Here is a 136,880-nt window from a genome sequence, read left to right as displayed (position 1 = left end):
ACCGGCATCGATGTGGAGCGAGCCAGCGGGGGGCACGGGATCATGCTTTGATGTGCAGGGTGGCAGCCTCAATCTCTCCTCTCTCTAAATCTCTAAACATGTAAAGGATTCAAGGAACTCGTCATGTTTCTTTTCGCTGCTCCGCTCGTTCCAAATTCGGCGAGGCCGTGCGTTAGCAATCACTAGACGGGCCATGAATGGGCCGCAACTAGACCACTTCATGGGCTGTACGAATTAGTCACTCTAGCACACACACTTGCCCGTCCTTACTCGCCCATAAACCCCCAAATCCTTCTCCCCCCAAGTCTCCAACCACGCCGCCGCCGCCGCCGCGTCCCACACCTCCCGCCATGGCGAAGTCGTCGTCGGCGACGGCGTCCGCATCTGCCACTAGGAAGTGGTGTTCCAGAGGTGGGACTCTAACCCTAGAAGAGGTGAAGACGCTGGGCCGCGAGCTCCTCTCCTCGCGCGCCCACCTCAACCACGCCCCCTCCCTCCTCGCGCTCCTCTCCCCCTCCGCGCCGCTCGACCTCGCCCTCGAGGCGCTCATCTCGCTCCAGTCCTTCTTCGTCCCGCTCGTCCCCTCTATTCCCTCCGTCTCTGCGGCAGCCACCGCAGGGGATGCGGGCAGCGACCCCGAGCTCGTGTTCGGGGCCTGGCTGCGTCAGCGGTTTGACGAGCTCGTTGCCGCGCTGGTCGAGCTAAGCGTGTCGCCGCACAGCGACGACGCGATCAGAGTGAGTTTTGAAGTTGCTGTTAGCTTATTATCTGGTGTGTGTCGAGGAATTAGTTGAACTGGCGATTTGACTTACCTTTTGTGCGCTGTAGGATGTAGCACTGGATGCTCTCATGGATTTCGTGAAGCTGGGAAAGGACGGGAAGTTCCAGTCCGCAATTTATCATAAGTTTCTCCACGCTGTCGTGAGTTTCCTCTTCTCCTATAGCATACAGCTGCTCGGTTTTAGCCTTTGAAATGCATATGTTTCCCATATATATCGATGGGATTGCTCTGCGTAAGAACTGAGATCCAATTTTGCTAAGTTCTGTTTTTTGTGCTCAAGTAATGCTCTGCCTGCAGCCAGGAATAACGACCGAGTGTCTACTGTTTAGTTTAGCGTTGATCTTATGTCCCATTGTTATGCAGGTTCATGCTTCTGATTCAGTTGATCCTTTGTTAGAGTTGCTTGGATCGAAGTACTTCAAATACACTGATGTTTGGTAAGTTGTGAGCGCATTTTCAATTTATTACTTGATTTTCTCAACATGCGCTTATTTCTACCCACCTGCTCCTGCAGTTACTTTACCTACACTAGTGTAGACAAGATCGCCAACAGTCTGGGGAGTAAAACCACTGGTAGTTCCTGAGTCTTCGTTTGATCAAAATAATTGCATAGTTCACCATCGCTACTAATTAGTTACCCTTTTTTTGTTCTGTTCAGACTCTGGAAAAGATGCCTTGCAGAATGGAAGCAATGGGTCAGAAAACAACTATACTTTATTTTGCATGATACATATCTTAAACCTTAAGCTGTGGTTTGATGCTTGCAAAAACAACTTCAGTTATTCTCACACATTCAAACTCACCATGAGATCATATAAAACTGTATTTCTGTGCCATATCTAATGATGTATTACAAACACATGCACAACTAATGTAGCTCATGCTCCGTTTTAAAATAACATGGGTAGGAAAGTCTTGTGTTTAGTTTTTAATTAATGTTCCAGTACTAACTTATTGGTTTTAGGCGATTACATGTTAGGACAAATTTGTGTTGATTACTTGATTTGTTGCTTATATTTCATCCTGCACTTCTGCATTCATGTCATTCATAGAGACTGTATGTGATATTGTGATATAGTTTTCAGCTCAGGAAAATCAATCCTAGCTTATGATCATTGATATGGATTATTTACAACATGATCTCATTGATTGTCTCAGCGAAGAACCATACAACCCCTAATATGTGAATGCTACATTGACACCTTCAAACATCTTTCATTGGCTTATGATTTTATGTCTTATCATGTTCTTCTCCTTGCATAACAGATGTGCCATTTTTATACACAACATATACAATCTCTTGGCTCATGTACCTGTGATGGATTATCAAAAGGAATCAACATTTGAAATGTGGAGTGCTGTTGGTGAGTATTTCTTATTTGTTTAGCATTCTCCATATTTCATATATTCTTTGGTACCTATAAAATTACTCTCATTTACATTATTCTATGGCTTGAAAAGTATGTTTTTTATGCGTTTATATGCATGCACGCACAAGATGTAGTTAGTGTTCTTACTCTTGGATTTTGGTTTTGTCCTTCTGAAGGCCTGTCTCCTAAAAGAGAAAAAGACTGTTCTAAGGTACTTTATACTTCAGAAAGTAAAGTGATAGTTTTCAGCTCAGGCTCAAAATTTTTGGGTATTAAGAGTTGGGGTTCTGTAGGACTCTTCTTCTACTGTGTACATCAAGAAAAAAATAAAATTGAAGTTCACCAAAGCATGGCTATCCTTTCTCAAGTTACCACTACCACTTGATGTCTACAAGGAGGTAAAGCTGTTGCATCAAGTATAAGCACTTAGAAAGATGAAAATATTTTTTTGTCAAATTTTGTTCATCTAAGTTAAGAGTTCATTGTTGGTATGGTTTCCTGCCTTGAGTTATGTTTTTCTGCTGACTTGCAGGTCCTTGCTTCAATTCATCAAAATGTCATTCCATCAATGTCGAACCCTGCCATCTTATGGTAGGTTGTGGATGTCTGTATTATTAACGTACTAGTTTACACATTTCACTGACAGAAATCTTGTCACCTGTGACCTGTTTGATTTTTTCTGCTGCAGTGATTTCTTGACTAGATCTTACGACATTGGTGCTGTAATCAGTGTGATGGCCTTAAGTGGCCTTTTCATACTTATGACACAACACGGTCTGGAATATCCAAAATTCTATGAAAAGCTTTATGCACTACTTACTCCTGCTGTTTTTATGGCAAAACACCGGTCAGTGTTTTTGCAAGTAAGTGGATAAAGGATGACTTGCCTCATTGTGGTTCGTCTTCAAAGTATGGTAGATCACATTACTTATGATGAATCAACTTCTGTGAACTGAAAACGGTCATAAAATTCCGTGATGTTAACATGTTTTTATTAAGGTCTTAAAATGACCGGAGCCATCCACACCTTCATATAAGTTCTGCTCATACCTTATTCACCAGATTAGGCTGTAACTGTTTTTCAGGTGGAACAATCATGAAATGTACTACCATCTTAATGTGGCTCTTGCATCTTGCATAAATAATTATCCATGCACAAGTAACCTACCAACTGTAGTAGACTGAACTTGTAGTTTATAAGTTAATCCTGATGCTTGACAAACCTGAGAAACACCTTGGATTTTGTGTCCGTTGCTGCTCTGGTTGTGGACAAGGCTTATGATGGACGAGGAGCAAAGAGAAAGTCACCCTTGATTTTGTGCTATAGATGTACCATATTACCGGACTGATCACATAGGAAAATACAAATTATCCATAATACATGCCGCTGAATCGTAAAATAGAATTTTCTTTCTTCTTTTTATAATTATGGTTACCTTATTCTTACCTTTTTAGTTTTGGTTATCATGCTGACACATGACTTGTGTTCTTGCAGCTTCTCGACACATGCCTGAAATCTTCTTATCTTCCTGCATATCTTGCTGCTGCATTTGCAAAAAGATTGAGCAGACTTGCTCTTTCAGTTCCACCAGCAGGAGCTCTTATTATTATCGCTTTAATTCATAATGTGCTGCGGAGACACCCCTCAGTTAATTTTTTGGTCCATTGGGTATGTTAATTGATTCTGATGTGTATAAACTATAAACCGCCGTGCAGGCTTTAACATATTTACTGCAGCCCTACAATTATGTTCCTTTTGTTGTCTCACGAGATACTTCTAATGCTATGGAATTTCTTTCAGGAAGTGGATGAAAATGACAGCAATGCTGGAGGAGAAGCTAGTCAGCCTAAGAAGATTGGTGCTGATCCTTTTAACAATGATGAGGCAGACCCTGCAAAGTCTGGTGCAATGCGTAAGTATTTAATCATATAGATATGTTGTCTCATTTTTTTCTTCGGTTTTGTCCCATGCAATCCTAAGTGACAAGCAGTCACCAGAAAATTCATTCTCTGAGATCAAGTTACGTGTCTATCTGTCTCAAAGTATGACTTTTTTTAAGATAACCAGCTTGATAGTTAGATGAAGGAATGAGGCTGAAACAGGAAACAATTCTGAAATTGAAAGAAGTAGACCTATATGCATGAATTCCCATCATAAAGTTTTTTTTTGGACTTTCTTTGTGTGGTATGGTGACACCTAATAAACCTACCATGAAGGCTAGCTAGAACCTATAGTTTTCTTTAAAAAAAGATATAACTTAGCTCATAAGGTGCTGATGCATTTATTCTTTTATTCATTTATTTTTTATTTAAAAAATGTATAGAGTAAGCATGTTCGGGTTCAAGCCCCAGCCTCTGCACATTTGTGTGGGTAAGGCTTAGGGCTTAAAGACAACCCTTCCCCAGACCCCGCACAGTGCGGGAAGCCTACGGCACTGGATACGCCCTTTTTTTTTTTAAGCATGTTGCTGCTTATAGCTTTACCAATATACTTCTACCTTTTGTGTTAAGATTTTTATTAGTAACACACCTGCTATAAATTCCTTTCGCTAGACCCTGCCTTGTATGGGAGCTTTCAGTTTCTTTTTGCTATAAAATATCCCGGTTGTCATGTGGTGTTAAGATTCATTTCTTTGATGCATATCTTAAGTTGCCATCAACTTACACTGCAACCAGTGAACAGCTGAAAACTGGTGGGAACTTAAGTGAAATGGCCCTTGACTGGCACTATATTGTTTCTTTGGCATTTTGATTTTGGGACCCAACTAAAGGACTGACTATATCATGGTTTATGAGCAGTGGTGAGATAATGATAGTTATCTCATTTTCTGTTATTCTAAATTACAGTCTGAAGTTTACATGCTAGTGTGTTTTCATACTTATGCCCAAGACATTCTTTTCTAATAATACCTTTCGATTGTATGTGCTACAGGAAGTTCTTTGTGGGAAATAGACACTCTCCGACATCATTACTCTCCTGCAGTTTCTAGGTAACAGGAAGGCAACTTCTCCTCATTTCTATGCAATTTCCTCTGTTGTTAGTTGATTTTCTTGACGTTCTCCCAGATTTGTCACCTCACTTGAGGAGGATCTCACTGTCCGGGCCAAAACTACTGAGATGAAAATAACAGACTTTAGTTCAGGCTCTTATGCAACAGTTTTCAGGGATGAGGTATGCATTCACTACCTTCAACCACATTCACTGGATTTTTTGGATGCATATCTACTGTGTACTAATGTATTATGGATGAAATACTGCTTTTATCTAATGATTTGTGTACCATGAAGTGAGTCACTTATCCCATCTGTTACACTGAAATGGAATGTCTGGGTTTGGTGGGGGGCATAGAAACTTTTAGGTAGCGAAAATTTCAGCAGTACTCAGTTCCTTATTAAACACGTAGAAGTGAAAGAATTTTGGCCCCTGCCATTAGTATGCAATGGTAGTGGATATATATGAGTGCCTGGTTCATGCATAAATATGGCAATTGACCAGATGGTGTTTCTGATAGTCTAAACTTTGTCCACCAGAACCATCTCTTGCCCTTTGTTTAACTTGTCTCTAGAGAAATCCAAGCCAGAGCTTAATTTGCATATCATCCGTTGCCGTTTGAGTGTCCATTATTAATTATCACTAGGAATTTCCCAGAAAATTCACAAATCTTGAATTTTGAATTGTAGGTACGGCGACGGATAAAACAGGTCCCCCTTGCATTCTACAGAACCACACCAACTTCGTTATTTCAAGGATCAGATTTTCCTGGATGGACCTTTGGGGACCAATCCAATAGCACCGTAGACACTACTGTAGAAGGCAATGAAACAATCGAGACGGTAGGGGCTACGGACAGCACACCTTCCAAAAGGTTGCGGGTGGAGGCCTGAAGTGGGGACCCTGAGCGACCTTCGATTAGTCAGTTGTCTTGTTGGAGTACCTTTGGATTGTGGTGTGGTTCCTACTTGTTTGGTTTCCTAACGTTATCTCAAGGAATCTTTGAGTGTTGTAGCATAAATTTTGAACTGAAAGGGAAATTATTTCTTATTGCAACTAATGTAAGATGTAAGTTTGATTGCCAATTATATAGAGTAAATGTCATTATTCTGCTGTTCGGCTCCTATTCCTTTCCAATAATGCACACGTGGTTTTGACCTCTGCTCACCGTATGGTCTGTATCTAAAACCGGGGTTGCCATCGGTGCTGCTAGGAAAAGGCACGCAAAACAAAAGGAGTAGAATACGATCTTTTCGTAGAAGTTATTAGTGATCTTGACCCAATGATTAGCGATCAGGGTGCTTCCTGTAGATTTCAACGTCAGTGGACAGTGAATGTGATGGCTGGGCCCAATGTCGCATTCAGTGGTTTATTGTTTGTGACCAACTAGCTACACGGCTGCACCTGCACTGATGTTGTTGCTGCTTTTGGCTTTCCCAGGGACGGCATGTGGACTTGGGTTGTCAAGGTACATGGTCCACCCAGTGACCCAAACGCTCAAGTTCGATATCCTCAGGTACCAGCACGCCCGTTGGAAAACATCTCGCTTATATCTTTGAACAAAGAAACACTCCACCAATGGACATGATGGGATTTTCGTCAGGTACGCGGATGCTCTATTGACAGGTAGATACGAAGTCACATTTTTGAAGTGACGTAGAATGTAGCTGCATCTGAGTTCTCTACTCTGTGCCAACTCCCAGTCACAAGTTCGACATGAGGACCTGAATATTTCTGGAATAAAAAAACCATCTGTCTTGCTGACCGGTTTGTTCACATCAGTTCGGAATTATGATGTCTAGGCACTCCCAAGTATCTTGCTTTTTCCTGAGCAAACTGGATGCCAAAAGCTTGGGAGATAAGCTCCAATAAGCTGCAAGGATAGCCTTGAAGAATTTAAACATGTGTTTCGGTGGCGTGCATTCTTCCAGAGTTCCAGGGCCACCAGAAGGGTTGTTCTCGTTCACACGGGCCACCGGTCCCTCACATCTATCTCGTGCCATGGGAGTTGAAGCAACTGCCTGCTCCAGAGCCTTCGGTAAGAGGAACCATGCCTCAACTCACAAAAAGAAAACGAAAAAGGTGGGAGGTTCCAGGGGTGGGGCAATAATTTGCGAATCTGCATGCTCCACGCTTTTGGATCCACCCTGTTATTTTCTCCCAAAGGAGATTTTAGTCCCATGTCTGCTTCATAGCTGATCTTCTTGCCCCTCGAGCTTATATAAAGAATTCTGAGGTCAAGCCCCCACTCTCAGCTCATGCTTAGATTTCTGTTCTAATATTGCTTGTTATTCCATTTAATCATGGGCAAATCTTAAGGTGAGAGCTTGCTTCATTTCCGTAGCTCCGTAGGGTCAGAATGACATATCATATTTTAAAATTTGTTTTGGCTTTGCTTTTCCAGTTTTTCTTTGTTTGTTTATGCAATTCCCCTTTTTGCTACACCATGAGTATCTATTTCTTTTGCTCTTGATCCCCAAATTCATATTGATGCGTGATATATCCTCCCCTCGTACCTAATATTTATTCCAAATTCAGGCTGTACTTCATCATGTAAATGCCTGAGTTTTCTTTGAAGAATAGTTTTGTATTTTGGGTCGTTAGATAATGAAAGTATCCACCTAACAGGTATCATTTTGAAATTTCCTTTTGGTTCTTCAGTGCATCTGATGTTGAGCTGAAGGATGGACTCTTAAAGAACACCCCAGTAATCCTTTGGAATCTGGAGTAAACATGAAGTCCGTGCTCCATATTTTGGGCATTTTCAGTTCTCTGTGCTCTTTGGCACTTGGGCAGAATGTTTCTATGGGACCTGATGTTGTGAACGTTGGACTTCTTTGTGCATTCAATTCGACTCTAGGGAGAGTTGCAAAGGTTGCCATTGCTGCTGCAGTCAATGACATCAACAATGATCCGAGTATTCTCTCGGGCACAAAGCTGGTTGTTCAGATGCAAGATACCAATTACAGTGGCTTCATTGGCATTGTGCAAGGTACTCCTTTGATGCCTCTGCATTTTTATTTGAGCAAGGTCTGTCTGCCATTGAACCAATAACACTTACATTTATGAAAAAGAATACAATCCACATGGAACGTTAGGACTGACTCCTTATTCCTTTGTCTTGCTTAGCCTTGAAATTCATGGAGAAAGATACAGTTGCAATCATTGGCCCACAATCTTCAGTCGTTGCGCACGTCATATCCCATGTTGCAAACGAACTTCAAGTACCTTTGATGTCTTTTGCTGCAACTGATCCTACTCTCACATCACTTCAGTATCCTTTCTTTGTGCGTACCATCCACAGCGATCAATTTCAAATGGCTTCAGTTGCAGACTTAGTTGATTACTATGGGTGGAAGATGGTGACAGCAGTATATATTGATGATGATTATGGAAGGAATGGCATATCCTCCTTAAGCGATGAGCTTGCCAAGAGGAGGCTGAAGATCTTGTATAAAGCTGCAATTAGGCCAGGAGCGACGAAGAGTGAAATGGCTGCTGTACTGGTCAAAGCCGCGATGATGGAGTCCCGGGTTTTTATACTGCATGCACATGATGACTCTGGACTTGCTGTGTTCTCATTAGCATGCAATCTTACCATGACATCCGGTGGATATGTGTGGATTGCAACAGATTGGCTCAGTGCAGTCCTCGATTCTTCCCTACATCTTGATAGTGGGTTACTGAGCACAATACAGGGTGTTCTCACTTTGCGTCAGCACACAGAAAATACCAATAGGAAGAAGACACTAGCTTCTCAATGGAGCACACTCGTTAAGGAGGATAAAGGTGGAAGCAGGGTCTTGCTCAATGCCTATGGCCTTTATGCTTATGATACTGTCTGGATGCTTGCTCATGCGTTGGATGCATTTTTCAATAGTGGTGGGAACATTTCCTTCTCTCCAGACCCCAGACTGCATGCAGTTGCAGGAGGAGCTTTGAATTTTGATGCATTGAGCATCTTTGATGGGGGAATGCTATTGCTAGAAAGAATTCGCAAAGTAAATTTCATGGGTGCAACTGGTCCTGTAAAATTGGATCCAGATGGTAATCTTATCCACCCTGCGTATGACATTATAAACATAATAGGGTCTGGTTTGCGGACAATTGGTTATTGGTCCAACTATTCTGGGCTGTCCATTATGTCCCCCGAGACTCTTTACATGAAACCACCCAATGGCACTATGGAAAATCAGAAACTCCACCCTGCAATCTGGCCAGGTGAGACTATAACAAGGCCCCGAGGATGGGTATTCCCTAACAATGGAAATGAGCTGAGAATTGGAGTCCCCGATAGGGTTAGTTACCATCAATTTGTATCATTTGACAATCTATCTGGAATGGTGGATGGGTTCTGTATTGATGTGTTTGTTGCTGCAATGAACTTGTTGCCATACCCAGTGACTTATAGGTTTATACCTTTTGGCAACGGCCGTGAGAATCCAAGCTATACACAGCTTATCAATCAAATTGTCACGAATGTAAGTTCTGTTTCTTAAATGAGCATTTTATGTTAGTATGGTATGAGTCACTAAGTCATGTTATAACAGTCATCTTTTTTTTTTTTTTTGGTTATGGCTAGGAATTTGATGCTGTTGTTGGCGATGTAGCTATTGTCACAAATCGGACGAAGGTTGCTGATTTCACCCAACCGTATGTTGGGTCCGGGCTTGTCATACTTACCTCTGTAAAGAAGCAGAGCTCGAATGGATGGGCTTTCCTGCAGCCATTTACCATCAGAATGTGGTCCTTGACAGGAGTGTTCTTTCTGATCTCATGGCCGACCTCCTCTGGATCGAGCCTAGGCTGGCCCGTGGTGTTCATCTATGTACTGAGCTTGACAATAATCAAGTGCGTGCTTTTTTTTTCGAAAAAAGAGAGTTCTCTGCAAATAATCAAGTGCGTGTTCATCTACGATCCTCCTTGGACTGAGCTACGAGCAAGATAACGCGCGTGTTTAGGCCTCCTTGTGAAGGCTGAAGGCAGCAGCCATGGAACAGAGCACCGGCCACCCCTCTAATGGTGGAGGGAAGCTGGAGCCTGAAGGTATGGCGCGGCCGCGCCGCAGGGGAACGGCTCCAGCGGAACTCACCGCGGCGGCTGGCTCATGGTGGAGGTGCTCCTGGAGTTGATGAACGCCGGGGAGCTCGCGCTCGGCGCGCTGCCGCAGTCCGACGCGCCGGCACTCCGCGGCTGGAGGTAGCCGCCGGGCCCCACCCTTTTGTCCGGCTCTTGCTTCTTGCTCGCCCGAGCATCCCCTTCGAGCGGTCAATGTGCAAATCCTAGCCGCACAAGTGCAATCGAACGGCAACGATGGACCCCAGGGTGGACGGTATTTCATTTACCGTCCACCCCCGTCATTGTTTCGTTGCCCGACCACACCAGTCTATTGCCAAGCGCGGCGGCTGCTGCAGTCTAGCACGTGCCCCTGCGTCCGTCTGGGCGGCCGTCTATGGCGTCGTCGCCGCCACCGGGTTTCGCGGCGAGCTTGCCGAACGCAATTGCTAGCTCGTCGTAGGTGCTCCTGGACATGACGACGCCTCATAGGCACAGCCATTGACGGCACCGTCAGCAATGAGGAGTACTTCAAGCTCATGGCGACCTCGTCGCCGGCCCCGCGCTTCGTTGCTTGCACCCTGATCCTCGAAGTCCGGCGTGGAGGATGCGGCAAGCAGGTACACGCCGGCGCCGATGGCGGCTGCCTCGCCGGCATGGAGGTACGGCGCGGACGCCGGCAGGGGATTAGCGCGCTCGCGGTGGACGTGATGAACGTCGGGGAGCTCGCGTTCAGCTCGCGGCTGCAGCCCGCCGCGCCGGCGCTCGATGACTCGAGGTAACCGCCGGCCCCCTCTTTCGATCCAGCGACAGGCTCATGCGGCCCCAGAGTTGACTGCGGTCAATAACTTCTTCAAATCTTGGCCGCACAATCCCGATCAAATGGCCTCGAAGGACCCTACGGGTGGACGGTAAATGAAACACCGTCCGCCCCTGGTCGTTTCGTCGCCCTACCAAGCTATGGCCATGTCCCTATGTCTCGCCACGCGCGCCACCGCTGCACTCCGACATGCTCACGCTCGTATGCTGTGGCCACCCTTCGCTTCCGGCGACGGCGAGGTTGACGGTCATCTCCTTGTTGTGAACGTACTTGTGCTCGTCCTCGGCTTTTCTCAGGGCAGACCTGCCGGACTCTCTGTTGCGGCTGCAGTTCGCCATGCCCGAGGTCAAGGCGCGACATGCTGGCGCGCGCCGACGCCGTCGGCAACGGCCGGCTCAGCGTCGAGGAGCTCCTGGACGTGATGAACGCCGGGGAGCTTGGGCTGGGCGCGCTCGGCGACCTGCTGTAGTCGGTGTTGCCCGCGCTCGACGCATCTGGGGGCGCGCTGATCGGCGCGAACGAGCTAGTCAGGGCGCTCGGCGTCGTGGGCGCCGCCAGCACCGAGGGCTGCGCGGCCATCATTGAGTGCCTGGACGGCGACGGCGACGGCGACGGCGCCATCACCATCGAGGAGTTCAGGCTCATGGCCGACCTCCTCTAGATCGAGCCTAGGCTGCCGCGCCTACGCTTGGAACGGTGTCTTGTTTGCTTGTACCCGTGGTGTTCATCTATGTACTGAGCTTGACAATAATCAAGTGCGTGCTTTTTTTCGGAAAAAAAATTATCTGCAAATAATCAAGTGCGTGCTCATCTAAGATCCTCCTTGGACTGAGCTACGAGCAAGATAACGCGCGTGTTTAGGGCCTCCTTGTGAAGGCTGCAGGCAGCAGCCATGGAACAGAGCACCAGCCACCCCTCTAATGGTGGTGGGAAAGCTGGAGCCTGAAGGTATGACGCGGCCGCGCCGCAGGGGAACGGCTCCAGTGGAACTCACCGCGGCAGCTGGCTCACAGTGGAGGTGCTCCTGGAGCTGATGAACGCCGGGGAGCTCGCGCTCGGCTCGGCGCGCTGCCGCAGTACGTCGCGCCGGCGCTCGGCGGCTGGAGGTAGCCGCCGGGCCTCACCCTTTTGTCCGGCTCTTGCTCGCCCGAGCATCCTTTTGATGCGATCATGAGCAAATCGTGGCCGCACATATGCAATCGAACGGCTGCGATGGACTCCAGGGTGGACGGGTATTTCATTTACCGTCCACCCGTCATTGTTTCGTTGCCCGACCACGCCAAGCATTGCGGCTGGTGCAGTCTCGCACGTGCCCGCGTTCGCCGTGACCCGCGTCCGTCCAGGCGGCCGCCGATGGCGTCTCCACCACCACCGGGTTTCGCGGGCGTCGTCGAAAATCCTGTAGCAGAGGAGAAAGGCAAATTCCTGAATCGTGCTGGTCGTCTGACATTAGTGAGAGCAGTCCTATCTTCAATCCCAACCTACTTCCTGACGGTGTTCAACTTACAAAAATGGGCAATCAAACAAATTGACAAGATCAGAAGGAGTTTCCTTTGGAAGGGTGATGCGGATGCTGGTGGTGGCCACTGTTTGGTGCAATGGGTTCGTGTGAAAAAACCGAAGAAACTTGGAGGGCTGGGAATCTTGGACTAGGAAATGTTCAGTAGAGCACTAAGATTGCGTTGGATGTGGTATGAATGGACGGATCGTGACAGACCCTGGATTGGTGGACAAATCCCAGTAAATGAAGTAGGTAAACAACTGTTTAGAGCGTGCACCAAGGTTCATATTGGAAATGGAGCCAAAGCAAAATTCTGGGAATCGTGTTGGCTGGACGGCAAGGCGACGAGAGACGTAGCACCATCTCTGTACAAATTGGCTTGGCGCAAGAACCTTACAGTAAAGGAACAGATGATCAACCAAAGCTGGACAAGAGGACTCTGGCACATGCAATCGGTGGAGGAAATGGCTGAATTTGTCAGGCTTTGGGACTTGGTACAAGGGGTTGAACTCACAGATGAGGAGGATGAGATTATCTGGAAGTCTAACCCAGATGGGCAATACACTGCAAGATCGGCCTACGACGTGCAATTCAAAGGAGCATACTGCAGTTTCCAACCAAGAAGAGTGTGGTCGGCACATGCCGAGCCTAAGCACAGATTCTTCATGTGGTTACTGGTTCAGGAGAAATTTTTGACGGCCGACAAACTTCAGGAGAGGCATTGGCCGTGTAACCCTTCTTGTACCCTCTGCTGGCAAGCACCAGAAACAGCACAGCACCTATGCCTGCAATGCCCGTTCTCGCAGAGAGTATGGGAGCTTGTGCAAGCATGGACTGATGATCTAATCAAGCAGCCATCCGCAGTGATGACCATAGAGGAATGGTGGACTCAGGAGGTGGATTTGCCAACGAAAGAGAAGCGAAGAACATGGGCGGCCATCAATATGTACACAGTTTGGAACATCTGGAAAGAACGTAATAGAAGGACGTTTGAGGCAAGGGAGGCAGATCCAGTGGGCGGTGGCGGTGTTTCAACTGATAAAGGAGGAGGCCAATCTGAGGTTCCGAGCGTGCGGAACTCCAGCGGTTTTTTAGTTTCCTATGTTAGAGGTTTTCTTTTTAAGAGAGTTTCCAGTTTTCTATGTAATAAACTTTATGTAAGACTCCGCATTCTTCTTCTTCTAACATGATTAGGCAGTGCTCCTGCCCTTTATTCAAAAAAAAAAAGAGAGTGGCTCGCCGCGCGCGCCGGCCGGCGCTGAACGCGATAGCTGGCTCGTCGTAGGCGCCCGCGGACGCGACGAACGCCGGGAGTTCGGGCAGGCGAGGTCGGCGCTGCAGCAGTACGAGTCGACGCTCCCCAAGTCGTGGTTGCAACAGCACCAAGCCTCATAGGCACAGCCATCGACGACACCGTCAGCAATGAGGACCTCAAGCTCATGCATGGCGACCTCGTCGCCGGCCCCGCGCTTCGTTGCTTGCCCCCTGATCCTCGAAGTCCGACGTGGAGGACGCGGCAAGCAGCCAAGCAGGTACGCGCCGGCGGCGGCATGGAGGTGCTCGTGGAAGCAAGTAGCGGCGCCGTGGAGCTTCGGCTGCGCGGCCGGCTGCTCGAGGTGGTCCAAAGCCCCGTCGCCACTGGTGGAAAAACCACATGTTTTCCGGCGGCACCGGCCCGGGCAGGCAAATTTTGTACCGTTGATTGTTGGCTTCTCGAGATCCGCGCGACTAGTTGTTTCGTCTCGCCGCGCGCACCGCCGCTGCACTCTGCCATGCTCGCGCTCGTGTGCCATGGCCACCCTTCGCGTCCGGCGACGGCGAGGGTGATGGCTATCTCCTTGTTGTGAACGGACTTGTGCTCATCCTCGGCTTTTCTCAGGGCGGACCTGCCGGGAGTTCGGACTGGACTCTGTTGCGGCTGCAGTTCGCCATGCCCGAGGTCAAGCCCCGACGGCAAGCTCAACAATGGTGCAAACTTGAGATTCGTCTACGTATCATGATCGGAATAAGCAAGTGGTAGCATGCCAGTTTTGAAGGGACAGGGACCTGTTGGTTTTTCTGATGTCCCGTGCGTGCAGATCAATGCATTTTTTTCTGATTTCCTGCGCAATCTTCTGAAGAGTGCAATCCGAAAGTAGATCGAGAGGACTTTGCAAAACAGAATGACAAGGCGCAATGATCAGGATTCAATAGTAATCTGAAAAGCAACTAATTCAGCAATTATCTCCGGGATCCTGAAAATACAGTGCAGCAATTGTGCCAGGAATAGTTGCAGGAGATGAACAGCCGGAGTTAACCGATGGCCAAATACAGATCAAAAGGGAGGGGGAAAGTCAGTGCCCGTGTTGTTTCATCTGTAATCTTCCGTGGACTGAGCAACGTACAAGACGAACACGCGACGCTTGCAAGTCGAGAAGGCTGCAGGCGGCAGCCATGGAACAGAGCCCCGGGCACCTCTGGTGGTGGTGGGAAGCTAGGAGGTATGGCGCGGCCGCGCCGCAGGGGAACGGCTCCAGCGGAACTCACCGCGGCGGCTGGATCACGGTGGAGGTGCTCCTGGACCTGATGAACGCCGGGGAACTCGTGCTCGGCGCGCCGCCGTCCGCCGTGCCGCGGTCAATAACACCTGCGAATTATCCCCTTGGAACGGCCAATCTGCTAAATCGCGGCCACACAATTCCGATCGAACGGTTACGACGGACCCCAGGGGTGGACGGTATTTTATTTACCGTCCACCCCCTCGGTCGTTATTTCGTTACACCGACCACGCCAGTCGCCATGCCCAGGGCGGCAGCTGTCCGTGTCTCGCCAAGCGCGGTGGTTGCTGCAGTCCGCCGTTCGCCGGCGCTCCAGGCCACCCATCCCGTTCGGCGAGGGCGAAGCGCCGTCTCCTTGTTTATAGCGCGCAGGCCCGCCTAGACGCCATGAACGCCGGCGGTTCGAGCTGGGCTCGCTGCTGCTGCTGCGGTGCCGCCGCCGGTGACGAGGTCACTGGCCTCGGGCTCCAAAGCGTGCTGCTGGCCTCGGGTACATTTGCCCGGGGCGTCCGTCAACAAGTCTATCGTCGTGGAGTAGCACGCCGCGCGCACCGACGACGCCGAATGCAATGGCCGGCAAATTGTGGACGCATGAGCTACCGGACATGGCGAGCTCAGCACAGCAGCCTGCAGCAGGGCGCCGCACCCAGGTATATCGAGGACGGCAGCGCGCTGGGCGCGATCGATCTCGCAGTTGCACATGGCGACACAGCCGGCGCCAGCACCATCAGCAATGAGGAGTTGAAGCCTATGGCCAACCTCATCGGCGCCGCCGCACTTCGCTGCTTCCACCCTGAGCCTCAAGTCCGATGCGGAGGACGCGACGAGCAGGTACGCACCGACACCGCTTGCAATTCGTCAAGTCTGCAGCCATGGAACATAGGGTACCGGCCCCGCGCGCCCGTGGTGGTGCGAAGCTGGTGGAATGGCAAGGCAGGGCAGCACGGCTGCAGGGGAACGGCTCCGGCGGAACACATCGTGGCAGCTGGCTTATGGAGTCATGGCGGCGCGCTGCTGCATTCCGCCGGCGCCGGCGCGCCACGGCTCGAGGTAGTATATACAAGGTAGACGACGGGCCCCACCCTTTCAATGAGACTCGGTTAATAACTGCGGCAAATATTCCCCTTGAAACAGTAAATACGCCAATCGTGGCCGCACAAGTACGATCAAACGGCTGCGAGGAACCCCAGGGGTGGACGGTATTTCAATTACCGTCCACCCCCGGTCATTATTTCGTTGCCCGACCACGCCATGGCTTCAGCCTGTGTCTCGCCAAGCGCGGCGGCGGCTGCATTCTTGCGCGTGCACGCGTTCGCCGTGCCCCTGCATTCGGCTGGCCGCCGATGGCCTCGGCGCCGCTCTGAGTTCCGCGACGTGCTTGCATCCAATCCGTTTGTCCGGTCATCGAAAAGTCTGTCGTCAACGAGTGGCGCACCGGCCGACGCCGAGCGCAATGGCCGGCTCGTCGTAGGATGTCGTGGACGCCGACCGCGACTGCGTGCTCAGCATCGAGGAGCTCCTGGAAGTGATGAACGCCGGGGAGCTCGGGACGGGCGCGCTCGGCGACCTGCTGCAGTCGGCGCTGCCCGCGCTCGAGGCCGCTGGGGGCGCGCTGGTCGGCGAGGACGAGCTCGCCAGGGTGCTCGGCGTCGTGGGCGCCGCCAACGCCTAGGACTGCGCGGCCATCGTCGAGTGCCTGGACAGCGACGGCGGCGGCGCTATCACCATGGAGGAGTTCAGGCTCTTGGCCGACCTGCTCAAGATCGAGCCTAGGCTGCCGCACCTACGCTTGGAACGATGTCTAGTTTGCTCTGTGCCCACGGTGTTCATCTATGTACTAAGCTCGACAATAATCAAGTGCGTGTTTTCTTTTTCGAAAATGAATTTCTCTGCAATAATCAAGTGTGTGTTCATCTATGATCCTCCGTGGACTGAGCAACGTACAAGACGAACACGGCCAAGTCGTGAAAGCTGCAGGCGGCATCCAAGAAACAGAGCACCGGGCACCCCTCTTTTTTTTTTTTGAACGAACTAGGTAGGAGAGCTGTCGATTATATTAAAAAGAAGAAACAACACCCAGACTGGACACCACAACAACCAACAAGACACCACCACCGGCCAAACGACCATACAACTCCTCTCTAACTCGACTCAAACAACAACTGGTTAGATTGGGACATCAATACGGTTACACAACTCAACTCGACTCCACACCCTGCTGCTCAGATCGAAATGAGACATCGACCCCGGTCGGATTACCGGGCACCCCTCTAATGGTGGTGGGAAGCTGGAGCCTGAAGGTATGGCGCGGCCGTGCGGCAGTGGAACAGCTCCTGGACCTGACGGACGCCGGAGAGCTCGCGCTGGGCGCGCTGCCGCCGCAGTCCGCCGTGCCGGCGCTCCGCGGCTCGAGGTAGCTGCCGGGCCCCACACCCCACCCTTTCGGTCCGGCTCTTGCTCTTCTCACCCGAGAGGCCGAGAGTTGACGGCGGTCAATCACACCTGCAAATCATCCCCTAGAAGCGTGGATGTGCGAATCGTGGCCGCACAAGTCCGATATGACGGCGTCGAGGGACCCTAGGGGTGGACGGACCGTCCACCACCACGTCGCTATTTCGTTCGCCGTCCGCCCACGCTCAAGTCCGCCAATCCCGTCCGGCGAGGGCGACGCGCCGATAACCGCCTCCTTGTAGTTGTTGATAGTGTTCGGGAACTCCTGGACACCATGAACGCCGGCGGTTCGAGCTACGCTCACTGGGGCTGCTGCCGTGCCGCCATGCCCGAGGTCACTCGCACGCACCGACGCCTCCGAACGCCATGCCCGGGCAAATCGTAGACGTATAAGCTCCTGGATGGATGCGGTGAACGCCGGGGGTTCGGAGTTCAATTCGGACAGGGCGAGCTGCCGAGCTCAGCGCTGCAGCCGGCAGCAGTCCAGTCGATCGAGGCCCCGTTGGCGCGCTGGGCACGGTCGAATTCGCAGTTACATCTAGCCTCCAAGGCAGAGCCGACGACGGCGCCATCAGCGACAAGGAGTTCAAGCTCATGGCCGACCTCGCCGCGCTTCTTCGCTGCTTGCGCCAGAGCCACGAACTCCAACTCGTAGGACGCGGCAGGCAGGTACGCGCCGCCGCCGCCGCTCGCAACTCGTCAAGCCTGCAGCTGCAGCCGTCGAACAGAGCACCGGCCACGTCTGATGGTGGTAGGAAGCTGGAGCTGTTGGTATGGCAGGGCCGCAGGTGAACAGCACCATTGGAACTCATCACGGCAGCTTGCTACATGGAGTCATGGCGGACGTGATGAACGCCGCGGTGCGCTGCTGGCTGCCTGGTTTGCGCCGTGCCCCGCCCTTTTGATGCGACAACAGGCTCGTGTTCAGTTGACTACGGTCAATAGTTTCTACAACTGGTCCTCGTGGAACGGTAAAAATACAAATCTCGACCGCAGAAGTTTGATCAGACGGCCACGGGGACCAGGGGTGGACCACTCTAGGGGCTCGATCCATGTCTCGCCAAGCACGACGGCTACTGCAATCTCGCCGTTAGCCTTGCCCTGCATCCGGCGGGTCACCGCCAGACTCGTCGCCGCCGTTGGGGTTTTGCGGCGTGCGTCGAAAAGTCTGTCGTCGAGGAGTGGCGCGCCGCGCGCCGGGCGATGCCGAAGTCAATGGCTGGCTCATCCCTCGTCGTAGGTGCTCTGGACGCGACGAACGCCGGGAGTTCAAGAAGGGCAAAGCTCGGCACTGCAGCAGTACGCCGCTGCCCAGGTCGAGCTCGCAGTTGCACACGTAGCCTCAATGCCTTAGAGGCACAGCCAGCGACGGCACCATTAGAATGAGTTGAAGCTCATGGCCGATCTCTTCACCGCCTCGCGCTTCGCTTCTGGCACCCTGAGCCTTGTTCGGGATTGGACCTTCGGGTCAAGCCCTCACCCTCGTAAATGCTCCCTAACTCGTTTGCAGGACTTTCGGAGACCAAGACCTTCGGTAACGAAGGATATCGCCTTCGTCCGGCCGAAGATGACGAACGGTTGCCCAGAAGTGCAAGCTCAGGGACCAAGACCTTCGGTAGCGAAGGATATCGCTTTCGTCCGGCCGAAGGTGACGAACGGTTGCTCAGAAGCACAAGTTCGAAGACCAGGACCTTCGGGGACGGGGATCGCCTTCGGAGCTACCCGAAGGAAACGAAAGCCTTCGCCTGGAGTAGGCGTGCGTGTAAAATGTGAATACGTGAGAAGGTCGGGTTTGTACACCTGAATACGTGAGAAGGTCGGAGTTATACACCTCTAACCTTGTAATTTTACCCTGAAACCGGTTGTAAGTGAGTTGTAAATGAGTTGGAAGGGGGCAGTTTAGGAAAACCCGGCCGAAGGCTAGGGGTATAAATAGCCCCCTTTCTCCACAGTGTAAAGGGTTGAATTTTCTTGGCTATTACTGGAGAATTCTGTTCCTACTTTCATTGTCATTTTTCACTCTGTTCATGCTCCCTGTCTGGGCATCTAAGAAGCTAAGATCCCAACAGCGGCGCCCACCGTTCCAGCTCGAAAGACAACCCACGATGGCCCCAGCGAAGAAGAAAGCCACCGCCGGCACCACAAGCACCTCCACTGAGCCTGGCCGTATCCTCGATGGCCCTCAACCGCAGCACGACGGAGCCAACCCACGAATTGAAGACATCACCAATGAAGCTGCTCTTCATGGAGACCCGATTGATAACACTGAAAACACCGAAGCTCATCAACTCACAGAAGCAGCACTCAAGCTCAAGGCCCTTGAAATGAAGAAAAACAACATCGAAACTCAGCTTGCCACCAAAAAGAGGGCACTGGACCAGGCAAACAAGCTAGCCGAGGCCAGGCGCAGGCTAGCAGAGATGGAGGCAGAAGTTGAGAGCTTGCATAGGACATACCAAGAAATGCCCGAAGATTCCTCCCAGCAAGAAAACCGCGTCATCCTCCAGACAGCCTTCGCTCACAATGAAAACCAAAGACCACCGCCGGTCAACCTCCCATTTGACCCGACCTCGCCACTCTCAGTCGCTCTGCAGCGAACTTCATGGCCGCTCGGCTATAAGCCCACACAGCTCCCCAAGTACAACGCTACAACAGATCCAACTCAGTTCCTCATGGCCTACGAAGCAACCATCGCCTCGGCCGGAGGTGACGACTCCACCATGGCCAAGTCCTTCGTCATGGCCTGCGAGGGTTCTGTGGCCAACTGGTACTCGTACTTGCCTCCGCAATCAATCAACAACTGGTATCAGCTGAAAGGAAGGCTCCTCCAGGACTTCCAGGGCTTCAGAAGGCTCAACACCAACACTGTGAAAGACTTCAAATGCTCCCAGCATGACCGTGAGCCTCTCTATGACTACTTCCAGAGGTTCATCCAAAAGAAGGTTCAAATTCCAAACTTCTCAAAGAAAGATGCGATAGAGAAATGCATCGAGGGTCTCCTGCCTGGCCAGCTTGTTTCCTACCTCATAAGAGAGCATCCGAGGACTCTAGAGGAGCATTATTCAGAAGCAGAAAAGTACGCAAAGTCAGACGCCGACCACCGCAGAAGGGTCGAGCAAAGAAGAATCATGCGTCAGGCAGAAAAATACAACCAGCAAACATGGCAGCAAGAGAAGTAGCCAGCTCACCAGCTCATCTTACCTCTGGAACCTTCGCATGAAGATGAGGATCAGATAACCTTCGATCCCTTCATAACACCGCCAGAGTCGGAACCCCAACGCTCAAACGACAAGCAACCTTCGTCCAGGGCACGAGGCAGAGGTTGCGGCAGAGGAAGGGGCCGAGGTCGTGGACCTTCGCGTGATCCCAAAAAATTCTTCTGTCACTTCCATGGGTCTGACTCCGACCACAGAACAAACCAGTGCCCGGAGAAGAAGAAGACCCTTGACAGAATGGAGTCCGAGAAAAAAGCCAAGCTAGTTGGGCACACTGCATGGCCTCAGACTCCACAACCTCAACAAATACAGTACGCGCAACATTCGTTCGTTCCACCACCCACATTTACACAAGCATACCGTCCACCCATGTTTAACTACAACTACAATCACAATTGGCAGCCGCAGCCAAACCCTCAAACGCAAACCATTCAACCCACCACCCAAGCTCAACCAACTCAAGAGCAGCTACCACCACCCCCAGTCCACCCACCAAAACAAGAAAACCAAACCGCAAATAGCCAACCCGCGGCACTACCATCCTTCGGTATGATCATGCCCATCTCCGGAGGTTCCACCCTGGACTTCGAAAATAACAGGCAGCGCAGGGACTACTTCAGGCAAGTCCATTGCATCGTCTCCGAAGGTCCAACCAAGAGAATCCAGTGGTCACACTCTCCGATCACTTTCTCCGAAGAAGATGTCAACCTCATCAGCTACCCACACATAGATGCTCTTGTCATCGAGGCAAACATTCAGGGCTGGAGGATTGGCAAGATACTGGTTGACACTGGCAGCTCTGCAGACATCATTTTTTCCGACACCTTCGACAAGATGGGCATCAACCGAAATCTGCTTCAGCCTTTGGATATCCCTTTAATGGGTTTCGGAGGAAAGAGAGTGAATGCAATCACAAACTGTCGCTTGCTGTGTCCTTCGGAGACACGGCCAACGCAAGAACAGAGCACATCACCTTCGATGTGGTAGAGATGCCCTACCCATACCGCGCAATCCTAGGAAGGGGGACAATCAACAAGTTCGAAGCTGTCGTACATCAATTGTACTTATGCATGAAGATTCCGGCTCCCGCGGGGGTCATCACCATCCGTGGAGACCAGCAGCTTGCGCGGGACATTGAGCGGGGATACACCCCAGGCCAGAAAAATGTCCACATCCTTCGGACTGAATCTAAGCCTGCCACCTTCAGAGAGCAGCATAGAGACAACGAGAAAGCAACCTTCGAGGAAGACCGCGAAGTCAAGAAGGTCCCCCTTGACGTACATCTACCTGACAAAATGGTGACCATCAACGCAACCCTCGAGCCTGAGGAAGAAAAAGATCTTCTTGAATTTCTCCGCAAGAATCAAGATGTTTTCGCATGGTCCGCCAGTGACCTACGGTGCGTCAGCGGAGATATCATTGAGTATCGCTTGGATATCAACCCAAACATCAAGCCAAAGAAGCAGAAGCTTCGCAAAATGGCAGATGAAAAAGTCGCAGCAGTCAAGGCCGAGGTCCAGAGACTGCTAGATGCAAAAGTTATCCGAGAAGTCAAATACCCAACATGGCTGGCAAACACCGTGCCGGTCAAAAAGAAGAATGGCAAGTGGCGCATGTGCATCGATTTCACTGACCTCAATAAAGCCTGCCCGAAGGATGACTTCCCGCTGCCAAGAATCGACAGAGTCGTCGATGATGTGGCAAACAGTCAATTGATGTCTCTGCTACATTGCTTCTCCGGATACCATCAGATTTGGATGAGGAAAGAGGACGAAGAAAAAACAAGCTTCATAACCCCCTTCGGCACCTATTGCTTCGTGAGGATGCCCGAAGGATTGAAAAATACAGGACAGTCTTTTTCAAGAATGTCTTCGGTGGTCCTGGAGCACCAACTCAGAAGAAATGTTCTGGCTTACGTTGACGATATTGTAGTAACCAGTTCAATAAGAGGCAATCATGTGGCAGACCTGGCTGAAACCTTCGCAAGCCTAAGAAAAGCAGGCCTGTCCTTGAACCCCAGCAAGTACATCTTCGGAGTTCACAAAGGAAAGGTGTTAGGATGCCTCGTGTCCACCAAAGGCATCGAAGCAAATCCTGACAAAGTAAAAGCTCTCTGGAACATGAAGGAGCCCAAGTCCATCAGGGACGTACAGAAGCTCACAGGGCGGATAGCAGCCCTAAACAGATTTATCCCTCGCTCTGCTGACCGAAGCCTACCATTCTTCAAGGTCCTTCGCAATGCAAACAAATTCGAGTGGGCCCCCGAGCAAAGCGAAGCCCTCCATGCACTCAAAAACCATCTCCAGAACATGGTCAAAATGACCTCACCTGACCCGAAGGATGTGTTGCTCCTGTACATCGCGGCATCCTACTCTGCTGTCAGTGCAGTCCTCGTGCTCGAGAGAGAAACTGAGGGGAAGAAGAAGCAGCTACCAGTTTACTTCGTATCCGAAGCTCTAGCTGGCTCGAAGCTCCTGTACTCAGAGCTAGAGAAAATTGCATATGCAGTAGTCATGTCTGCTCGAAAGCTTTGACACTACTTCGAAGCCCACAAGATAATCGTAGTTACAGATCAACCTCTGCATGACCTGTTCAACAACAGGGAAGCCTCGGTCAGGATTGCCAAATGGGCTTCAGAACTATCTGAGTTCTACATAGACTTCGAGAGGAGAACAGCCATCAAGTCACAAGTATTGGCAGACTTCATTGCCGACTGGACATCCCCAATCTCCAATGAGGAACCTTCAGCTGAAACCTGGACCGTGCACTGCGGCGGAGCCTGGTGCAACGAAGGAGCAGGAATTGCTGTGATCATAGAATCTCATTCGGGAGCAAAAACAAGATACGCAGCACGGCTAAGCTTCGGCAACCTTGAATCACCAACAAACAACACCACTGAGTATGAAGCCTTGCTCCTGGGCCTTCGCAAAATGAAAGCCCTTGGCCATCAAAATTTCATAGTCAGAATAGATTCGAAGGTCGTCAGAGACCACGTCGAAAAAGACACAGAGGCAAGAAAACCAGAACTAATCAAGTACCTCGATGCTGTCAGAGCCATGGAGAAGCATTTCAAAGGCTTCGACATCGTCCATATCCTGAGGCATATGAACGACGAGGCTGACAAACTGACAAAAGCAGCATCTAGAAAGGAACAATTACCCTCGGATGTATTCTTCGAAGAAATCACAAAACCTTCGGTCAAGCCGAAAAAAGAAAAACAAGTTTCAGTCACCTCAGCCGAAGACTGGAGAACACCGATAATGGAGTACCTTCGAGGAAACATCGAGCTGCCAAATGAGAAAGAGGAGAAAAAAATGTTCCAGAGGGCGAGGGGCTACATCATCTCCGAGGGAGAGTTGTTCGAGTCAGGTGTCACCAGCCCATGGTTAAAGTGCATCTCGACAACCGAAGGAATCAAACTCCTCAAAGAAATTCACTCCGGGTTTTGTGGATCACACATTGGCTTCAGACAACTTGTCTCCAAAGCCTTTAGGCAAGGATTCTTCTGGCCAACGGCGCTGAAGGACGCTCAGCACATAGTGAAAATATGCCAAGCATGCCAAATGATGGGCCCGAAGTCCTCTAAACCTTCGGAGTCAACTCAGCGGATACCTCCGATCTGGCCTCTTCAAAGATGGGGAATTGACCTAGTTGGACCTCTACCAACAGCCCAGGGTAATTACAAGTACGCAACAGTTGCTGTTGAGTACTTCACAAAGTGGATCGAGGCCAAGCCACTCATCAACATCACATCAGAAACAATCAGAAAATTCTTCTGGCAGAACATCATCTGCAGGTTCGGGGTCCCAAGGGAGATCACTGTCGACAATGGCAAACAATTCGATTCACAGCTCTTTAGAGAATTCTGCTACAGTGTGGGCACGAAGGTAATCTTTGCCTCGGTGTACCACCCGCAATCCAACGGGGCCGTTGAAAGAGCCAACGGCATCATCTTCGGCAGCATCAAAAAGTGCCTGTTTGATCAGAAAAAGGGCAAATGGGCTGATGAACTCCCGAAGGTCATCTGGTCGCACAATACCTCTGAATCAAGAACCACCAAGTTCACCCCATTCAGGCTACTCTACGGTGCTGAAGCAATGACACCAGAGGAGCTCAAAAACCGAAGCCTAAGGGTAACCCACCAAGTTGAGGCCATCCCCTCGGACGACAAAGACCTCATGGAGCTAGACATCCTACAAGCCTCGAAAAACCTGGAAAAGTATCAGCAAGAAACCACGAAGTGGAGGGACAAGAAGGTCGTAAAAAAGAGCATCACAGTAGGAGACTGGGTCCTAAAAAGAAAGCCAAACGCCGAAACCTCCGGCAAACTTCAATCCAAGTGGAAAGGGCCATTCCTAGTAATCAAGAGCAACAGGCCAGGGTCATATCACCTGTCTAACGCCGAAGGCAATGAGCTGCAGCATCCTTGGAATGCGGACAGCCTTAAAAAGTACTACATTTAAGATTGTGAAAAGGCCGCATCGCGAAACTATAAGCGATCGCGGACCTTCGCAGACTTTTTCAGTTCTTTTTACTTTGTAAAAGGGCCGTACTCTTCTCCTCACAGGGGGAAACTCCACACCGGAGGTGAGGTTTTTGACGAGGCGGACCCATTGTAAACCATTTCAATGAAATGAATTTCCCCCAAACAAAGTGTCACCTTCGCCTAAGCAGCCCAAATGGCAAGCTTCGGCAAGCATCTATATGCTACACAAAACAATAAGTTAGCAAAGTATACAGAATCCGTAAACTTTGCATACTTATCTAAACAAACGCCAAGGGGCTTCGACCTTCAAAAAGGTCCGAACCAAAAAACCTTCGGCACAAAAGGCACAAAAAGTGCAAAACAAACGCCAAGGGGCTTCGACCTTCAAAAAGGTCCGAACTAAAAAACCTTCAGCACAAAAGGCACAAAAAGTGCAAAACAAACGCCAAGGGGCTTCGACCTTCAAAAAGGTCCGAACCAAAAAACCTTCGGCACAAAAGGCACAAAAAGTGCAAAACAAACGCCAAGGGGCTTCGACCTTCAAAAAGGTCCGAACTAAAAAACCTTCGGCACAAAAGGCACAATAAGTGCAAAACAAACGCCAAGGGGCTTCGACCTTCAAAAAGGTCCGAACCAAAAAACCTTCGGCAATAAAGTCACAAAATGTGCAAAAAGAACACCAAGGGGCTTCGGCTTTTTAAAGGTCTGAACCAAAAAACCTTCGGCACTAAAGTCACGAAATGTGCCAAAATAACGCCAAGGGGGGTTTCGACTTTTTAAGACGAACCGAACCAAAAGACCTTCGGCAAAAAACCAAAAGAAAAATACCCTCGGAAAGATCGAAACATGGATGCCAGAAAGGGGGAGACGTTTTTCCTTCAAACCCCTCGGCATCAATTACTCGATTCACACAACAAAAAGAACAAAACCCCCCGAAGACAACAGCGCGCAAGAAAGGGGGGAGACGTTTTCCCAAAAATTCGAACTTTCCTCGCGTTGCCTCGGTGGTAAACAAATAGTCTAACAAAGTTCCACAAAAGAGAACTCACCTTACTACACAAACTGCCTCCGGGCAACAACTCGTTAGGAAGGGGGGAGACGTTTTTCCCAAAACAATACCCTAACGAGCGTTGCCTCGAAGGGTGTACAAAACACAACAACCCGAAGGAGACGATTTTCTTAAGACCCCTGGCACACCACACAACAAGGCACCTCGAAGGATGCACAAAAACAACACCTCGAAGGATGCACCTCACAAGGCACCTCGAAGGATGCACATCACAAGGCACCTCATAGGGTGCACAAAACATAGCACCTCGAAGGATGCATTCAAAGAGTCATCTCAAAGGATGCCCGAACAAAGGCATCTCGAAGGATGCACACAGAGAGGGAGCCCGAAGGATGCGCAACAAGAAGCCCCGGGAAAAACAATCCCGAGAGTATATACACATCGAGAAACAACACGAAGTTAACATGCGAACGAAAGTAAAAAAGATTACAATGAATCACGTCCGGACCAGCACAAGTATTCTGCAACGCTGCATCCAGGATGAGCAAGGCCGAAAGCCTCCCAGCTCATCGAAACCCTAGCGTTGTTCACATCCTACAGCATTGGAATATTTACAAACAAGTTCTAAAGCCCCCAAAACAAACCCCTACAAGCTAATCTTTACACCTGAGCTCTCGGCGATCCGTCTGCTTCGCGTCCCGAAGGAGACCTGCTCGCTTCATATGTCCCATCGACCCCCGAAGGTTGATCATGATTTAATTCCTGCACAAATAACAAAGTTTTACCACGAGAAAGCCAAAAACCAAAAAAAGTCAGAGCCATCTGAAAGAAAGCTTACCCCTGTCGCAGCAGCCGCGAGGGTCCTAACAGCGACCTTCCCCGAAGGCTCCCAGAAGCGCTCGAAGTATGCAATCTTGACATTCTGAATCCTGTCAACCTCTTCGGACAAACCCTCGTAGGGAACGTACTGAAAGTCCCCTTCCATCTTAGAGAGGTCGACGGCGCCGGCACGGAGAAGGTTCCCAACAAGCCCCTCGAAGGAGACGGACGCCGTGTTATCATTCGCAACGCTTATAACCTCCCCGAGGCCCTCGAACTCCGATAGCAACCAGTCCAAAAGTTGAAAGTAAACTTGGGGACCTTCGGCCGGCTCAGGCAAGGGAAAAGGCTCCGCTCCAAGGGCAGCAAGAGCCTTCCTGTACTCTTGGTACACCGCTTCGGCCCGAGCGGCAACCTCCGAGAAAACCCCCTCGAGCTCCGCCACCCTAGTTTGAATCGCCTCCAACTCACTAACCTTATCCTTAAGAGCTTTCTTCTCATTGGCGTCATCCTCTACCGTATTCCGAAGGTTTTCAAGAAACCTCTCGTTGTCCCTCGCTACCGCCTCCAGCCTGGTACACTTCCCCTTCAATTGTGTATTCTCATCCCTCAGAGCGAGAACTTCCACCTCAGCCCGCCGTAGCTTCTCCGACAGGCTCAGCTTCTCAGTGGCGCTCTTGACCCGAAGGTCTGCGTCCGCCTTGGCCTTCTGCATCAAAATACGGCTAGCGTGGGCAAGCTTCTTGCTCAAGTCGGCCACGATGAATGCACCATCGGAGGTGGACGTTTCTGCCACGGCTGCATTAAACTCTGAATCAAACACAAAATCACCTTTGGGGACAACAAAAAGTGAACAAAAGCTAAACACAATCCGACCCCGCCTTACCCTTTTCAGGGGGAAGAATCCCAGTCGTTCCAGGCCCATGCATCACCGCCAAAAGTTGCTTCATCGACGCAGACACAGCTGCGAAGGAAATAAAAAGAGGGACCATCTAAGATCACAAACAAACCAAGGGTTGTCAAAACCAAGGAAACAAAGCTTACCGACTTCATCGAAGCTCAACCCCTCCAAAACATCCACCTCCCTATCCGAAGGTAGAGCCGAGGCTCCGCCTGGGAAATCCCCGCCCCTAAGAGAGAGCAGCGTCTCACCAACCGCGATCTCCCCCTCCTCGGCACCCGCCACAAGGGAAGGTGTGGCGACCGCCGCCGTCGGCGCTGCATCCTTCGGGACACCAATCACAGGTCCAGTAGGCCTAGCCTCAGGCGGCCTCGGAATGTCCGCAGGCTTGGCCCCAGTCTTGACAAGACTCTGAATCCTCCGGTGTTTCGTCGTACCTTTGGAGGAACAGTGAAGGTTAATCAGAGCTCTCGCCACCTCAACCCGACGGCCGGAACCAAAAAGCATGGTCCCGTACTCATCGCTGAGATCACAACGGGATCTAAAAAGCATCCCCTCGGGAACTACAATCTCCCCGCCCACCGTCCCCATGAGCTCTTCCATGAATGAGGGCGTACCGCTGTCGCCCGAAGAAACCTCCTCATCTTGCGCCTTTCTTTTGGCGCTCTCAGCCCTCGCAACAGAAACCTTTGTGGATGTTGGCACGCGAGGTCGCGGGCGCGGTCGGAAACCTTCGTGCTCGAAGGTTTCCGACCGCGCCCGCGACCTCGGGTGCCAACAGCCCCGGAGCTTGCCGCCTCCTCCACCTTAGCCTTACCTCTGGACTTCGACCCAGGAACCTCCGAACCAACGTTCCCCAGCGGAGTCATTCTTGGAACGGCGTTCGCCGGTGTTGACGCTCCTTAGCGCCCCAATTTATATACCGCAAGTGCACGGGATCGTGTAGCTTTTCCCTTAGAGTATTCCCCCAAGGTTTATCAATCCGTGGATCGACAAAGAACTACCCAAGGTTTTCCATCTAATCTAACGGATCTATCCTAACATGAAGCATGAATTGCACATATAGATTAACCTTTAATAGATATGAGTGTTGTGTAAAGGTTGATCTCATCCATGAACATAGGCGTAACCATAGCAAAACCAAAGACATGACTAGGCCTATTGTCATCTAGTTGTAGTTCAAGCTAACGAGCAAATAAATCATGCATCTCAATCAATGGCATCTTTAAACCCAAAATCTCAAATCCGATCCTTCGATACCCCATCTACTTAAAGCAATGCCCTGTCACGACGCCCCCCTTTTGGACGAAAGCACCCTGAAGCTAGTCGAACCCTCTTTGGTAGTTCCGCCATGAACCTCTAGCCACCATGACTACAAGATCATGCTAAGCGATCTATCTTGATAATAGATCTAGGATGAAGCAAACCCAAAGAAAAGAACGAAATCGAAAGAGAGAACATGGCCACTAAAAGATTCGGAAGACATGATTATCATTACTCACATAATAGATTTGTTTGGATCGTCACCACCGAGTACATACCATTGACGACTCCAACTAGATCATGAACTCCACCATGGCACAACCACACAGAGAGGCCATGGCGGCTAGGGGCGGCCTAAGCCATCTCCTAGACAACTTCGAATACTTGCAGCGGCCGTCGTCTCCCTCCGGTCTTGGCCCTAGGTTTTCGTCGAGTTCTGGGTGGATGGATGCTGCGAGTTGAATAAGGTGCGAGCTATTTATAAGCCGAGGAAGCCACTAGTCGAAGAGGAGGCCGAACCGCCTCGGAAACGGGCTAGGCCGGCCGGCTCATGGGCCTAGGCTGGCCGGCCTACCCTCTTTCGGGCCCGCCTCGGTCTCATCTTTCGCGTGTAGACTCCTCGCATCTTCTAGAGTTTATGTCCTTCACGATTGCACCCCTTTGGACATCGTTATCTTGGAGATATCTTCGAGGAAAGGATAGGGATAGAGAATCCTTCCTTAAATCTTCATTTGCTTTGCTTAATCCCAAAGTATCTTGATCTCATCTTCGTGGGCTTGGTCCTTTGGGCTCTCTTGGAGGATGGATGTGCATGAATGGGCTTCGAATCAACATGGGCTTTGGTCCTTCCTTTGGGCTTTGGCCTTCGTCTTTCTCCGTGTTAGCGCTCGATCACGGGCCTCGTCATTTTATGCTCCAAAATAGGCCAAACACCTGCAAAAACGAAGTTCCTCCAAAATATATGTGCAAGTGTGAAAATGACCAATAATTAGGCCAGGGTTAGGACAGTTAGTGATTTTGATATTAAATTCATACCATTATCAAGGATAAATAAGGGATAAAAGGGGTACTTAAGGAGCGCCAACATTCCCCCCATGCTTAAACCTTGCTCGTCCTCGAGTAAGTCCAGGAGCTTTGCTTATAAAGAAATCAGCGTTGCCCCTCAATGTCCTCATTGCACTTAGTTATACATAACAAGACATATTGCTCTCTCAAGCATTTAGCATTTAAGTTCATGTTGTGACCGGCTACTTTTTCATTATGGAAGATAGACTAGCAATTAAAGAACAAGCCACAATAATAAATAAATGCAATGCTCTCAAACTTAAGCGAACTTCAAACCTTTACCTTGTTTCATCGTGAAGAGTTTTCAAAAGAATGCATATCAAACATAAGTGAGGTTCTCTTGCAAAAGATCATGGAAATACTCATCTCATCAAGTCTCTCAAGCCTACATTAGATTGTCTTTAACCTATTCTACTCATATATAAAAGTGGAAGGCTTATGTGGAGCTTGGTAGGTAAAAACAATCCTAGAAAAACATTATACTTGAAATATTATCAAACTAAGAGAGAGATCTATTGGAATTACTGAGACTAGTCAAAAAGGCCATTGGAAAATAATATTGGAGAGGGAGAAAGATGAAACACACACATTTAGATAGGTGGACATGTGCAAGTGGCAAATGGATGATCCCGAGACACAAATGAAGTTCTCGTTATCGGATTGCACATGGTTGGAAGATTTAAGTATGGAATAATTCTTCAAAGTAACTTGGAAAATTAATGAAGCCAAAAAGAGCTAAGGAGCATTTTATTCTTCTCTTTTTTTCTTTTCTTTTCTCCTTTTTTCATTTTTCTATTTTTCTCTTTCTTTCTTTTTTTCTTTCTTTTTACTCCTTAGAACTTTTGATAATATAGAATACTTACCCAGCCGTCCCCCATGCTTGAACGAATGCTCGTCCTCGAGTATGAATAGTGGGAGAACCAACTATCTAGGGTAAGTATCTCAAATTCACCTTCTTCTTCGTAGAACCTCTTGAATCTCTGGGGAACCTTGTCTCCCAAAACTTTTCTTTATATGGTGGCCTTGATTCTTTTGATTCCGTCGAAATGATAATCCATACTCAAATTGGGTTGTGGTCAAGGAGGTAATCACACAAAGATATTTTTGGTTTAGGGTGGATATCCAGCGAGGTTTGCAAAATTCTCGAAGTAGAAACTCACAATGCATGGATAAATAGGCTAGCAGAAAAAAGGTTACACAAAAAAAAACGGAATGACCATCTTCTTAGTCTCATACCAAAGAAATCAATCTTAATCCAACTCATCAAAATATAAATTTGCAATCTAAAGGTTTCATCATGAAAGAATATGTATGTATATGCTTTCGTAGGTAGAACTTTGCAAGAGATTCACAAATGTAGATAGCATAGGAATAAAGTTTTCAAATTAAACAACACAAGGTGTAAGGTCATCGGTAGACTTAAATCAAAGAGCAACATAGAATATGTAGGTCTAGAATTTAGTCATTTAACCTCCACAAATAAAAGAGCCGGTATTTAATCATTTTAATTCCATTTAATTGAGGGAAAATGGTCAAGTCATATACAACATAGCGTAGGTAAAACAAAGCAGCAACTTTCATCATTTTTCCATAAGCATAAGGCATTGCCAAAATGTATCAATATGGTGAGCACAAAGTGATGGTGGTTATCATTCATTGAAAATAAAAACAAATTTAGGTTGTACTCCTAGTAGCCATGTTATTATAGGGAGAGATATATAAAGGTTGCATCAATGGTTGAAGACATATATGTACAAGCATTTAGAAAAAGAGAGAGTTGAGGAAGAATTACCGTCCTTCTCGATGCTCGTAATGAAGTGTAGCGCGGCCTCCCCCATACTTAAGCATTGTGCTAATCATGGAAGAAGAATCATGAGCATCTTGTGGCAACCGTGATTATCTTACTCCATGGGATCTTTCTTTCTTGTCCACGAAATCCTCCCCCATGCTTAGCATGATGCTAAGCGTGGAAGGAGAAGATGGACCATCTTGCAATTCTTGAAGTCCTTTCCTCATGTGTATGAATATCATTTTTAATGTATCTTCACATTTGTTGCCTCAATTTTCTTCAACTTCTTTTTGTACTAAGTCATGGTCCCAATCATTGCTTCACATCGCCGTCGCCTCCTTCAATTCCTCGTTGTCCCATTGCTGTCTCATCTTCACGAATTTTTTTTTCAATTTCTAGAACAGAACTTGTACCGAAACATTGCTCCATTGCGAAGTACGTGAATTTTCCTTTCCAACGAGTCCTCATTCGCCCAAAATTGATTCCGAACAAGAGAGTTATGTCCATTTCGTCCTAGCGCTACAATATGTCCCGACGAATTTCAGAACGCGCAACATCCAATGTTCTTGCCATATCTCCTTGTACGGGTCTTTAAATTCATTGATCTTGGATGCGTTGGAACGGGAATTTCATGGAGCTTCTGAATATCAACTTTTTCTTCCTTATACGTCTCTGTCCATGTGCAAAATTTGATGAAAACAGATGGGCTTGCTCTCGAACTTTGGAGGTGTTGTCGAATTTGATTTCTTCTTTGATCACGAATTCATGGGAATACTTTGTCATGCCTGCAAAACAATCAAGTGCACACACTACCCCCGGGGTGACGGTCGGGAGTAGAGACAAAAGCCAACAAACCAAGCATCCCTAGACTCAACTTGTGGCATGAACAATGGAATGGATGCAAAGTGCAAATGCAAAGTTAGCAAAAACAAGTGTTAGCAAGGCTGAAAGGACATTTCGATGTTGTTCCGCAACTACCTTATTCAAAAACAATTGCTAAGAGTGACAAAAAGCCTTCGCGACACTTCATAAGAAGTGAGGCTTTTGTCAATGAAAAGTTTATTTATCGAAAAGGACCAAGCAACCGAGCTAACAAGGTTTTAGAAGTAGGTTTATAGGTTTCCTATATTTTTTTTGGTTTAAAACAAAATTTTGAAGAGAGAGTGTTGGGTATAGAAATTCTATCTAAGGTGGTTTTTTTTAAAAAAAACTAGAGAGAAACAAAAGTTAGATTTTATTTTTGAAAGAAAAACATAACCTATGGTTTTAGGATTGCTCTATGAGTGGTTTTCCTAAGGGTTTTAGGATCTCAAAAGCGAGGCTAGTCAATGTTTTTAGAAAAAAAAAATTTTAAATGCAAAGTGCAATGCAATCCAAGGGTGAGACGAACAACATGGTATGCAATGCAACACGAGGTGGGTGAACAAAATGATATGACATGATGAGGTGGTCTAAAACAAAACAAAAAGTTAGCCTAAGTTAACTAGCCACAAGTTTAGAATCAAAGGGTAGTGCAACACTTCATATTTTCTTCTAAAAGGACACAAATAAAAGACTCTAAACACTAATAGGCACACAAAAAGGTCTACAAGTTTCCCAAGATCAAATAACAAAGTGCTCCCTCAATAACATTTAGAATGAACAACATGAAGTTGTGGTTTTTGTTAGAGCAATGGTACAATGTTACTTGATATTCCAATTAAAGAGTGCAATGTAGACGGTCATATTAATATATATAAAATAAAAGATCGGGTTGCCTCCCGCAAAGCGCTTCATTTAAAGTCATAGAGCTCGACTTTCTTACCTTCAAATTGATGCGAAGCCATGGTCCTTCATGCAAGAGGTGAAGGTGTTCCATGCAGCTCTTATTCCACTTCCCATGTTGGACATGATCAATCACGCTTAATGGAAAATTTGTCCAATCGTCTCTCACATCATCGTCACCTCCTTCTTTGTTGTCATTCGTCGCTATCTTTCTTTTCACGGATTTTCCTCTCTGTCCAGATTGGGAGTTGCGCCAACCAATTGATCCAATGCAAGGTGCACGAAATTTTCTTTCCAACAAATCTTCATTTGCCCAAAACACATTCCAATTGAGGGAGTTATGCCCCTTTTTTCCGTCAATGCAATCTGCCCTGTGCTGATTTTAGCACGTGCATCTCCGATGTTTGAGACATATCTCCTCCTGTGGGTCTTCAATTGTATCGATCATGGATGTGTTGAACCGAGGACTTGATGGAGATCCTGAATATTCAACTTTCTTGCATTGTAAATCTCTGGACTTGTGCACAAAATTGATGAGGCTTAGCGACGTCCGTTCTTCAAACTTGAAGATGTTGATGATGGTGTTCAAAATTTTGGGCACGGTTTTCCTCCTCATCATTTGATTTTCATGTCCTGCATGGTTCGTGAAATTCGGGGCTTCTCCCGACATGAGCTCTTTTAGGGTCCTGAGCTTGACCAAGTGCAAAGCAAGATCGAAATTTGCAATTATTTGTAAACATATGCAACATAATCACATCCTCAATTAAATTTCATCAACAAGGCATGGTGTAATTAAATGCAGCATGTGTTACTTGCATAGCGTGGAGCTCATTATTAGGCAGAGGTTCTTTAAGTGTGAAATCAACATTCTCAAGAAACTCTAGCCTATCATCATGAAAAGAACAAGGCATAGAATTTAAACTTTCATTCCGACTATCGGTTCGAGCATGAGATTTTTAAAGATTATCAACAAAACCAATAGAAGCTTGATAATTCAATGTATACCTTAGCCTCGAAGCTTTTTCATACTCATTGGAGTCATGGTGCTTTGTGCGAGATGTCATCTTGATGCACTCTTCGTGGTCCGTCGTGGTTTGCTTCTCACGTCTCCATGTGTTGAATGTTGTGTTCTTGTAATCCGTCGTGGTTTGTTTGCAACATCTTCATTTGTCGAAGGTCGACCGCTTGTGCCTTCATTTGCCAATGTCATTGGGGTTCTTCCTCTGCTCCAAGCCTCTGAATTTTATCATGTACGCTTGATGAAAGCATCGCCCAAGCTCACATTCATTGTTGTCAACGTCATCTTCTCTATCTTGTTCTCATCGCATTGCTCCTGCCTCTTCTTCGTGGAATCTCTCCTGTATACTCAACAGAACATATACTAAAATATAGATCTATTGAAATATTTATGAAATTACCTTTCCAACTAGTGGTCATTCATCTTAAACCGAGTCCAAACGAGGGAGTTATGCCCGTTTAACTTTTGGCGCTGCGTGCTGTCCAGAAAATTTCAGAGTGCACACCCTTCAATGTTTTGGCCATAACCGCTTGTAGGAATCTCCAATTGGCTTGGTTCTTGATTCGTTGGAACGGGAACTTCGTGGAGCTTTTGAATATCCAAAAATATGCTGCTATTTGCTTCTGAGGTCGAGCTGGACATTGATGAGAACAATATCTTCTTGTGAATTCATCCAAAGATGTAAATGATCTCGATCATGTGGTCTTTGGAGCATAGTGTCGTGCGTCCCTAGGCTTTAAGGTCATCACCATTTATTACCAGCAAATATCACGGCTTCAATGATATGTCTTCTCCATTGTTCTTGCTCTACCCAAGGTGTCGGGATTGGAAGATGCTCCTGTGCTTCGTGTTGATGATCCGAACGGTTTCCTTCCTTGATAGCATCACTCGATTAGAAGTATATCGAGCATCCCACTGGAGAAGATAGGTGATGTTGTGGTTCTTCTAATCTTGTTGCCTCCAGCTTTGGTCAACTTCAAATCATCATCTTTTGCGTACACAGCCTTCCAATCATCCTTTGACATAGTCATCATCTTCTTCGTCGGTTGCTACTGCCTCTGTCCTCATTGAATTCCCCTTCATCCAGTGCAGAACATGTACCAAAATTCTACTCAATTGCAAGGTGCATCAAATTATCTTTTCAACAAGTGGTCATTCGCCCCAATTGGACTCCGGATAAAGAAGTTATGCTTGTTTTATTACGGCGCTGCAATCTGTCAAAAGAGATTTTAGAACGCGCAGCGTTGAAAGATTTTACCATAACTCTTCACACCGATCTCCAAAGTTGACGGTTATTGATCCGTTGGAAAGAAGACTTGATGGAGCTTCAAAATAATCTATTATTTACTCATGATACTTCTCTGATCTTGGATGAAAAACTCATCACAACGGGCTAGGCCGGCCGGCTCATGGGCCTAGGCTGGCCGGCCTACCCTCTTTCGGGCCCGCCTCGGTCTCATCTTTCGCGTGTAGACTCCTCGCATCTTCTAGAGTTTATGTCCTTCACGATTGCACCCCTTTGGACGTCGTTATCTTGGAGATATCTTCGAGGAAAGGAGAGGATAGAGAATCCTTCCTTAAATTTTCATTCGCTTTGCTTAATCCCGAAGTATCTTGATCTCATCTTCGTGGGCTTGGTCCTTTGGGCTCTTTTGGAGGATGGATGTGCATGAATGGGCTTCGAATCAACATGGGCTTTGGTCCTTCCTTTGGGCTTTGGCCTTCGTCTTTCTCCATGTTAGCGCTCGATCACGAGCCTCGTCATTTCATGCTCCAAAATAGGCCAAAAACCTGCAAAAATGAAGTTCCTCCAAAATATATGTGCAAGTGTGAAAATGACCAATAATTAGGTCGGGGTTAGGACGGTTAGTGATTTTGATATTAAATTCATGTCATTATCAAGGATAAACAAGGGATAAAAGGGGTACTTAAGGAGCGCCAACAGCCGGCACCGGCCGAGCCTCGTAGGCCACGCTCATCTCAGCCAAACACCGGTTCAACCGAAGGTTACCGCCGCACACCTCCACCAAAGAATGATACTCCTTTTTGTTCCAAGGACCCAGTATCTCCGCAGCCTGCCGCTCCAGCTCACCCACAATAACTTCATCACTGGAACCTTCGGGCCTCCGAAGCCCAAAAACCAGAGAAGTCACATCATACTTCAAACCAGCAAAGCGCTTGCGCTCGAACCTCGACGGAGACCAACCAGCAGCCAAAGGCCAAACCTTCGCAGCCAGAAATTCCTCGACAGCATCCCTGCCACCACAAACTTGGCAAGCCGTCATGAAGGCTACCAGACACGATTTGAAACCCGGCCCACGCTTGCTGAAGGCAGGCTGATAGACGTGATCGAACATCTCAATGTCCGAAGCCAACAGATACTTCTCCTCGACAGAACCTTCGGGATCAGGGAAGCCAATCTTGGCGTAAAACCAGTATCCCAACCAGTTCCCCTCCCACTTGTTCTTGTAAGCCGTCGAGAGCATAACCTTCACTAGGCTGGTCCTTTTGTTCGGCTTGCGAGGAACGAAGGTGCAGCAGCCGTTCTGAACCTCGCTAAGCTCGGCATCATCATCTACATAGACCTTACGAGGCTGGCAATGCAGCTGAAAAAACCTACAAAAGGCATCCACGGACACTTCCCCTCCGAAGGTTCGCACCACCCACAGAAACTTGGCCAATGCAACAATCCCGTTCGGGGTAAAGTGGTGGAGCTTCACAGAAAATGGCTCCAAAAGCCTCGGCACAATTGGATCCATCGGAAGCCTAAGCCCCGCTGTAAAAAAATCTTTATAGACCACAGCCTCGCCGGTCTTCGGTACAGGAATCACTTTTGCCCCTGGAGGGCGACAAACCCCCTCGGCGAAATAGCCCTTCGAAACATAGAAGTCTATCGTGCTATGAGAAACGACAGATGGCTCGAAAAGCAAAGTCTTACGTTTCTCCGGAGCCATTAGTTCCGACACGTCCGCGGACACCGCCGAAAGGTTCTCGCTGGACTGCTGCTGCTGAGAAGGCTGCGAACCACCCGCCTCTCCTTCGGGAGCTGGACCAGAGTCTGCACGGAAAACCGCCCTCTTAATGAATGCCATATCTACAAAAAAACGAAGAAAGGCAAATTAGGAAAAAGGGTTCAAACGAACCTTCGATCAACCTCATTGTTTGCTTAGTACGAGCCATGAGCTGCAAATCCACTTAAACCGAGGAAAACGACCAGCTTGATCACGCACGAAAGCGGAACCTTCGAAAGAAACGCTTTATAGTGGAAAGCGCCCAAGGTAAGCAAAGCTCGAGAGGGCACAGAATTTACCCCCCTCCGCTTATATAGGCGAGGGAAAGCAATAGTACCAATGGTAAAATCGAGGAGTCGGCTGCCCAAGCGGCGCAATAGGAGCCCGACACGTACACCACCAAAACTGACCGTTGCAGCCGACGGTTCGGGAGACGTTTTTCCTCGGGAGCTTCCCGAAGGTTACATGCAATCTTCTTCTTCAACGCGGGTTCGGACCGTCGGCTTCGGACCTCGCCCTCGAGGGGCTACTGTTGGGGATTGGACCTTCAGGTCAAGCCCTCACCCTCGGAAATGCTTCCTAACTCGTTTGCAGGACCTTCGGAGACCAAGACCTTCGGTAACGAAGGATATCGCCTTCGTCCGGCAGAAGGTGACGAACGATAGCCCAGAAGTGCAAGCTCAGGGACCAAGACCTTCGGTAGCGAAGGATATAGCCTTCGTCCGGCCGAAGGTGACGAACGGTTACTCAGAAGAACAAGTTCGAAGACCAGGACCTTCGGGGACGGGGATCGCCTTCGGAGCTCCCCGAAGGAAACGAAAGCCTTCGCCTGGAGCAGGCGTGCGTGTAAAACGTGAATACGTGAGAAGGTCGGGTTTGTACACCTGAATACGTAAGAAGGTCGGAGTTGTACACCTCTAACCTTATAATTTTACTCTGTTCATGCTCCCTATCTGGGCATCTAAGAAGGTAAGATCCCAACAAGCCTGGAAGTCGATCCGATGCGGAGGACGCGGCAAGCAGGTACACGCCCCGACGCAGCCCGCGGCGCCGTGGAGCTCCAGCCGGAGTTCGGACTGGACTCTCTGTTGCCGCTGCAGCTCGCCGTGCCCGAGGTAAAGGCCCGACGGCAGCTCAACGTTGATGTAAACTTGAGGTTCGTCTACGTATCGTGATCGGGATGAGCAAGTGGTAGGATGCTAATTTTGCAGGGACAGGAACCTGTAGGAATTTTTTGACATCCTGTGCGCGTGCAGATCAATTTCTGTGTTTGGTTTTCTGTGCAATCCTTCGAAGAGTGCGAGCCCAAGGTACATTGCATGGAATAAACCTGAGAATGAAAAGGCGCGGTCATCAAAATTCAGGAGTAAATCTGAGAAGAAACTAACTCTGCAATCAACTCTGAAATCTTGAAGATACAGTGCCCGTGATGGTGTCATCCGGGGGAGGGAGCGCAGATTCAGTGCCTTGTTGTACCTTTGCTTCTATATCCAGCCATCTATTTCTAATCTAACATCTTATGTCTTTAATTTCTTAAGATAAAATCGAATGCCTTAGCATTTTTCAGATATTGTGGTCTAGCAAATCCACAGTTTCAAATAATGATATCGTTTATTATTATTTGGGGAACATATCTGTCGGGTACCATGATTAGGGGCACCCTAAGCAGAGGACAAAAATCGCCCTAAAAACAAACGCATGTTGGGCAACCGGGCCCACGAATGCTTGCAGCCCCCTTCTAATCTGTAAGAAAGAAAAGGACTCAAAAAAGCCCAACACACGGCCCGCGTACTCAGTGCGGCCCGTCCGCACCCCCCTCAAACCCGCAGGATGATCTCCGCCTCGCTCGAGGGCTTCCCGCTGAAGCCTTCGACAGCGCCCCGCGCCTCCGCCTCGCTCGAGGGTAGCGAGCCTGCCCTCGAGAAAGCGGATCGTCTATGCCCTAAGGAGCTGAGCAGCCGGACCCCTGGGGACCGACTCCATCTCACCGGACCAACGGTCCCGGACCCGCTTCCCGCTCGGGGACGGGTCCGGTGTCACCACGTGTCCCAGAGATGGAAATGCCCATCACCTGTGGCCGAGGACCCGGACCCCCACGTACCTATCCGGACCCCAGAGAGCTCTCGGCTCAGCTAGCTACTCGGGAGGGGTCCGGAGCCGCCATGTGTCACGCGGACGCGGGCGCGGGCACAAGCCTTAATCTAGAAGCTCCATCACCCACCCGTATTAAGTGCGAGTGGTTGAGGCATGCTCTTCTGACGCTGGGCGAGGCCACCCCTCGGCAGAAAGGACAAACAGCCCTTCCGCTCACCCGCCCGCCGTACGAAGGCATTAAATACCAACCACTCATCCACAGCGCCCGGGTCAGACGACGTCAGACCGCCACTCCCCACAGTGGTAGTGACCGGAGTCCCGTCCGCCAACTCCGGTCACTGCTCCCCGGTGCTGTGGCGGCACTGTGGGAACCTGCTGCACAGTGCAAGACGTGCTCGGCACTGCTCCAGCTACTATGCTGCCAACTCCCCATACCTCTTTCGTACTTTCCCTTCCGTGGAACCCCCGAACGGCATGGGCACGACTCTCGGGAGCGACTCCGGCCTTGACCAGGACAAGACCCTGGCCTGCAGGACCCTCGGAACGCTGCCACGTCGCCCGCTGGAGCCACTAGGACGCCGGCGTGATCTCCGTAAGACCAAGGACGATGCCCAGGATGATAGCCACGCCCGGCACCATACTCCACAGTGTACTTCCCACAGTGCTCGACCACTGCACCCCCGCGATTCGGGGAAAAGACGACGACTTTTATGACCCCCCGTGCATGTACACCGTCCCTTCTTGTGTTTATAAAAGGAGGAGGCGGGTGTTCACTTAGGGGGGTCGGCCCATTCGGTAGGACACAACGCTTCGCACTACTAGCAGAGCACACACGCTCCTCTGAAACCCGATATTGTCACTCGTCTCAATCAACTCCTTCTCTAGCAGAGACTTGGGAGCTTCCCTCCCTCTCTCGCCTCGTCTGTACCCCTACTACAGGCACCCCCGGTGCAAGATAGTACAGTGCCCTCGCACACCCCTTTGCTGGACTTACGACCCTACGGCCGGAACCAGGATAAACCCGTGTGTTACTGTATTGCCTCTTGCATCAACATCTGGGACGAGGAACACGCAGCATCATCACTGGTTGGGTCCGGACCGCCGGGTCAGGGCACCGACAATATCAGGTGCAAACCAACCTCTCCGTGACTTCAAGTTTCAATAGTTTGCACGGAGAGACTACTAGCATGGCGATTTAGAATAAAAAAGAGCAAACTATACAAAGTGTGCTAGAGATTAAATATAAAATAAAGTTTGCATTTTAAATCAATTGAAGTAATACTCATAGTACAACACCAATATACGGCACTTTAAATCACTTAAATTGATATTCCGGCACAACAAATGCTAGGGCTGGATACGAGCCAGCTCGGCTCGGCGCGTTAAAAGCTGAGCTGACTTGTTAAGCTCATGAGCTGGGCACATCAATTTTATCCGAGTCAATCCAGCTACAAAAAACAACTATCGATATCGATCCACTCTGAGGAACCGAATGTTCACCCAGCAGCAACGGGGACCTAGGATGCGACAGGCAGCGCAGTGCTGGAGCAGCGCGCGCCGCGCGCTCCATTTTGTAGAAAAAGACTATTCTATTTGTTTGTCTAGACATGGTAGAGACTTGTATTTAACTTTTTTCGGCCACCTGTTTTCGGCCCTACAGAGCGGAGTAGAGCAGTTTGGTAAAAAAAAAGCTGGCTCCGGTTTCCTGGTAAATAAAAGAGTTAATTCCCTGAATGCCATTGAAATTTTCGTCAATCCCTTGAATGCCACTAAATGGCATTGAAGGGATTTTTTTTTCTATCTATGACATATGGGGTCAATGGCAATCAAGGGATTGGCTAAAATTTTGATGGCATTGAGGGAATTGGCTCTAAATAAAAAGCTAGATGTATAAAGTTTTGCCTGTGGACTGTACCAGCCTTTGGATGATTGATATACGGTGTATTTGATGCAAGAAGTTACAACGTGGCTTTAAGAAGCCAAGGCACTTACCTTTTACTCCAAAAAGTGAAAAAGAGAAGATACAAAAAATTCAAACGGACGTCAAGAGCTGTGTGCCCAGATAATAAGATGCCTTGCACTAAAACGTCCACTCCTCGAGCACGCCTTGCACATCGTTCTCGCACCAAAAAGCAGGAGGGTGAGAGAGACCTCGTACGTACGTGGTCTCGCCGAATCGCAGAAAGGCGTTGGTTGGCCAAATTAAAGCGACACTACCGGCCGGGCAGCTCCCCCGGTTCTTCACCGTCGTCGGAGCCGACGGAGCCCGCCGCCGGCGGCATAGCTAGCTGCCTAGCTGCACGGCGATGCTCGCGGTTCCGCCCGCCGGCGCACACGGTTCCGGGCAAAAGCGGGTGCACGCCTGGGAGCGTTCGAGTAGCGCGAGGGCACGGTGCCAATCAGCATCTCGTTGCCTCCCTCTAGTGGTGGCTGGCGAGACTTTAGAGGCAAAGCACACCCAACTTGGGGGTAAATGGGGTGCCACTCCTCTCGGTCGCGGTCGCTAAACCGGCCGGCCGCTCTAATCCTACCCGCGGCCGTGCAGAGGGCTCGTCCAAACCCGAGTACATTATCAGTCTATCACCCATCGGTGGAGGCCCTCCCCTGAAGCCGCCCTATCCACCGAGCCAATTTGGTCGCATGTTGATGGAGATTGTATGGTTTTGTATTGCCACTTTTGATTGCAGTCTAAACAGGGCGTGGATTAGTTGATTTTTTAAGCTCTGCAATTAACCTGTTTTGATCCGAAGAATGGGATGATCCGTAACCGATTGCTTTCTCGTAGACCCGTGTATAATTTAAACATGAGCTAGGAATGGATTCGTGATGCAGTGCCAAACTCATGAACTTCTAGCTTCTATTGTACAATGGCCGACAGATAACATTGTATCTAGAGGATTTTTACGGTGCTTGGAAAAAATGACAGCCATCCATGAGTACAGATCTAATGGTTAAAAGTTAAAAGGAACCTATTATGAAGAACCTTAACTATGGGTCGGAACCAAAAAAACTGTGGGCCAGGAACTGGTTGCAAAACTAATTGAAAGGGTAGATTAGTATTTTTGCAGCAACGCCTGATCCACGAATGTCAACAGATCAATCTCCAACTCTCCAATATCAGAGATGAATACGGCAGCGTGGCTCCTGGCCAGCAAGCGATGGACGTAGTGGATGAATCTGGGAAGAACCGTGCACATGAATCGAGGGAGGGACGCGTGCAAGCCGCGTCGCCGGGAAGAGCCGTGCGCGGATGGCTGGTCGAGGGAGGGCGCCGCCAAAGCCGGGGAAGAGTTGTGCGCAGGCCGCCGCCACCTGGTAGAGTCGTGCGCAGGCCGCCGCCGCTGCCGGGCAAGAAACGCACGCAGGACGCCGGTTGGGGGATAAAGGCGGAAGGAGGCAGCGATGGTCTAACCGGTCATCTATTTGTGTAATGACTAAACTGCCCCTGATTAAAATAAAACACACTGAGTTAAAATTAACGATCCAAGAAATTTGAGGGGGAAGGAACCGGTGGTTCCTCTCAAGCACCATAACAAACCTCTTGTATCTATATTGGTATGTGCCAACTGACTTCTGTTGAAGAAGATGCTTAAGGGCAGCATAGTCAGGGATTATATAGTACTCCCTCTCCATTCCAAGAAACAAGTTATTCTAGAATATAAAATTTATCTTAGAAAATAAATTATTTTATTCTATTTAGAAAGTGTATGTACATGTAAGAATCAACTAATAGTAATAAATATAGGTAAACATGAACTTCTTGTTAATTGATCATAAAGTTTTTAGAATAACTTATTTTTGGGACGGATGGAGTACTTGAATAACTCGAGCTATCCTACGCTAATAAACATAAGGATTTAGTTGATGAGGGCTCGTTTTGTCCATGAAGAAACGAGACAGGTACATTGATCTCGTTTGCACATCTATTCGCATGCTATAATCCATCTTTTTTAAAAAAAATGCAACCTAGCATGTGCAATTCAATCTAGGATGTTTTATATACAAAAAAAAACCCAAGCCATGCATCCCACAATTCACGGCAACATGCTCCTAGGTAGAGAGCTCAACCAGCATCTTGGCATGCATGGCGGCTGCGGGCTGCCCTCTGTTTGTGTTCGAGACATGCATGGACAAAGCTATTGCAGAGTCGTGTTGGCGCCTTGGCGGTGGGCCCGGGTGGCCCAGTTCGTTGCCTCGCGCGGCTATAAAATGCTCGGGCCGTTCACAGGCACCACTCACCAGGCACGCAACAGTTCACAGATCTTCTCTTCTCATCGTCTCTCTCGCTCGCCAACTCAAAACGATCGCCATGCGTCCACCACGCTCCCTGGCGCCCGCCGCCGCGGCGCTGCTCGCGCTCACGGTGGCGCTGGCCTCCGCCGCGGCGGCCCGTCACCCCTACGCCACCGTCCGGCCGCCGGCGGAGCGGGCGGACGCGGAGGTGCGGCGCATGTACGCGGCGTGGAAGTCGGAGCACGGCCGCCAGCGCGCGCCCGCCGGCAACTGCGACCTTGCCGGCGGCGAGGAGGAGGACCGGCTGCGCCTGGAGGTGTTCCGCGACAACCTCCGCTACATCGACGCCCACAACGCGGAGGCGGACGCCGGGCTCCACACCTTCCGACTCGGCCTCACCCCCTTCGCAGACCTCACCGTCGAGGAGTACCGCGGCCGCGTCCTCGGCTTCCGCGGCCGCCGCGGCGCGGCGCGCCGGGCCGGGATCACCCGCTACCTTCGCCGCCACGACGACCAGCTCCCCGACGCCGTCGACTGGCGCCTGCTCGGTGCCGTCACCGAGGTCAAGAACCAAGAGCAATGCGGTCCGTGCTCGGCTCCATGCTGCTCGTTAATGCTATACTTAATAACTTCGCCGACGAAGTAGCTTCTAGAATGTTCTCCTCCGGTGAGTTATCGTCTGATCATCTCTGTCCGTGAGAGGTGCACGCAGGTGGGTGCTGGGCGTTCTCGGCAGTGGCAGCCATGGAGGGGATCAACTCGATCGTGACGGGCAACCTCATCTCCCTGTCGGAGCAGGAGGTGATCGACTGCGACGGCCAGGACAACGGCTGCAACGGCGGAGAGATGCAGAACGCCTTCCAGTTCGTCATCGACAACGGCGGGATCGACACCGAGGCCGACTACCCATTCACCGGAACCGACGGCACTTGTGACGCCAACCGGGTCGGTACTGCATCATACATAACAACCTGCTGCACTAGATTGCAATTTGATCGGAACTGATGATGATGATGGAGATCGATTTGATTTGCGTCTTCTTCAATTGCAGGTGAATGAGAAGGTTGTGACCATAGACTACTTCGTGGATGTGGCGACCAACAACGAGACGGCGTTGCAGGAGGCGGTGGCGAGCCAGCCCGTTAGCGTCGCCATTGATGCCGCCGGTCGCGCATTCCAGCACTACCAGTCGGTAAAGTGGCTGACACACATTCAGTGAGAAGGAACACAAGAGCTTAGCACTGCTTACGGCGGCTAGCTGCTCATCGCTCTGAATTCTGAGCTGTGTTCTTCTTCCTGATCATCGATCTCTGCACAGGGCATCTTCAACGGGCCCTGCGGGACGAGGCTGGACCACGGCGTGACGGCGGTGGGCTACGGCAGCGAGAACGGCAGGGACTTCTGGATCGTGAAGAACTCGTGGAGCGACGGCTGGGGCGAGGGCGGATACATCCGGATGGCGCGCAACGTGCCCTCGCCCAGGGGCAAGTGCGGCATCGCCATGGACCCGTCGTACCCGGTGAAGTACAGCTCCAACTCCAACAGCAACCCGGCGGCCAGGGCGGCCATGGCTGTGCTGGAGATGGTCGTTGCTTAGGCACAGAGAGGTTGCCCCTTGTTGCAGACTTGCAGTGGTGTGTGTGGACTTGAGTTGCTTGTCTGCACTAGTGTTGTTCTGAATTATGCGTGAGGATCTTGTTGAACTTAGTATCTGCATGTAGCTCCGGAAATAAGTTAATAAGTCATGCAATAAATATTATACTCCTTTTCAGGGGTAATGTAATAAAGTTACAAATAAAGTTTGTTTGTGCTTAGTATATGACTTCATTCTCTTTTCGATGGGGTCTCATCTTCCCCTGAAACCACCACAGAGCTTTCATCAGAGTTGGTGGGTGTAAATTTTAGCATTTGTTTCTTGCTAATCGATCAGCACAGAGCATACCGTGTCAAATAGGTTCTTCTGTTCTGATTTTTCCTCAAATATTCAGAGTTTCAGACTATCTGCATCTTTGAACCATCCATGTGAAATTGGGCAGACTTCTTCTGTTTAGCATGACTTGCGGGAGCTGCTGTTGCAGCGGTCACGCTTGTGAGCTGTGTGCAGGTCCTGGCTTGCCACTCGGAATCGGAGCGCACGGCGGCGTGGCTGCTGCGCCACCGGGTGCCTGTTCTCAGCGTTGCACTGTGATGACAATTCTGTGAATCCTTTGCTGCTCCAGAAAGTAGAAGCGGCTTCATGTTCCCAGCGTTGCACTGTGATGGCCTGTTCTCGAACTCATGGCTGATGTGAGTTCTTTTTGAGAGGAACATTTGGTTGACTGCCATGTTTTCACTCGTAGCCAGCTTGCAAAATGCCTTTTGCCGCGGCGTGCCGGCGTGTGTTTGCAGTCTGCAAATCATCAGAATCAATCGAGTCTTCCGTGCAGACTGCAGAAACCCCCTATGTTCATCGATGAGACATTTCGTTTTCAAAATACGAGTTCACCCCCATCACATCAGGCATCGGCGCATCGCAAGAACTCGTTGACACACCTGCAACCGAGCTCACTCAATGGTGTGTGAACGCCATTGGTGACGTGAGGTCCGGCATTTCGTCGAACACCCACTCCACCTTCCACGGCACGCGCGGCCGCCCAGGCTCCCCCACGCCGTGTTCTTGCGGCCGCCATTCTCTGCCCCCGTTCTGTAGAGCCTGCTCCCTCGCGACGAGTAGCAGGACGAAAAGGCAGTTCGGCCGGGCAGTATGCCTCGCCGGCAGCCCCGCTCAGTCAGCGCGTCATCGAAGGGAGGCACAGGTCCTCTAGGCTCTGGCCGGAAGAGGGAAAGAGGGGACGGGGCACCGAGGCCAGAGGAGGAAGAAAACGGATCCCCTTATGTAATCTCGTGACCAATCTCGGCCGCAAAAATCTGATCTGACGGTTGGCAGGGACCCAGGGGCGGACGGTATTTCGTTTACCGTCCACCCCTGGGATCGCTGTCGCGACGGACAACCGCCGCGTCCCTGCCGTTCGTCGCGCGCTTGACTCACTTCTGTAGTCACTTCCCGTCCTGGAGATCTGGTCGTGCTCCTGGTGAACGGAGCTCGTGCGGCGGAGGCCCTCCCGCCGGCCGAGTGCTTCCGAGACGGGCTCCCTGCCGTGCGTTGCGTCGCGGCAAGCTCTGGCCTAGACGCGAGGCCGATGGAGAAGACGATTTCACGGCGGCGCGGACATCCCGCCGTGTTTGTGACTGTGTTGTATGTCCTCCGTCCGCTACTGATTGCGGCGTCGGCGTGCTCCATGTACAGGAAGCTAGCCCTCTACCGGTCTACCGTCACCGTGAGCCCCTTCGGATGTTCGCTGGCCGCTGAGTGAGACCATGGGCGGTGCCGCAGCTCAGCTCAACGCGCAGCCGCACGCCGCCCGCATTCATCATTCGCGCAGCTGCCTCAGGGTCTCGGAGCGGCTCATGATTCGCTTGCGTTGCTGATGGGGATGAGAGGACAGCGGCCATGGCGCAGGAACTGGCGGACGGGAGGCGAGCGAGGAAGAAGAACAGAGTCCGTTATGCAGTCTCATGCCCAATCTCAACCGCACAAGTCCAATCTGACGGTTGATAGGGCCTCAGGGGGTGGACGGTATCTCATTTACCGTCCACCCCTGGACGTTGACACACCGCCCAGCCGCCGCGTCCGGGCCGTTCCGCGCGCGCTCGGCTCACCTTGCGCGTGCCGGTGGCCTCCCGAAGCTCTAGCATCACCTCCCGATGGACGGGGCCGGTGCGGCGAAGGCCTCCCCCGTCCGCTGCAAGCTCTGGTCAGCCCAAGATGCCGCAGGCCGTGCGTGGCTGCCTGGTGATTCGCTTGAGTTGCCGATGGGGACGAGAGGACAACCCTGGCGCGCCGCGCACGTCCGGCTGCGCAGTGGCGCAGTGCCTGATGTTTTACGGCCAAAGAGAGTAGTCCAGCCATTCACGGCGTCCGTGTCTTCCTCTACTTTTGCAGTTCCAAACCGTCTGATCTGCACTAGTACATTGTTGCTCGTGGACTGGAACAGAGAAGGGTGAGAACTGAGAAGACGACGACATCACACAGCATGTCTTCTTCTTCTTCTTGGACTGCTGCTGAATCCCAACAGTTCTGTCTGTAGCTACTGAATACTGATGTCCTTGTACTGATTCCCAGTTTGTCCTTTTAAAGGGATAGTTTCTTCACAAATCACAAATTCCTCTCCTTTTAAGCTGCATCAATCTATCTATATATACGAATACGACGGGCCGTGAGTTGTATTTGCGAATGAACCATGCATCATTTACATTGTTCGTTCATCACAATTCACTGCAAATAAAGCTAAGTTGATACGCTCCATAACCAGCTGTGTCAGGAATTCTTTGGACAAAACGCCGGCCAGTCCAAACACGCACACGTTCGCAGAGCTCGTGGAGCACGGTGACGCGTTTCGTAGAACACACGCTCTGCCTTCGGCGCCATGCGCGGCGCTAGGGCTTCATGCTCTAGTTCCCCTATGGCGTGCTCTGGTGGCCGCCGTTTTCTGAGCTGTTGAGCTGACTCCCTCGCGACGAGTAACAGGATGCGAAGGCAGTTCTGCCGGAAAGCGCGCCTCGCCGCAACGATACCTCATCGGAATCCGGATGGTCAGCACGCCATCTAGGTAGGTCGGCCCTGTGGCCGTACCGCGGGGGGAGGGCCGGAGGAGACGGACGGGGAAGCGAGCGAGGAAGAAGAACAGTCTCTTATGTACTCTCGTGGCTAATCTCGTCCGCACAATTCTCATCTGACGGTTGATAGGGACCCGGGGTGGACGGTATTTCGTTTACCGTCCACCCCCTGGACGGACTCGCCGCACAGCCGCCGCATCCCCGTGGTTCCCCGCGCGCTCGGCTCACCTTCCGCGTGCTGGTGGCCTCCTGAAGCTCTAGCATCACCTCCCGATGGACGGGGCCGGTCGGCATGGCAGCAACCGCGGTTCGCAGCTGGCGGACCTCGCGAGCGCCGCCGCCCTGGACGCCGGCGCGCCGCCGAGGCTCATGGGCCGCATCCGCATGGACCCGGCCAAGGAAAGCATCGCGGTTAAGTCGCTGCTCTCGGCCTCGACGCGGCGCGCCGCGCCCGCTCCTTCACGGCCTCCACGCACAGCCCGTCGCCGTACAAGGATGCGCGGACGCTGCGGATGTACGGCGCCGTGCAGTCGTCGGCTCCTCGCCAACGCCGCAGCGTACCGTGTCCGACGCCCCTTGCCAATCGGAGCCTGCGGCATTCTTTGCCGCGGAGGTGGTCACGGCGACGTTGGAGGGCGGCCCCCTCAGGCACCATGCCCGCCACGGGGTCGCCGCGCACGCCAAGGAGCGCGCCAGGAGCTACCTCGCTAACGATGGAGCTCCGCGCCGCGTGTGTCTGCTGCACTGCCTGTCCTTCGCATTCGACGGCGGCGCCGAGGAGGGCGGCGCGTCCATCTTCCTATTCTGAAGTGCGCCGATTTGTTCAGGTCAAGGCGACGGACCTATCACCTATTCTGAGTTCTGACTCATTGTGTGCCAATCTTGATACATTCCAGTGTCCCAAAATGTGTCTCTGAGCCCACCTTAATTAGGCACGTGTAGCCCTCTGTTGCCTTGACCTACCTGAGAAGTAAAATGTCTGATCCCGATTCGTTGCCGGATAAGAGGGATAATGCTAGAAAAAACATGAATCCCACCACGCACTTGAAACCATGACCTGCCTTTGATTGTCTGCAGAGACTGTGGTCTTTGGATCAGTATGCAAGCTGTGTTCATTTTCCTCGTGCAGTTTGCTGCTTTACGATCATGCAGATTGTCGACCATTGCCGCTTTTTTTCTTCCCCATGGAAAACTCGCATGAGACTTCAATCTCCCATGGATCCCCAAACTGCTCATGAGGTAGACGAATCGCTATCACACACCTTTTGTACTGCTTGTTCGACCAAAATGCATGCTCTTAGCTGAACCTCGGCTAACTGAATGCTTGTTCGACCCCATGGATGCCCTCGGCTAACTGAACCTCGTCACCCTCTTCCTGGTTTTTCTTTTGTGAAAATGCATGCTCTTCTCGCCCAATCGTCAGCTCCAGTAGTGTATAAGCTGGTGATGCATGCATGTCCTTGGTAGCTGTTAGTTGGCATATTAACCATTGCAGAGGTCAGACCGTCACATGCAACATGGACCCATCTATCTATCTATTATCTTAATAAAATAGTGTTAAAAGAAGGCATCATGTTTGCCGAGAGAGTTTAAAAATTCTCACATTAATTTAAAAAAGAGAAAGTCTACATCATTAGATTTTATGAAGATCTAACAGTTTAGAGTAATTCCCACATTAATCTAAAAAAGAAAAAATCTACATCATTGGATTAACAGTTTAGAGTAACTCAAAGAGCCATGTCAAATATGACTAATAATAGATTTAGACATATAAAATCTAGCTACCCGCGCTATTTGCGCGGGCCATCTCTAGCTGCCCTTGGAGATCAAGAGATGGCGATGGCAAGTGAATGGCGTCAAATTGAGGCACCAGAGGATTCTGCTTCGGAGAATGGATGCTCCACGCATATCTCTCTCTGACGATGTCAAATTGATGGCGATGCAGCTGACTCATCTGTTTCGCTTCGGCTGCATGAAGAGAACATCGAGTTTTTGCAACCCCATTCGCTAGCAGGTAAACAAATGTGCATATAACAGAGTGGCTGTCAGCATGTTTCAGCTCCGTTTCTATTGATGTGGGAGCACGATAGGCACCCCGCATGCTTGGTTCTGAACTTCTGATGCAGCCCTGAGTACTGCAAACAATGCCGTTTCTACAAACTTCTAATTCGCTCTAGAAATTGGAGCACATATATCATTTTGGGCAGCATGTCGTCTAGTGACAGAATATCACCACTGATCCAGAGCCTAGCAATGGGTCTATATCTGCAACCTAATACTTGTCAAAAGAAACAAGAATTATCCTTCCAATAATCTGACATGCTAATGTTTAAAAAGAGAAAAATGTTAGTAGTCTCAGAGTGCATAAGATTCAGGTACGACGATATTTTTATTTGTTCTATGCAAAACGTTCAAAGTAAGATTTCTGAATTCATATCAAGGAATGCACATCTAACCAAGTCGGTCCATAATAGGTGACCTTAACACATCGAACAAATGGAGGTCGTATTCACAGTCACTCGATAAGTCCATAGGCGACCATAGTCAGCACCAATGACATCTGGGAAAGCTAAATAAAATGCTAATGATAATCCAGGTAAATACCTACATGTGCATCTGAAGTATCAAACCCCAAAAACAGAGCACACAACATTACCACCTGAAAAGTGATCCAAAATTTAACTGCATAAGTAGCAGAATTGCAAAACAATCTACCGTCAGTACATTGATCATCATCAGAATTGCTAAGCAACGCACATACTATTGCTTCCAGTTCACAAACATTGGCACTGTGCATAACGAAGATGTATTAAGAAAGGCAGAATCCAAGAACAATCAGATTGCCACATGAAGTTTAGGGTTCACTTATTCATAACATGGTTCAACGAAGCTGCTGCACAGCAGCTCATGTTCACAAATACAACCAGACTTAACAAATACAACCAGACCACATGACTCGACATCGGACAGACAAACGACCACGACTCGACGAGGACACGAAACACAGAGACAATCTCCAGAGACACAGGAGGCACCTGCACCATACTTGTGAACACAGGGACAAAAGCCAACTCCATGGCCTAGGACTTACTGGCCACCACGGAGGCGGAGCACCAGATGAAGGGCACGTTAGATACTAATTTTTTATATTTTTAGAAAATTTAATTATAGTCTTTTCTTTGAAATTTTATTTTGAGGGTGGTGTCCAATGCTTCAGCTCTCCGCCAAAAAAATTTCATTAAAATCGGACACCGAACGTAGAAAATATGCTCGTTTTAGCGGACTAGTGCTATTTTTCGCGTGCTAGCTTCCACGGTTAAGTGGATTGTTTAGCTGGATGTTGACGTGCACCTCTTATTCTGCATCTACTACCAATAAATGCAGCAGTTAAGATGCAATCCATCTTATGGTGTGCTTGGCCTCCACCGGGAAGGAGTTCGACGCTGAAAATAGCTTGCGGGTCGAATATTGATGATATCCGGGGGAATACCACGTTAGTTGCTAATTGTTTATATTTTTAGAAAATTTAATTATAGTCTTTTCTTTGAAATTTTTTTTGAGGGTGGTGTTCAATGCTTCAGCTCTCCACCAAAAAAAATTCATTAAAATCGGACACCGAACGTAGAAAATATGCTCGTTTTAGCGGACTAGTCCTATTTTTCGCGTGCTAGCTTCCACGGTTAAGTGGATTGCTTAGCCGGATGTTGACGGGCCCCTCTTATTCTACATCTACTACCAATAAATACAGGAGTTAAGATGCAATCCATCTTATGGTGTGCTTGGCCTCCACCGGGAAGGAGTTCGACGCTGAAAATAGATTGCGGGTCGAATATTGATGATATCCAGGGGAATACCACGTTAGTTGCTAATTGTTTATATTTTTAGAAAATTTAATTATAGTCTTTTCTTTGAAATTTTGTTTTGAGGGTGGTGTCAATGCTTCAGCTCTCCACCAAAAAAATCTCATTAAAATCGGACACCGAACGTAGAAAATATGCTCGTTTTAGCGGACTAGTCCTAATTTTCGCGTGCTAGCTTCCACGGTTAAGTGGATTGCTTAGCTGGATGTTGGCGGGCACCTCTTATTCTGCATCTACTACCAATAAATGCAGGAGTTAAGATGCAATCCATCTTATGGTGTGCTTGGCCTCCACCGGGAAGGAGTTCGACGCTGAAAATAGCTTGCGGGTCGAATATTGATGATATACGGGGCAATACCACGTTAGTTGCTAATTGTTTATATTTTTAGAAAATTTAATTATAGTATTTTCTTTGAAATTTGGTTTTGAGGGTGGTGTCCAATGCTTCAGCTCTCCACCAAAAATTTTTCATTAAAATCGGACACGGAACGTAGAAAATATGCTCGTTTTAGCGCGCTAGTCCCATTTTTCGCGTGCTAGCTTCCACGGTGAAGTGGATTGCTTAGCCGGATGTTGGCGGGCACCTCTTATTCTGCATCTACTACCAATAAATGCAGGGGTTAAGATGCAATCCATCTTATGGTGTGCTTGGCCTCCACCGGGAAGGAGTTCCACGCTGAAAATAGCTTGCGCGTCGAATATTGATGATATCCGGGGGAATACCACGTTAGTTGCTAAATGTTTATATTTTTAGAAAATTTAATTATAGTCTTTTCTTTGAAATTTGGTTTTGAGGGTGGTGTCCAATGCTTCAGCTCTCCACAAAAAAATTTCATTAAAATCGAACACCGAACGTAGAAAATATGCTCGTTTTAGCGGACTAGTCCTATTTTTCGCGTGCTAGCTTCCACGGTTAAGTGGATTGCTTAGCCGGATGTTGACGGGCCCCTCTTATTCTACATCTACTACCAATAAATACAGGAGTTAAGATGCAATCCATCTTATGGTGTGCTTGGCCTCCACCGGGAAGGAGTTCGACGCTGAAAATAGATTGCGGGTCGAATATTGATGATATCCAGGGGAATACCACGTTAGTTGCTAATTGTTTATATTTTTAGAAAATTTAATTATAGTCTTTTCTTTGAAATTTTGTTTTGAGGGTGGTGTCAATGCTTCAGCTCTCCACCAAAAAAATCTCATTAAAATCGGACACCGAACGTAGAAAATATGCTCGTTTTAGCGGACTAGTCCTAATTTTCGCGTGCTAGCTTCCACGGTTAAGTGGATTGCTTAGCTGGATGTTGGCGGGCACCTCTTATTCTGCATCTACTACCAATAAATGCAGGAGTTAAGATGCAATCCATCTTATGGTGTGCTTGGCCTCCACCGGGAAGGAGTTCGACGCTGAAAATAGCTTGCGGGTCGAATATTGATGATATACGGGGCAATACCACGTTAGTTGCTAATTGTTTATATTTTTAGAAAATTTAATTATAGTATTTTCTTTGAAATTTGGTTTTGAGGGTGGTGTCCAATGCTTCAGCTCTCCACCAAAAATTTTTCATTAAAATCGGACACGGAACGTAGAAAATATGCTCGTTTTAGCGCGCTAGTCCCATTTTTCGCGTGCTAGCTTCCACGGTGAAGTGGATTGCTTAGCCGGATGTTGGCGGGCACCTCTTATTCTGCATCTACTACCAATAAATGCAGGGGTTAAGATGCAATCCATCTTATGGTGTGCTTGGCCTCCACCGGGAAGGAGTTCCACGCTGAAAATAGCTTGCGCGTCGAATATTGATGATATCCGGGGGAATACCACGTTAGTTGCTAAATGTTTATATTTTTAGAAAATTTAATTATAGTCTTTTCTTTGAAATTTGGTTTTGAGGGTGGTGTCCAATGCTTCAGCTCTCCACAAAAAAATTTCATTAAAATCGAACACCGAACGTAGAAAATATGCTCGTTTTAGCGGACTAGTCCCATTTTTCCCGTGCTAGCTTCCACGGTTAAGTGGATTGCTTAGCCGGATGTTGACGGGCACCTCTTATTCTGCATCTACTACCAATAAATGTAGGAGTGAAGATGCAATCCATCTTATGGTGTGTTTGGCCTCCACCAGGAAGGAGTTCGACATTGAAAATATCTTGCGGGTCGAATATTGATGATATCCGGGGGAATACCACATTAGTTTCTAATTGTTTATATTTTTAGAAAATTTAATTATAGTCTTTTCTTTGAAATTTGGTTTTGAGGGTGGTGTCCAATGTTTCAGCTCTCCACCAAAAAAATTCATTAAAATCCAGCAGCGGCGTCAGCAGCTTCCCGTCGAGCAACGCCAGCATGTCGTCGAGGTAGCCACGCCACGGCTCGGCCGACCTCCCATGTCCTCTCCGTGCAGTTGAGCGAGCACCAGGCGGTGGCCCGGCACGCGCGAACGGCGAGGAGGCGCAGTCCCAGGGGAGCTTGGCGTGCGCGGCGAGCGTCCTTGCTTTGGCATTGGCACGGAGAGGACGATCGGGCTCGCCTGCCGGTCCGGCGTACAGCTCGGCTGGCCCACTGTCTCTGGTGGAGCAGTGGTGCTCCATCATTGTTTGGGCTTAATACCACTTCACTCCCAAGTAAAAACCTAAGTTTCTGTTCGTCTGACGGCCTTGTCGTCGGTTCGTCCCAATGCAAATTCGATGGCGAACTGGACGGCTTTTCCCGGCAGTAATCATGGCCGGCATGAGATCTGCGCGTGCGCGTACATGGGATGATGGAGAGGAACACGCATTTCTGAGCGGACGACGAGGGGCGGCGACCATGATCGCAACACATGGACACGCATCGTCGACCGCCATTTCTTTGGAAGTCAGGTTGCCGCTCATGAGTAACCTCGTGACCGTGAGCTGTCCCTGTCCGTACTCCTTAGGCTAGCTGCATATGTACGCGTACTTTTCTACTGCTGTTGATGGCTGTTTGATGGACAGCGGAGAGAGCGATGTACATACCTACCACAGCAGGCTGTGAATGAGTGGGTATTCGGAGTTGCACATTATTTACGATACACTGTACAGTAGTATGCGGGAAAAAATTAGAAATTAGGTCTAGGCTCCAAGAGGGATTTGGAGAAACAACCAGGAAAAAAAGTGTGAACAGAGAAGCCAAGCCAAAGTTTGGACACGAGAAATCCTAACACTTGAGGACCTGAAACGGCCCGCCTGATCAACGCCGAAATCTCCGTGCCGGATTATTTTCAGCAAGTCTCACATGCCCAGCTTCTCCTGCGTGACGTCATCCTCCGAGATTTGTTAGGAAAGAAAGCGTAACAATCCGCATGCCTACACGGCTACACCTATACTGCACCACTACTCCAGTAGTAATAATTTTTAGGCAGCAGAGATTCTCGAAACAAAGAATAATACTAACAGGACACGCACCGGACAAGAACGGAGCAGGCGGCCCACCCCTGTCACGGGCACGATTCCAATCCAAGCTCATTTTCTTGGCCCAAAATACAAAAAAAAAACAATCTATCGACAGACGACATGCCAGATTGTCCAATCAGGTGCCGATTGATCCGATTACGATCGGTCGATGGGCTCAGCCGTGTCTTGAATCACGCAGGCCTGAACAGTGCGCCGCGCCATGTTTCGTCTCGTTGCTGTGCGAGACGCGTCGTCGTGGCCGATCCAGCCGCGGCAGCTGCATTATTTTTCATTCTCTTATCATCCACGTCGCTGCCAATGCCAACCTCCCCGATGATAGCTCCCAAAATTAGCACAGATACTTTTAAAAAAAAATATAGCACAGAAACAAAGGTCCATGGCTGTGACAAGATGGGAATTGTAACGACCCGAACCGGGATAACGGCTAAGATCTACTCTACATTTTTGAGTAAACCACACCTGCTAAATAACTCTCTTGCGCTTTCGTCCTCGCTTCGCGCAAAAGGCTGTGGCCGGAATTATTTACCTTCTCGTGACCGGTCTTTTAAACTGGTCTGGCTCGTTACCGTTTCTCGGTATGGACTAAACTAGGAATACCTGTGCCAGAACTACAGTAGATGTGCTACAGTAACTCGAATTCTGCCACGGGATGTCACAGTCACCCCGTTGAGGACTCGACGTCCTCGTCGAGACATCGAACCAGCTTACCCATACGGGACAAAGGAGCAGGATCTCCTCTCTTGGGCCACGTCCCATACGTCTAGTGCTACGATCCCATGTGCCACGCCCGTGGGTTCACTGCCAGCAGCCCATGTGTGTCCGTCCACATGCTGTTGGCATCTGTATTTCCACGCGCCGACGTGCTCATGTACGCGCACTTCTGCCCGTACGTGGCGTGAACCGCGAGAGTATGACTCTGATACCCCTGTAACGACCCAGCCCGGGATAACGGCTAAGATCAAGCCTACATTTTTTAGTAAACCACACCTGCTAAATAACTCTCTTGTGTTTTCGTCCTCGCTTCGCGCAAAAAACTGCGGCCGGAATTATTTACCTTCCCGTGACCGGTATTTTAAACGGGTCTGGCTCGTTACCGTTTCTCGGTAGGGGACTAAACTGGAATACTGTGCCGGAGCGACAGTTTTTTTCGTGCTACAGTAGACGTGCTACAGTAACTCGAATTCAGCCCAGCCCAACTGACCACGGGCTGTCACAGGAATATCATAGTACTCCTACTGTACAGCTCGGGTGAAGAGGCCATGGTAGTTTAAATGAAAAAACTAGTACCAATCTACTGCAGATTCCCAGGGCGGATCGCGCTGCACTTGACTCGGGGAGAAGAAATGGTTAAAGGTTAAATAACGCATGCTCCGAGATGATGCGTCCGGGGCAAGGAAAAACGAAGCGCCATGGCACGCGGGTCCGAGGAGGCCGTTGCCACGAACAAATCTCATCTCCAGCATGGGTTTTATGTAATATTGATGCTTGCTTCTTCTTCTCCCTTAAATGACACCTTGGTGCTCCCGCAAATATTTTTTTGAAAAGGAAGATTTCAATTGGAGCTCCTCAAGTTCATCCCGGCCCTGTTCTCTGGTGTGAACACGTACTGCAACCGGCTGGCCCACTGCTCAGACAAAAGTCTTCTGTAGTACTAGTAGTGGGGAAAAAAAGAAAGAAAAATAGGTAAAAGTGGAAAAAATATCCTTCGCAGTAGTAGGAGGAATCCAAAGCCGTCGCCAATCGCGGCATCGCCGCAACCCTTCACTTCGCGTCTTGACCACGTCCCCCTTTCTCTCCCCCCAGACGGCCAGTCCTCTCCTCAAGTGTTCCAGACTTCCAGTCCTCGGCTCCGCCCCTCGCCTGACACAGGCCACGCGCCGCGGCGGCCGTAACCGTACGGGCGCGCTAGGGTTTCCCTCCTCGGCCACGGGCTTGGGATCTCGCGCCGCACCGCAACTGCAATGCAGCACGCGCGCCGCTGATCCCAGGGGCCGCCTGCTTCCTTCCGCGAACGCCGCCGCCTCTGCTGCAGCGGGCGGCCGCCATGGCGCGGCGCCACGGGTGGCAGCTCCCCGCCCACACCCTGCAGGTCCGCTCCAGTCCGCGTTCTCCCGTGCCATGAGTCGTCCTCCGCTCCGCCTGTGCGCAATTTGGGCCGCATTGTGCTCCGCGGATCCCGTCGCGCTCTGTTCGGTTCGCCACCGAAGCGGGGGCGGTTTTCGGTGTTTCTGGCGGGACTATGGAACGAATTTCCTGGCGCCATTTCAGTGTGACGTGCTCATGTTTTGATGATGGATGTTCAGGCGTGCGTAGGTTGGTGTGATGGGTTGCCCTTCTCTGATTTTTTTTCTTTCCTCCGCGATGCGTCTGCGCGGCTCTGCACTCCAGAAGCGCCATGAGTGTTTTGTTTACTTCTGCTTCTTCTCTTATACTCCCCTCTTTTGAGGCGAAGAGGACAAGTAGTACATGGATTTGGTTTTGTTTAGGATTTCCCCTAATGGCAGTCGGCTGGATTACCTGAATTTCATGCCGCGCTACATTCCGATCTCGTGCGGCATATGCGACTTGTTTTCATCTGGCATTTCGCTTTCTCCAATAAAAGTGTCCCTTTTTGTTGGTATTCTCTTGTGGGGCTGTTCTGCTCTTTCGTCTCTGATGGGATGTGGGGCTTGAACCTAGGAGTTCGTTTCGGCTCTTCTTTTTGTCTCCTTCCTTGTTGTACTTTTACAGTACCCCCTAGTAACTTGATTTTGTGAGACTTGATTTAGTTACATTGTGTTAAACTGCAGGCTCTAGTCGATTTTCGTGGACTCTACTTTGAGAGGTTGCTCTTGAAATGCATAATTGTACTTTCTTTTGCATGGTGTCCTAGAATGGATGCTTCAGGCGTTCATAAATAATAATTGAGGCGTTCTGTTTGGTATCATTCATCCGGATCTGGTCCTAACCACTAGTATGTTGTTCCTTAGCTTTATGTCACTGTCTCAGCCAAGTAATAGTTGCCTGTGCTACAGGCAGATGCGTGAAATCAAATGTGCTTTGCTAAATTGCAAAATGTGTTAGTGAATTTGCTAAATTGCAACTGTGCTACAGTTTAGCATGATAGCATCACTTCTCAGCTTATAGCTTTCGCATCTCTGAAAAGGTAGCAGGAGCACTGCTCAATCATATGTCAAGTGGTTTGCTACCAAGCCTTTTCTAGATTCGTTGAAGAATTGTTGTATTGTACTTCTGTTAATGCAGTATCAGGGATCAACGGTATCCTGGTGAGATTACAGTAGATTGTGGAGTAGTGACTACTGACTAGTGACCAGCACTTCTAAAGCGTGAACTATGGGTGCGAGATCAGCGTTACAAGATGCTATCAAATAGCAGCTTTCAATCTTTTCCAGTGAGCATTCAGTTAGCAATAGCTTGGATCCATTCACAGGCCACTTCATCCCACCTTTTGCCCTTCCTTAGTATGGTACAAATGAAAGAGCAAACATTGAGGGAAAGGCTATGAACCATGGGCTATTATGACTTGATGAGTCTCTTCTATAAGAAGCTTGCCAAGTCTGAGCTACCGTGATTGGACAATATGATCGCTGGACTTGTAATTTAGTTGGGATTGTTGTGTACAGTATGAAAATATTGGCATTCTATTTCACCTCAATCTGAGGCCTTTTCATTGCATTTGTACTTCCTCCTAAAATCCTGTCTTTGCAGGCACTGTGTTCTTTCCTATCAGTGGGAGGGCATGAATAACGTTTTTTTTATATTTTTTCCAGGTGGTGGCTATAACTGTGTACTTCTTGCTTTGTATAGCTTTCTATGCTTTCTTCTCTCCATTTCTTGGGAAGGACGTGTATCAGTATGTCGCTGTGGGTGTTTATAGTTTTCTGGTAAGATGCCATCCTACACATGCTTGGGTTGATTACATGAATAAATTCATCTGATAAGTATTTTGATAGTCATTCTGTTTTGTCAGGCCTTAGCTGTGCTGATCCTATATGTTAGATGTACTGCGATTGATCCTGCTGACCCTGGCATCCTGATTTCTATGGACGGTGCTCTAATTTATAAATCAGAAGGTATATATTGTTCCTTAACAGTGCTTCTATTCACATGTGGCCAATTAATTGAGTGTTAGCAGCCTATCATTTTATTAGCTAATAAATCTTCTCCTGGTTAAAAGCACATACAGACACTCAAGATGAAGCTGGCAAGTCAGGATTGAGAAACAGTGAGGATATCCCTAAGCATAATTCGTGCTTAGGTAGGATTTGTTTTTGTTGTGCTGTTTTTACTATAGAGGATTGTTGCAAAGAGGATGAAATTAACCAACAAGAGGATTATGGTGAAGAGGCACTATTTTGCACCCTTTGCAACGCGGAGGTACTTATTCTCAACTCAACCCTGTTTGACGTGCAAATTGTGCAATACTTTGAGTTCCATGCCAGTGTCTCCTTTTCTTTCCAAGAGTAATTGTTATGAAAAATGGTTGTACTCAAATTATTGCACTTTTGGCTTTTGCTTCTAGCTTATTATTTATTTAAGTGCACATGTACCCCAAAACCAAAACTGTTGGTTCCAGCATAACAGGTACTACAACTCCGGGTATACCAAATTTTTGTATTCAATAGTGCGAGGTACTCTCAAAGTATGGCACCATGTGGAATGCCTTTTCAATTTGACAAGTAGATGGAAAATTTTCAATTGGACTAAGTTTTTTATTTAAGCAAATGATTCCTTCACAGATTTTCACGATTATCGAATGCTTGTGTTAATGATATATTTTTATTATTTTGCAAGGCCAGTGGTTGGCGTCTTCATTGCTATGATGCTTGCCGTACTTTATTTTTTGTATTCATCTTCAGTGTTTGGACAGATGTTATGGACAACATTGAGTTGATACTCAGTGCTGTTTCCTTTGTGTTCTGATACAGGTGCGAAAACATAGTAAGCACTGTCGAAGTTGTGATAAGTGTGTTGATGGCTTTGATCATCACTGCCGGGTATTGTATTTAATCCTCTATTATTCATTTTCTTTTCTTCGCTTATTTTGTTTATTGTTGATTTTTTTTCACAGTTCTGAAACCTTTTTTTGTGCAGTGGCTGAACAACTGTGTTGGAAGAAAAAACTATATCACATTCTTATGCCTTATGGCCGTGAGTCTTGCTTGGGTATGTTGAAAAATCATAGAATGCTGATATATCTAATTATCAACATTTGCCTTCTTTTGAATTCCTATAAGCTTGTGTTTTAGAGTGTGGACTAGGTGTTCCAAAAGCATTATTTATTTTTTCTAATTGTGACTTAAACGTAGCTCGCCGTTGAGTGTGGAGTTGGTATTGCTGTTTTTGTTCGTTGCTTCACTGATAAGACAGCCATAGAAGATCAGATTGGAGAAAAGCTGGGGTATGGCCTTTCACGAGCACCCTTTGCAACCATTGTGGTAAGTTTTAGTCCTTTATTCATTTATCTAGTTTCTTGTTACACGAGCGAGCTTTTAATTTACATGTTTCCATTAGTTCTCATGGACATTAGATTAGGCATTGATAAAAAAAACTCGGCCGGGTGGGGAAAGACCGCCCCACCGGTATTGACTTTCAGAAGAAGCCTCGGCTTCCCCGACCGAGAAAATCCCCGAACCCTGGCCCCGCCCTGACACCGGGGCCGTTACCCATGGGAACCTGGGCCGTCCACACACAGTGCTTTGGCACCGGGGCCAGCGAGGGGATTTTTTTACCCTCAGCCTGAAATTCGCTCCCACGGGGAATCGAACCCAGGACCTGAGGGGTGCCGCCAGGCTCCTCTAACCACTAGGCTAGAGGCCCTTTGGCAGATTAGGCATTGATGACTTTGCAACTTTATCATCACCATTTTGTGATCCTTGGAAAACACACAATCAAATTAGTAGTACTTTCTGTGATTAGGATTTCGAGGTAAGACATGATAACAGCATTCAATGCAGTAAAACATGATAACAGAATTCAGTGCAACTTAATCTGAACAGGGTAGATCTTATAAGGAGAACAGAAGGAATTGCTAATTTTATGCAGCAGAAATTGTGAACCAACACAGCCAGTGCTAAGTGTATCCACACAGTGCTACAAATCAGAAGTCTCTGTCAAAACAAAGCATTAGTATCTTAGCTGAAAATACAAAGCCCACATCGACTATGTATACATGAACCCAGAGGGATAAAGATATCATAAGCTAAAACCCTTTAACTATGTACTATACACATCAATTTGAATTGACATGGTTACCCGTTTGAACTGTGATGACTCTGCTATACTCAATTGATTGAGGTCTGTTACACGGTATGGTCAAGCTATCACGATCTTGACAAAGAAACCTCTCTGACTCCAGGCCCTGGGTACAGCTCTTTCAATGCTTGCTTCAGTGCCACTTGGAGAGCTATTTTTCTTCCATATGATATTGATCCGGAAGGTTAGTGACTTCAGCACTTGTCATTATTTTTGCCCCATTTTGGGGGGTCTTGTCCAGGAATGCAACTTGTGAACGTGGTTACTTTGCTGCACCGCTATTTGCAGGGCATCACAACTTATGAATATGTTGTGGCCATGAGGGCTCAGAGTGATCCACCTGGACCTTCTGTCCATGATGATCAGCAGAGCTTGGCATCTTCTCCAATGAGTTCTGCACCAACTGCTTTTAGTGGGAGCTCGTTTGCACGGCACTACAAAGGCGCATGGTGCACTCCCCCTCGTATTTTCATTGACCAGGTAAGTATTGTGTGGCGCAATATTTCTGGGCCATCTCAACTTTCTTTGGTATTATAGTCTTGTGTTTATGTTCTATAATTGAAGGCACCACAGTTTTCGGTGCAGTCTATTCTTTCAACTTCAACAAATCTTATCAGAAATTCACACTGTGTTCTAAGATAATCTATCAAAAGTGGTTCTGTTTCTGCCTGTCACAGTTGTCTGCATTTCTAAGTGGCACATGCCTTTTCCTTAGCGAGTCATCATGCATATATTTGATCCTGTCTGCATCACATCGCAGGATGAAATCATCCCACACCTGGAACCTGGACGAGTTCCTTCAACTGTTGATCCTGATACCACAGACCCTGGTGAAAGAGCCAAAAATCATCCTAAACGTCCAGTCCGCATCAGTGCGTGGAAGCTTGCAAAGTTGGACTCAAATGAGGCCATGAAAGCAGCAGCAAAAGCAAGAGCCTCTTCATCAGTGCTGAAACCGATCAATACCCGCAACCAGTATGAGGCAGACAGTGATAACCTCAGCAGCAGAAGCAGTGTCATAAGTGCTGATACTGGGCACCACAGATATCCTCTGTCTGGCGGTAATTCACAGTACAAGCCCTCTTATCCACCCAGCAGAGCAAGTGCAGATGACATCGAGCTGTATCCTCGGACACCGAGCAGCTTCCAGAGCAACTCACGTACTGCAACCCCGTTAGCCGAGCACCATCCCTCCAAGCATTTCAACCCAATCTATCAGACATCGGCAAACAGGTCTCCATTCTCAGCGAAAGCCAGTGTCAACGAAGTGCCTATCACCGAAACCAGCAACGCCAGGAGGCCCTACGCCCCACCACAAGCAGAAAGATCTTCACGGTCATCTGTTTACTGGGATCAGGAAGCAGGCAGGTTCGTGTCCGCTCAGGCAAACCAGGGATCCAGCTCTCGCTCAGGCCGTCCTGACCTTCTGTACACCGGGCAGTCTATATTCTTTGGCGGACCTCTGATTACAGATCCGGCAGCGAGAAGTTTCAGAGACCCCGGGGGTTCTAGCCAACGGTCTGCCGGGCCTCGGCCGCACCAGCTTCCGGTGTTTGTTCCCAGTGACCCCCAGAAAGATCAGCTCTCCAGGTTACCATGAAACAAACAGTTACCCTTTTTGGAGTAGCCTTCTGAAACACATGTTTCTCTGCTCGGTTATTTAATGTATAGTTGTTAGATCTTACATCTGACAAATTTTAGGTCATGGTTTTTTGTATCCAGTCGATGGAAACTGAGGTTACTCTAGGCATTGGCAACCTTTTAACACTAAAGTCATGGAAGTGATGAGGAGCCCTATTTCTAGTTTTTAGAACTAGTGAAGTGATAAGGATGTTCTGTCACCATTAGCTTGACCAGAACAAGCCGATAACTACAAATGCGAAAAATCTATTGGCTAATCTGGATCAATTTTCCCCTATCTGATTTTCTTGGTGGAGTGTCTAGTCAATCAATTGGCTATTCTTTTACTATATTGTCAGCTGTCCAAGCTATCTCAAATCGACATGAGCGCAAGGGCACCGTGCACTCGCCGGCACGAGTTCATTTGGGTGGCCGCAATCATATTTTAACCCACTTTTCTCACGGCTTTTCGCTGCGGAACTCGTGTTATCCGCGAGGAATAAAGTGAGTGAGTGGGTGGTGTGGTGGTTCAACCTGCTAATGGTCTGGGGTGAAATCAGTTTCAACAGTTTGGATTTCACCTGGTATGCTATTAGTTTGGTGGAAAATGGGTTAATTTTCTAAATAGTTTGGTTTGGTTTGGTTTGTTAGGAAATCTGGTTTGGATTGGGTTGGTCTGGACTTTAGTGAGTTGAAAGTCATGTCCTCGCGCAGACCTCAAGTCGTGCTACCACCACGTGCCGTCGCGGCCGAGCCATGCTGTGGTGGGTCCTGGATGTAGTTGTAACACCCAGTTTATAAAAAGACATAAACCGAGCAATCATTTACGTGCCAGGATCAAGTCATACGTATATACAAAAGAATGAACAGTATATCACAGCACATATCACGTAAAAAGATATAATAAAGCGAGTACGAATGTTATTTATTACATTAATAACAAAATGTCTGATACAGAGTATGCGGAAGCGTAAAACATATACGATAACTCTCGTCGGAAGCTGAGCAGGGCGCCACAGGGACGTCGACTAGGAGACGAACGCCTAGAAGTCCTCGTACTCCTGGTAGCTCTGGGTGAACTCCCTCGCGTCGGCAGGAACTGAGCAGCAATAAAATATCCCCAAAAAGGATAAGAGGAAAAAGAGTAGAGAAAGCAAGTGTGAGTACACAACTTGTACTCAACAAGTATAACACAAACTATGAGGCTTTAAGGTTGGCTGACTTAACTGCATTAGCTTTTAATCTTGGCAAAATTTTATTAAAGCTAATTACTACAAGTTGATGAATTAGCATAACCCAATTACATAGTAATTAATCAGAATTAATTATGATACTACTGAGAACCAAACCAAACCAACCACCCGGGGAAACCCTCCTAACCAAAGGAAGATAACCCCACTAATCAAAAGGAGGATCTGGGCCGCTCATGACCGTGAGCACGGCTAGTATACCAGTTTTACACTCTGCAGAGGTTGCACATCTTTACCCACAAGTCGTGAGCTACGCTAGTTGTTCATCACACTTCCGTAGGTGAGATGGCTAGCAAGCACACTACGAGGCCTTTACAAAGAATCTCGTTGGTAAGGAGTAACCGCGAGGGTGGATCGGCGACGATGGGGCCCACCTCACGGGGGTACAAGACACAGGTGGCCAGACCAAGCCGGAGGAGCAGGGACCATTGAAGCTTACCTCCCCTGCCCCGCAGGTAAGTTACTCCAAACCAAAAAGACCTAATTATTACGCCAAGACCGTCCCATTCCAGTCTTGTGGTAGTGCTGTTGTCCCAGGTTGTCGCTCTATGAACCGGTCTTTATGGAGAGTGGCCAACCCAGCAGTAAGTACCGTGCTGGCCCCCCTAAACCATGTTTCAAACAAAATCATTTTATAACGAGATGTGAGCCACTCAAACGGGCCACTCCGAGAATTAAGTTGCATATAACATTAATCAAATTAATTAAAAAGGACCAAGTGTGTTATAGCGCGGCACCTAGTACAACTAACCAAAATGCAAACCAAAGGGAATATATATATATATATATATATATATATATATATATATATATATATATATATATATATATATAAAGGATATAAAGTGGCTAGGAAAGTCCTTATAGGCATACAGTATTAAAATACAGTATGAAATTGTATTTAAAGGTGATGGATGTTGTTCATGTTATACTTGCTTTCCTCAAACTGCTCCTGCTGCTCAAACTGCTGTGAAGATGGTGGCTGCTCCGGGTACTGGTACTCCTCCGAAGGATCAACGTCTACTCACGATCGCACGCCAAAACAAGTCCAGCACATACACATACATGCAAACAAAAGAAAAGGCTAAGAAACAGTACAACAATTAGGGATGAAAGTGGTAATCTGAACTGTTAGAATAAATTTAATATTTTAAAATAGATATGTATAAAATTTGATGGTGATCATTTCTTATATTATCAAGCATATTATTACAAATAAGAATAAAATTTTGCATAAATTATTTTATGCATTATTTGCTCCCTACAACAAAAAAAAGTGAAAAAAATACCAAATTTGTTTTTGAATCCATACCGAATTTTATATCTATCATTTGAGAAAATATAGGATGAATTTAAGATTTACCTTTTATGAATCTTTACAAGCTCCATGCTCAAAATAAGAATACAAATTTGTATACAAGATTCTATATCCTATTTATTCGCAATCAAAGAAAAACGACCAAAAAACTGATTACCAAATAATTACCGTTTCCGACCGTTTTCATCCATAACAACAATACATAAAAACAGTAAACAAAACTAAGCTAGAACTGTTCTACGTGTTACAACGATCGCGTGGACATAACGAACACCTAAAACGGAGCTAGAACGCGAAAACTAGGACTAAAACAAGATCTAGGGGCTTAACTGTAAGAAAAATAGAGTTTCTGGGGGTTTTCTGCAAAAACTGAGGGCCTAAACGTAATTAAACCTTAGTTCTAGGGTCTAACGTGCAAAAACAGCAGGTCTGGATGGCGGGTTCTAATCTGAGAAAACTCAGGGGTTAAAACGCTAAAAACTGGGCCTAACTGTAAATACTTTTACACTATATAGGACCGCAGGTTTATTTTAGCAAAACGCATGGGCTCTTTAGAAAAATTTCCAGGCCGAAGCGGTATGTTTAGATCTGGGTCGTTGGATTGCGATCTAGTGGTTCAGATCTGATGGAAACTCGATCTAATCTTGCGCGTCCACTCTTGATCGGACGGCTCAGGGCTGGGGTTGCGAGGGGGCGGCGGCGCTGACCGCCGGAGACCATTTTCCGCGGCGGCGTGGCACTGGGAACTCGCCGTACTTCGGAGTTCCCGGGCTCAAAACGGAGCGGGCTTGGGTCAGGAAGGGACTACGCGACATGCGTAGTCCACCTGGACCAAGAGCTGGGCACTAGTGGGTCTGTGGCGGCGTGAGCAGGGACGGCGGCGGCTCTGGGCGGCGAGGCTCGCCGGCGCAACCCGTTCGGGGTCTCCAGGGGGCTACGGCCTACCAAAACTAGCACAAAAGGGGCCGGAGGAGGTGCTGAAGCTCACCGGGGCTCGGGCTCGAGCAGGGAGGCTGTGCAGGGCATCAGCGTCGTGGACCGGCGGCGGTCGACGGTGCTGTGCACGGGGCAGGGCGATGTGGAGTTCCTCCGGGCTCCGGATCTCCACTGTCAGGCTCGGAAAGCTCCTGCGGATGTGTTGCAGGGGTCAGGAAGGAGCGAAACACGCCGGCGGCGTGAAATTGTGGTGGCGGGTCGACCTACCCGTGGCGGTGTCCGGCCCAAATCCGGCCGCTTCAAGTGCTGTAGTTGAGGATGGCGGCCGCGGGGAGCTTCCTGGTGCACGGGCGAAGTCGCGGCGGTGGTTTGCAGGAGTCCCGGTGCGGCGGGGCGACGAGAGCACGGCGGCGCAGAGCCTCTGCGCTGCGGAGCAAAGCGACGCGGCTGCTAGGGTTCGGGCGTGGCACTGGCGAGGGAGGTGCGTAGGGATGTGCGGCGGTGCCAATTAAAGGGAACCGGGGATCTTGGGGAGGTGTGCACCGCACGGGCGTCGCGGTGATTGCGGCCGCGATCCGTGTGCGTGAGAGGTGGATCGCGCAACGGACTGGCGTGATCCGAACTCGGGTGAAGCTTCTAGAAGATGGGGGTGAGGCTGACCGGTGGGCCTGTGGGAGTCGGGGTGGTCCACGGAGTAGGGACGGGCGAGCAGGGCTCGGGCTGGACGGAGCAGAGGCGTTCGCGCGCGGGGAAGAAGGAAGGAAAGGGGAGAAGAAGGCGCTGGCAAGTGGGCCCGCCCTGTCAACGGCTGGAGAAAGAGCGCGGCTGCTGGGCTGAGGTCGCTGGAGCGGGCCGAGCGAATGAGATGGGCCGCGGCGGGGTTAGTTGGGCCGGGGCGCGGGAGGAAGATCTGGGCCGAACTGGGTCGGGCTGGCTTCCGGGTTGGGTTGGTTTTTCCTATTTCCTTTCTTCCTCTTTTCTTTTTCCTCTCAACTCAAAACCAAATGAATTTGAATTCAAACTCCTATACAAACAAATAAAATAAAACCATGCACCAGCATGAATGCACAAACAAGTTTAACTTAGAGAAAAAAAAATTAATTGCTTGTGAAAGAAAATTAATTTAAATGCAAGTCTAAGGATATTAAATCTTAGAAAATTAAATAAAGCCAATTAAATTTATTATTAAATACTGAAATTTAAATTAGGGTGTTACAGTAGTGCCGACACGTCGATGGTTGAGGGACGCGATAGGGCTGTAGCTAGGTCCCGCAGAGGAGTGGGCCCCCCAGATTATTGAAGAACGTGCGTACCGAGGAGCAGCAACCAGCATCACGTACAGCAGTAGAGGAGGTAGAACTGTAGTAATGGGTTGGTAGATGTTGTATCCAGTTGAAACCAGTTAATATTTACGGTTCAGTTTGGTTTTGGTTGAAAAAGACCGTCGTTTTGGTTTGGTTCAGTTTTTTACATATGCAGTTTGGTTCGGTGTGGTTGATTGGTGAGAAGAAAAAGAAATTAATTTGGTGTGGGTATGGGGTGGTTATCAGACCATTAGCAGGTTGGGTGGTGGTGACTCCGCGGCATTGGCCCCCCTTGAACGCAAGCCACTCTTGGATCAAAAGTGCCGGCGCCAGTCATCGGCTAATGCTCTTTAGCCGGCACGTGACAAAGTCATTGATCCCTCGCCTCCGTGTAACCGAGTTGGTACGTGGAAAAAGTGCCGGAAATAATAAACTACTGCCGCGTCATTGCACCCTTGCGGTAAAAGTGAAAAGTGAGTGTTTCTTTCTGTATTTTATTTTAACTGGGTATTGCCTCGTGTCAAAAGTGTAAAGTGAGCGTTCCTCTCCGAGGGATTCGGTTGCCCTGCATGTAGCATCCAGATAGAGCCTTGCTGATTCCTGATCACAATTCCAGGCGGAGATACCATCTCCGTGCGGGCAACCTGTCACGGCCATTCTCGAGATTATTCCTCGCCGCGTGGCGAGGGGCGGCGGTTGGTGCTCGGGGGCATTCCGCGAGAGCGACGGCGGCAGCAGCCGTCGACAAATACCGCCCTGGCTCGGCTGCCCGCTGCCGCGGACACATCACGAAAAAGATGCCCCCTGTTTTCGTGAACCCGGGCGCTGTGGATCGTGCGCCCCCGGTGCCACGTCTCGTTTCTCCAGGTTCCCCGGGGGCCGGGGCAACCCAACAGTTTGGTGATCAGGCGGCCCCCCAGCTCCGGTCCAAGCCTGAGATATTTTCCCGGCGCGAAAATCACTTGCGGCCTCGCGTTCAGACCAGGAGGAATTGCTCCTGAAACAGAAACACTTCAGCTAAAAACTCGAACGGATCGTTTGCGTCTGAGTTCCTGATCGGTCAGGTAGGCAGCTGATGCTGATCCAGTGATCCAGGATAACACCACGAAATTTTTTTCGCAAAAAGACGAATGCATGCATGGAATACTAAATGAAGTTTATTTGAGAAATCTTTTTACGGTGTAACTTTTCGAGATAAATCTAATGACAATAATTAATTCATGATTTGTTATAGTGATACTACAGTAACCATTCTCTAATCGTGCGGTCAAAAACTTTATTAGATTAATCTCGCGAATTTACCAGGGATCATGCAGGTGATTTTGTAATTAGATTTTATTTAATATTCTAAATTAGTGATAAAAAATAAAAAAAATTCGCGAAATTTTTTTCAGAGCTAACCAAACACGGCCGGCAACGCGTCCCCGGCTGTGGCCGCCGGCCAGTGAGGCGACGGCGACCGGCCGCGGCCTTTGAAGGCCGCTTTCGGGCGGGCGGGCCTCCGGCGGAAACGGACGACGCGGGGGGCGCGGCCGGGGCCAGGAGGACAGCGCGGGGTTTCCGGGGGGCCGGCGCACCGCCCCGGACGGAAGCGGAAAGCCGGCAACCGAAACCCGTGGCGTGACGTGCACCCCTTCGGGCTCGGGGACTGCCGGGGCTGGAACAACCAGTCTGCGATCCGGGCGCACCGCGAGCACATGGCCCGGCCGGCCCCGGAAAACAAACCCGCCACGGTCCGGATTGAAAGCTAACCGTACCAAACTCGGATGCTGTCATCAGTATCTCCGAGACCTTCAGTTTCTCTCTCTCTCTCTCTCTCTCTCTCTCTCTGTGTGTGTGTGTGTGTGTGTGTTTTGAGACTTTATGTGTGTTTGTTGACGTGTACTCGAGCGTTGGATGGACTAGCTGCACGTTAGGTGGTCGCTAGGCGGCAGAACAGATCACGGATGAACTGTTGGAAGTGTGCAGTTCTTTCATTTTGTTTTATCACCGATGGGAAGATGAATTGTAGGGCCTTAATTGCGAATGCACGTGAAATTCTCGTGTTTTCTTTCGTAACCAGTAAAAGAATGGAATTCTTAGATTTTCTTTCCTGGTTAACGGAGGAACGAATCGTAAAAAGTCATTAAACCCCATTAAGAGAGAAAAATAGGAGGAAGCATATCTTTCAGAACACGGATTCTTTAATCTAATTCTATAGACTAAATTGTGCATACCATAATCCTCTATGTTTAACAGATGGTGATGACAAGAGAATATAAAACCAAACAATACTCAAATTCTAGCAGCTACAAAATTACATTTCAATTCAATCGAATGTGGATAAGCGTTATCTAACTACCACTAGTCTATATATATACATGAGATTCTTCAAATCCTAGATTAGAAAGGAGGCTATCCTTTTTTCATGTAGAGTTTCTAGATGCCTCTAAATTTTAGACAGATGGTGTGTACCCAAATAGCGTACCGTCCTAGGTACATTATCTTTATTGGGCATACTCCCCGCTATCTAAAGTCGGTTTCGCATTAAACTTCACACACAAACGGAGCATAGCACAAAAGAGATCCGGAGCATATTCCCATATGAACCTATTGAAAGCAAAAATCACCGGGAACAGCTTGGAAAAATGTTGAAAACGTAAGAAAACCACGTCAGATCGGACCCTATCTCCCTACTCCACACCCTAAACCCCGGGGCGTCTTGCTGCAGCTTTGGCCTCTGCTCAGCTCCTCTGCTCCTATAAAAGGCAGGGGCCAGGGCCACCCCCTCGCCTCTCCTCCCAGTTCTCCCACACACACTTGTCACCTTCCTCCCCTGCCACGAGCCGCGAGGATAAGACGCAGCCCGTGAGCGAACAGCGCCAGCGCCGGCCGCCCCGATCGAGCAAGCGAGGAGGATGCACCGCGCGGCGAGGAGGCTGATGTGGGGGGCCAGCCAGCCCGGGACGGACGTCCCCAGCGACCACGACGTGGTCATCGTGCTCGCCTCGCTGCTCTGCGCCATGATCACCGTCCTCGGCATCGGCCTCGTGGCGCGGTGCGCGTGCGGGCGCGGCGGGGCCAGCAGGCCGCCCGCCGCCGCCAACAGGGGCGTCAAGAAGTCGGTGCTCCGCAAGATCCCCACCGTGCCGTACGCCTCCTCCGCCGGCGCGGCCTGCGGCGGCGACGAGGAGTCCGGGGAGGCGGCGGCGGAGGAGGAGTGCGCCATCTGCCTGGCGGAGTTCGAGGAGGGCGAGGCCGTGCGCGTGCTGCCCCCCTGCGGCCACGGCTTCCACGCCGCCTGCATCGACAAGTGGCTGCGCGGGCACTCCACCTGCCCCTCCTGCCGCCGGATCCTGTCCCTCCGGCTGCCGCCCGGCGAGCGCTGCAGCCGCTGCGGCGCGCGGCCCCACGCCGGGGACGCCGGCTGGAAGCCGACCTCCTACAGCGGCGTGCCGCCGTTCCTGCCGTAGGCAGCTGCGCGCCACCAGCAGAGAGGCAGAGATGCTGCTTCTGGGCTGGAGCTAGAAGAAGACAAGGACCGGAGGAATCGACCAACCCAAAAGCAAACAATCTGGTTGGTAATGCGTAGCAATCCGGAGCTGGAAATGGGGAAGTCTGATAAGGTGTTTGCAGGCTTGCAGCCGCGGCGTACTAGCTCTGTACATTTGTAAATATTAGTAGTATAAATTAATATATATGCAATCAGCTTTGGTAAGGATGATGATCTCCGTATCTTCTTGTTTTCTAATCTCGGTTGGTGCAAGCTCTCTGATCCCCTCGCGCATCCCCGGAGAAATGTATTCTGCATGGCGTAACTGCTCGGAATGGATGATGCTTGTCTTCTCGGTGCTGTGAGCCGGTTCATGAGGGAATACTATCCATGGCCACCTCCAAAAAATCAAATGAACTGAGAGATACTTCGTACAACCATTTGGGATTTGGCCATTCAGCTCTGCTCTGTCCGGATCTCAGGAGTTAGTCAGGTCACGGGAGAGTGTCATTTGGGATGTATCATGTATGGTACTACCAACTAGGCAACTAGCCAACTACCAACCCTTTTCAGCTTGGACTGCTGTGTGCTGTCTAGTACCGGTAGTCCGGTACCACTGCTAATGAATGAAGTGGCATAGTTCTACTTTTTTTAAAAAAAATAAAATAAATTTGAAGGTCAGAGTTAAAAAAAAAGGTTTTAAAGGTCAGAGTTGCGACACCAAAGATGCGTCAATCCGAAACTTGCACGGCATTCTCCTCGTGACCCTGCAGGGCGAGTTTACAGTTCACACTTGTTGCAGACGCTACAAAGGCAGGAAAGGAACCCAATCGTTGTGGCCTTGTGGGGGGCGAAACTGCCTTGTTCCCCCTAACCGCGGCGGCGACGCTAGTTTTGCTTGCCCGAGACCGAAACCAGGAACACGCCGCGCCGCCTTCACGCTGATCCCACCCCCCAGATCACCAGTTTCGATCCAGGGCCACGGCACGACAAGACGTTTCCACCGAGAACCGATGGTGCGGTTGCCTCTTGCCTGGCACCACTGTATCTGGCACGCGTTGTCTCCTTGGTGGTCTCTCTCGCCGACTCGCTCTCATCTCATCACCGTCTTCTGAACAGGACATCCGCCGAAGCGAGTCCAGGACCTTTTTTTTGTCCCATTTTTTAGTGCTAGACTGCTAGTCCAGGACCGGGTTGGGCAGCGGAGTTCGGCACCTGCAGCACAAGCGCACTCGCCACCAGGACCCTTAACCTAATAGCGCACGTGCCGTTTTGTTTTAAGAACTGAGCTGGAAGAGCAAAGGCGTGGCGTGCCAAGTCGGCAGGAAAGGGGAAAAAAGGGAGGGGAAAAGAATTCCCTGCGGGAGCGCTGAGGTCAACCGAACTGCGTGCAAAAGCTACGAAGAAGACGTGCTAGTTTAATCGCTGGGGGATAAGATAAGGTTTGGTACTTTGGTGTTTGAATTTTTGTAATTCGACGGTTGCGACGATGGCAGTGCTCTATGCTGGTGCTGATTGGTAGTACGAACTTGTCGAGGCCAGACCACTAGTGTCACGACCCCAAATGTAAAAATATGCTTAACATGTTAACCACATCATTATGAGTATCTTTAGTGCATAATAAAGCATCATGTGCATGTGAGTCTTGTTTTAAATTTAATTTTGTGTACGTTTGATTTTGTGCTTGTTAAGAAAATTCAAATTTTACTATGCAACTTGGCCTCCAAAAATTTTATTTAAATACTAGATTTCAAATTTTGATTTAAAAATATTTTTGCAAGATTTTACGACTTTTGAACCGAGGCACAAAATTCAAGGAAATTTCAAAAACAGTCTCTTTGTTCTTTTTGTTGTGACCAAATTACAAATGCTTTTTGAGTGATTCTTGTTCTATTGTGCTCTTGGTGATTTTATATATCTCCAGTAAAATTTTGGTGAATTGTTGAGCCCGGGAACACCTTCATTTCGAATTTCAAACTTAATCTTTTTATTTTCCTCACCCGGGCCCACTTGTCAGCCCCTTCCCTCTCCTCCCTCTCTGTTTTCCACTCGCCGTCGCCGCGGCACGCGTCGCCCGCCGCCGGCGTTCATCCTCGCGCCACGTGCCGGTCAATCTCGACTTCCGTGTCGCGCGCGACCTCCGCTCGCCCTTATCCTCCCACGCGTGACACCGCGGCCTCATCCTCCCCGCTTCCCCTCAAACTCTAGCCCGCCATCGCCGCGGTCCGAGCTCCTTGCCGCCGCGATTCGCCGCCGCCGGTGAGGCTTTACCTGATCTAGCGTGCGCGCCACCTAGCCCGCCCCCTCCTCGACCCGTTCCGCCCCCAATCTGACCTCCTCCCTCACCGCATCGAGCCGCCGCCGCCCGCCTTCGCCTGCCACCGCCCAACGCCGTTGCGCCGCCGCCTCGCCGCCGCTCCTCGCCTACATCACCGCCGGTGAGACTCGCCGTCTCCTCCTCCGCCACGTGCGTGCCTCCCCTGCCCTGCTCTGGTCCTGGCTCGCCGCGCCGCCTCGCGCCGCCGCCGCCGTCGCCGCGCGTGCGCGCGCGCGCGACGCGCGCTCGCCGTGGGCGCGCTCCCGCCCGGGTCAAGGCCACCCGGCTGCCTTGACTTGGCCCGGGGGAGCCGCTGACCCGTGGGGCCCGCTGTCAGCCTCTGGGCTGGGCGACCCCTGGTGCATCTAGCAATTTCTAGCGTATTTCTTCGTGCAGCAATCTTACAAAATGCATAGAAATTCATGTATAGCTCTAAAAATTATGAAACTTTTTTTGTTGGATTCCTCTGGTTTATATCTACTTAGGAAAAATATTGTTTTGCATGTTACTTTGCTGTAGATTTATCTATAGATTTAGTTTGCAAAAGTAAGTTTAATGCTTGGTTATTTGTGTACTGCTCGAAAAATGCCAAACCAAATTTTGTTAGACTCCTTGTAAGGTGTAGTTTTCAGTGGTGCAACTTGTTCACATGTTTCCTTGCTGTTTATCAAGGTTTTAGCTTGTTTTCATATGCTTTATCTGAAAATGGTTTAATATAGAACTTTTTGCTGGAAAGTGAGAAAATAGTAAAACTAGTTTTGTTAGTTTTGTGCTCCTGTCTAGTTTCTAGGATAATTTTATTAGATTTGTTTAGTTAAGTTTGCATGCCTTTTCTCATTTATCTTGCTTAGAGTAGATGAAAACTAATATATTTATGATTACTTCTAGGAAAAAGCTTTTGCTACAAAACCAATTTTCATGAGTTCCTTATAATGTTCTTTGCTTTCTCAATTTAATTTGTTATTTATGTTTGTTTTATAAGTTTATTTCCTAATTCTTGCTCTAGTTTCCTAGTTCGTGTTTGCATAGTGGTTGGTTGTTGTCGCGCGTATTACGTTTGTGCATCATCGCATATGTGCCATTCATTATGCATGTCTTATCACCCTTGCATAATCTAGGGTATCACACTAATGCATGCATCTCATTTCATGCATAGCATTTCTTGCACAATCATGGCGTCATGCTAATTCTGGCATCTCATTCATGCATTATAGTGACTGAACCGTCGGAGAACGAACCCGTTGAGCCTGCCGAGTCCGTCGAGCCTGAACCCGGAATCCCGTTCGTGGTCGAGTCGGAAGTTAACCCAGGCAAGCAGCTAAGCATATTCCTTGCACCTATTTAATCTGATTTAGCTTAGCTATCTCACCGGGTAATGTTGGGTTATATATAATATCTATGTATTGCATTCTTGTACCTAATTTCCTGCATTACCCTTCCTTGAATTGTTATCCATGTCCTTGTCACTTGTTAGTCAGTTAATAACTTAATCTGATTAGATGCTTAGCCCTGCTTAGAATACTCATATTACTTGCTAGAAAGGAATGGTTTGGAGTATCACACTTACCGAGAGTTCTTGATCGCACTGGTTTGGTTTGGTGTCTAGTAAAGTAATAGTACCGAGATTCGAGCGGAATGGTAGGGCCTAGAGAATGAAGTCACATGGGCATAGTCCGCTTGGATCGATTAAGGACCGAGTTGATGCCATCGGCCTTGAGCACCTTTCCGTGCTACCACATATCCAATATAATGGAACGGATGAGCCAATTACCTTCTTTGACTTTATCATTGAGGCCCGGTCCCAGATACGTGGCCATGGGCTATGCAGGGAGGCTTAGCGGGTCCCCGAGTGGACCCATGTGTAGGAATATTTAGAGATGTCCTCGGTGGAACTAAGTCTCCACGCGTAAGCTGGGCGTACCCTCAACGGTCGAGCCTTGTTGGGAACGGTTGACGTGAGTACCCCCTTGCCCGGCGTGATCGGTTGGGTGAGTCGCATGGTCCTCGCGTCGTGTGGGTAAAGTAGTACACCCTTGCAAGGATTTAATCAATTCGAATTGCCGCGCTCTCGGATATGAGCAAGCTCTTGGTTCGTCGAATTCTTCATAGAGAGTTTCGGTATTGTTGGCTTTGGTATCATATCATGTTGAGGATCTTTTATAGTATATTACTCTTTTAATCAACTAAAAGTGTTTGGGGTTTGGTTAAGATTATTTAATTCTGATAGGTGATAGCATAGAGAGCTAATGCTTATGCAATAATTACTTAACCTTAAAGCTTTTACTTGAGCCATTGCATTATCCTTGTTTATTTATTTGCGTAAGTCTTGCGGAGTACCTTTGTACTCAGGGTGCTTCTAACCCTAGTTGCAGGTGAACCCGAAGTGGTGTTCGGCCACTTCTACCCCGCCGATTTAGGCGCGGGGGAGGAGTAGGTCGTTGAGGCTGGGATGGTGTCCTTGAGCAAGACATCATCATTGTAGTAAGTTTCTTCGTAATCGAACTCCGTGAGAGCATGTAAATATAATAATCCTTAAGTTTTTGATTAATATGGTTTCCGTGAGCCCAAGGTTTGTAATGAAGTTAGGGTGAACCCACCTATATCAAATTTGTAATAATAAGTGAATAAAATTGCTCTTTGTGGATCATCAGCAATGTATGCGTTGGTATAACGGTACGTGTGCTTAATCCTGGGCATGTGGCAAACACGTACCGGGACTACCGGGTTTGCTCTCGTTCTGGGTGAAGTGTGTTGATTAAGTGCCTCTAAGGCGTGGATTAGCATGTGGCGTGTCGAGAGACGGACACGTGCTAGCCCTCGTCTTAAAGGATTAATCAATAATTTCACCTAAACCGAGGGTAAATTGGGCGGTTCTCACAACTAGCTAGAACTGTCAAAGCCTTCCCCTTTTTCTTCTCTTTTTTCCTTTTCTTTTTGCTTGTAATAAAAAAGTTTGAATTTTTGGAGTGTTCTTTTGCTCACTTCGATCTCTGGTGGATCCATTCTAGGTTCTACTCCGATTAAAACGAGTTTATCCATCTGGCGCTTTCTGGTATCCAAGCCTCCAATATCATTGGATGGACCGAACAAGATAAAGATAAACGCAATCAGTCCCAGAAATGTTTATTTTTTGAGGCGGCCGGAAATGGGTTTCATGCTGGCCACTCTGCTCGAGACTTTCAGTACTCGCTGGTCAGTGCAACTCCACTTGAAAACGAGTGAATGCTCACATGCTGACTTGCGTCCACAGGTCAACGGAATGCGTTCCGAGAAGGAAATCCTCGGGTCAATGGAGTGCCATGCCCTGTTGACCGTGAGTGGTAGCCACCGCGGCCGGCCGAAACTCGAGCGTGGCAGGCTGGCAGCAGGTGTACACGGGACAAAAGGCACTTTTTTTTTGAGAAAAACTAAAGAACATCTCCCTAACTGCACCGAACCATGATCAGACCGGCACCGATAGCGTCTTTCCTACAGGCGCGTTTGCAAAATTTTTTGACAACATTTACAACACTAATTAGGAGTATTAAATATAGATTAATTATAAAATTAATTACACGGATGGACGGAAAATCGCGAGGTGAATTTATTAAGTCTAATTAATCCATCATTAGATATTGTTTACTGTAGGACGATATTGTATGATCGTTGCATAATTAGGTTTATTAGATTCGTCTCGCGATTTTGCTCGGAAGTTATGGAATGGATTTTGACAGGATCAAATGTTTGAATGATACCTGAAACGGGGAGTCATACTTACAAAGGACAACCTATCAAGACGTAATTGGCAAGGAATCCAACAATATTGCTTTTGTTATGAAGATGAGACAATACAATATCTTTTCTTTGATTGTCGTTTTATAGGGTTGGTATAGGTCTCGGTCTATGCGGCTTGGGGTTTGTCTAAACCAAGTAATGTATCTATTTTGTTTGGAAACTGGTTGAATAGTATACCAAAATTTTACCAACCACTTGTTCTTTTAGGTGCTGCAGTTCTTTGTTGGTCTGTTTGGCGCTGCAGAAATGCGGTGGTTTTTTATTAAAAATATTCTTTATTGCAGGTTATATTCGCGACTACACATTGGCTACGAACATGGGCTATCCTACAACGGCCTTCTTCGCAGGACATCCTTGTGGCGGCGTCGCATTTTTTGGCCCAGGTGGCCAAGGATTTTTTTTGCCCGGGTGCATATGTGGCAGTCTAGCCTTAGGATTGACAGCTATTAGTGTATTTGGATTCATTCCAAAACCTCACTACCGGAAAACGCTTATTTGCCGTGTGACAGAATCTTTGCCGTGTGCATTTTATCCGGCACACGGTAAAAAGAGGATTCTCTGTGTGTCTGCAAGAAAGACACACACGTCAAATAAAAAACACACGGCAACCACGCTCTTCGCCGTGTGCCAAGTCCTAGCGCACGGCGAACGTGGTGTTTCGCCGTGTGTCAACCCGCAGGCACACGACGAACATGAATCACGTGGCTCGCACGCGGGTCTGTCGTCAGGGACCGTGTGCTGGCCTCACAGCTGTCATTGTTTGCCGTGTGTCAGTGTCGGGCACACGGCGAACTCAAATCTTCGCCGTGTGCCATATGTCTGGCACACGGCGAAGATTGTGTTTGTCATGTGCCTCTGTTCAGCACACGGCGAACACGAAAAAAAATTCATGTTTTTGCTTCCAAATTTTTTCTACACTTTCCATATTTCGTTTGGTACTCTAGGTTTAAATATGATATTTTTATAGACATATTAGTTGTATTTAACTAATTTATTTCTGTTCAATTTTTTTCGTATAAATCAAATATAATTCCAAAAGCCATGAAATAATAGGAAAAAAATTCCAAATTTCCCGAAGCAATAAAGAGTACGCTTTACTTATTTATTAAAAATAATTTTCATGATATTGACTGTAGTGTGAAACCTTAACTAGTATTTCAAACGAAATTTCAAAGTTTCTAGTAATGAAACATTACGACGATCGTGGTGGCAAATGGTATTTAAATTCTATAAAATTAGAACGACTTCAAAAAATTATGAGATTTGCCGCAACTTCATGTTATGATACGTGGAATGTATGGTAAAAATTTGAGCACGATACGAATATTTTGTCACGATGATGCTTACAAATTAAGAGTTTTCTGAAAAAGTTTCAGAGAGAAGAGGATGAGCTTAGATTTGTACGTGTCATGATAGAAAAAATTGAGTTGGACTTTTAAACTTTTTCTATAGACAATATGTGTTAATGATTGCTTCATGTTGAATGTTCATATTTTTCGGGTCCATTTGGTATTTTTAATATATTAATTGCAAGTAAACTATTTTAATTGACATAATTAAAATATAATCAATAATGACATGAAACAATGAAATTTGAGTCAGTCAAAAAAATATTTATCATGTCATTGAGGCCGTATAAAAAATATGAGTGTTTAGGTTTAGTTAATTTTTGAATATTTCATTATCAAACTAGTGGACATGAAATAATAGAAATTAACTTTGCCATGTGTCTAGAGTCTGACACACGGCGAAGTCGAGACTTCGCCGTGTGTCTTGGATCTTGGCACACGGCGAAGTTGAGACTTCGCCGTGTGTCTTGGATCTAGGCACACGGTGAACTACAGAATATGACTTAACTCCACCGACCCGGTCCGCCTCCGCGCGCCGAGCTTTTTCTCTCTCTCTTTGATCTTTTTCTCTCTCTCTCACTCCCTCTCATCTCTCTCCGTGCTGCTCCATCCGTGCTGCCCCGACGCAGCGAGGCTCACGGCGAGCGAGGCGGCCGGAAAGCCACGAGCCTCCTGGAGGGCCCGGCTGGAGGGCCAAGGCCAGAGGGAGCCGACGGGAGCAGCGAGCGCGGCCCCGACACGGTGGCCACGAGCGCGGCGGCCACGGGCGCGTGCGGCCGGCGGCTGGAGCGGCCGACGCGGCGGAGCGTGCGGCGGCGGCAGGACGCAGCGACGCGCGGTGGCCGGAGGGCCACGAGCCTCCTGGAGGGCCTGGCCGGAGGGCCACGGCCGGAGGGAGCCGACGGGAGCAGCGAGCGCGGCCCGGCGGCCACGGGCGCGTGCGGCCGGCGGTGCGTGCGGCAGCGGTGGGACGCGGTAGCGCTTGCGGCGCGCGGCAGCTGTAGCAGAATCTTTTTTTTTCCAATCTTTGCCGTGTGCCAGGATCCCTGGCACACGGCGAAGTTCAAATCTTTGCCGTGTGCTAGGATCCATGGCACACGGCGAACTTTGAATCCGGCGCCGTCTCCTCGCGCTGTTACCGTCCACCGTGGCCGACCCCGCCGTCATGTGCTTTAGTTTGCCGTGTGCCGGCCCAAACACACGGCAAAGGTCTTTGACGTGTGCCCGATAAAAGGCACACGGCGAAGCCGGCTTTGCCGTTGCACCTGGTCGCCGTCGGAGGGTTGCCGTCGGCCGCGCACGGCAAAGCTCTTTGCCGTGTGTTTTCGTAAATAGGCAGATCTCGGTAGTGCCTTTCGTAGGGTTGTGTGTATTTAGGGCAGAGGCCGGAAATATTTGAAGACGATGTATCAAACTTGAAATTAATAAAGTTTCTTTTTTCTAAAAAATGTTCGAATTACTGTAGAGCTAGAAATTTTTTGAGAAAAACAGTTGTCCGCGTAATCCAACCAAAAAGTCTCTTGTGTGCCGCACGCTCAAACATCTCCCTGCTCACCTTCCAGAGATGGAGGAGCTGGAGGTCATGGAGCAGAAGCTGGATTGCGCTTGCGCACGTGCCCCCGTGAAGAGCACCCCGACACGCGCCAGCTCGATCTCCTGCTGCTGCCCGCCGCCCGGCGGCCAGACGAACGCGGGCTTCACGAGCGGGGGCTCCGGCGCCTGTACCCCGCCGGCCAGCACCTGCACCGCCGTCCGCAGGGACGGCCGCTCCCTCGGGTTCGGGTGGCAGCACGCCAGGGCCAGCCTCACCGCGCGCTCCCCCTCCGCCGGGTCGAACGCGCCGTCCAGCGCCGCGTCGGCGGCGTCCGACGCCCTCCCCTCGCCGTAAAGCCTCCACGCCCAGTCCACGATGTGCGCATCATGCCGCCCTTCCTTGCTGGTGGTCGGCACGAAGACGTCGCGGCCGTCGTCGTGGTCGTCGCGGCACGAGTGCGGCACGGGACTGCCCGGCCGCCTCCCGCTGACCACCTCCAGGACGAAGACCCCGAACGCGTACGCGTCCGTGGCGAGGCTGGCGCGCCCCGTGAAGAAGCTCTCGGGCGCCATGTAGGCGCGGGTGCCCGCCACCGCCCGCGTCGAGTGGTGCGTGGCCCCGTCGCGTTGGACGACGCGGGCGAGCCCGAAGTCGCCCAGCCGCGCGCCGTACCCGCCGTCCAGCATCACGTTGCTGGCCTTCACGTCCCGGTGGAGGATCCGCTTGCTGCTCCCGTGGTGCAGGTACTCCAGCGCCGACGCCACGCCGCAGATGATCCCGTACCGCCGCTCCCAGGTCAGCTCCGGCGCGCCGCCGTCGGCGTACAGGAGCTTGTCCAGGCTGCCCATGGGGAAGTACTCGTAGACGAGCAGCAGCTCGCCTCGATCGTGGCACCACCCGATGAGCTTCACGAGGTTGCGGTGCGAGAGCTTGCTGATGGAGTTCACCTCCGCGACGAACTCCTGCTCCCCTCTGCTGGAGCCACCGCTCGTCATCACCCGCTTCACGGCCACCTCCATGCCCATCCTCTTCAGGTAGCCGAGGTACACGGTGCCGAAGCCGCCTCTGCCGAGCTTGCGGTCGGAGCTGAAGTTGGCGGTAGCATTCCTCAGCTCCCTCAACCCGAACCTGACCGGGCCGTGCGCGTCGATCATCTTCTCGAGGTTGCGGTAGGCCAGCCTTCCCGGCCGTGTCAGCCGTCTCCACACGCAGAACGCCAGGAACGATCCGGCAGTGGCGAGCGGGATCAGGAAGGCGAGAAGAAGCAATCTCAGCTTCCTTGCCTGCCGTCCCCGTCTGCTGCCGGCGTCGCCTAGCGTGGTGAAATTCCAAGACTTGATCTGATTCAGCTCGGTGAACTCGCCGGTGGACGCCGCGAATCCCACGGCGATGTCCTCCGTCAGATACTGCGACAGATCGCCGGGCCAGGAGTAGGCGAAGCTGTACGTCTGCACCGCGACTATGCTCAGCGCCGCGCCGTCGTACTGTATGCTGACCCACACGTCGGAGCCGCTGGAGAGCACGATGGAGAGGTTGCTGAGAGGGTACGCGCCGACGGATCGGATGCTGTTGACGTCGAGGCCGACGTGGTTGTCGTCGAGGTCGTCGTTTCCGCTCTTCCTCGTGTCGAACTCCACGGCCACGATCCGGTTCGCCGGCGAGCCGTCCGTCTGGTCGCTGGTGATGCCGAGCCACCGCCCGCTGCTGTTGCCCGGCGGCAGCTCCGGGTTGTTTGTGAGGATGAAAGCCATACCTTCTCCAGTGCCGGTCCCGTTCCGGGGGAGGATGTTGAGCATGAACTCCGTCCTGAACGACGTCAGCGCCGTCCCCGTCCGCTCGCCACCGTTCCACAGCTTGAGCCTCTCCCTCGCGTAGCAGACTCTCCCCGACCGGTGGCTCATGTCCCCGGCGCCGGGCGTGATCTGCAGGGCTCCGTTCGCGATCCCTGTGCCGGGGCTGAAGCTGAAATCGGCCTCGTTGGCGGCGTGGAAGGTCGGGTAACTGAACTGCAAGCAGCTGCAGGTGCTGCTGCACAGGATCAGGACGGCAAGAGTTGCAGAGGCAGGCAGAGAGATGCGCCGCCTGATGCCGGTACGGGACGGGGATGCCATGGCTACTGCTTCCGGCGATCTCTCTAGCTCCAATGCGGAACTTTAGAAGAAGAGGTGGACTACGGGCCATCAAATTGCGGCGAACACGGAGAACGGGACAAGTCATACCCATCATCAGGAAGCCGTGTGCATTGACAAATGTTATACAGTTGTACTCCGTTGTGAACTCAATGAGCGGGTATATTATTGTGACTTCTGTGCGGCAGAAACTTCCCAGCAATGCAGCCAAACGCAGAAGTGTTTGACTACGCAAACTTCTCCTGAACTGACCTCTTTTTCAAGGAGATAATGGTAATCTGAAGTATTCTGACTGAGATGTTTCCTTCTTGGCTGTACAGATCTTTTACCAACTGCCCTGTTTAGATCACAAAACGCAAAATGCAAAAATTTTGTAAATTGCTTGCATGGTGTACTAAATGTAATAAAAAAATAAATCGCATTATACAAATGGATTGTAAATCGTGAGACGAATCTAATGAGCCTAATTGTGACGCGATTAGGCACTAAATTGCTACAGTGATACTACAGTAACCACGCTTTGATGATGGATTAGCTAGGCTCATTAGATTCGTCTCGTAGTTTACAGACAAGATCTGTAATTAGTTTTGTGATTAGTCTATATTTAATACTTCAAATATTGAAGATTTCCTTCCAAAAACACAAAAATGCAAAATGAAAGTGATCTAAACACACCCTAAGATACCATGAAAAATTCTCATCAGTTCACAGCCAAAGTCAAATATTGCATCTTGGTATACCATCATTCCAAATCCTTAGAGTTTAGCTTGTTTCTTCCGTGCTGCCAGAATGGACTCCACGGTGTGAACATAATTTGAAGGTTAAAATTGATGAATCATCCGCAATGGGAAGGACTGAAATTTTTTCAAGTACTCTTCCTTTTTTTTGCGGGTTTTCAAGTTCTCTTCTTGTCACTTTATCTTTGTCACAAGTCAAATCTCATTAACTTTAGCCAAGTTTTCACGTTGGATTTGTGTAGATGCTTATATTTCTCTATAGATTACTATTGAAAATTAGAAAAAAAATGATTTAAAGTAAAGTCAAAATGATGAATAATTTGGAACTGAAGGTGTAACGGTAACAGACAGGAGCTGTAACTTGAAACTAGACAAGTCGGATGGGACAAGGGTGGCTAAAATGGAGGCCCATGGGCTTTCCTCTCACTCGTCTTTTTTTCATTTTTATATTTTAAAAAAAAATTAAAATTTCAAAAATATATGGCCGTTCCAAAAAATTTCAACAATGGCCCCTGTCGCCCATGGGTTGGGCGACATGCCTTTTTTTGTAAAAAATTTTTACGATCTAGTCCTCGGTCGGCGCGGGGGCTCGGCAGGGGGGGTCCGGTCGCCCCCCCTCTGGCGACAGGGTCCCCACTCTATATAAGCCCTCACCCCCATTCCCTCCTCGTTTGAGTCTAAAAATTCCACCAAAAATCCAGAAAAAAAAGAGGGGTGAGGAGAAGAGAAGCGGCGAAGCCCTGCCGGATTGCGCACTTATGATCTGCAGGTAATTATATTTAACTTATGTATTTTTCCATTGATATTGTAGAGTAATTAAATTTAATTAGTGATATAGTAGAACCAATTTAAGTATGAGTTTAAGGATACACGTTTATTATTAGTTTAGGAAATTAAGACTACGCGTTCATTATTACAATTACAGTATTATTAGAGACGTGTTTATAAATTAATTACGATTAAGAATAGAATTTCGCATATGCAGTATAGAATTTGAGTGTCATCACGTAGTTATGAATATTTAAATGTTGTAGTTGAAATCCATACTTAGATTTTACGGATTATTGAATAAGGTAGTGAAGTAAAGAGTATAACTCGATAAGTATTATGTGATATACAGATATGTCGAGCAAGATGCAGTTTCAAGTATTTTTTGGTGATTACAATGTTTTGTATGGGCCAAATGGAGTAGACCTTTCTGCCTTTAATTTCACATCTAGCGCCATAGATAAATCTCTGGAGAGGAGTTTTGGTTCCATATATAAGTGGCTGCAGCGTGGGTTCCGTGTTGATCCGGAGACACATGTGATGACCGTCCATTCTCTTGTTAATTGGGAAGTAGAAAGTGATTTATGAGAATTGATGATGATACACAGCACTGATGACTGCCAGAAGTACATGCAAGTAGCTCTAGAGCGTGGGTGGCCTCTAGCCATTCTTGTTCAAACTAGCGAGAAGACACAAAATGAAATCCGACATGGTGCAGATCAAGCAACTCCGAGTATTCGAAGAGAGACCAACTATGTTGAGGAAGATGAGTCAGAAGAGATAGAGAACCAAAACATCGGACCACAGGGCCTTGCTGATGAGGGAGAGAGGACACATAGCATCGTGGACGACATGGAGGCAGAAGACCAAGACGCAATGGAGATGGAAGAATATGAGGGCTCATCTGATGACGAGCAGTACTCATTGCCAAAAGAGTGGAAGAAGCATGGTTTTGGCAATCATGTCGTAGAAGACGTACGAAATCAGGAGTGGGAGTACAGAGGGAATGAGGTAGTGCAAGGTGCAACATATCCAAACATTGAAGCCGTAAAAGATGCTGTGAGACTATGGGCAATATCATTGAAGCAAGAATTTAGAGTCGTAAAGTCTGGCAGTAAAGAATATGAGGTGAAGTGTGTGAATGATGGATGTCCATGGCGAGTACATGCATTCAAGGGAAAATGGAAGTCGAACTGCAAATGTTCCATTGTGACAGAGCACACTTGTTTGCTGTCAGAAGTTCAACTCTCACATCGCAATATATCATGCGACTTTGTTGCAAAGCAAATATATGAGTTGATTATGGACAACCTAAATTATAAGCCAAAAATAATTGTTCGACACATTGAGCAGACTTAGCAGTACACCATTAGTTATTTGAAGGCACGACGGGCTAAATAAAAGGTGTTCGAGATGCGGTTCGGCACATATGAGGCATCATATGATAACCTACCTCATATGTTATCCCAGGTTGCTGCTAGAAATCCTGAAAGCTTTTATGACACATACCTCGTACCAGCCGTGACTAGGGGTAAAGCATTCTGCAACGAGCCTTCTTTTGCCTAGGTGCCTGTGTTAGGGCATTTTAGTGTTGTCTTCCGGTGATCTGCATTGATGGCACATTTCTGACTGGAAGGTATAAAGGTCAGATACTCACCGCAATCGGGGTAGATTGTAACAACCAAATAGTTCCGCTCGCATTTGCATTTGTTGAGTATAAGAACTTAGACAATTGGTATTGGTTTCTTGAACGAGTGAAGGTTTATGTTGTTGCTGCACGTCCAGATGTGTGCCTTATTAGTGATAGGCATGCAGGTCTGCTACAATCAATAATGAAATTGCAACGCGGAACTGCGATAACGCCTCCATTATGGCCCGATGTCCACAACAGGTGGTGCATTAGGTATATGGGTGCAAACTTCTATGACCACTTCAAGAACAAGGATCTTAAGAACATGTTTAAGAGGTTGTGCATCCAAAATCAACAGAGAAAATTCAATACTTTATGACAGATGCTTGATCAGTTGACTGCAGAGTAAGTGAAGGTAAGGGCATCAGGAACCAGCACGAGTCAGGCTGCAGAGGCTACGAATTCAATTGAGAAGCCATTTTCACATTGGATTCGAGGTGCACCTAAGGAGAAATTGTCATTCCTTTATGATACTAACAGAATGCGGTATGGTATTCAGACAATGAACCATGCAGAGTGTTTCAATATGGTTATGCGGCGTTGTCGTGCCTTTCCTCTTGTGGGAATTGTTGAGTTCATCATGTATGGGTGCATGAAGTATTTCAGAGAGCGTTACATGGCTGCAAGCATAAACATCAGCAAACCCCAAATTCAGTTTTGCACAAGAGTGACACAATATATGCAACAGAAGATAGAAAAGGCCAAACTACACCGCGTAATATCGACATGTACAATGCAGCATAGATTTGAGGTTCTATGCAATGATAGAACTGGTCGTGGTATCCATAAAGATAGGGTGGTATAGGAGAGTTTGATTATAGTAGATGACAAAGTCTTCTGCTCCTGCATGAAGCCTAAGTCATTGCATTTGCCATGCTCGCATCTTATTGTGGCATGTGCAGAGTCTGGGTTGCAGCCAGGAGTGTTTGTTTCACCTTACTTCAGCAAGAAAGCAGCTGTATCCACCTAGGGACATGAGGTATACGGGATTGGAATAGTGGGACCTTTCCTTCAGGATAATGAGGATAAGATGTTTATTCCTGATCCAGCCACTACGAAAGTCAAAGGCCGCCGTCAGACACGTCGTATTCTGAATGGTATGGACGAGTTCGAAGCAAGCAAAGCACAAAAGCGTTGCAGTCAATGTGGAGCATTGGGTCACAACTACAAAAAGTGTCCTCATAATGCACTTCACGACGCTGCTGACGTCGGTTCTTCCGGAAATCCCAGACGGAGCACCTCCTACGTTCAGACGACCATCGGCGAGAATTGTTCGTGGAAGACACTCGGTGGCTACCCGTGCACCAGCATGCCTGTCTTCGCACTGCTCCGCGAATGCGAGCCTGTGGCTTACTACAGTCGTCCTGGTTTACGACATCGCGGTTGAGGCATATTGCCCCTGGAGAGTCAGGAGACAGTTTGGGCAGCGCCAGGAGTTTCCGGGGCCGACCGCGTTGGAGCGTGTCAGTCGCCAGGACCACAGTTAATTATGAATGAACTTGCCTCATACATTCGTGTCGAATCTAACGATTCTTCGTGGTCCACTTTTGTAGATTGTCAAGGAGTGGCTTGCCGTCCTCTGCTGATTGGCTCACCAAGATGCAGTCGTGGGTGGACCAATGGGAACAGGCAGACGATCACTTGGTCCATCCAACAGGACCACACACAAACAGCTCCTTTAGGGCTTACCTCACCTGGTACTTACCCCGGACTAGGGCTCGTCTGGTTTATGTTGACACTCACCCGCATGCACACCAGGCGAGGCCTCAGGATGACTATGCCCGGCACCACGTGGAGGCACTAGCTGGCGCGGTGAGTCTCTTGATCATATTTGCATATATATATATATATATATATATATATATATTCATAAGATAATTCATGTATTACTAACTGTTCCTTTACTCAATGGATGCAGTTTCGCCTTTGCAACATGATGGAGACGGTCTGCTCGACTTACCTGACGAGGGTACGTGTCGGATCCCCAATGACCCAGTTTGAGCAGACAGAGGCATGGTCGAGGCAGCGTGACCAGTTGCGTTCAGTACTGCACAACTTGGGAAGCCGTGTGCAGTATGAAGATAGCCATGGGTCGTCCCAGGTCTTGTCGTCGTTCCCGTGTCCGGCGACCGTGCACCGGCCGACGTCTCAGTACTACACAACTCCAGGTAACGTAGATATCTCTTTAAAATTAGACCAAGTGTTGCTACATATTTACTAATATCACAAACAGGATACGATCCACCTACTTCATTCGGCCATACTGGAATGTTTAGAGGGGCACCACCAGTTGGCGGACCATATCCAGGGATGGTACCGGGGCCACAGATATCGGCCTACACAGGTTAGTTTATGTTTCGTATTTTGGTTTCTACATGTCATGGCGAAAGACACGAGCGTACGCTAACATTCGCATTTTATGCGTAGGATTCTACCCCGATGCGGGCGCCGGACCTTCTTCCTCCTTTCGACCTGGTACAAAACACTCTCTCAATACACTCACTAATTTACCACGCAAAATATGTTGGTTTACGTTTATATGTTACGCAGGGTTTGTTTCGAGTACGTTCATTCCAGATAACGAGGGCGTCACCTTAGACGAACTCGACAGCTTGACTCCAGACTCACCTGGCGCGCACGGTGACCCCGATGTCTTGGGGGTATTCACAGCTAGGAGGAGCACCACTTGGGATCTCTCAGCAGCATACACCGCAGCCCCTTTTGCGTCCTGAGCGACAGGTGAGGTCTCCGGATCGTCACACCTACTCCGAGGGCCATGTCCGTGCCCAGCAGAGGGCTAAGAGGGTCCGACGCCCTAGGGGTGGTTAGATATATCCGATATTTGTATCTCTGATGTTTATTTGTAATGAGATAGCTGTGGACCGTTTATTTGTACACTTCAACGTTCGTCTCTGATCACTCTCGTATTTTCCATTACACACGATAGATGGTATGTTTGTGCTTCGATGCTTTATTAGGACTAACTACGATTCAAACTCGACATTATGTACATGTCCAGTGAATGCAAGTTAGGTACGAGACATACATACAAGCATAATACAATATTAACAATGCTAAATGCGAATACATCTTAAACCGATGAACATCATATGTTATAGATCATGGCATGAAATCATCTAGATCGTCATCCCAATTGACAGATGGTGGTGTTGCAGGTGGTGTAGTATGGATTGACGAACCTCTTGCATTTCTCTTTCTCTCTTTTCTGGATCTAGGTTCATGTACAGGGGGAGGAACATCATTTGTTAGAGGCCATGGTTTGGGGGGCATAAAGTCATCCATGTCGTCATCCCAGTTAACACAAGTTGGTGCTTGAGGTGCTGAAGCATGACTTGACGAACCTCTTCCCTTTCCCTTTCTCTCTTTTCTGGATCTAGATTCATGTACAGGGGGGGAATATCATGTGTTGGAGGCTATGGTTTGGGGGCCATGAAGTCATCCATGTCGTCATCCCAGTTAACACAACTTGGTGCTTAAGGTGCTGCAGCATGACTTGACGAACCTCCGGTCATTTGTTCTTGTGGAGGCCAAGTACTATTACCCGAAGATCTTCTCCACCTCCTTCGCCTAGTTTGCGGCATAAGTCCACCGAAGATACATACCAATTTACGAAAATTTGGTATCGATTTGTTAATCAACTCTGTGTCCTCGGGGTAATCCTAGCACATAATTAAAAAACAATTTTACTATTTTATAAATATAGATTCCAAATGACGGACGGAATTAGAACTGAATGAGAGTTACCTTAATGTGCATCTCATACACCTCTGGCCGTATCCATATCTTACAAGAACTTTGTAAGAATCCAATGACATTAGGATGATTCGCTAGTTCACATACTCTCATGTATATATTCCGACGTTTTAGCAGGTGTCCCTTTACATCTTGCGTTGTAATACCTCGAAACATTGTGAAATCTTTAAATTCTACTATTTTGGACAACACCATCTCTATTGTACCATTCGCTAATGGATCCAACTTCTTACTGATTAAAAGATGTGTCATGATATCAAGTATTATACTAGATTTTTCTTCGGTCCATGAAAATCCTCCTGAATTGGAGACAGCCATTGCCTTATGCTGTAATATCAATAACGTACTGTCATTATAAATTTACAATTCTATATTTCACTATCCAAAAATTAATTCTAGCCTCGAACTCGTACTTAAATTGTTCTACTATAGCACTAATTATATTAAATTGCTATACAATATCAATGGATTCAAATATAATTACCTACTGATCACAAGTGCGTAATCCGGCAGGGCTTCGCCGCTTCCCTTCTCCTCACCCCTCTCTTTTTTTTCAGGATTTTTGGTGGAAGTTCCTCTCTTTTTTTCTGAATTTTTGGTGGAATTTTTGTGCTCAAATGAGGAGGGAATGAGGGTGGGGGCTTATATAGAAGGGGACCCTGTTGCCCGGGGGGGGCGACCGGCCCCCGCCGCCGAGCCCCCGCGTCGACCCTGTCGCCTGAGGGGGGGTGGCGAGCCCCCGCACCGCGCTGACCGAGGACTGGATCGTAATTTTTTTACAAAAAAGGTCTGTCGCTCAGGCATGGGCCGACAGGGGCCCAGTTTTGAAATTCCTTGAAACGGCCATATATTTTTGAAATTTTTTTTTTTTAAATATAAAAATGAAAAAAACGCCTCCCACTCAGCGAACAGCTCGAGCCATGGCCGCCTCCCTCCCTCCCTCTCCATCTGACCATCTCTTACCTCGAGCCTTGGGCACTTCGACTCTCCGAGTCCCAGCCCCTCCATCCCTGTGAGGGCGACAATGGCGCCCGCCTCCGTCGCTGTCTCCCTTCGCTTCCGCTTTCTCCCCGGGCTCCGGCCGTTCCTGGCCTAGGAGGGTAGGTGGGTACCTAGGCGGCTGCCCAGCTGTTATTGGCGAAAGGCCACCAGATCTGCCATGGCAGGGACGCGTGGGGGCGGGGTGGAGGTTGGGCGACGATGGGAACATGAGGCAGCAGTGTTCGATGGGGGAAGAGGCAGTGGCAGCGGGCAGATCCGCCAAGGCGCTCTCTAGGCGACGGAGGATGCAGGGGCAGCCGCGGGTGTGCGGCGGAGGAGGAGGAGGCAGGGGACGGAGACCCGCGGCGGCGGCGGAGGCTGGGATGGCGGGGGCGATGCAGGGGCGAGAGCGGGGGGCGAACGAGGGGAGGGGAGGCGTCGGGGAGAGGATAAGGTGGGAGGTGGGCTGTTGAATAGTTAGGCTGCTTTGATGGGCTTCCTTTTCGACTAAAGGCCCACTGGTCCCCTGTTTTTCTTTTCTTTTAGAGGTACATATGATGTATATGGCAAGGTATATGTATGTATATGGCACTGCGTAGGAAAACGCCTAGGCGCTAGGCTATGGGTCGCCGCCTAGAAACCGCCTAGCGTCTAGCTGAACCATGCTAGGGACTAGGTAGCTAATAGATCGAGTCTAATAGATAGAGAGAGAGGAGAGATGAATGCGGCCCGCCGGCTACCGCCCTCATGCAAGGTCGCCGGTGCTGATGCGCTGCCAGCCCCGGCCGCTCCGCCTAGGGTTCAAGTGCGCGCAGCAAGTTGAGGCGAAAGCCAGGAGGGGCGGCCAGCTCGTCCGTCGGGCAGAGGGAGGGGCCGAGCGCTTGCTGGGCTGTGAGCCCGACTGATAACATGGGCCGCCCTCACAGAATTGGTTGCTGAAGCATGGAAAAAAAAGGAGAGGCACAAGAGGTTATTTGGGCCACGCCTAGGGCCACGGCCCTAGTTGCCCTAGGCCCATATCCGCCCCTGCTATCACCTGTGGTTCGACATCCCCTGTTTCTCCTCCTCCAGCAAACCTTAAGCACATCAGGGATCCATTGAAACATGCAGTCCTTGCTCTTTTGTAATTACCCACATGCCATTCCAGGGTTTTAAACAATCGGGGCAACTTATAATTCTCTTCATTCCTGCCTTCTTGGCCTTCTTTAGTTTCAGAGTAAGACCAGTTGCTTTATCTGCATTACCATGACTCATACTTGAATTGGTCAGTGCCATGTTACTGCAATTCATGCTCTTACCTTCTCTTTTCATGCAGATCCGGAGAAACATTGGTCCAAATTTTGTTGCTGGTTTCTGTCTTGGCATTGCTGTTTTGGCTGCTGTTGCAAGACAGGTCAAAATAAGAAGTCGAGAGCATGATAATAGAGGTTCTGTCGCTGATCTAGTAAGGCGCGGACAGTTAAAATCAGGCCAACGAGGGAAGTACGTCACTAACTCCTTGAAGTTGCACCTTGCATTTTCTTCATCATTACACTAAAACTGGCCAAGTACTGAATTATGGTTGCCGCTTTAGAAAAGTAAATAGTCATGATCAATGAGTGATGTTTGCCAGTTTTATGTATGCTTGATTATCCTAAGCCTCCAAACTCACTGTAATGAACATTAAGACAACATTTTAAATTTGTCTCTATGCCTAGGTTGATTACACATGCCAATACTAATATAATTTTCCATTAAAATTGCTTATGCTTGTGAAAAGTTACTTTCGCCTTTCGTGTCCCCAGGAACTTGTTCCATACCATTGCAAAAGTAGCCTCACCGTACTCTTTACCTGTTCTCTGTTTACTGGCATGGATATGGGAATCCACTTTCAGAAAATAACTACATGGTTCATTTACAATAAAAGCAATAACAGAAAGTTTTGTATGATTACTGCTAACTGTATGTGATAGTTGTTGAAGAACTACTTTTGAATGAATAATCCTGACAGAAGTCCTTTCCTGCAGTGCAAAGCTCCGCACATATGATGATCCTTTCAACAATTCATTAGTCAAGATTGATGAGGATAGTTCTACTGCACAAATGTTTGGCAAGGAGTACCGATTAGCTCCTGTTAGGCTTACGAAAGAACAACAAGAAATGCATCAGAAAAGGAGATCACACGCATATCAGTGGAAAAGGCCAACTGTGTTTCTTAGGGAAGGCGATTCCTTACCACCAGATGTTGACCCAGATACAGTTAGATGGATTCCAGCAAACCACCCTTTCGCTGCTGCTTCAAGTGAAGTAGACGAGGAAACTGCCAAACAGAATGTTTATCGAAGGGATGGTGTCCCATCCCGTGTTAAGGCTGAACATGAAGCTTTGCAGGCAAGGCTTAAGGCTTCAAATGATGTGAGTGCTTTATCGATGAACATTATTCTCTCGACCTTTTAAAGGTTATAAACAATAACACTGTACCCATAATGTGCTTTGAAATGTTCAAAGATGTATACTATCTGTTATATTAATAAAGCTCAAAGCCTAGTGATAAATGAATCAGTCACATAATCTACTTTTATTTATCACCAACCTTCCAGAATAGCAATTCTGATTCTCAATAATGTTTCGCAGGTTACTAAACTCCCTTCGGATTCAAGGAGTATGCGGCATAATGAGAGGTTATCAGGTAAACCAAATCTTCAGAGCTCGGAGTTAGAGAACCAAGATAGACAACTGATTATCGAGCCTGGAAAACATAGCTCCGATGAAAGTTTACAGTCAAACAGGCAGGAAGGGAAATAAAATCTCTGTACTTCAGCTCTTTGGTAATATTTGCTTTGTTGCATAGTGTTGTCAGCTTTTAGCTTTTAGCTGTAGGTATAGATGTTTTGGAACTGTGGGATTGTCAGCTTAATAGTCAGCGTTTGAGATGGAGAGTCGCTTAATGCATTGTAAATGGACATTTCTTCTGTCAGAAGATTTGAGATGCAAACTATGCGGCATGTTTGTCATCCTCTCAAGCTTATAGATGTAGAGTACATGGGATTAAATGTTTCTCTTTTTCATTTGCGACTATAATATTATCACATGACTCTTTAATCTATTCCACCATAAAATATTCACAAAAATACCTGGATTCAAGGAAATATAGTTTATAAAATACATCTTTTAAGGCTATCTTTGGAATGCCCAAGAGAAACAAAATTTTTCACTAAAGAAAGACATTATCATGCGAAAGACATTTTTATCGGCCTGTAGCCCTGTACAAAAACATTTCCTGATCATCTGCAACCTAAACGGGAATCAGCAGTAGGGTGGAATTGCACGAATTGCCTTAGATATCCTCAAATGCCTCTTCGTCATCATCACCAAACATGGCTGCCATTTTCATGGCTAGCTTCGCAGCCATCTCCCTCCTTTGGAAGTCTGGCATGAGCCTTAGGTTGGATCGCATGTTGCCAATCTCCGACATCAGCTTTTCCAGGCCACCTAGACCATAATGCTCGTCCTCAAACAGGTTGTTAGCCTCTGTTACATCACCTTGACGATTGTCAAGGCTATCAGCTGTGGTCTTATCCACATGATCACTATCGTTGGCCTTGTTGCTCTGAGTTACAGTACTTTCTGCAGTAGCTTCTGTGGGTCTGTCACTCGGTAGAGCATTGGATGCAGAAGAATCAGCACTAGGATTCACAACTTGATGTGTGTGATACTGTTTGTCGTTAGCCTCACTTGATCTCTCGAAGCTTCTGGAAGTACTTGTCTCACCAACGAATTCCCACTGGTCATCAGATCCATGGGACAAGACCTCGTACTCAAAATCATAGTTTGATTCATCATCTGTGGATTCTATCAGAATGAAAATAAATAATCAGGGACAGATAATACATCATTCTAAAATGAATTGTATAAAGTAGCATATTTGAGCAGAGATCACACAACATCTTTTCTGTAAAGAGGGTTAGCAATTCTAAGATCTGAAATTACTTTGTCAGAACCTGCTTGGCATGCCATGCCACCCTATAGTTTTTCAATAGTCATTTAGTCATTTGTGGTATTTAACCTACCTTCTTTTTCAACCAAGGATGGAGCAGTTATTCTGTTTCCAGACTTCAGAATCATTCCAGGCCACATATGTGCAGAAAGTGCTCCAAAGAGTCTCTCTAAGCCTTGGCTATCACCATCCACTGATAGACCTGTTAGTTTTGAATAAACATCAATTAATATATAAACACCCGTGTTCTTATTGGATATAGGATATAAAAATAGAAGTATTCATTGAGACAACATAATTAATTGATGCTAGCTCATGGTGATGGATTGATCATTGCAAACGATAATAACTTGGTAAAGAAGGTATACAAACTTGAGAGAAAAACTTGACAGTTACAGATCTATACAGCACAGGAGACAACTTACACTTATCAAAGTCAGTATTGGAAGCACAGGCCTCAATATACTCTATGTTCTGCTCAATACACCACTGTAAAGTAGAGTTTCTGATCTCTATGCATGGTTCTTCCTCTGATAACAAGCCACAACCCTCACTTTCATTTATTCCAAAATCCAAGTATTCAGGGTGTGGATCGGAACTTGACTCCCCAAGCCTTTGCGTACGCCTCCTATATTCCACATGCGCATCATGACCAGGTACAAGATCTGCTTTATTTCCAATGCACAACAAGACCTCAAACCTCTGCATATCAACATTGGCAGCCCAACTTTGAAGAGTAAGCAAGGAGGATTCCTGCATAATTATTTAAGACAGTTATCCCACTTTAGCATTGACCATTGATCATAAAAAAAGAAATTGGACACTGAAAATTATGAGGTTCAAAATATATTAAAAAAAACTATAAATGGAAAATGCAATAAAATTTGCATGAGAACATGGGTTCAGTTCGGACATCACTCATATCGAAGACCATAACAAGGGCAGCCAGCCGATCTAGATGAGGGAGGGAACCAAGAGAAAACTCTTCACCAAGATTCGCTGTCCAGATGGAAAGGTCAGCTGAGTAATACTTTGTTTCAATTGTCCACCTGCTTGGCAATCAGTAGCAAAATAAATTATGTCAAGAATCTTAAGACTAACTGAAAACCATTGTTTCTACTTCTGTAATTGAGTACACAAAAACATAACTTGACATGATGCCATCACATACCCCTGACACAGCACACCAGATGACAAGTCATGCGCGTCAGGTATTTCAGCTGCAAGCAGCCCTGTAGTTCAGGGTGAAATGAAAATGATGAGGAAATACGAAGCAAAGGAACCAATAAAAAATGGAATAATTTCGATACTGGAGAAAAATCGTATTCATAAACTTAATTAAACGCTGCCGCTACAAACGAATGGGACCAGCGTTGCAGAGTTGGAAGGCATGAACCACACTACTTGTATTCTGTAGAACCCCAGCATAGCTCGGGCTCCCAACCACCTTCACACTCTTTTCTTCTCATGTAATTCCTGGAATGCCAGAAGACATCCATTGTACCATGCGGTGACGTGCGTATGTAAAGAACTGTACAATTGCCCTTTGAACGATAAGTAGGCGAGGATCTTCCCCCAGTATTGTTCGAAAAAATAAACTTAATTAAACAGCAGTGAATGAAACTACAGGCGTTAATTTACCAGCTAGAACACTACAAGCATGCGTATCCTCCTTTTTTTTTGAGTGGAAAAGCTTATTCTCTAGATAATCTACTCCAAAACAATACCCTTTTTACTTTGTCCATTCAAAACTCGTACCACGGGATCCTTCTCCTTCTCCCCAATAACGATGCGACTACATCAGATTCGGATCCTACACAGTTCGGCTAATCTATCCGGTCGATTTCGCGTTCAAATCGAAAGATGGAAATAAACAGAAAGAAGGACAGCGAGATCTCACTGGAGAGGATGGTTCGCTTGCCGACGCCGGAGGCGCCGACGAGAAGGACGCCAGGCCGCGCCTCCAGGGATCCCTCCATGGCCTCGCACCAAAGCCCTGTACCCTAACACTGGATCAAAAGGTCTCCGGCTTTGATTTCGTCGCTGCCGAGTGGGAAGTTCGGAGACGCGACGCTCGAGTAACGAGAGAGAGGAGGAAGGCAGACTAGAACGCGGTGACACAGATTCTACGCTTTCATTCTGGGGTGGCGTATTTCCTTTTTTGCGCCGGTGCCCCCAAGCGACCAAAGTTGAATGGGCCGAATTGGACCAGGCGGCTTCTCTCCTCTCCTGCTGTTCTGGGGACGACGCAAATGGTGGCGACCCCATGGCCGCCACCGCCGCCTCCTCCTCCGGCAGCGGCGGCTGCCTCCTACATGGAGGTCACGCAGGCTTTTGCCGAAGCGCTGCGCTCGTGCAGTGCACGCGGCGTGCTCTCCGGAGCCCGCGCGCTGCACGGCCGCCTCGTCGCCGTGGGCCTCGCGTCCGCCGTCTTCCTCCAGAACACGCTCCTCCACGCCTACCTATCCTGCGGAGCCCTCCCCGACGCCCGACGCCTGCTGCAGACGGACATCGCAAGTCCCAACGTCATCACACACAACGTCATGCTCAATGGGTACGCCAAGCTCGGGCGCCTGAGCGATGCCGTGGAGCTGTTCGATAGAATGCCCGCCAGAGATGTGGCCTCTTGGAACACGCTCATGTCCGGATACTTTCAGAACCGGCAGCAGTTGGCTGCTCTCGAAACCTTTCAGTCCATGCACCAAAGCGGGGATTCGTCGCCAAATGCATTCACATTCAGTTGTGCCATGAAGTCTTGTGGTGCCCTTGGATGGCACGATTTGGCACTGCAGCTTCTTGGGATGGTTCAGAAGTTCGATTCCCAGTATGACAGTGAAGTAGCAACTTCCCTTGTGGACATGTTTGTGAGATGCGGAGCTGTCGATTTAGCTTCAAGTTTGTTTGTCCGCGTAGAAAACCCCACTATTTTCTGCCGGAACAGTATGCTGATGGGGTATGCCAAGACATATGGTGTTGACTGTGCTCTCGAGCTTTTTGATAGCATGCCTGAACGAGATGTTGTTTCATGGAACATGATGGTGTCAGCATTATCTCAGAGTGGTCGAGTCAGAGAAGCCCTTGATATGGTTGTAGAGATGTACAGCAAAGGCGTGCGTCTTGATTCAACAACGTACACTAGTTCTCTTACTGCATGTGCCAGGTTGTCTTCTTTGGGATGGGGTAAACAGCTACATGCTCAGGTGATTCGGAACCTACCCCGCATTGATCCATATGTTGCTAGTGCTCTTGTTGAGCTATATGCAAAAGGTGGCTGTTTCAAGGAAGCTAAGGCGGTGTTCAACTCTTTACGTGATCGTAATAGCGTGGCATGGACAGTTCTCATATCTGGATTCTTGCAGTATGGATGTTTCACTGAATCTGTTGAGTTGTTCAACCAGATGAGAGCTGAGTTGATGACACTTGATCAATTTGCACTGGCAACTCTTATAAGTGGCTGCTGCAGCAGGATGGATTTGTGCCTCGGGAGGCAGCTGCATCCACTTTGTCTGAAAAGTGGGCAGATCCAAGCTGTTGTCGTCTCCAATTCTCTTATCTCTATGTATGCAAAGTGTGGTAATCTCCAAAGTGCTGAACTTATATTCAGATTTATGAATGAAAGGGACATTGTATCATGGACAAGCATGATTACTGCATATTCTCAAGTAGGGAACATCATGAAAGCTCGCCAGTTCTTTGATGGCATGTCCACAAAAAATGTAATTACATGGAATGCTATGTTGGGTGCATATATACAACATGGAGCTGAGGAAGATGGCCTCAAGATGTATAGTGCTATGCTAAGTGAGAAGGATGTCAGACCTGACTGGGTTACCTATGTCACATTGTTCAAAGGCTGTGCAGATTTAGGTGCAAGCAAACTTGGAGATCAGATAATTGGTGGTACTGTAAAGGTTGGTCTCATCTTAGACACATCTGTTGTGAATGCAGTTATTACAATGTATTCCAAGTGCGGAAGGATATTAGAAGCTCGAAAAGTATTCGACTTCCTGAATGGGAAGGATCTTGTATCTTGGAATTCCATGATCACTGGTTATTCACAGCATGGCATGGGAAAGCAAGCCATTGAGATTTTTGACGACATGCTGAAAAGAGGTGCAAAGCCAGACTACATAAGCTATGTTGCAGTTCTGTCAGGTTGTAGCCACTCTGGACTCGTGCAGGAGGGTAAATCTTATTTTGATATGATGAAGAGGGTCCATAACATATCACCCGGATTGGAACACTTCTCATGCATGGTGGATCTACTTGGCCGCTCAGGGCACCCGACAGAAGCCAAGGATCTTATTGACAAGATGCCGATGAAACCAACCACTGAGGTTTGGGGAGCTCTTCTTAGCGCCTGCAAGATACATGGGAACAATGAGCTCGCTGAACTTGCAGCAAAACACTTGTTTGAGCTGGACTCACCCGATTCTGGGAGCTACATGCTTATGGCCAAGATCTATGCCGATGCCGGGAAATCCGATGATTCTGCGCGGGTCAGGAAGCTGATGAGGGACAAGGGGATCAAGAAGAACCCGGGCTACAGCTGGATGGAGGTTGACAACAAGGTCCACGTCTTCAAAGCAGATGATGTGAGCCATCCACAGGTGATTGCGATCAGGAACAAGCTGGATAAGCTCATGGAGAGGATTGCAGCCCTAGGGTACGTGAGGACTGAGTCCCCGCGCTCCGAGATTCACCACAGCGAGAAGCTGGCTGTGGCATTCGGGCTCATGAGCTTGCCCGACTGGATGCCGATCCACATTATGAAGAACCTGCGGATTTGCGGCGACTGCCACACAGTGATCAAGCTGATATCGTCTGTTACCGGCCGGGAGTTTGTGATTCGGGATGCCGTGCGATTCCACCACTTCAAAGGTGGTTCCTGCTCTTGCGGGGATTATTGGTGAGCGGTGACTGATGACAACTGATTCGTGCGTAGTTTTTTTTATCCTAGCATATTGGTTGAAGAGAGCGACAATAGAATATCAAAAGATTTCCTTGCCATTTCTGTTCCACAATAGAATCGTCCAGTCTAAACAGTGGATTAGATTAGTAACAAAAGTTGTCCCATGAAAAAATAAAAGTTCGTTCAAGAGTACAGGTTCGTCCAGCCTACAGTGGATTAGATAAAGGCAGACAACGTGAAAATAACAGTGCGTTCAGTACAGGTTCGTCCAATCCAAGTGGAACAACACATGAAATTGTGATATGGAATACAGCGTGGATCCAAGCATTGATGTCATCAATAAAGGACAAGAGATCATTGACATGGACATGTTATGCATTTCATGGAATCAATCACAAGAGTTGAATCGTAATTCCCAGAAAAACACATCCACACAGATAATTAACAACATTTTGAAAAATTGCAGAAGGCTTCGGAGGGCAGCAAGACAAGAAGCTAAGCCACAAGCTGTACATCGTGTTAAGTCTCTAGAATGCACCAGGTGCGTCCCTCATGCTGATATTCAGGCTGTTTCTCATTGTTCTTCGACCGACTCCCATATTGCCCTTGGTCATCATGGCAACGAACTCTCCATAGTCAATGCGGCCATCCTGCCAAAATAGAACGAGGTTAGACCAACATGTCAACGACATTAACTTTTGTAGCCCTCAAAGAAATGCCATTAACTTTGTGTATTGTTACTAACAGAACCACAAAGCATTGATTAATGAAGTATCAAATAAAATGTGTCTGTCTTTATTGGCGAGTTCAGATCCATTACAAGTTTCCATTGCATCATACTACTTGCATTGGTTGCAGGTATCCAATAGTTTTAATGAAGGTTAGTAAGAAATAAATAAGGGATGCATGCTATAGGTTCTTTGCACTCATGCATTATGGGGTTTTAGCGTGTAGAATTAATAAATATAAGACTTACATTATCCTGATCTGCTTCGTTAATGACATCATCAAGAAAAGCATCTGGCATGTTATGCTCTTTGCAAGCTTGCTGCAGTTCATCCACTGTGATGTAGCCACTACCATCTTTGTCGAAATATGAAAAGGCTGCCACGAGATGTTCCTCACGTTCCAGCTTATTGAGATGCAACGTCGCAGCAATGAATTCAATATAGTCAATTGTCCCGCTGTTGTCGATATCGGCCTAAATGGATGAAACAAAAGAAACACATAAGATTCTTTTTTTTTATGGGAACACATAAGATTATTGGTACAGTAGTCTTTTACAAAGCGTCTGGTGTAAGAAGAAGGCCAGGTGTGAAGCTCAATTTTACCAGCCTTTAAATTAAATATGTGTAGTTGCTAGACCACTCAAGTAAAAAAAAAAGGAACTTTTGCGCATACACATCATGTAGCACTTGAGCAGAGGTAAGACATTAATGGTTGCTGCTTTCAGATGAGGAAATATTACTTATACTCTGTGCTCAGTGGAATATCTGAAATTTACAGAAGCTTTATTTGCAATGTCACAGACAAAAGGAAGAAATGAAAAGGCAAGATGTTGCTATGGCAATGCATCCTAATCACAAATATGTAATAAAAATGGCCATACATAAGTTGAAACTGCAACAAATAATGGATTGACTTTTTAAGTAGCCAAGAACTAGATTCTTGATGAAGTCGCATATAGTATTATGAGCTGGCAGGAGGCAGCTTATGTTGTCAAGTCCAAGTCAACTAACAGCTTATCTAAGACAAAACCAAAAGGCATTCTTGGAGGATGTTTCATCTTATGGCAACATTAGATTCCAGGACCCAAGTCGTTATAGCCAAAAATACACATAAGAACTTACTGCATCCATAAGATCACGAATCTCAGTATCCTTTAGTGTGGAGCCATATTTTCTCAATCCTTCTTTTAGCTCATCATATGTAATTGCACCGCTGTTATCAGTGTCCATGGTCTGGAACATTTCCTTCAACCCAGCAATTTCCTCCTCTGAGAGGCTCTCAGCTATAACCTATTAGAATAAACATATATAGTCAATTAATGTAGCATTGCAGAAGCAAGCAATCTAAAATACAACATAACTCTCTGCGAGATGCCTACGGTAAAAAACAACCAACGTGTTAACTCTCCTCATTAATATACTAGGTACTAATATGGATCCGATCATATAAGTAATATGGTGGTTTAGGTGGCCTCTCGATAAAGATGACCTAAAAGTCAGACTGTCAGCAATAATGATAACTTCAAAACCATAGGATCAACCAAAGGAATATCAGTTGAACAATTGCAATACTATTTTCTGAATGCAAGTACCAAATTCATACGAAAATCATGCCTAAAAGAATTGCACTTACTCGTAAAGCCATTTTCTTCAACTTATTCATTGCAGAGAATTGTTTGATGCGAGATAAGACAGCTGGATCAAGTGGACGATCAGGAGCTACTCCATGATCACGAATCCATGGATGACCTGTGCACGAGTTCAAGTGTTACCTTTTTATCCAACAATTGCAAATACATGAATGGATGTGTTACGGTATCGGATAATTAACAAATCAACAGTATAAAGTGATCTAAGAAACTAACATAGAACTTCATGTGCTGTTAAGCGTTCCGCAGGGCGAGGATTCAGCATTCTCCTTATAAGATCTTTTGCGCTATCAGAAATCACAGGCCAGGGGTCAGAATCAAAATCGATGACACTTTTCAATACAGCATCAAATATCCCTTGCTGTGTTTCTGCATTGTGTACATTGAAAAAAAAAGTTAGCCTGCGGTCAACAGGGATAATAACATTAACTGAAGGCAGAAATATCAAGTATGTACCTGCCCAAAAAGGGGGTACACCACTTAGCAGAATGTAGAGAATGACACCGGCTGTCCATACATCAGCTGCTGGTCCATAACTTTTGCACAAAACTTCTGGAGCAACATAATATGGGCTACCAACGACATCAGTAAAAACTTGACCTGAAAGAATAAAAAAGAAAAGGGAAAAGTGTCAAGGGTCCAGAAAATTCAAAGTTCTTCTCATCAGATCACTATTAGAACAAAATGTTAACAACACGAGCTTCGATAAGATCAAATCATCCAACTCCCCCAGCTACCAATGCTCGTTGCTGAACTTGCATTTTGGATACTTAACCCATTAATTTGTGTTGCCACAATTTATCTTGAATGACAAGTAGCTAGCTGCATTTATTTCTTGCCAGTCTAAAGTTCTAACCATCGACTCAAACTGAGAACCTTAGCTAATGTCATTACATAACAATCAATACAGACAAGTACATTTGAACCCTTTCTGTTTCAGTTGCGTGATGACTCCACAAAAGCTGCTGTGGCAAAATTTCACCTGCAATCACCCATTTCAGGTCCTACGAGCATGACTGCATGAGTAAAGCAGAGCTAACGCAGAGCACAACTATAGGAGCTTCAGTTTCAGTGTTTCACTGTTGCCAATTAGTAACACATCCGGTGCGCAGATTTCAATAGAATGACAGAAACAGCAAGTCATAATGTAAAGAAGTTTGCGATTCAGCTCACCGGGCTTAAAGAAGACAGAGAGCCCGAAATCGATGGCCTTGAGCGAGAGGTCATCGTCCTTGTTGGCAAGCAGGAAGTTCTCGGGCTTGAGGTCCCGGTGCATGACCCCGAGCGAGTGGCAGGCCTCGACGACCCCGACGATGATCCTGGTGAGCTCGGCGGCCTTGCGCTCGCTGTAGTGCCCGCGCTGTATGATCCGGTCGAAGAGCTCGCCTCCGGCGCAGAGCTCCATGACGATGTGCACGTAGAGCTGGTCCTCGTAGGCGCCCTTGATGGCGACGACGTTCTTGTGGCCGGAGAGGTGGTGCATGATCTGGATCTCGCGGCGCACGTCCTCGATGTCCTCCCTGGTGATGAGCTTGCGCTTGGAGATGGACTTGCAGGCGTAGTCGACCCCCGTGGCGAGCTCGGTGCAGAGGTAGGTGGTGCCGAACTGCCCCTGCCCGAGCTTCCGGCCCAGCGCGTAGAGGTCGCGGAGGTTGGGCGTGGGGTGGCCGAGCACGGAGCCGACGTCCGGCGGCGCGCCCGCCCCGCCGCGCCTCATCCCGGCGGCGGGCGGCGCCGACGCGTGGCCCGCGTGGGCGTCCGTGGTGGCGGGCGGCGTGGGCGCGCGGGAGGCGGGCTTCTTCGGCGAGTCGTCGGCGGCTGCGGCGCTGTACTCGGAGTCCTGGCGCTGCGACGCGGCGCGCTTGAAGCTGGGCAGGTGCTTGGATCTAAGGGCGCCGCCGCATGCGTTGCCCATCAAACGACCGGGGGGAGCCGCCGCCCCTGGCGCATCAAGCTCCCGGCGGCCGCCCGCTCACGGAGACGGAACGGAATCTCTTATCTGGGTGTTCTGGTTGTGGGTCAGGGAATGGGGGCGAGCGGGAGGAGAGGAACCGGGGCTTGGGGGGCTCTGGATTTAACGGCGAGGACCGGGACTAGTAGGAGGCAGCTGCTGTCGCAGCTGGCGCTGCTTCATGGCGGCTTCTCCCTGGTCTTCTGCCGCTCGGGTCACGTTTCGGGGAAAGCGAGCGCAGCGCACGCAACCGCTCCTGCCGTGCGCTCGCTCGTTCGTCGGGACTCTGGATTGGTCCCGTCCCCGGGCTGGGATTGGGCGCTGGGTGGCTGGCGGCCAGACGGCCAGTGCGTGCGAGTGCGACGACGACCACGGCCGCGCAAGCAAGCGAGCGAGCGGGGGGAGTCGCCGCTGGGTCGATGCGTCCGGGTCCGGCTGGTGCGCGCTTAATTAATCGCGGCGCGGCTTTGGATTTTTGCGGGTGGGGAGGTGGGGGAAGGTGAGGCGCGGGTGAGACGAAGGTCGGCAGCGGCCTTCCTCCGTCGTCGTCCGTCCCGCCTCGGTTTCGGCAACGAAGCGGACAGGTTGTAACAATTCGATTTTCGAATTCCGAACAAAGTTACAAATTCACAAAGGTTTGAATAAATTCTATCCAAATTTAAAGCTTACACGTGGGACCCGCCTGTCACTCCCCGCTCTCTCCTTCCTGTGCTCAACAGAGCTCGGTATGGGGGAGGAGTCCTCCCGAAGCTCCTCCACCCCGTGCGCTGGCCGTCGGAGAACCTTGCCGCGTCGCCCGGCCGCCAGCGACGTCGCCAAGTCGTACACGCCCTCTTCCCGAGCTCGCCATCTGCCCTTCCTTCTTCCTCTCTCGCGCTCACACTCTTCTTCCTCTGCTCACCACGATTGAGCTCGAGCAGCTCGTTGTTTCGGCCCCAAATCGCGAGTTTCCTTCACGAGCTTCCAATCCACCGCAATCATGGGTTAATCACCTAGCTAGCTACCCCTACAACTCCTCCAATCCCAGCCTCGACACCCACTTCGCCGGGAATCGGAGATTCCCCGGCCGCCAGCCATTAGAGCCGCCCGAGCTCCACCTCAACTTCGAACTCCCACCTCTGGTCCCCGTTTTCTTCGCCCAGTAGCTCGAATCGACTCTAGGTGAGGCACTGATGCTCGTGCTCTCCGTGTTCCCTCGCGTTCACGAGGTTTCCACGCTCGTTCCACGCCATGCCACCGCCGACCGAGCCAGCCACCCCGCCGCTTGGGGGCGCGCGCACGGGCCCCACCGGGCCGCTGCTGCCGCGCCGCCGTGCAGACCGCCGTCGTGGGGCCCCCTGCCTTGCGCCCGCGCGCCGCCGCACGCCACGGCGTGTGCGTGGCCGGGCTGGGCAGGCCGCCCCTCCCACTGACCAGTGGGGCCCGCTGGTCAGGGGAGGAAATTAGGGAGGGGGATTTTTTTTCTGATTTTGTTGTTAATTCCGGCTGTAGTTTGAGAAATTTGTACAAAATCAATGAAAAATGCGAAAATTATGAAATAAATTTTGTTAGGTTTGTTAGTTCCAGATCTACAAAGTAAAAATATCCATGATGGTGAAATTTCATGTTTGCCCCTGTTAAAAATTAGATTGCTCTTAGTCTTGTTTAATTAATATTTATAGATATGTTAATCTAAAAATTGTGAAATTTTTGCAGTAGCTCACATTAAGCATGAGTGATCCACTGTAAAATTTTCATATTCATAGGACCTAGTTTAGTATATGAATATAAAATGTATCCAAACTAAAATATGTGAATAGGAATAATAATACTTTTACATGTAAAATTTTATATAAATTATGAGAGACAAGTAATAATGTCTTTGCTAGTCATGTTTTGTTTTATAGTAAATCATGCTCTAATTGATAATTTGGCCCTCTAATTGTTCCTAGCACCTAGGGTTTAAGTTAAATATCACCGTATCGGCGTCATTCTATGTAAATTTTTTAATTTGTTTAATGTTTCTTTTATGATTATTAAGTCGTGCTTGTATTTACTCATTATTTCACGTACATACATATAGAAACCGCGACGGAGGAAATAGTGTACGATGTGATCGTGGAACCACAGGAGCAGCCGGAGCAAGCCCAGCAGGAGAATCAGGAGAACGCAGCCCAAGGTCCGGTTGATCCTAGTGTAGAGCAGCAGCTCGAAGGCAAGCCCCGGAGCATAACCTATTATTTTAACTTATGAAATGTTATATATTTACTTGATTATGCATTAAGTTTCCGGGCGTTGAATGAAACCCTAGTTGCATGATCCCTAGGTTCCATTGGTCGAAATACTAGTATGTGTAGGTCGATAGCCTTGTCATGCTAAAAATTGGAATCAGTAGAAGTCGAGTAATTTCCTATTACTCGTGAGATATAGGATGTCTCTATGATTTGATTATATGGAATATTGGAGTATGAAAGAAAGGAAAGGAATTGGAGACCGAGCGGGAACTGTTTAGCGCCGTCTGTGTCGGTTAAGGACCGTCTGTTGTCTGGCCCTGTTGATCGAGTTTGAATTGTACTAACCGCATACTGGGAGTAGGAGGTAGTCGAAACCGGTAAACCTAGTACTGCCTTGTTTCGAAAGTACAGAATTTCTACCCACCCCTTAGGGCAGTCGAGTTGCCGCGGAGAATTGGGATGCATGTGTTTACTTTTGGTGATCTCTCGTATGGCTCGGTTGACTGCTATATGTAGGTGGGGCGGTTCTGTAGTTCGAGGCGGGGAGGGGAATGGTTGGTTCGTATTGTCCGACGGGGTAAATACGTGCCGTGTTGGTTAGGTCCACCTTGCAAGGTTAAATCGGATCGATTCACCGTCAGTTGCTCTCGGATATGAGCACCTTGATCGCAGCACCACATCATAGTAATGAGATGGAATATTAATGTATATGTTGAAGGAAATGTTGAGATTACTAATTGATCTTCTATTATGTTTGTTTTAGAAAGGGTTCTGCAAATGCCTAGAGGATATTAATTTATATAGAATATGAGCTAAAATATTGAAAGTAAGGATCCACCCTTAGACGCTTTTCTGCAAATAATCCACAGCCAGAAAGCCTTGCATGTCTAGATAATGAGCTATGTATACCCATAGTCGGGTAAGTCTTGCTGAGTATTAGAATACTCAGGGTTGTTGCAACGTTCGTTTCAGGTCCTACAGATGTAGATTTCTGTCCTTGCTGCGCCAAGTTCATCCGTCGTGACGCGGATGGCTGGGAAATTGCCGGATCAGATGCTTAGTTCTTGCTAGTTACCGAATCACACACCCGTGGGCTGAGTGTGTGATTCGACACTGCGCTTTATGTATTATAGATGTCAGGTTTCCTATAACGGACCTTGTTTTAAACTGCAGTTGCACTTGTATATTATTTATGTAATTAAACCAGGTTTGTAAAACCTAATGTACTCTACTCTGTATTGTAGTTGTATTTATATGTACTCGGCATGTTTGTACTGCATGTGCTCGCCTTCGTGTGAGACTACTGGTGTTTGTTTCGATCGGAACGTCGGTTGAGAAAGGGCTGTCAAATTAAACCGTTAAGTTAATGCGCCTGATGTATTCAGATGATGACTATTATGCTTAATTTGAGTTTTAATTTGGCGTTTTTGTCCCACAGGTACACTGAACTGACCTCTCCCGTCACCCCCGGGCTCGCCGCCGAGAGCGACCCGGCCGGGTGGTGTGGTGGTGGTGGCTCCGGCGGGCGCGCGGCCGGCGAGAGGGGAAGGCAGCCGTTCGCGATCCCGCGCGAGCCCCGGGAACAAAAGCGCCCAACAGCCGCCGTCGTGGCGTTCTTGTCTCCGCGGATGGGCGAACGTGCGCGGCGGCGAGAAACAAATAAAAAAGGTTAGGCGAGCCCTGGCTGCGCCGTCGCCTGGGCCCGGGTGTCTAATCCCTCCTCCTCTCGCTGGCAGCTGGGACCCAGGCCAAGTTGGAATCAAGATGAGACCAGCTAGATATACTGCGAGGATAAGCAGATAAAGTGACCGTGGGGGAAAGCAACCTCCCGCTGATCATAGTGAACTAGACCGAGGAAGGAGGGAATTCCTTCCACGAGGAAGAGATGTTTCGCGTGCACGGATCTGGAGCGTCTGACCTCGTCCCCCAGGGCGGAGGAACCTTCTCTGGGAGTTCGTCATCCGCTGCGGCTGCATCACCGGAGCTGCGCGTGTGCAATCACTTGATCCGAAGAAAATCTGTCGAAATGTACGGTCCACCCACCAGAAAAGGTCATTGTGCTGACCTGACTTGTAGCGTGGAGTCGTTGACTGCCTGCCTGCGGTTTCTCATTGCATAGGTTGGAATACGGTTCCGTGACTGCTATTTCTAGCCTTTCTTAGCCCTCCCACTCGCGCTCCAAGAGTGTCCAAAAAACACTCCCAAAAATAAGTTTTGGATAAAAAGCTAAAAACCAACGCTCCAACAGTGGTCCAATCTCCTGCCCAATTTTTTGGCTCGCCCAAAACAAGCGCTCTGCAGAGTCAGATATCCACCAACGCTCGTCACTCCCAATCCCGAAATTTACTGCCAATGCCTGCCATTTCTCCCTTCCCGCGCGTTTTCCCTCCCAGACGTGCCATTTTTCTGCAGCGGCACTTCATCATCCTGCCAATCTCTATAGCTGCCGCCTCCCTCCATCGCACCTTCCAGGACATGCTGGACTAGCAGCGCGGCAACGCCGTCTCCCATTTGTCCATCCCGCCCCTCTGTCTAGATGACAGGATCTCCGGCATCGACGAAGCAGCCTCCCGTCCATCCGGCGCCGGATCCATTCTATCCACAGCAGCTGCTCCCCTCCAACCAGTAACCCTCCCACTAGATTGCCTCCCCCGACGGCTCCAGGTAAAAATGAGCCGGAGCTCACATCCATAGGATCACGAGCTAGGGTTGAGGTGTGACCTGCTTGGTCAAGGACTCAAGGTATGAGGCGATGGAGTAAAATACCAACGTGAAAGATACGGTCAGAGGAAAAAACGGCGAGAGCAGGCAATTTTGTTAAATCTTCCGTGAGATAAATAAAAAAACTGGGCCCACCTCAAGATGATGTGTCACCGTTTAAATTAGTTTTGGGATAGTACTTTTGAGAACTGTTGGGAGAGGTACTTTTTTTTACTCCCAATAATTTTTGGCAAGGTCCTATAACTAGAATTTTTGGACTCTATATTTTGGGCACTCTTGGAGATGCTCTAATAGATAATCACTGACGCCAAACGCCAAAAAAAATGCATTTTAATCTGCTGCCAGGTGCTAATTGATGGGTATTCCTCCGTCCAAGTGCTTATTGATTGATAGCTCTCATTAATGGCTTTTAGCCCACTTTGTCTTTTTGAAAAACTGCCCAAGAAGAAAAATTACAACGTGAATACATGCTTCATTTGCACCACCACACGTTCCACAAGTTATCTCTCTCCCTCTACCTATCTTATCTGCTCCCTTCGTCCCATAATATAGCTATATTAAGATTCTTTTTTAAAAAGTCAAACATTTTTACTTTGACCAACACTATCTCTAAAAATAAATTATTTCAAATTGAAAAAGTTACATGTTATAGTAGTTGGTTTCACAATAGGTCTGCTAATATAATTTTTTATATTATTAGCCTCTATGATTATTTTGTTATTTGTAGTCAAAATTATAAGTTACAATTTTTGCAATATACAAGTGAGGCATATATTATTAATAAATAAGGGTGCAACAAGAGATGAACCGAGACATGATTGGACATTACTACTTCAAGAACAGTATCACTCTGATCCTTGAGGAGGTGTTTGTGCACAGAAGTCGGACCTCAGCTTAACCTAAGGCTTAGAACTAGTGTGGCTTCCTCGCTAGGTGAGACCTTGTTGCAATCATGCAATATCTCCATACAGTTGATGTATGACACACTAAATTGCACGGTATGGCAGTTTCCATCTTCATCCTTATTCGTCATTTAACGCTTGTCGGAGAGAAGTGGCAGTGGGGGCATTTGTCCCCTCGTATCAATTTTCCGAGGTGGCCTTTTTTATATAAGGGCTGTGTGTTTAGTTCCAAAATTTCTCTCTCCAAATTTTACTATTCACTTATCACATCAAATCTTTTGTCTCATGCATGTAGCATTAAATGTAGGTAAATAAAAAACTAATTGCATAATTTTGATGTACACGACGAGACAAATCTTTTCAGCCTCGTTAGGTTATAGTAGGACAACAATTACCACAAACAAGCGAAAAATGCTACAGTGTGCTACAGTGTCCGATGTGACTCTTTTTACCGCCATTTTACGGATCTAAACACAGCCAAGGGATGATTTGACATGTAGCACATGCCAAATAAAATAACATAGAACCATGATTTGCCAACAAATCCTTTAACACCTTGTGGTTGCACGATATTCACCTCTGTTTCCTAGGCGACCTTTTCCTTTTCCTGGTTTCCTTTCGGCGGTGCTCTAGGTAACTTTTAATGTTTCCATGATCACCCAGGAAAGCTAGGCCATGGCTGACGCTGCAAATTTTGGACACCCCAAAGTGGTGGAAACTTTTCCGCGCCCCGGCACCGCACTGGACGACATTTTACGACAAGGACTGGTTCCTGCAAAATCCTGCAGCTCGTGCACTGGCCCCTGCCAGATCCGAATCCGAGCATGTCTTGCCGCCTCGGCACTGAGACTATCCGCAGTGGGGAATGATACCCCTTTGTGCAGTAGACGGTACCGTAAAAATGCGCTGCAGTGATGTGCGCTATAGGCTACCGTAAAAAAGCGGAAGTGTTGCGTAGCGCCAAATCAATCGTGCTCCAGATTCCAGAATACGCTACGTGAGGGAAAGCACGTGTGGTAGAGAATCTGGATGACTAGGCAAAAATATTTTTTTAGAAGATGAGTGCGGATAGACTGACGGACTGAAGGCGATCGGCTCCGGCACATGCGCGCAACCGCTCAACTGACGGCAAGTGGCGCGCCAATGGGCAACGGCAATCAGATCATCTCTGCGGAGGAGTGGAGCCAACGTTGGCGCGCCCGATGATGGTCTGGCTCTGTCAGGGGTGCGTTGCGACCGATCTGTCCGTATCCGGGACCCCCCTGTGCCTGTGCGTGCCGCCGCGATCGTGGTCGGCGCCGACCGCCGAGCACATGGATTAACTAACCAACCAACGGTTAGGAGGTCTCCGCAGAAAGCGATGGGTGGCAGTTTGCGAAACCGTGCTCAGTTTGCCGGTTCCATCTGCCCTCAAGCACGCCGGTGAGGGGAGCGAGCTAGCTGACCTACGTGGCGTGCCGGCCGGCCGGCCTCAAGTTGCGAAACGTCTTGCTGCCCGGTGGGTGGGTAGCAGGGTCACTCAACATGGCCCCCGTGCGGTTGCACGCTCGCTCGATCGCATCGCACCTCATGTGGCCGCGGGCACGGTGCAGAGGAGCAGGGGTAGCATCAGGGGGATGGAGGACGGACGCGAACAAAAATTGCAGTCACGCTCACCACACCACCCACGGCGAGTGACGAGTCGCTGTCGCAGCCAGCGAGCCACCACGCGTGCTCCAGCGGCCGCGGCGGCGTTGGTGAACTGACACGCTGGACGGATGGAACTGGAAAGATATTACTTTCGTACATGAGCTCGTTGCTTCGGACCATTCGTAGGAAAGGAACCCTCTCTCCGATCTGAACACGGCTGCTGCACGAGGTTAAAGACGGTGACACTAAAGTAGGAGTTGGAGTACCATGGGTGTGATTGGTTACTTGGTCTATCTCAAGCCTAGATAAAAAAATATGCAAGGTCAGCATAAGTCAGGTTTAGACAATGCATATACGTGTTGTTTGGTTGGGTGGACATCACTTAGACTGGTTAAGGTTATACATGATTGGTTGCCTGGCTTGGCTGGCTAAGATTACCTCTTTTTTGTTTTGGTGAGTTGAACTATCATCACCGCTCCGGCTTCTTCTCCACTCAGCTAGCAACGACTCTCCCTCCGTTGCTTCATGTCGCGGCAGCTCAACTACCTCTCCCTTGAGTCTGATTGTAGGTACAATCAAAGTACCAGCCATCTAGCACCCAATTTCTCCATTCAAGTAGCAATGGGGAGCATAAAAATCATCTACCGTCGAATAAGCAAGAAGCAACAGGAAAAAGAAAACGATAAGAATGATTACCCATCCCTGCCCCCATTGATTCTGATATGCTAATTTGATCTGACACCATTTCTCTCTACTGCTATGCTTATTTGGTGGAGAAAAAAAAGGTAAAGACTCCATTACAACCGGCCATATATTTGTCCACTTACACGGCCGCTCCACCCTCCATCCGCGTTGTACCCACGTGCAATTGATCGGGCGGTCCCACATTTTTAGAAGTCTGGTGATAGAGTGGTTGAGAAATTTTATTCCAAGCACCGGTTCATTTCGTTCCTGCCGTCTCTCTCTAGGGTTAATCTCTCTCCTCTTTCATCGCATACATCGGCCAGCGATTCGCCTCCATCCGCTCGCATCTCCTACATCGGCGCCATCCTCTGGATCCTGCGTGCATCTGCAGCAGTTCAGGAGCTCAGTTAAGTTATTCCCCCCTGCCTTGCACGCCCGAGCAAAATCTCCATGTTCGTCGTTTTGATGTGTGGCTTTTCCCCATTTTGATTTGGTGGAGATCCAACAAAGCAAAGCATCTGGAATCCGTGAGTTAATCAGGGGAAGGGAGAGGGGGGAACAGGTGAGTGCATTCACCTACGCACCCACCACGCTCACAGATCTCCTCCCCTATTTATCATTTTGATGTGTGACTTTTTCTCGTTTTCGATTTGTTGGAGATTATGGGCGCAATCACCTGGAACTCAGCGACATACTCAGGAGGAGAGGGGGTGGGGGAGGGGGGAGAACAGGTTAGTGCATGTCCTTCCGCACACCATAAATTGTCACACACATGATTTTTTTTGTTGAGTTTGACTCTAGGTCAGCCGCGCTCATCTCCAGGTGATTTTTGGTCTGTCTATCGATGGAGCAAAATCACAGGCTCACATCAGGCGAGCAATCTGTTACTGTTCTTTTGGTTTCAAATCTAGTCACCCAGAATTATTCTGATTCTATTTCGTTTTTTGACAGATTTTAAGCTGGGCAACCTGAAGTTGAGAGAGTAGATTTTCTGAACGGAGAAGAAAGGTGAGTCAAGCATATCCATCATTTTTAATGTAGATTGTGCTTTGCCTGACTGTTGCAAGCAGGGGATAGCCCTGCTTTCTATGATGTTTTGTAGTTTATTGACCGGTAGGATTAGCCTTTCGGAGGTGTATCTAATGACATATTCTAGATCTGTGCTACCAGTTTACTGATGGTAGTTTACTATTATTAGTTTTACACATAGCTTGAATAAACTTGGCTAATATTAGTTTGTACTTACTATAGTTCTATGCTAGTTCGGAATTAGTGGGTAGTAGGATTGTTTTCAAGCTGTGATGGGGAAGGGGTACATTCTCTATGCAGTATTTTTTTCATCTTCTGCAAACCTATAGAATATTATATAACAAAGTAACAAACATCTCATCGTCAAGCACAAATCTATTGTATGCTGAAAGGGAGGTAGATAGGTAAGAGAAAACATTGAACAATCCACTCCTTGCGTGTAGCTGCCCAATAGTCAAGCAATAAGCATTCATGTTTGTACGACTCCTCCTTACTCTTACTCTTTTAATTTGGTAACATTTTTAATTGTGAGTGAAAATTATAGAATTATATTTTTTTGTTGTTTCATTCTCATTTTCTGTAAACCAGCATGATGGCTTGACTAAGCAAGTGCAAAACTACATATTGGATGCATGCGTCCCATAAACTTTTCTACTAGCATTATTAGAAGCATGTGAATAAAATTTAGCTGGCATTTAATTACTATTAAGATAGCATTTTGAATGTTCAATTCAAGCAATTTTTGCATCAATGATTTGCCAGTGATTGAATGGTCCATCAATAATTTCCTGCAACTAATTGTCCATTCCTTCTTAGTTTGTGTTATTAGTTAGGCAAAGTACTTACACTTAGGCAATATATTGTACTTAGATAGGTAAAGTATGATCATTAGTTTGGCAAAGTACTGTTATTAGATAAGCAAAGTTTTATATTTAGTTATGCAAAGTTTTATTATTGGTTTGGCAAAGTTCTGTTATTAGAAAGGCACTTCCATCTTGATACCATTCTGTTCGTTTGGAATCGCCTGCATTAGCCGTAGTGTCTCCTCTCCATTTCATGCCAAAGCACTCTCCGTACTATTTTGTTATGTCACGTGTACTCTCTACTTTTTTTCATCCCTCCTTAACTTTGCCCAACTCCTAATAGTACACTTATTCTGGGACAGAGGGAGTAGGTAATATACTACCATCAGCACTGATATTTAACACATAACCTAGTTCTTTTAGCCTGATCTGACCACACAAGAGTAAATGCTATGTGTGCAGTCATCATTTGCTAAAAATTCCACATAGGAGTAAAACTCAACTTACCAAAATCGTTAGATTCATGAATGGTTGTGCTGAATAAACTACACTACCTTTGTTGTTGATCCTGAAAAATTCCAAATAAGCAAGTGTGGACACAAAACAAGATAAAGAAACTTAGTATCATTTGCTAATATATCATTTCTAGCATTTAAGTTGAAGCCAAGCAGCTTAGTGATTATTCAAAACCAATTTAGAAATATAATATAGGCAATGATATTATATTTATTAGGAAAAATGATATTGTATTTATTAGGCAATATCATAATTTATTGACTAAACATTCAGTTTACTGGAAGGTTGCCTATGCTAAATCAACAAGCATATTGTTCATTTTGCCGTCTAGCATTGTTTTGAATGGAAAATATCATCTTTAAAGATATGTAAATATTTGTGAAAACGCTAACTCTACAAAGTACAGCTAAACCTAATCATAGCAGTTCTGTTTGTGTGTTTTTGATCTTAGCGAAATTGTTTTGGTGCGGGTAACAAGCCCACCGTTTTGCTACGTCTTTGTCTTAGAGCTATGCTGGTGTAATTCACTTAATTTTCCAAAATAATATAGTTTAGTAGGTAATAATGTGGTTCTGATTATACAATTTTACCGTTATAACTAGGCAAAACAATGTAGTTTGTTAGGCAAAATTACGGTTCCCGCAATAATATGGGAGGGAATTAGGAAATATTATGGTTCTGGATTATACAAATCAATATACTTCATTAGGTAACAAACTATCTGGAATGGACATCTGAAATGCTTAATTGGTATCATTAAAATGCATACTAGATATTAATCTAAATGCTTACGGCACCGGGACCTTTTCTTGCATGCTATATTCTAACTGATTTGGTTCTGTTTTTCCTTATTGTATGGCAGGTCATGAAAGGAGATAATCAGTTATGCAACTATGAAGATAACGTGCATTTGTGCTAATATGCCTAGTAGATCTCTATTTTGCTTGTGATGCAATTTTGGATTTAAGGGGGGCGGCAAATGCATGCACACAACATCAAATTGCTAGGTTCACAATCAATTATCGCAGCTCACAGAGAGATATGCAAGCTTCAGGTAATTATTTTGTTTGCCGAGTCTGAAACTCTGACAGACTAATGGCTACCCTACTTCTGAGGTGTATGAATTGTACCTATTATGAGGTGTATGATCATATCAATCTTGCAGGTTCTACGCTGTCGAAGTGCTTCTTGCTTGCTGAAGTACCCGCACATGCTTGGAATGGTCTGCAGAGACTTGAAGCTGGAGAACATCCTCGTTTAGGAAACTTATGACATGTGACCAAGCAATTTGTTCATCTTCCGTTAGCATTTTATTTTATCTAGCTTTGGCATTTAGTCAGAGAATTGAATGATATTTGTGTAGTTTTTGAGCAGCGTAATGGAATTCATAATACTGCTTTTCTGGTCATGGTTCATCCCGTGATAGATGTCATATTTTTTTCCAAAAAAAAGAAAGTGAATAAATACCGGCCGGCGGTAGGTTAGCCGAGTAAAAAAAAAACCAGGGGAAGAGGATTTCTTCCCTGACCGTGCTTGCTGAGCTCCGCGAGGTCAACCTTTCAGGAAGAAGAATGCGTGCGCCGCCCGCGGAGCCGACGCCAACCTTGCTGACCGCCGAATCGAGGTCAAGCGCAGCCGAATCGAACTCCAACACAACCAAATTGATTTTCACGGCACAGATTTGAGCTTCAGGACAGCCGAATCAACCTCCAGCAGGCTTGGTGGAGGTGCCATGGTGGTGGTGGTCGAGGCAGTGCCTGATGCGGCCGAGGCAGTTCCGGTGAGGGAGATGAGCATTGGTTTGGCCTTAAACACGGCGCTGCGAAGGAGCTTGAGAAGGCGGTGAGGAGTGCTGGAGGTAGGCGGCGAGGTCGTCGGTGGGCCTGGAGGCCTCGACGGCCACGGCTACGGCGAGCGTGGCGGCAAGCTGCGGGGGCGGCGCGTCGATCCGCCGGCCGCGGTGCGAAGTCCTCTGCCGCGCGTCCTCGACGTGCCCCCTCGCCGGGTCCTCCCTCCCGCGGCGGGGCTCCGTCCCTCTCTCCCTCCGTCCGGGGCTCCGGCGAGCGGTGCGGCCTCGACGGCGGAGCTCCGGAAGCGGCGGCGCGGCCTCAACGGCGAGGCTCCGGCGGGCAGCGCGGCCTCGACGAGCCCGGCACGCTGCAGCGCTGGTGCGAGAGAGATGGAGGTTCTCCGCAATGCATGGGCGTTTCCAGAGGCAGAGGAGACTTTTTGCACTAACTTAGCCAGACTTAGGAGGTAATACAGGCATCCAAACATTTACCGTGTGTTTGGTTGGGGGTTGGGACGGGTTGGGATAGAGCGAACCCGCTCCCATAGCTGTTTGGATGGAGATCAGGAGAGTGGGTTGGCTCCAGAGTAGAATATTCTCCTCAGATGCGGGTTCCACTCCTCCCTCAAAATCTGGCGAACGGAGCCGCTCCAACCGCGTCAGCGTCTCCCGTCGCCCTCTCCATCTTCTCCGTCGCACCTCTCTCCTCCCTCCGCGGCCACGGCGGTGGCGAGCAGCGGGCCGAGCTCACGGCCGCGGGACGGCGGGACAGCGCTCCTGCGCCGCACCTCTCTCCTCCCTCCGCGCTCATGGGCGAGCGCCGCGCTCCCTTGCCCCCTGCTCGAGCGGCCGCGACCATGGGCGAGCGTCCGTGGCGGCCAAGCTTGCCCGCGGCTGCCCGCGCCCGCGGCGGCTCGCGCCCGGCCAGGGAGGGGAGGGAGAAGGGGGTGGGGGGGGCGGCGCCGGCCAGGAGGCGGCCCGCGGCGGCTCGCGCCCGGCCAGGGAGGGGAGGGAGAAGGGGGTGGGGGGGGGCGGCGCCGGCCAGGAGGCGGCCCGCGGCGGCTCGCGCCCGGCCAGGGAGGGGAGGGAGAAGGGGGTGGGGGGCGGCGCCGGCCAGGAGGCGGCCCGCGGCGGCTCGCGCCCGGCCAGGGAGGGGAGGGAGAAGGGGGTGGGGGGCGGCGCCGGCCAGGAGGCGGCCCGCGGCGGAGCGCCGGCCCGCGGCGGCTCGCGCCCGGCCAGGGAGGGGAGGGAGAAGGGGGTGGGGGGGCGGCGCCGGCCAGGCGGCGGCTCGCGCCGCAGAGGAGGCCGGGGCCGGCGAGCACCGCAGGGCAAGGCGGGGGGCCGGGCGCACGGGCTGAGGGAGAAGACAAGGGAGAAAAAAAAATAAAAAGAAAAAAGTGAGAGGTTGACAGGTGGGGTCCATTGGTGGCAAATGGGACCCTCATTAACGGTGTTATCGTGTCATCCAACCCGTATTCCCAATTCCTCCAACCAAACATGAAATGGGTTCACTCCGTCCCTAAAATCAAAAGTACAACCAAACAATAGATGGGTCGGCTCCGTCCCCAAAATCCGGGTTGGATCCAACCCAACCCATTCATCCCGCAACCAAACACACGGTTATAGACTCCATTGTGGAAGTCTGACTAAAAAGATAGACATCCATCCAATCACATCCTATGCCAAGTGCTACAAGCAATTTCCAAGCCAAAAAAAAAAGGCAATTCCCAAGCCATAGCTCCTACCAGGATGCCGCCGCGGAGGCCCGGGGCCGTCAGCCCGAAGTGCTTCAGCGGGCTGTACACCGTCATGCCCGCGCACAGCAGCAGCGCCGCCTGCTCCGGCGCCAGACCTGCAGGGATCGGCACCACGAACCTGCACGCCAATGAAGGAAGAATTGCCCAGGTTAAATCTTCTGACTCGCTCGGGCATTGGTTAACTCTGGCAAATTCAACATGGATGAAAGAAAGATCTCGCCAAGAGCTACTGCCTAGTGCCTATCATATATAAATTCATAATTCACATAGGCAAACCAAAAAAAAGCTATCTCAGACTGTAGTTGGATTGGTGGTAGTGCGATTTGTCCACTGACTGAAAAAGACAGCACGCACACTAGAGTTGCATGCAGAGAACTTTTGGATGGAAGGATGGGAAAAGGTCAAAAATTGGAATTGAAGAATTATGTTCACAAGACATTTTTCTATGATTTTTTGTCTGTATAAAACTAAAATAATATTAATCTGTTCCATGAGTATTTGAGATAATAGTGCTTCTGCCTCTGGCCAATGATAATTCTTTTTGGTCTTGAGTTAATGCAAACCTGATACATGCTTCTGGTTGACTTCTAGGGCAATGATATCCTACTTTGTTGCCATAATATTCTTTACATCCCCTGGCACACCAAATTGGTTACAACAAAAAAATGGTATACTAAAACTTCATTTGCCAATTAAATCCATGTTATCCATTTAACAACGTTTCAGATATAATGATGATATATATATATATGATATATATATATATATCTGCCATCCCCAACCCAAATACAGTTTGCCCTTTTGCCTAGGTTGATGCTTGCCTCTCTCATATTGTGAAAGCTGGAAACCAGATATCAATTTCTCAAACTGATGAACCTTTCTTCCTCCATTTTCCTTTTTGTTTCAATTTATTTCTTAATTATGGTAACATATATTTTCTTAGTCCCCATTCATTTGTTACTACAGATATCTCTATTTATATATGTACATGCACTCAGAAGAGGATACTTAGGTGCGTTCCATCTGTTCAGGCACTAAGTTGATTCACACAACCTTTTTTTTGTTTTCACAGATATGTTGATTGAGGTTTCCATTTCAAATTATGCCGAGTACCAGGGGAAATATGCTATTATCTATGTGTATTGATGCAATTTCATTCATCTCCTACGTTGCCTTAAAGGATTATACAAAACTTTCACGTGTTCTTTGCAGATCGAGATAAGAGGTACAAAGATATCCTTCGGTTCCTACTTTATCGCATAGTCTCCTTAGAATTTCTTTGTAAAACATTGTGTGTGCCTACCTCTCTTTCAGATTGCATACAAGAATTTTGTCAATAACTAAAGTTTTGGAAATAATCTGTTGAGACATGACAGTAATCAGCTTGAGTATATTATTTTATTTTGTACAAAATTTCCAAGCTCATTTGAGTTTGTCCAGATACAAGGGTTTAAAATGAATTGTCATTTTAATTCAAGTTATTGTATTAACATAGCCCCTAATATGGTTTTAGAGGAAGCAAACAATAATTAACATTGCAGGACACCAAGATCCAGTTCAATAGCATCTTCAAGGATGGAATGAGCAGCTTGGAATCACACTCACTTTTCGTCACTTTTCATTCTAATAGATTCAGATGTTTTTCAGCCAAAAAAATCCTGAAATTTGCCTCGCATTGTGTAAGAATATTTGACATGTATCTAGCAATGATATGGTTACCAGAAACAAGCACAAACATATTTCGACCACGGTTAGTGGTTTTTGTTGTGCTATTTTTTCATTATAGAAAAACATTCTCTGCACATCTTAATGCAATTTGGTTCAGACTGCCTTGAGATGAAGAGGTGATCTTCTCAATTAGTCCTTACATTAGGTTGCACTACTCTCTTTAATGAGTCTGGATGTAGCATCAACCAAGAAGTTTCCAAATAAAAAACTGCAGTTGCAATGCAACAAGTTGACAAAATTCACATCCCTGGATCTCTAGGCTCTAAAGCTTGCAGGGGTTTTAGCCTTTATCTATGTTCCAACTACAACTAAGATGTGAACAGCCATTGTGTGTCGTGTATGGCTCACCTAGATCGTTCTTGCAGATCTTTATGTAATTCCATTGATTATACGTCTATTCTGATATCATTAGTGTTTTTGTTGTAGCTTGCTGCATACCTCTAGCCATCTATTTGTGTTGTGACTTAAGGTTTTCTAACTCCGTTATACTCTTATGCACACTTTCTGAATTTAACTTCTGCTACCTTTCTGTAGCAAGCACAGATAGTAGTTGGTGTATTTCTTTTCATAATGGTATGTATAATATTTTTTCTCATCTCAGTCCGATCCTTCTTTTTCTTTACTTATTTTTCAGGCGTTGATTGTTCCAGTTGCTCTCTAAGGAAATTGATTTATCTAAAAAGCATGCTTGCCTGCTGACCAGCGTTACCATCATTAAGAACACCTATTGTTCATTGCATTATCATATTCTGGGGACTGCTCATCACATCTCCAATAATGATTCCTCATCTGCTATACAGTTATCCATCCATGATTTGGTGATCAAAATTAGACCAACTGGGATGCTCATTCTCAAGTGGGGACCATACCAATTGCCCAATACCTCTCTTCACACAGCAATGTCTTTTAAACATTGGTATCAGGGAAGTGCTATACTTTTAGCATATTGATATAATGTGTTCTGACAACTGATTTTGTTTCTTGAGGTTTTCCCCTTTCCTACTTCAGACCTTTTAGCATGATTCGGCAATACATGTCCCTTTCTTAAAATTAGGTGCCGTAAAAAAACTCTCACTGAGGCATCTTTTTACATCAGATTACTCATTTCTTATGTATAATTCTATTTTTATGTTCTCTATTTATGGATATCCTGTAATTTGTTGGACTGAAAGGTATATCGGTCATAAATTATGTACCTCTTCATTATGAATGATTTGTCAAGTGAGATACTTTTTCCTCCCTTTAATGTCTTTTTTCCTTTGCTTTAAACAACGATATTAATTTCAATGTACTTTATTGCAACGCAGTTCTCATTCATTTATTCTTTCTCACCTTTACTGTTTGGGATTTACGTTTCCTTGGGTTCAAGCTCTTCGAAACTGACTGCCCTCCTATAATAACATAGCATAGATGACAAACTGATATCTGTATATGATACTACGGATACCAAGTACTATATCCAGCATTGGATGCAGTGCCTTCTATGAGTCTGAAATTTGGCTCAAGCATAAAAAAAAATATAGCACAATTATATGATTACAGTTTACGCGCGTGACATGGCAACGCATTGGGGTACACAGCAAGAGCGGGCGCGGCGTTAGCGCGCCAATATTCCTAGTTCCGCAAGTGGAGGGGAAGATCGCTCCATCACTGGAAATTTCGTTTCATGGCTGCAAGCTAAAACGCCCGGGTCTCTGTCAAAGCATCGTGCGATAGACCCCTAACAAAAAAGCATCGTGCGATAGATCCCTCAAAAAAAAACATCGTGCGATATTCACAGCCGGCGCCTCATCGACCGCACATTCTCGCCAGAAGAAAAATGGATACAAGAAGATAGACTCATTTTTCAAAGAAGACGAAGAAGAAGAATAGAAGATAGACTGTGCCACTGTACTGCCTCTGTCGCTCTCGGAGAGGCTGTTTCGAGTTCACTTCAAAGGGTTTTGTATCTGACGACCGAACGGGTCAACAAAAGCAGCGGGTTTCAGACACTTCCAGCAGTACAGCTGATGAATCTAATCCACCCCTGCGAGGATGACGAGAGCCCCGTCGCCGGCGGCTCCCCTACGGGCTACGGCGACCGACCCGGCGCGCGCGGGGAAGTCAATGCCGTTCCTGGAGTTCGGCGGACAGCTGACCGGCCGTCCCAGTCAGCTGCGCGAGATCGGCGAGGTGGTCGCGCAGGCCGTCGGCCAGCAGCAGCAGCAGCTCCCTGCAGTCTGCAGCGCAATCATTCCGTCAGTCAGTTGACGCTAACAATCTCGTGGCTACCTTAATGAAGTGACTTTTGCCGTTGCCATCAGGTTGCCGATGGCATCGGGCAGAGATGGCATGCCGATCGACGTGACAGAAAGGGGGAGACCGCGACGCGTCACCTGGGATCTTGCTGAAGTTGTGGAGCGACACGGCGGCGAGGACCCGGTGCCGCGCCGGCCGGGCGGGGGCCAGGCACTGCTTCAGCCGCGGGACGAGCGCCGAGAACGCGGCGAGGGACGTGTCCGTGTCCGTGGCGTCGGCGTCTTGCGACGCCGCGAGCGAGCGGCTCAGCCACCCCGCCGTCGTCAGGCACGCGCCCACCAGGCCGGCGTCGGGGGACCCCAGGCACCTGGACAGCGCATCGAGGAACGGCCTCCTGACCCCGCTGCTGCCGAGGAGCGCCGCCGTCGCGTGCCTCAGCCAGGCCTCGTTTCCGGCTGCTTCCTTGTCCTGCCCGCGCACGCACGGTAAAAGGAGCTTCAGAAACGGTTCGTCCTCGTGTCAGTGTGGCGGTGCGCCATCCTGTTCTGGCGTGACGTACCTGTACAACAGCATCGGAATTGATAGGGCCTTCAGGTGAGGCGTCCACAAACCCGGCTTGTTTCAGCATCCAGTCCTCTGCGAGAAGGTCGCCTGAGAAGGAGAAATGCCCTGCCAACAGCAGCAGAGCTTTCCGAGTGCTCGCCACGACGTTGTCATCGGACATGCAGCATCTAAGAGACTGTGTGATGATCTTGGCAGCTTCTTCTCTGCACATGCTGTCTTTGTTTGCCTCTACCTGCCAGACATTTCAGTACTTGCTTGTCATACTAGTTGAGTTTGCAACAATCGAATGCTTATAAAGTATTCTGCAGACAAAAATTCAGGTAATATCTGAAGCTAGCTAAAGAAGTGCAGGTGACCAGGTGAGTAACATTTCATATTTTCATGGATGAGGAAATGCAATAGAATGAAATGTACGGCAGCAAGAGACGCACGATGAAAGCTCCATACCAATGCATCCAAGTGCAAAAGGAGAATAGCAACTGGGGCTTGTTCTTGGACCGGCAATCTTCGGAGATGCTCCAGTAGCACATCCATTGCCTGCAAGACCGACTCTGTTCCCAATCCACCCAGGAGCAGTTCGAACATCTCCCTTCTGTGGAAATTAGAATGTTGAGAGTTTGGCAAACATTGATATACTGAAAATGTTTTTGTCATATCTTGAACAGGAAAGTAGGAAACTGCACCTTCTCAAGCAGATCAGTTCAGTGAGCAGACACACTGCAGTTCCCCTTGCTGAAAGCACTTTGTTATGGAGAAGCCGGAGAACGCTTGAGCCATCGATCTTTATAGCCACGTAATTCCTGCAGCTGCCTTCAGCCCTGATGCAAAACAGCAGGTGCTCGGCTACACGTTGCTGCTCATCTCCTCCTTCCTGAAACTTGTGCAGGAGAAAGTCGATACCACCGATCGCCATCAAGTGCCTCGCCTTCTCGAGTTTTTCAGGCATGTCGCCGGCTGAACCGAAGACCTTGTCGATAACCGTTACAGTCAGCTTCTCTTCAGGCCAGGTGCTTCCGGAGACGCGATTCTTGCAGCGTTCAGACTTCCAGCTATCGATCAAGCGTCTGAGCACACGGTTCGTGTCTGGAATCGACGAGCTCAGGAGCTCTTGGCCTGTAACCGGGCACGTCCTGAAGCCTCTGTCTAGCCACAGCACTATAGCGTGACGCTCGAATGTCTGGCCCGTCTCGATTGTCACGGGATTGATGAAGATCTGCCGTGTCAGTGGACAAAGGAAATCGCTCTGGAGCGGCCCTTCACTGAGAAACTTACACGAAATGGCAGTGTTCAGCATGCTGTGCATGGAAATTTTTGGAAATGCTGAGAGTGCATTTGTTCGTACCAGAACTCGAGCGTTAGAAGGTCGATAGCTGAGATGTCAGAGATCGGACGATAACTTGTCGACGCATCTGATTCCTTGATCGGTTCATCTTCAACCTAATATTGAAACCTTGTCAGAAACTTCGGCTATCTCATTGTGCGAAAAATTCAGAGAAATTTGCTAACCTGTGGTTCAGAGGTTTGTTTGACTATGTTGTTAGGCGTAAACACGCTTTCTTCAACCTGCAGAACGGGAGGAGGGTAGCTTCTTGCTTCGCCGGCCTCGTACTCATGGAACACGCCCTCTGCATCTGCCGCCATGGCGTGCCCCTCGTCTTCCTCCTCGATTTCCTCGGATTTCTGCATTGTGCCATCGTACGCAAACTTGACCGGACTCGAACCCCCGGAGCTAAACACGACGTCCGAGCTGATGTCGTACGACGTCGACGCCGAGCACCTCGGCGCGCTGGCATGGACGGTGCTCGGAGGAGCAGGGACATCCGGGAGAGCAATGGCGTCCGTGCGCCCCAGCAGCCAGTCCCTGTAGTAGCACGCGAGCAGGCGCGTGCCGTCGTCCAGCACGTCCACGAACGTCTTCTCCACCTCCTTCGCCCTCTCGTCCGAGCTCGCCGCGGCGGACTCGCGGTCGCGCCACGTCCTGAGGTGCGAGAGGCCCGAGCGGAAGAGCCTGTCCCAGAGCGTGGGGAGCAGGAGCGTGCGCGCCTCGCGCGGCGCCAGGCAGAAGGCCTCCAGGGCGTGCACCGCGGCGGAGTGGTCCCGCCTCTGGAGCTTGGAGACGGCGGACATGTAGACGTGCGCGCACGCGGCGAGGCGCGGGTACGGCACGCCCGCCGCGGTCACCGCCTCCGCGCCCCCGGCGTCGAGCGACGCCACCTCGTGGAGCTTGAGGGACGCGCGCTTCAGGTCGCGCGGGTCGAGGTCCTCCCTGGCGGCCCGCTCGACGGTCTGCGCGTGCACGCGGAGGTCCAGCACGGCGCGGTGGTTGGAGTCGCCGAGGCACGAGGCGCAGCCTGCGCGCAGCGAGGTGCGGAACGCCTCGTCCTTGACGAACCGCTTCATGGCCCCCGCGGCCAGGGAGATGAGCGCGGTGAGCGCGGACTCGTCGAGCGCTGGCACCGCGGCCGCAGAGGCGGACACAGAACCCCTCCTGTCTCCAGCGCCGCCGCTGTCGCTGGCACCCTTGTTGCTGTAGCTCCTCGCGCTCGTCGTCTGCGACGCCGACGACCTCCGCGTGGCGGTCGCGGCCCGCCGCTCGTCACCGTAAGCGTCCCTCCCGCCGCCGCCTGGATCGCCGTTCATCTCCCTCAGGCGGCTGCGGGTGAGCACGTCGGACTGCGAGCGAGCGGGCTTGCCCGGGCGCCGCTGCTGCAGCGACATGCTCGTGGCTCTCGAGCCCGCCGGCGCAGAGCCTTCGGTCGGCCTGCGACGGTTCTTGAAGCCGTCAGCGACGAGCAGGTCGCGGAGCAAGGACGACGGCGGCGGCGCCATTGGTGGGAATGAATGGGAGGACGTGATCGAAACGACGAGGAGGTGATGGCTCTGCTACACGGAGCAGTGACAGCGCCGCGGAAGCATCCTCCGGTGTTCGCATGGTACGTGACAGGGGCGAGTGGGCGACGTGGTGAAATGCGAAGGGGACGACGAGGAAACGGTCTCGCGAGACAGGGCCTGCCAAATGGGGCTTTTGGCGGGCAGCGCCGCGCTCCGGCTCCTCCGGCCGGCAGAGCTTTGCAATTTTCTGATCCGGCGTAGGCTCTATGGTGCTGGTGGTGTTGAGTTTCTCTGACCGCATCAATGGTTGCCGCGTCAAAGTGTTGGTGCGTCAGTCACAGCGACCGTCACATCTGACATCTCGGATGAAATCGTGATCGCCGTTCCTGTCCCAAGGGCGTTTTACAGAGATCATGCAGTTGCCGTTCACACTTCACGGTCGAGAAGCGACAGCAAATAAGTGAGATGTTCTGGTCTGGAAGGTATCTTGCAGAGGGTGGGATGAGCTGATACTGGGGATTTTGGAGGTTGGATAATGTCTGCGGAATCGTCCAAAGTGGAGATGGCAAAAGATCCAGAAGTGATAAGATCTAACACAGAATGAAGGTTGCAGGTTTGGAGTATCGAGTTTGACAAATTGCGATGGCACCAAAATCGGTTAACCTTTGTTTACTGCAAAACCAGTCATGCTCACGTACAGAAAGGACTGCCCATAGTAGATACCAACTCTACTACTAGGATTTTTATATTGACACGTCGATTCACTGGAATTCAGAAAAGAGCTATTGAAAGGAACATAATGGTCCTATTTGGTTCTCTAGCGCTAGAAAAGAATCTCGCATGCATGGAGTACTAAATGGAATTTATTTGCAAAACTTTTCCAGGGTTGAGTGTAACTTTTCGCGACGAATCTAATGACAGTAATTAATCAATGATTGGTTACAGTAATATTGCAATAACTATTCTCTAATTATGCGGTCAAAGACCTTATTAGATTCGTCTCGTCAAGTAGCGTAGAGATTGTGAAGTTAGTTTTGTAAATTACATTTATTTAATACTTATAATTAATAGTCAAAGTTCCCAGCGCTACTAAACAAAACAAGCGCCTGAAAATTTGACGTTACGTTGGCAGATGCAGCACCCGTGACATCTGCAGTGGTTAGTATAGTAACCGAGGCAGAATTCGTTCATGAGGTGGACTGTTGTGCTGCCATGCCGGATGCTTGCACTGCGACTTCACCAGTTCACCGCCATCATCAGCACAACGGGGGGCGTGGGAATTCCGTTCCGTCCCGTGCCGGCGTCGCGGCGCGGGTGCTGATCAGCCAGCCTCAGCGAACAGCGGCGTACTGCCCGGGCGAGGCTTCCGCCGCTTGGTTCGAGTGCTAAGCTGTCGATGGGCTATTTACGGGCCGCATTGTTGTTCGTCTGTTCTCGTTACGGCTTTTGGTCCATCATATGTGCCCTGCACAGCCCAATGCGGGCTGCATGTGGAATGGCGTGATTAGGCCCGATCCGCATGTTCTTTTTGGCGGGCCTGATCTGCAATGTACATGGTTTTGAGTACATGATTAGGCCCGGAGCTAAACACGACGTCCGAGCTGTGTGCTTTGAGATTCGATATGAAAAAGGAAAGTGACTAGGGAGAATAATTGGAACGGTTAGGATTCACACGTATGATTATCGGTTAAGTTGTCACATAGCTATATTTTTCAAAATCGTATATCAAAATTAAAATCTAACTGTTGTGTTGTTTGCGATGAAATTTTCAAAATAAGGTGACACTTAGATAATTTTTCGTGCGGAACATTTTTTCGAACGTGGAATAAATATTTTTGAAGCTGAAACAATTATTCCACCTTACTATATGATAGTTTGACTGTTAATTATACGTGTGCCTTCCAATATTTTCGAAAATAATTGGTTTCCATTCGTCAACCGGAGAGGTAAATAGAATGGAGTATTCCATCGGTACGCAGCTAGGCTCCACTCGCATCCCCTGCCGGTCGTCCAGGCCCAGCACCGGTTGTCTGTTGACGCATGAGTTGCAGAGGCGGCATCCGCCGAACCAACGTACGGCACGCGAAAAGTGATGAGCAGTGCAACGGAATCTGAAGACTATGAGTGGACGCTAGCATTTATCTCAGTGACAACTGACAAAACGACTTGCTAGCAACTAGCAAGAACACACTCCTGCATCCTGTTCAGGATTCACCTCCCATATAAATTCATCAAGTGCCAACTTCAGCTGATATATATATATATATAATGAAAATACTCGGTAGTAGCATATATTATTTTTATTGATCCGCGTCTTATTCTTCGGGAGGGGTAGGGGGGTGATGAGAAATAGTGCAGCCAAATATCGCCAGAATGAAACGTGATTCTGGTATGGCCAAAAGGTTAAATATATGCAAAGTGGTAGCAACTATGCACGAAACAGAATAACAAAGCTACAGAATACCGGTCTGAAACTAATACTAATCAAAACCACAGGTATTTAAGACAGCACAAGGTTTTACCGTGTCAAGTAATGTCGTTCAGCCCTGAAAAGCTGGAGGGGCCTCCTGCATCAACAAACCCACGAACTGAGAGTTCAGGAACAGAGGCTGAACCCTCCTGCCCCAGCTGCTCATGATGGATGAAGACGACTACGACCGTGATGTCGTCGTGGAAGTAACGGCGAACTCCTCTATCGAGCTTCTTAATATCACCGTACCTCATTTCCCTCTTCCTGGCAGCTTCTTTTAGAGCTGTTTGTACTAATCTCCTTGCAATACCCTGCACAGCATTGCCACAAAAAAAAAGCAATATCATCGGCAAAAGAACAAAATAAAGAAGGTTTGCAAGTTCAAGCCCAAAAGGAGAGAAAAGGAAGACATACTTCTCGTGGACTATTGTGGACTATTTCGACGGCTTCCTGGTTTGAGATGTGCTCCCATAATCCATCTGATGCAAAGATCAAAAATCTGTCTTGTGAACTAAGAACTCTTGAACAGATAGATGGCTCTGACGTCAGAACAGGTCGGCGTAGAGGTTCAGAGAGGTGGAAACGAGCTGTGGACGGATCAAGAGCGAATTCTCGCTTCTTCAAGTATGCATCACCTATAGACCTTGAAACCTACGAGAGCAGATCAGAAATAAATAAAATGTGACCTTGAAATCTAATAGTGTAGATCAGAGATAAAGAAAAAAATTCAAACAATTTTCAGCAAAATGATCGACTCTCGGATGGCATCACACTACAATTCTCAACATATTGATCACATTTTGGTTGTAAATCCTACTTAGTAGTCTCCTGTTGAATCCTACACAAAATATTTATCCAGCACACCAACAAGCATCATTGATACGACACTTGTCACAGAAAATGTTGCCTACCTGTATAATGCCTTTGATGCGCCAAACGCCATTCTTAAGAACAACTATTTGCGAATCATCAGGATGAAGAGACCTAAGCTCCTGCCTTATCTCTTCCATGCCAGCATTGTGATCTCTTGTTAACTGCTCCGCAACAATCTTGTTTTGTCCATTGGAACAACCAACGACTGCCCGAGAATCACCAAGATTGGCCAGGTAGAGTGTCCCTCTCCATATGATGCCAACCAGACAGCAAGATCCAATAGTAGCCATGGCAGGCTTTATCAAATGTGTCCTGCGCACTAGCGACAAGAAGCCTTCCTCTGTAGCAGAAAAGGCGTTTCGAACGACATCCTCAGACATTGTTCCATGTTCTTGTGCTAGACCTGTAAGTTAATAACGCGTTAAGAATATTTTCTTCCAACCCAAAACAGAACAAGTGGGTTTTTTTCTTTCTGAAAAAGGTACTTGAACAGCCACCAGCAAGTGGGTTATGTGCGATGTAGTAATCTGAGAACTAAACAATTATCGACACAAGTAGACTCAGAGCCATGACACAAGCATGGAATTGAACAGATGAGTGAGAATACTTATTCCCTTAATCTGAGAAATGAAGCTGTAAATAACCGGATAGTACAAGGCCCCGGTTTGCAATCACGATGACAGACCGAATGAAATAATAGTCAGAGCCCATTTCATTCGCAACTGAATCCATGATGATGCAACGTTAGGTGGGCAAAGCAATTCACTAAGACACGGCCCACGGATAACATGGTCATTCCAATATTGGTACCTACATCAAGATTCTTTAAAATAAATACATACAGTTAATATCGATGACATTGCACATGCAGCTCTTAAAAATAACTAGGAACAAAGGCATCAATCTAGTCGCCCCCCAACAATTCAACGCTAATATTCCAAGACTATCAAATCGAACCAAACCACCAATCTCCTAAAATCTATCGAGGAGCATTTCACGGAGCCCAAGAGAGTAAAATTGGCTGGATTCGTGTGGGAGACGAAGATGGGCGACGTACGGACGATGTGCGCAGAAAGGTGGTGGGAGATGAAGCGGGACGCCTCGGCGCCCCCGTGGCCGTCGTAGACGCCGACGAAGGTGGCGGCGGCGCCCGTCTCGACCTGGCTGTGGTCCTCCAGCACGTCGTTCGCCTGCACGACGGCGAAGGAGAACTCGCCCGCCGCGTGCCGCGCGAGGTCCCGCGACCACAGCAGCTCGTCGGCCCCGGCGCCGGCGTCGCCGTCGTCCTCATCCTTCCTCGTAAGCGCGTACCTCCGGACCCGGTCCCAGCACGCGGACGCAATCCTCTCCAGCCACGGCCACATCCTTCATCTCCCTCCTGGACTCGCCCCTGCAAATTCCTCCTGCTCCCCGCACAACTCGAGAGCTCCGCTCCTACCGCGCACCGAGCATCACCCAATTCCACCTGGAAAAAACAGCGAAGGATGAGACCTCTAGTTACATAAGTACAACAATGCGGAGCAAATAGTGAGGTCGATGGCACAAATTATCTCCTCTTCTCGCACCTCAACCAATAAGCATAATATGTACTGTGCGGGAGCTGTCACAGCGAAACCCCGAGAGGCGCCGCCTCGGAGCAGGCAGAACCACCGGATTCCCCGGGCATCCCAAAGGCGAGGCCGCCGGAGATCTAGGGCTCCGTGCGAGACGCCTTCGGGGCCGGTGGTGGTCGGGTTTCGGATCGTGATTCGCGAGGCTGGAGGGAGCTCTTGATTCTTGAAGCGGCGGAAGGGAAGCGAGGCGGGCAGGCGGCACTCGTACGCTCCGCTGAGTGTCCATTAGTGGGGGCCCGTACCGAATTTATACGAGCGTTAGCGGAAACCACCCTGGGTTTGCATGTATTTGCGGACAGGGCAATCTTCTGATGGATTGGAAAAAAAGCACGAAAAGGGCGATGGGAAAAAGCAAGAAAAGCGCGGCCCTGATCGCGATTGGCTCCGGAGCCTTTGACCTCTCCTATCATTTCTTTCTTTCCCCCCCTTATTATTATTTTTCCTTTTTTTTCTTTGGCTGAAACGAGCCTTCCAGCTTCTCTGAAATGCAACGCCAAAGGCCTTATCACAGTCACAGACAGAGGTCTCCGTCTCTCTGGAAAGAAAGGAACCACGACTCTTTTTATCCTTTGGAAAATGAAGATCCTCTGAAGGATCGCCGAGGAAGGGTCAGGTGATTCACTCCTGCACAGCTGCAGGCAGTGTAAAGCAATCGATTACAGCTCCAAAAAAAACTCAGGAGAAAAAGCTTGGCCTGACAGCAACGACCTATGCCCCGGGCTAAACCGACCCAACCGTCCCACTCTCTGAACAACAGAGGTGAGAAGAAAGCAAGGGTCTTCAGTCTTCTGGACACTGCAGCTGTAGGCATCAGCAGCAGATAAACACGTGGATTTATCTATATATATAGTAACTATATATTAGCACCTTATTAAAAGGGTGCATCACGATAAGCGCGTAGGTGATGGATAGCATATCCTCGCTTTACAGATGAAAAAGCGCAAGAGGGGAGAAAAGCTGAAAGCTGAGTCAAACAGTTCGCGTCACCGGGAACCTGTGACACGATGCGCTCGCTCCCGGCCTTGCTTTCTCGTCGATCGCATGCCGCCGGCCAGAGCTCATCCGTCGCCTTTAACGCCGATGTTTACACCACCCATTAGCACAAGCGATCGTACTGTGTGTGGTGAGCAGGACCTGAGCTTCTAGTTCTAGGTGGCCACTAAGCTCAATTTCAGGTTGGGAATGCGATCGCTGAGCTGAGACCGAACCGGGCAAGAGCGAGCTTACCTGTACTCTGGGCGCGCGCCACTTGTCCGCGGCGGCGGAGGGCTCGGCCGCCGTGGCGACGCCACTCAGGATGATTCAGATCAGAGCACGGATCAATTTGGCCATTTGCTGGCGCGATCGGTGGGTTAGGTTAGGTCAACACTACGACACCACACCCTGTCTGTCAGGTGTCATCAGCCATCCAGGCTTGACTTGCTCCGGTCCCCGGATCATCGGCGGAGGCCGTGCAGGCAAGCGAGCCGTGCCCCGAGCCATCTTTTAGGTGAGGGCCGCTCGCCTTTTCCCTGTCGATGCGCTGACGGCGGAGAGCTGCACGCTCCCATTTGATGACGGTGAAACCTGAACCTGATAAGGGTGGGTGGAGCTCCAAATCGATCTACAGTTTTTCTTTTTTCTTCAGCAAGTGCGATCAGTGATGTGCGAGTCCGTAGGGTTACTGCTGCTGGCCTCGGCAGTGGGGTTCCAAAGTGGGAAGGGGTCGAGGGGCTTTTCGCAGTCATCAGCTGGTTGATGGTTACTGCCCCTTTTGTTATCGCGACGGCCTGCTGGCTGCCCCGTAGGTAAGCAATTGGTGACATGATTATTGGTATCCTGGCAGTACTAGTGTACTACGCTGATGGAGACCCCGACATCGTGAAAGGATCGAGGCACAGAAACAGGGTTGAATTGGGATTTTTTCAAATTTCCATAGAATCCTTAACCTAGACTAGTATTATCCAATCTACAAATTTAAAACCTAATGGATAGATCACACTAGCAAAGGGTCCTTAGGTAGGAGAACATACTAATATGATCAACTTTCAAGGAAGAACCACACTAGCAAGAACAAGTTCTAGTCAAGATATCAAACTATCATACCATTGTCCTAGTCAAATAAACAAGTAAAGAGGAGCAAGATCACGATAAAGGAAATTTAATACTTGAATGTAAATGCGAAGGACACGATACAATCGGATTTTTTTTCCATGTATCAAGGAGTTAACGCTCCCCCCTAATTCACGTTGGAGCACCCACACAAGGGTATCGCTCCCTTGCTTCACCAAGGAGCAAGTAATCACTAAAAATGCTCCTTCTCCATCTCCGGAACAGCGAGTTTCACACCGTGTACAAGCTTCTTGTCTTGGGGCTCCCACAAACTCCAAGAGCTCACCAAGAACCTCCCGATCACCAAGACCGTCTAGATGCCGTCAAACACTAAGAGTAACAAGCTCCTAAGCCTTCACTTGACCTACACTCAGTTGGCCCTAACTCAAGCACACTTGCTACACTTGCGAAGGTTGAATTCTTTAAGATTGAAGCACAATCAATGTACTAGATCTTCATCTCATTGCTCAAAGCACTCTCTTTACTTCTCAAGGTGGCCTCAGGTATTCAATGCGTCAAAGGCCGTTCAAATGAGTCAGGGGGTGCCCTTATATAGAGTGGAGAGGGTCACATAGCCGTTGGAAGTCTACTACAGAAAAATCGTGACCATCGGAAGAACCGACGGGTTAGAATGTGAAGGCGTCGGTTCAACCGGTCTCTCTGTGTCCAAATAGTAGCCGTTGGGGGTTCTGACACAGTATCCACAATCAAGTTGCTTGCGGGTGAAACGAACATGTCACCATTTATGCCATTTCGAGTGATTTTGGTGATCGAATGACAACACAACACTTGGACTAATATGATTGTTAAGATGACCATTCTCAGGCTTTTAGGTTCAAGTGATGACAAAGAGAAAGATAAGATAGGCGTAGCAAGGCCCGAAGGGACTCCCCTACCGGGGTTCCGCTACCCGGTTAGCGGACGGGGGTCGAGGGGGAGCCGCACCTCGCAGGTCTCAGGGCAGCGCCCTGAAAGCTCTTCGGTCAGTAGCACCGGAAGAACCGACGTAAGGGTATCGGTGCATCCGATGGTTGTCGGAAGAACCGACGCCATGGTATTTTGGTGCAGAAGGAAATCGAAGCCAAGTCAGCTTATAGGCACCGGATGAACCGATGGTTCAAAAGGGGGCATCGGTGCATTTGGCGTACTGTGTTCCAGAGACGATGCAAGTCGCGCAAGAGCCAAGTCTTCAGCACCGGTTGAACCGGTGAAGCATCGGTGCATACCATCGGTGTAATGACGTCAGCAGAAAAGGAGGATGTTGTGAGTGACCGGTTTAACCGACGGGAAAACATCGGTTCAACCGGTGGTCACTGTGTCAGCTGTCAGGAGTTCAACGGCTACTTCGGGTATTAAAGTGACCGGATCAACCGACGCTACCCCATGCAGAGGCATCGGTTCATCCGATGATACGCAGATTTTCAGCTGACCGTTGGAGCAACGGCTACAAGACTTGGTGGCCTATATATACGCCTCACCCCGGCCATTTGAAGGTTGCTGGAGTTGCTGAACATCCCACACACACCAAAGAACATCTCCAAGCCTTCCAAGAACATCAAGATCATATCATTAGCGCTTAGCACACTTAGAGAGTGTTGTGTAAAGGATTAGCTCTTAGTGAGTGAGATTGCAAGGCTTCGAGCCTTTGTGTTGTGGTTCATTAGCTAACCAAAACAAAAGCTTGGTGCGCCGGCATCTTGGAGCGTGAAGCTCGCCGGCAACGTCATCGACCCTCCGACTTGGTGTAGAGCGGCGACGACACTTTGTGCGGGGGACGTGGAGACCCCATCCTTTGTGGAGAAGCTCCTTATTAGAACCCGGGGCCAAGGTGACCGTGATTGTGTTCACGGAAGAGACTTGGTGGCCGAATAGCAATACTCTTAGTGAGTGCTACAACATCGTGGATATAGGTGTGCCTTTGTGGCTAACCGAACCACGGGATAAACACCCGCGTCAAGAGTTTGCTATCTCCTATCCCGCTCTTTAAGCTTCCGCATTTCTTACTAGCAATTTGTGTGCCTTTACTTTCATAGATTAGTTTCTTGATAGGAAAGGTTATAGATTGCTAAACTCTTTTGGGATAGGGGTTTCACACTAGAACAACCTAGTTGCACATCTAGAAAGCATGTTTTAGTTTAAGTTTTGTGCAAACTAGTTGGAGCCATAGGTCTAAATTTTTTTATTAGTGACTAATTCACCCCCTCCCCCTCTTAAGCTAGAGCACCCGATCACTTTCAGCGGGCCCTAAGCCAACAGCATCTCAACGTATCCCGAGAGCTGGCGTACGGAGTACATTGCAAATCAAGGCGAGATTGGTTAGCTTCTTTGCCTAGTTTTGGCCCCGTTTAGTTCTCAAATTTTTTTCTACAATACCCGTCACATCGAATCTTTCGACACATGCATGAAGCATTAAATGTAGTTGAAAAAAATAACTAATTATACAGTCTAACTGATTAGCACGAAATGAATCTTTTAAGCCTAATTAGTTCATGATTGGACATTATTTGTCAAGTAACAACGAAACGTGCTACAGTAATTTTTACCCAACTTTTCGCGAACTAAACGCGGCCTTTGTTCCAAAGCCACCAGCTTTCAGATCAGTGCTTGCTCAGAGAAATTATAGATTTGCGTTTCCACGAACTGGCTGGTTTGGTCTTGCACGCACGCATCGCAGTGTTGATCGCCTGATCCGTCAACCTTGTGCAGATATGGCAAAAGAAAGCACTAACGCCTTGTTTAGTTCCGTCAAAATTCCAAAATTTTGTAAAATTTTACAACGCATCGAATCTTTGAACGCATACATAAAGTATTAAATATAGCTAAACAAAATAACTAATTACACAGTTTGTCTATAATTTGCGAGACGGATTTTTTGAACCTAGTTAACCCATGGTGGGACAATAATTATCAAATACAAACGAAAATGCTACAATATTTTGCAAATTCACTTTTATGCATCTAAACAATGCCTAATATAACAACCAGAGCAGATTCATCCAACCGCACGATTATTGGAGCTATCAGTCCCCATCTGAAACCTAAAGCCGGCAGAATTTTTTTGCCTGGATTATTGGAGCGACCAATGCAGGCTGGGTCGGACGGGTGACGTGCGCCCCAACTGTCCGGTCGTCAAACTGCATTTACTAACGTCACACCAATGGAAGTCGTTAGGAGAACCAGAATTATCTCCTTGAAGTATAATCTTCGTGACGTCTTGGTTGCTATGTTAATTTTTTAAACGAGAGCAATCGCAATGGTTAAAACCTCCTCCCCTGCGCTCCTCTCTCCGCGTCTCACGGGAAAAACGGGACGCGTGTTGATTTCCCGCGAGCACTGTACATTTTTCACAAAGCCCCTCCAATTTTATAAAAATTACAAATAAACATAGAGCCTCCAGATGCACAGTACCCGCGTTCATATATTTTTCTCTTGGACCCCAAACTAATGTTTATTTGCATGCAAAGAAGAAAAAAAATTGAACACTGCTATTTTCGCAAAAATCCCCCGAAGCATTTTTTCACTTAAGCCCTCCCGCAACCCCAAACCCTACCCCCTCTCCCCGCCGCCCTCTCCTGCTCCCGGCTCCCCGCCGTCGCCCTCTCTCTCTCGACGCTACCTCCCCTCCCCGGTTCCCCTTCTCCCTCTCCACCTGCCTTCGCCGCCACTCCTCCTGCTCTCCGCTGCCGCCACCGACTTCCACGGGATCCACGCCGCCCCTCTCCCCAGTCCCGCGCGCCTCCTCTCTCTCTCTCTACCCTAGCGGCGCCTCCCTATCTTCTCTCTCCCGGCGGCACCCCTCCGCGCGGCATGGGCCGGTGTGGATCCGGTGCCTTCTTCCCGGCGGCACCCCTCCCCATCCCTCATCCCTCCGCGCGGCACGGGCCGG

The 136,880-nt window shown here is 48.5% G+C and overlaps 13 protein-coding genes, 2 long non-coding RNA genes and 2 pseudogenes across 27 annotated transcripts in view; 11 read left to right on the top strand and 6 right to left on the bottom strand.

Moving 5' to 3' along the window:
• The window catches only part of LOC120680484 (syntaxin-related protein KNOLLE-like), a 1,265-nt gene extending 1,205 nt beyond the window's left edge, over positions 1 to 60 (bottom strand). The window contains exon 1 of the mRNA XM_039961980.1: positions 1 to 60. This exon is cut by the window's left edge and continues 1,205 nt beyond it. The gene's annotated coding sequence lies outside the window, so the exon portion shown is untranslated.
• A 222-nt stretch (positions 61 to 282) lies between these two features.
• Positions 283 to 6,257, top strand: LOC120680483 (protein NUCLEOLAR COMPLEX ASSOCIATED 4). The gene is made up of 15 exons (XM_039961979.1): positions 283 to 737; positions 829 to 921; positions 1,145 to 1,218; positions 1,296 to 1,354; positions 1,440 to 1,476; positions 2,048 to 2,145; positions 2,328 to 2,362; positions 2,445 to 2,549; positions 2,684 to 2,742; positions 2,840 to 3,014; positions 3,647 to 3,820; positions 3,953 to 4,064; positions 5,084 to 5,141; positions 5,218 to 5,323; positions 5,833 to 6,257. The coding sequence occupies exons 1-15, from the start codon at positions 351 to 353 to the stop codon at positions 6,034 to 6,036; spliced, it is 1,776 nt and encodes a 591-aa protein (XP_039817913.1). The 5' UTR covers positions 283 to 350; the 3' UTR covers positions 6,037 to 6,257.
• Positions 6,258 to 6,700: 443 nt separating this feature from the next.
• LOC120680482 (glutamate receptor 3.1-like) lies at positions 6,701 to 10,106 on the top strand. 7 transcript variants are annotated; one of them, XR_005677687.1, is made up of 5 exons: positions 6,703 to 7,462; positions 7,805 to 8,135; positions 8,273 to 9,441; positions 9,545 to 9,624; positions 9,726 to 10,019. XR_005677687.1 is itself a non-coding variant. In XM_039961977.1 (4 exons), the coding sequence occupies exons 2-4, from the start codon at positions 7,877 to 7,879 to the stop codon at positions 10,089 to 10,091; spliced, it is 1,977 nt and encodes a 658-aa protein (XP_039817911.1). In that variant the 5' UTR covers positions 6,701 to 7,462; positions 7,805 to 7,876; the 3' UTR covers positions 10,092 to 10,106. The 7 variants fall into 7 exon arrangements, 4 of the variants coding, with proteins under 4 accessions (XP_039817911.1, XP_039817909.1, XP_039817908.1 ...); XR_005677686.1 differs by having other exon boundaries at positions 6,704 to 7,181; XR_005677685.1 differs by having other exon boundaries at positions 6,705 to 7,379.
• Positions 10,107 to 11,376: 1,270 nt separating this feature from the next.
• On the top strand, positions 11,377 to 11,788 carry LOC120681427 (annotated as a pseudogene).
• A 4,781-nt stretch (positions 11,789 to 16,569) lies between these two features.
• On the top strand, positions 16,570 to 17,473 carry LOC120681293 (annotated as a pseudogene).
• Positions 17,474 to 44,194: 26,721 nt separating this feature from the next.
• LOC120682680 (ervatamin-B-like) lies at positions 44,195 to 45,988 on the top strand. Its single transcript, XM_039964660.1, has 4 exons — positions 44,195 to 44,758; positions 44,887 to 45,119; positions 45,226 to 45,366; positions 45,493 to 45,988. Exons 1-4 carry the CDS (start codon positions 44,251 to 44,253, stop codon positions 45,769 to 45,771), a joined length of 1,161 nt encoding a protein of 386 aa, XP_039820594.1. The 5' UTR covers positions 44,195 to 44,250; the 3' UTR covers positions 45,772 to 45,988.
• Positions 45,989 to 57,889: 11,901 nt separating this feature from the next.
• LOC120682443 (protein S-acyltransferase 21-like) lies at positions 57,890 to 64,291 on the top strand. Of its 5 annotated transcripts, XM_039964359.1 has the most exons (11): positions 57,894 to 58,207; positions 58,908 to 58,942; positions 59,889 to 60,002; positions 60,089 to 60,191; positions 60,296 to 60,495; positions 61,047 to 61,115; positions 61,213 to 61,284; positions 61,428 to 61,556; positions 62,477 to 62,557; positions 62,662 to 62,853; positions 63,134 to 64,291. In XM_039964359.1, the coding sequence occupies exons 4-11, from the start codon at positions 60,161 to 60,163 to the stop codon at positions 63,971 to 63,973; spliced, it is 1,614 nt and encodes a 537-aa protein (XP_039820293.1). In that variant the 5' UTR covers positions 57,894 to 58,207; positions 58,908 to 58,942; positions 59,889 to 60,002; positions 60,089 to 60,160; the 3' UTR covers positions 63,974 to 64,291. The 5 variants fall into 5 exon arrangements, with proteins under 5 accessions (XP_039820292.1, XP_039820291.1, XP_039820293.1 ...); XM_039964358.1 differs by lacking the exon at positions 58,908 to 58,942 and having other exon boundaries at positions 57,890 to 58,207; positions 60,305 to 60,495; XM_039964357.1 differs by lacking the exon at positions 58,908 to 58,942 and having other exon boundaries at positions 57,892 to 58,207.
• Positions 64,292 to 71,561: 7,270 nt separating this feature from the next.
• LOC120683725 (RING-H2 finger protein ATL8-like) lies at positions 71,562 to 72,504 on the top strand. Its single transcript, XM_039965813.1, has one exon. The coding sequence runs from the start codon at positions 71,699 to 71,701 to the stop codon at positions 72,251 to 72,253; it is 555 nt and encodes a 184-aa protein (XP_039821747.1). The 5' UTR covers positions 71,562 to 71,698; the 3' UTR covers positions 72,254 to 72,504.
• Positions 72,505 to 81,161: 8,657 nt separating this feature from the next.
• LOC120680537 (probable L-type lectin-domain containing receptor kinase S.5) lies at positions 81,162 to 83,496 on the bottom strand. Its single transcript, XM_039962031.1, has one exon. It carries the CDS (start codon positions 83,356 to 83,358, stop codon positions 81,265 to 81,267), a length of 2,094 nt encoding a protein of 697 aa, XP_039817965.1. The 5' UTR covers positions 83,359 to 83,496; the 3' UTR covers positions 81,162 to 81,264.
• An 8,966-nt stretch (positions 83,497 to 92,462) lies between these two features.
• LOC120682383 (protein MULTIPLE CHLOROPLAST DIVISION SITE 1-like) lies at positions 92,463 to 94,321 on the top strand. The gene is made up of 3 exons (XM_039964254.1): positions 92,463 to 92,808; positions 93,333 to 93,720; positions 93,940 to 94,321. Exons 1-3 carry the CDS (start codon positions 92,600 to 92,602, stop codon positions 94,108 to 94,110), a joined length of 768 nt encoding a protein of 255 aa, XP_039820188.1. The 5' UTR covers positions 92,463 to 92,599; the 3' UTR covers positions 94,111 to 94,321.
• A 45-nt stretch (positions 94,322 to 94,366) lies between these two features.
• Positions 94,367 to 97,433, bottom strand: LOC120682382. 2 transcript variants are annotated; one of them, XM_039964253.1, is made up of 7 exons: positions 97,203 to 97,433; positions 96,474 to 96,534; positions 96,216 to 96,351; positions 96,003 to 96,055; positions 95,728 to 95,930; positions 95,376 to 95,504; positions 94,389 to 95,157 (listed from the first exon to the last, which is right to left on the bottom strand). In XM_039964253.1, the coding sequence occupies exons 1-7, from the start codon at positions 97,279 to 97,281 to the stop codon at positions 94,643 to 94,645; spliced, it is 1,176 nt and encodes a 391-aa protein (XP_039820187.1). In that variant the 5' UTR covers positions 97,282 to 97,433; the 3' UTR covers positions 94,389 to 94,642. The 2 variants fall into 2 exon arrangements, with proteins under 2 accessions (XP_039820186.1, XP_039820187.1); XM_039964252.1 differs by having other exon boundaries at positions 94,367 to 95,157; positions 95,728 to 96,055; positions 97,203 to 97,432.
• Positions 97,434 to 97,482: 49 nt separating this feature from the next.
• Positions 97,483 to 100,406, top strand: LOC120682380 (putative pentatricopeptide repeat-containing protein At3g11460, mitochondrial). Its single transcript, XM_039964250.1, has one exon. The coding sequence runs from the start codon at positions 97,555 to 97,557 to the stop codon at positions 100,213 to 100,215; it is 2,661 nt and encodes an 886-aa protein (XP_039820184.1). The 5' UTR covers positions 97,483 to 97,554; the 3' UTR covers positions 100,216 to 100,406.
• Positions 100,407 to 100,545: 139 nt separating this feature from the next.
• LOC120682381 (calcium-dependent protein kinase 13) lies at positions 100,546 to 104,943 on the bottom strand. The gene is made up of 7 exons (XM_039964251.1): positions 103,765 to 104,943; positions 103,048 to 103,191; positions 102,808 to 102,960; positions 102,576 to 102,691; positions 102,065 to 102,232; positions 101,191 to 101,415; positions 100,546 to 100,864 (listed from the first exon to the last, which is right to left on the bottom strand). Exons 1-7 carry the CDS (start codon positions 104,504 to 104,506, stop codon positions 100,742 to 100,744), a joined length of 1,671 nt encoding a protein of 556 aa, XP_039820185.1. The 5' UTR covers positions 104,507 to 104,943; the 3' UTR covers positions 100,546 to 100,741.
• An 8,696-nt stretch (positions 104,944 to 113,639) lies between these two features.
• LOC120683897 lies at positions 113,640 to 116,447 on the top strand. Its single transcript, XR_005678973.1, has 3 exons — positions 113,640 to 113,699; positions 115,902 to 116,093; positions 116,205 to 116,447. It is a non-coding gene; the product is annotated as an uncharacterized LOC120683897 (long non-coding RNA).
• Positions 116,448 to 118,578: 2,131 nt separating this feature from the next.
• On the top strand, positions 118,579 to 121,501 carry LOC120682645. Its single transcript, XR_005678510.1, has 3 exons — positions 118,579 to 118,733; positions 119,658 to 119,810; positions 120,948 to 121,501. It is a non-coding gene; the product is annotated as an uncharacterized LOC120682645 (long non-coding RNA).
• A 670-nt stretch (positions 121,502 to 122,171) lies between these two features.
• On the bottom strand, positions 122,172 to 126,925 carry LOC120680576. The gene is made up of 7 exons (XM_039962081.1): positions 124,622 to 126,925; positions 124,458 to 124,552; positions 123,799 to 124,374; positions 123,563 to 123,707; positions 123,111 to 123,347; positions 122,689 to 123,019; positions 122,172 to 122,532 (listed from the first exon to the last, which is right to left on the bottom strand). The coding sequence occupies exons 1-7, from the start codon at positions 125,942 to 125,944 to the stop codon at positions 122,417 to 122,419; spliced, it is 2,823 nt and encodes a 940-aa protein (XP_039818015.1). The 5' UTR covers positions 125,945 to 126,925; the 3' UTR covers positions 122,172 to 122,416.
• A 1,286-nt stretch (positions 126,926 to 128,211) lies between these two features.
• LOC120683385 (probable protein phosphatase 2C 43) lies at positions 128,212 to 131,128 on the bottom strand. 2 transcript variants are annotated; one of them, XM_039965464.1, is made up of 6 exons: positions 130,856 to 131,128; positions 130,348 to 130,755; positions 129,329 to 129,693; positions 128,832 to 129,068; positions 128,470 to 128,728; positions 128,212 to 128,333 (listed from the first exon to the last, which is right to left on the bottom strand). In XM_039965464.1, exons 2-5 carry the CDS (start codon positions 130,652 to 130,654, stop codon positions 128,474 to 128,476), a joined length of 1,164 nt encoding a protein of 387 aa, XP_039821398.1. In that variant the 5' UTR covers positions 130,655 to 130,755; positions 130,856 to 131,128; the 3' UTR covers positions 128,212 to 128,333; positions 128,470 to 128,473. The 2 variants fall into 2 exon arrangements, with proteins under 2 accessions (XP_039821398.1, XP_039821397.1); XM_039965463.1 differs by having other exon boundaries at positions 128,230 to 128,728.
• Positions 131,129 to 136,880: the final 5,752 nt, after the last annotated feature.

This window comes from Panicum virgatum, chromosome 7N (genome assembly GCF_016808335.1).
Source record: "Panicum virgatum strain AP13 chromosome 7N, P.virgatum_v5, whole genome shotgun sequence".
NCBI lineage: Eukaryota > Viridiplantae > Streptophyta > Magnoliopsida > Poales > Poaceae > Panicum > Panicum virgatum.
This window is presented reverse-complemented; position numbering and strand designations above follow the sequence as displayed.

What these genes read in the sequence shown, in the direction of transcription:
- LOC120680483 (XM_039961979.1), top strand. Translation starts at nt 351, where the DNA reads ATGGCGAAGTCGTCGTCGGCGACGGCGTCCGCATCTGCCACTAGGAAG. An exon ending in TGAAATGTGGAGTGCTGTTG is followed by an intron (nt 2,146 to 2,327) that starts GTGAGTATTTCT and finishes GTCCTTCTGAAG; the next exon opens with GCCTGTCTCCTAAAAGAGAA. An exon ending in CAACAGTTTTCAGGGATGAG is followed by an intron (nt 5,324 to 5,832) that starts GTATGCATTCAC and finishes TTTGAATTGTAG; the next exon opens with GTACGGCGACGGATAAAACA.
- LOC120680482 (XM_039961977.1), top strand. Translation starts at nt 7,877, where the DNA reads ATGAAGTCCGTGCTCCATATTTTGGGCATTTTCAGTTCTCTGTGCTCT. An exon ending in CTTCATTGGCATTGTGCAAG is followed by an intron (nt 8,136 to 8,272) that starts GTACTCCTTTGA and finishes TGTCTTGCTTAG; the next exon opens with CCTTGAAATTCATGGAGAAA. An exon ending in TCAATCAAATTGTCACGAAT is followed by an intron (nt 9,625 to 9,725) that starts GTAAGTTCTGTT and finishes GGTTATGGCTAG; the next exon opens with GAATTTGATGCTGTTGTTGG.
- LOC120682680 (XM_039964660.1), top strand. Translation starts at nt 44,251, where the DNA reads ATGCGTCCACCACGCTCCCTGGCGCCCGCCGCCGCGGCGCTGCTCGCG. An exon ending in GCACTTGTGACGCCAACCGG is followed by an intron (nt 45,120 to 45,225) that starts GTCGGTACTGCA and finishes CTTCAATTGCAG; the next exon opens with GTGAATGAGAAGGTTGTGAC. An exon ending in CATTCCAGCACTACCAGTCG is followed by an intron (nt 45,367 to 45,492) that starts GTAAAGTGGCTG and finishes ATCTCTGCACAG; the next exon opens with GGCATCTTCAACGGGCCCTG.
- LOC120682443 (XM_039964357.1), top strand. Translation starts at nt 58,163, where the DNA reads ATGGCGCGGCGCCACGGGTGGCAGCTCCCCGCCCACACCCTGCAG. An exon ending in GCTTTGATCATCACTGCCGG is followed by an intron (nt 61,116 to 61,212) that starts GTATTGTATTTA and finishes TTTTTTGTGCAG; the next exon opens with TGGCTGAACAACTGTGTTGG. An exon ending in TGGCCGTGAGTCTTGCTTGG is followed by an intron (nt 61,285 to 61,427) that starts GTATGTTGAAAA and finishes ACTTAAACGTAG; the next exon opens with CTCGCCGTTGAGTGTGGAGT.
- LOC120683725 (XM_039965813.1), top strand. Translation starts at nt 71,699, where the DNA reads ATGCACCGCGCGGCGAGGAGGCTGATGTGGGGGGCCAGCCAGCCCGGG.
- LOC120680537 (XM_039962031.1), bottom strand. Translation starts at nt 83,358, where the DNA reads ATGGCATCCCCGTCCCGTACCGGCATCAGGCGGCGCATCTCTCTGCCT.
- LOC120682383 (XM_039964254.1), top strand. Translation starts at nt 92,600, where the DNA reads ATGTTACTGCAATTCATGCTCTTACCTTCTCTTTTCATGCAGATCCGG. An exon ending in AAATCAGGCCAACGAGGGAA is followed by an intron (nt 92,809 to 93,332) that starts GTACGTCACTAA and finishes CCTTTCCTGCAG; the next exon opens with TGCAAAGCTCCGCACATATG. An exon ending in GGCTTAAGGCTTCAAATGAT is followed by an intron (nt 93,721 to 93,939) that starts GTGAGTGCTTTA and finishes AATGTTTCGCAG; the next exon opens with GTTACTAAACTCCCTTCGGA.
- LOC120682382 (XM_039964252.1), bottom strand. Translation starts at nt 97,281, where the DNA reads ATGGAGGGATCCCTGGAGGCGCGGCCTGGCGTCCTTCTCGTCGGCGCC. An exon ending in TGGTCTTCGATATGAGTGAT is followed by an intron (nt 96,056 to 96,215) that starts GTCCGAACTGAA and finishes ATAATTATGCAG; the next exon opens with GAATCCTCCTTGCTTACTCT. An exon ending in ATCCTTGGTTGAAAAAGAAG is followed by an intron (nt 95,158 to 95,375) that starts GTAGGTTAAATA and finishes TCATTCTGATAG; the next exon opens with AATCCACAGATGATGAATCA.
- LOC120682380 (XM_039964250.1), top strand. Translation starts at nt 97,555, where the DNA reads ATGGTGGCGACCCCATGGCCGCCACCGCCGCCTCCTCCTCCGGCAGCG.
- LOC120682381 (XM_039964251.1), bottom strand. Translation starts at nt 104,506, where the DNA reads ATGGGCAACGCATGCGGCGGCGCCCTTAGATCCAAGCACCTGCCCAGC. An exon ending in CTCTGTCTTCTTTAAGCCCG is followed by an intron (nt 103,192 to 103,764) that starts GTGAGCTGAATC and finishes TTATTCTTTCAG; the next exon opens with GTCAAGTTTTTACTGATGTC. An exon ending in TTCGTGATCTTATGGATGCA is followed by an intron (nt 101,416 to 102,064) that starts GTAAGTTCTTAT and finishes TCATCCATTTAG; the next exon opens with GCCGATATCGACAACAGCGG.
- LOC120680576 (XM_039962081.1), bottom strand. Translation starts at nt 125,944, where the DNA reads ATGGCGCCGCCGCCGTCGTCCTTGCTCCGCGACCTGCTCGTCGCTGAC. An exon ending in CTTCTAACGCTCGAGTTCTG is followed by an intron (nt 124,375 to 124,457) that starts GTACGAACAAAT and finishes TAAGTTTCTCAG; the next exon opens with TGAAGGGCCGCTCCAGAGCG. An exon ending in ATTCCGATGCTGTTGTACAG is followed by an intron (nt 123,020 to 123,110) that starts GTACGTCACGCC and finishes GTGCGCGGGCAG; the next exon opens with GACAAGGAAGCAGCCGGAAA.
- LOC120683385 (XM_039965464.1), bottom strand. Translation starts at nt 130,654, where the DNA reads ATGTGGCCGTGGCTGGAGAGGATTGCGTCCGCGTGCTGGGACCGGGTC. An exon ending in CCTTTCTGCGCACATCGTCC is followed by an intron (nt 129,694 to 130,347) that starts GTACGTCGCCCA and finishes ATTAACTTACAG; the next exon opens with GTCTAGCACAAGAACATGGA. An exon ending in GCATCAAAGGCATTATACAG is followed by an intron (nt 129,069 to 129,328) that starts GTAGGCAACATT and finishes CTGCTCTCGTAG; the next exon opens with GTTTCAAGGTCTATAGGTGA.